General features: G+C 40.1%; 1 protein-coding gene and 1 long non-coding RNA gene across 3 annotated transcripts; one reads left to right on the top strand and one right to left on the bottom strand.

The window, feature by feature from the left end:
- The first annotated feature begins 69,253 nt into the window (after positions 1-69,253).
- On the top strand, positions 69,254-139,197 carry NEDD9 (neural precursor cell expressed, developmentally down-regulated 9). Of its 2 annotated transcripts, none has more exons than XM_087961284.1 (7): positions 69,254-69,517; positions 100,322-100,744; positions 129,390-129,491; positions 132,208-132,309; positions 134,140-135,333; positions 137,011-137,100; positions 138,292-139,197. In XM_087961284.1, the coding sequence occupies exons 1-7, from the start codon at positions 69,506-69,508 to the stop codon at positions 138,799-138,801; spliced, it is 2,433 nt and encodes an 810-aa protein (XP_087817410.1). In that variant the 5' UTR covers positions 69,254-69,505; the 3' UTR covers positions 138,802-139,197. The 2 variants fall into 2 exon arrangements, with proteins under 2 accessions (XP_087817410.1, XP_087817409.1); XM_087961283.1 differs by lacking the exon at positions 69,254-69,517 and adding an exon at positions 93,056-93,193.
- LOC148131422 (uncharacterized) lies at positions 105,149-114,610 on the bottom strand. The gene is made up of 3 exons (XR_015748807.1): positions 114,473-114,610; positions 110,322-110,451; positions 105,149-108,774 (listed from the first exon to the last, which is right to left on the bottom strand). It is a non-coding gene; the product is annotated as an uncharacterized LOC148131422 (long non-coding RNA).
- Positions 139,198-144,179: the final 4,982 nt, after the last annotated feature.

The following is a 144,179-nucleotide window of genomic DNA, read 5'->3' as shown; positions in this document are numbered from 1 at the left end:
TCCTAAGCAGTCATCTGGTTGTTAGCACTGTGAAAGTTGATCATTAGCTCTCTGAGAGTATTGTGGTCACTTGGTGGATTATCTGGACTCTCAGGGTTACCTGAATCAGAATACAAATGGGTATGGATTGTGGAACCTTCTTGGGATTCCTGAAACGACTGCATTGTAGACAGGAGATGAGTAGTGTTGTATCCCACCCACCCTTCTGTTGAGAAAGGACTGTTCAATTTTAATATAGAGGGCCTCTTTGACCCTTCTTTCAAACCATGGTCCTCTTTGTCCAGAATATGGACTTTGCTGTCTTCAGAAGAATCACTTTTGTCTTTCAAATGCAGATGGACTGTTGAGTCTTGCCCTGATGGATTTGTTCTCCTATGTTGTGCTGTGCATTTGTGAAGTGGTTGTTTTGTTTCTCCAATGTGCAAATCTGCACATGTCCTGCATCGCATTGCATATACCACATTGCTCAGTTTGTGTCTGGGTATTTTATCCTTGGGTTAAAGTCTTCTGCCTTAATGTATTCTTAATTTTATCCCAAAGGTGCTTTTTCAAAAGGCAACTACATTTTGTTTTTCCTGGAAGACCTGTCACTTCTCACCCAAGAAGTTTCTTCAAGAATTGAAGAACTGAAGTTCTTGAAGAAGCTTCTTGGATGAGAAGCGACAGGTCTTCAAGGAAAAACAAAATCCAGTTGCCTTTTGAAAAAGCATCACCTGGATGACTGAGAATCTCCATAGACATTTTTAATTTTATAATTGTCTGGATATTTGTAAATTTTATGATGAATGGCTGGGGGAATAAGAACAGGCAAAAAAAGCAGAGAAATAGGGAATAGGAGCAACAAATAGAGAGCGAATACGTTAGAGTTTTTACTCCAACCAGTTTTGATATTACAGGGGATTTTGCCAAATGTTTTTAAGCATTGCTTTAAAGATCATTGTATGCAACCAAACCAAATCTACAGTCAACACAAACACATGGACAGACACACAATGGATTGCCTGTTATAATTCTTATGAGAACGTTGCTGCAAAACCATGTGGAATGGACATATGTTACAAAAAAATAGTCTCCCCCTCTCTCTTCCCCTCCTCTAATATACACATTCATTCCACAAAAATAGAATAATCAAACAAAGCTTATCTTTAAATCAAGAACATATTTCCCCCCACTATTTTCAGATAACACACACCTGGTAAAAATAAGTCTGTTTTCTGTCTTGCAGATGCCAAAGGTTCCCTTGTGAAAAACCAGTCCGATTATTTTTATTTTTACAACCAGGGATGCTGCCAGAAGATATTAGAGCTGTCGATCTTTGCCTATAAGTCTTCCTTCTGCAATAGAAAATTATAATATAAAAAAAGTTGGCAAGAGTTTCCCCCCCCCCCAAAAAAAAGCTGTTGAATGCAAGCATGTATCTGTTCACAGACTAAAGCTACAAACTGAACCAGATGATTTTTGTTTGTACCGTCTGACACCCTCCCCAAAAGAAAACCGGAGAAACAGGAGATGGGAACGGCCATTTTGCAAGCACCATGGAAGGACCATACAATCAGAGTTAGTTATGGATAAATGGTCAACGTGCACAATTGGTGAAGTTGAAAAATCATTTGATATGCATGAAGAAACACAGACACAAGCATTTTATATTGACTCCATTAGTTTTGGTCTTTCTCACCAAAATGGACATCTTCCAGGTACCTTTCAAGTGAAGAGAATGTCACTTGGTGAGACCCAGGAAGCAGGCTTTTTCTCTGGGTTCATCTGCCCTCTGGAAAAGCTTCCCCCAAGATTCAGGTGTTGAGTCCTATTGGACTTTCAATAGGCTCTTCTCCCAGGCAGGGAGCTGGGCTCTTAATGGAGCCTGTATGAGTGTTTCATCTTTTAATTTTAGTGCCATTTTTAAGGATGCCTCAACTATCGTCAGTGGTCCTGGATTGCTTATACTATCTTTATTACTTTGTTGTTGTTATTGTTAACTGCCCAGAGGTATTTGCTTAAGATGGTCAACCATATATATTTGCTAAAGAAATCAATAAAACAGAAGGGGGGTCCCAAAGATTTTGCTGCTGGAAGCTAAAATCAAGATACATCAAGATCCCTTACATGCCACATTATAGGAGTTAAAGAGCCTAGATTACCAGTGGCAATGAGGCAAAGTCCTCCATCAAACATGGCAGAAGAATGTTTCTTTAGGGGTTCTGGACAGCATAGCTCATATGATGTTTGCAGGAATGATGGCAGAATAACTCACCTGGAAGGCTGCTGGTGTACCTACCTACCCACCTTGGCATCTGCCAGCTGAAGCAATCCATTTCAGTGAGATTAGTTTGTCTATGTGTGTTTTTTGATCTAGTTTTGTTTTACTGGTCTTAATGGCAAGATATTTTATCATTTTGCCATTCCCCACTCAAGGTTTGGAGAAGTACGGAAAAGAAGAATACAGTAAAATATTCTGGTAAATTGGGGTTCAGTTTTAAAATGAAATGGTTTAGAAAGTGCGACTGTGCTGTTCGTCATCCTATTAAAGTAACAGGCTCATGAGAAAAAGGTCACCTTGAAAATGTTATTTTCTTACAGATCAGCTTTTGAGTTGAACGGGTGATGTTGCTCTATACAACTGGGTGAACTACATTGACTGTACATCATTCTTAAACAAGGAGTCTTTAGGTTCTGCTTTTAAAGCAGGGGTGAGGAACTATGGCCTTTTTACAATCTGTGAATTTCAACTCCCAGAATTCCTGAGCCAAACATTCCTGGGGATGAAGAGTGGGAGGATAATTGAAGTAGGGGATGCCTAACTGACAAAGGTGGTTCACTAAAGGTAAAAGAGGGCTGCTCCTTTACCTGTCCTCTCATTAGCACATTAATAACTTCATTATTACAGCAATGCTGTTTCCTGTCCAGCTGAGATATCAGCTATTTTTTTTTGTTATTGTCTTTTAATGACCCCATAATTCCTTGCATCAGGGTGGAGTAGGGGCAGCTGAATGGTGCTGAGTGTTTACTGGCTGGATGCCCTTCCTGTCGTCAATGCAGAGTTCACAGCAGATAGTTGCTCCAGAGAGAAAAATATTGGCCGCTATCTTGGATTGAACTCACAGCCTCCTGATTGTGAGGCAAGAACTCCCCTTCTAGGCCACTGCACCACTCCTGAAACATCTATATTCCTACATATATGCCAAGTTAAAAGGCCCTTAAGTGAAAATAACTTCGAGAGGAACCTTTTCTAGCCTAGGTATAAAGATAAGGGCCTAACATCAGCTGAACGGGGTGTGCCAGATTATTTTGAGGGAATGTAAAGCCCTTAAGTGCGTACGTGTCCTTCTGTTTGGAATGCTGAAATGGGGATACCATTCCAGGCCGCCAAAGGATTCCAAAAATTCCCTGAGCCTGAAGGATGGCTGATGCTTGTACGTGTTCCTGGCTGTGTTTAGTGATGACTCTTCCAATGGTCATTTAGTTATCTTCTGGCCCCAGACTTAAACAAAAACAAACAAAAAAGTTAGACTCTTTTGTTTCAGTCTGAGATCAATAATTATTTCAAAAGATCACAATAATATAAATTGGCTTTTTCATTAGTGGTAAGGGAGTCATACGCTAGGCATGAATCCAAATCACAGTTTAAAAAAAAAATCCATTGAAATCTTTACAGGATTGTCTCAGCATCAGGAAATCACAGAGAGGGTTTTGCTTCCCAGTTTACTGTATTACAATATTACTGTATTACACCAAAGTAATTTCATATTAATTAGGTATTGCAGTCCTTAGTGATAGAGATGCAGAGTGCAGGATATTTGACTTTATCATAGGAAAAACTCTATGGCAGGGGTGTCAAACTCACGGTCCATGGGCCGGATGTGTTACGTGCTGGCTCCGCCCCTGCCTGGTTTAGGGGGGGAAAGTCCCAATATGTCATGTGATGCCGCCCTGATGACGCAAGTTTAACACCCCTGCTCTATGGCTTATGTAGTTTCATTGTAAAACTAGATGTCTTTCCTGAAGGAAAGGGAGGGAAGGGATTGTGTGTGGAAAGTCCTGATATTTTTGTATCTATAGATGGCAGTCTGTATAGTCTAATTGTTTTTTTATAAATTACAAATGTTGATGATTATGAAACTGGACTGAAGCATCCAGGGACCACAAGCAATAGAAAAGAGAACTACCATGGATTTCTTGCTTTTATTACATACCCCATATACTTGCAACTCTGATAAACATGAAATGCAATATTTTTAGCCAGGATTATCACAAGGAGAGCCCATATATAAGATAACCATGTTACAGGTAGTCCTCAACCATAATTACGACCACAATTGAGCCCAAAATTTGCTGTTGTAAGTAAGTAAGACATTTGTTAAGCGAGTTTTGGTCCATTTTATGACTTTTCTTGCCACAGTTGTTAAGTGAATCACTGCAGTTGTTAAATAAGTAATACGGTTGTTAAATGAAACTGGCTTCCCCATTGACTCTGCTTGTCAGAAGGATGCAAATGTTGATCACATGACCCCCCCGGACACTGCAACCATCACAAATATGAGTCAGCTGCCAAGCGTCTGAATTTTGATCATGTGACCATGGGGAGTGTTCTGACCCAAGCCTTGTTCAAATCAAACAAACACAAAGTATGTATAAAAACAAACCTTTTTAATGCGGCGCTGTGACTTCTGTTCATTCACAGCCAAGAGTCATTCAAAATTAATTGTCCCAGATAAGAGCAAGCCCTTTCAAGGTTGCGAAAAGCTGCCAAGAACAAAAGACTAATTGAAGATAAATATCCCAAGCCAGAAGTTTCCAAAAACAAACCAGAGGAAAAGAACTCTGAGCATAAAGAATTTCTTTGCTTCCTGCAAAGAAGCCAACCCCGAAGGCTGGCTTTTATCCCCTTATGGGAGGGGCCATCACCTTCCAGCCTTATTCCCGAGTCACCTATGCTGCTTCAGCTGTTCTTTCCTTCTAGCAGTCCTGCACACAGCCCTGTGCACACTGACCACAGGTTTTCCGGGGTCCTCTTTGTCACTACTGCTAGACTCCATGACCTCCGAAGGCAGCACCTGATACTCCTGACCCCATCTCTGTATCACATGCAGGCCCCTCATCTGAGTCCTCGCTTTCAGAGACCACTGCTGTCCGCACCTGCTGCCAGCGAACCACAACAGGGAGGCTGCAATGGTCATAAGTGTGAAACATGGTCATAAGTCACTTTTTCAGTGATGTTGTGACTTTGAACAGTCATTAAATGAACTGTTGTAAGCCAAGGGCTACGTATACTTCCAAACCTCTGTGCACAAATACTTTTCATCTCCTGATTTTCTTCCAGAATACTAAGGTCACCATATGCATTAAATCATCCTTGTTTTGATCTAGTGAGTCTTTGTTTTTTAAAGGCAGAGTGAACAAATGTTACAGCAAAAGTTCCTGCTTTCTCTCTGACTGCCCTTTTTTATTTTCCCATGGGGAGACATAAGAAGAGCATGGATGCAAAATGTTGCGCTGTGGTGGAATAAAATAATCGCAATAAGAAAAAAATATCAGTAGTTCATAGACAAACCCATGATTGTGTGACATGGGATCTGGGCTGGAAACAATCAGATGCCTTGTCAAGTGTTAAAAATTGAGGTTAAACCTTGGTTTGTGCAGATGCAGTGTTGTTTGGCCATGCCTTCTGGGAATAAGAGCAATGGGTTGTGTTGGCTCATGACTATGAGAGTTACAATCCAAAACTGGTTTAAATTTACAGGATATTTTTCTCCTCTTTATGATTCTGTCAAACGTTTCTTCCTTTTCATAGAAAACAGAAGCATTTTAAAGGCCAAACAGATACGGTCTCTTTAATGGAAACCTTCAGAACAATTGAATAAAAATTTCACTACTCTGAAGAAAAATGACTGAGTTTGAGGTAATGGCCTTATAAATTCAGATGAGCCGTGTAGCCTATGCACCCCACTGCTCAGCATTGGCCCCTTCCTCCAATATTGGGAATGTCCAAGGCAGACTTTTTTCACTCAGAATAATACTTGGCCCTCTGAGAAGCAAGATCTCCTTTTCCATGTCAACACAGGTTCAATTCTTGGCATTGCCAATTGAAAGTTTCAGGTTTCAGAAATTAAGAATCACCCCAGCAATTTACAAAATTGCACTGATCAGATCACTGGCTAGCAGTGAGGAAAAGACAGAAAATTCATATAAGCACACAGAGAAGCTTTTATATGTAAATATTTACAGTATGTTTATGTGTGATAGGGCTGGTATTTTGGCTAACCACTAGTCCCAAAGATGTTTTTCCAAAAGGCAACTTGTCTTTCTTGATGTTTTCCTTGAAAATGTTTCACTTCTCATCCAAGAAGTTTCTTCAGTTCTGGAATGAGAAACAAAACATATTCAAAGTAAAAACCAAGAAAGTCCAGTTGCCTTTTGGAAAAAACACCTTTGGGACAACCATGTCCAGAATAATTGAGAATCTTCATGGATGGTAGTCCTGATGGGATTAAAATATCAATTAAATTTTCACCAACTTAATCGCCATTAACACCATTAACACAACAAAAGAAAAAGAAAAATCCCTATTTAAGGAGTTCTTGGAAATTGAAAGTCTACATACCATTTGGCAAGAGCTACCTTAACAAAAACATTGCTATATCTGTTTTATCATAGTCAGAACTAATTTATACTCATTCTTCTCTATCATATTCACAAAAATAGCAATCTTCTTTTTCTTGGTTGAATAACTCACATTAAAAGATGGTGTATGATAGGATGATATGATTTTGGGGTTTGGATTATCATCAATATTAATTCAGTTGTAGATATTAGAGATAGCTTTTATAAATTTACTGGTCAATGGGACTAGATATTTGTACTTGTTTTGTTTTTAAAGGGACAAGTGTATAAATCATAAACTGTTTTGGGGATACATAGATACCAAAAAATCTTATTAACTACTCATAATTAAAGCATTTAATCATTGATGCGTTCTATGATTGGAAATTGTTATTTTATTTTTATATTAAAGTTCTTGTTAACAGGTTGAAATGTTCACAATGTTTGATTCAGTTGCTGAGAGACAGCTTGTCAAAACCTGTTTCTAGATCTCCTAAAAGTGAAAATCAATTATTTTACCCCTATTCAAATGATTTAAGATTGTTTTTATTTGATTGATGTTCAAATAATGCATGAAGCAGGCTTTACCCTTCACACCCACAAGAGAACTACGGTAAGTCCAGCTCACCTTGAATTCTGTTGACTTTTATCAACTACTAATTTGCTTTGACCACTAGTAGTTCAGATTCTTGTAGAGAGCATTAGCATATAATAAACCTATAATTATTTGAACTGCCTGAATTCCTGATTTCCCACACTTGAGAGAAATATAAGACCATCTATTTATGAGAAATGGAGCACCATGGGGTCATAGGATCACTGTTTGTGACCTTCCGACAACCAAAGTCAATGGGGAACCAGTTGCGAGTTACATAATCATTGCAGCGATTCATTTAACAGCTATAGAAAAAAGGTCATAAAATCAGGCATGACTCACTTATCTTGCTTGGCAATGAAAATTCTGGCCCCCATTGTGGTTGTAAATTGAGGACTACCTCATTGGCGGAATCAATGAACCACGGGTAGGGCTTGGGCTGGACAGCAGTGGCATGCCTACCATCTTGGAAATCTTGCTGATTTTGACCACTGCCCATAGACACTGTTGAATCACACATCCAATTATTCACTTTTTTTAAATCCAGTGGTGGGATTCAATTTTTTTTACTACCGGGTCTGTGGGCATGGCTTGGTGGGCATGCCAGGGGAAGGATACTGTAAAATCTCCAGTCAGAGGTGGTATTTGCCGATTCTCCGAACTACTCAAAATTTCCGCCACCGGTTCTCCAGAACTGGTCGGAGCCTGTTGAATACCACCTCTGGCTGCCCCTAATTCATGGCTTCAACCAAGTGGAACAAAACACACACAGAGAGAAAGAGAGCTCTCAAGCAGGGAAAGAGAGCTCTAAGATATCACCTTATGTGGTGAGGCGTACGAAGGCAAGATGTAAGAATATAAATTGCTATTATGTTCTAAAATCTCCATGGAAGCTATAGCTTGCCTGTGTTCCCTCCCCTTCAAATAAACTGCGCAGGTCCAGTAGGCAAGTACGAAGCCCCGCCTACCTACGGGACTACGTTACGTAGGACCGAACCAAGAGGGGAGGGGTGTTCTGTACAGTCAATTAACATACTCGTAAACCCGCGCCGCGATTGGCTAGCGCGCAGGGCACGGATTGGTCGAGCGAGCCGCACGGATTGGCCCGTTAAGAATCTCCCGCGATTGGTGGAACCAAGCGCGGGAGATTCGAAGCGGTGCCATTGGCCGCGGCCGCCGCGGCTTGGAAATAAAAAGCCGCCGCTTCTCCGTCCAAGCTTAAGCTGTAACCGGAGCACAATAAAGAGCTGAAACCAGTCACTGACTCCGAGCTTCCTTCCTGCGCCGGACACGACATAAACAGCCATCTGGAATCCAGTAGGTTTCTAGATATTGTTATGTGCTCAAGACCAAATCGCTTCCACCTGACTGTTGACTGTCTTCAAACAATCCTTTAGCCTTTCATAACCGCCCAAAGATCAACCCAAGTGCAATTCCATCCATCAAGAAAGTCTTATATGTGCTCTGAATCTGGGAAAGCCCATAATTTTTCATGTCTGAAGTCTGAAGCTTCCTCCTACAAAGTTTGCTTTGGGGTTCAGGCACTGACCTCGTTCCTGTGTAATCCTAACCCTAGCAGAAAATCCTCGAATTATACAGCCCTGAATATCACATGGAACTTGAATCCCTGATTGGTTTCACCAGAAAAAAATTAAGGAATATGTTGAGTGTGCGTGTGTAATTTTTTTTTTATTGAATGCTTTTTTTTTCAAGCAGTAAAAAAACAAATCTTAAAAAATAGCCATAAAATAAGAACAAAGTAAAGAAAACAAATCTTTAAAAAAAATAGTCATAAGTAAGAACTTATTTCAGCGCCGTTGAAACTTCAAATGGTGATTAAACAAATGGTTGTAAATCAAAAACATCCTACTCAGTGACAGAGAAACTTATTCTTCAGGGGCAAGGAAGAACCCGGAAAGAACTGGAAGCAGAGATTAGCAGATGCATGCTGGGAAAAGCAAGGAGCAGAAACAGTTTCTGTATTTAATTATCGCAAATGAAAACTAAATTAATCCTGCTCAACAGCCAGTCTCAGTTTATAAAGAACCGACACTACTTGCAACTTCTAGGTGACAGGAAATGCAAGTAGCACATTATCATCCAACAGCACTGAAAAAGAAGAGGAAATAAATTGCTTGCGGTTTTCTCTTTTATGGCAAAAAAAAAAAAAGGCAAAAAAAAGCAGCAGCTTGCAATTTGTCCAACATGTCAAGGTGGGGAAAGAGTGCTAAAATTAGCAAATGGAAAAGGCAGGATGTTTGGTTTTATTCCCTAATTGTTGAAAATGACATCACTTCTCTGCAGCTATGAGCTGGTTTGATGACTGGCACAAAAGGCGAGAGATAAAAGAGAGGAAGGTTCTTTGCATGCAATTTGTGTGTCTGTTTCTCAACGTTTTCTAATATTAGATACACGAAGCTCTGTGTTTCGGAGGAAAAAGAGTACTTCCTTTTCTCTCTCTTTTTCTTGCGCTTCTTGCTCTTCCAGATGTAGCAGAGGCAAAAGCGAGGTTTTCCTATGCGTGTCTTAATAAATCTTTTACTTCAGATATAATGAATGTCTGTTAGCATAGCTGGGTTAAGCTCATACCCTGCATTCAAAACTATATTGTGGGCTGTGTCTCCGGGTATGTGTTTCTGTGTATCAACCTCTGCGAATTAATTACCCTGTTAAAACCAGTGGTCAAAACAATAAATCTATTTTAAAAAAACTTAATTACTCAGAATTCTTTCAGCACTCTGATGTTCATGTCAAGTTCAAAAGGCATTTTTGCTGTTGCAACTATTATTGCCTCTCCTCTTGCCAATGAACTATGAGGGGAAGGCAGTGGTGAGATTCAAAGCATTTTACTACAGTCCTGTGGGCATGGCTTGGTGGGCATGGCAGGGGAAGAATATACTGTAAAATCTCCATTCCCACCCCACCCCACTAACCTGCTTTCCAGCTCCGTTCTCCTGTGCAGGGCAACCAAGAAGACCCAGCCAATCAGCTGGGATTCGGGAGGCAGAGAATAGATGGGGGCGGGGCCAGTCAGAGGTGGTATTTGCCAGTTCTCCGAACTACTCAAAATTTCTGCTACCGGTTCTCCAGATCTGGTCAGAACCTGCTGAATACCACTTCTGGGGGGAGGGAAGAGGTAGATAGAAATTAGGTTCCAGACATCAAGATGCCAGCTGTGAGAACCAAGGTCACTTCGGCAGGGGTTTATCAGAGCCAAAATACTTTCCCACAACAATAACAGGAGACTCCATGGGACGATGTGACCTGGTCTAATGAGGGGAGGGAAAACCTGAACTAGGTATGTGGGTTTGTGTGGGAAGTAATTAGATCTGGTTTGGCCCTCATGTTTGCGGAAATGATGGACTCAATATAAGTTTTGCGTTAAGAGATTGGATCGTCTCGACCATGCTTGCTTTGATTGGGTTCGTCAGTCAGAACGTTGGCAGTTCAGGCATAGTATGTCCTCTGGCAAAAACTCCTGAATTCAGACCTTCAACACTGGAAGAATCCTGTACCGGTAAGGATACAAAAGAGAAGTGAGAGAACAGTGGATAAAAATAGAGGTTGATAATATCACCTTGCAAGCTGTGGCTGCTCTTTCACCTGCTTTCTCTGTTTCTGATACACAAAGTAAGCATCTGGCTTTCAACACACACACACACACACACGCACAGCCCCATTTGGTCTGCAAATGCATTTTAAGCAAAATGATGAGCACTCCACTCATCACAAAGCTATAAAGCAACAAAATGCTATTTGGATTTTTTTTTTTTAAAAAATGTTTTATTGGTGAAATGTAGTGTGTTGATCGTGCTCCATTGAATATCACTCTAATATCACTATCTAAGCAACGATCAGCGCTAAATCTACCCAAAAATGTCAGCAAATTGTAGGAGATAAGCCAAATAGTTTACACATTTTGGCATCTGTCCAATACGTAAATTACCCAGACTAATCTCTTTCAGCTCCATCCAAAATCGATAAATCTGCTAAATGCCTTTGCCAGATTCAAGCCAGGGATAATTGCTGTATTAAATCATTAGAGAGAGACAGTCTACTGAGAGAAATGCTTTCTCTGAACGGAGAAAAAAAATGTTCTGATAATATTTACACACAGCATTTTGTCATTTCGATATGTTCTGACATTGCAATTAATGCCCATAATCATATGTGCTCTTGGATTTCCCCAAATGTTTTATTGGGCAGCATCATATATGGCTGCAAGCATATATGGTTGATGTGTACTGTATGTTATTACTAAACAGAGGAAGAAATGTAGACATTGATCAGCGATAGGCCAGGGAGGGGACAGTTTTAGACACATGACATGAAATTTAATGCAGGGGTCCCCAACCACCGGGCCCCGGACCGGTACCGGTCCATGGATCATTTTGTACCGGGCCGCCTATTTTGCTTGGGCGCCGCCATCTTGTTTCGACGGTGCTTGAGAAAGTGCTTCGGGGTGAGCTTGTCGGTCGTCGGTTGGAAAGCGGCGTTTGGGTGCTGAAGGAATCTTCGCACCTTAGTTTTGTCGAAGGGTGGGGCCGGCTTCGAACGAAAAGCTGTCCCGATGGCAGTGGAGTCTCGTGTTACTCAGGAGGAGATTAAGAGCCCCAAAAGCCCATCGACCGTGAGAAGGTACAAAGGAGGAGTTGAAGGTGGCAGGGAGAAGCAGGGGACGGCTGGCTGGCCGGTCGCTCGGCTCGCCTTGCCTTGGTCGTGCGTGCTGATGCCGGTACCGGTCCGTGGATCATTTTGTACATTTTGTACTGGGCCGTGGTACAAAAAATGTTGGGGGCCACTGATTTAATGGATTCAGACATTCCAAGCGTCCACTAGGACATCTCCTACCCCAAATCATGGATTATTGTAATGAGATTGAGATATTGCAATTAAGCTTGTTAATCTCCCTCTGCATCTGCACGATCACAACATCATATTTAGCTAAATAAAATAGGGACTTGACGTTCCTATTGGGGTATTCTATTCTCTGACATTCCAAGACAGCGTTCTACGTCATGCATCTTGCAAAACTATTTTGAAGTCTTTTTGGAGTTCAAATAAATTTGCAGGGATGTGTTCCAACACAGGGAACTCTCATCTTCCTTTATTGACTGGAAGGAATTATAAAAATAATCCCACAGATCAAAAGGGCATCATGTTGGGAAAGGCTAATTTAAATAACCATAAAGTTTAAACTTTATGCATGGCTGCAAGCATCTAAATGAGGTTTTAATGCAGGTATAACCACAATGAAAGAGAACACAAATCACAACCAGCATTTAATAAGGTTTGCTTTTCTTAGTCCAAAAATCTAAATCATTCCTTTGTTTTATTCTCTTCAACCTAATGTATAATTGAATCGTATCTTCATTCAGATAAATATACTACACACATTCCTGAAGCACGTGGACTGCAAGTTGCCCAGGGGCAGATAGAGTACTGTATATGCTATTCCCTTTTTATTATTTTTTTCATTGTTTTAACCACTTGTGTATCCCCCTTTAATCATTTACTTAAACGCAAGCCTTGTTTAATTTAATGGGATTTACATTTTAGTAAACTAGTTAAGATGTACTTCTCAGGTGTCTGTTTATGTTTCAATAAATTTCTTTTGTAGTTGATGTGATTTAAGAAAGTCACATTGTAATGTAGATTAATAAAGATGAGTAATTTTTATAAAAGGAAGGAGGAAACATGACTCAATTGGGTCTGTGTAACACCATTCTTGGTTTTGGGAAGCAAGTTTTCATGGCATGATATTTCACAGAAAGGATTGTTTAATGTCAGCTTCACATGTTGTGCAAATACCTAGCAATAAGTAAACAATGAATAGTAAACTACTTGTATTATTGATTGCAGCTGATTAATTCAGACTAGGCTTCATTCATGATGCTCTTTAAACTAAAAACCTAGTTCAGGATAAGATTTAGCAGGCACAAGTGGAGTTTGGGAAGTTCAGCAAGAAACAAAAATTGATATTGTTGTCGTTGTTACATTTTTATCCCACTTTATATACAAAGGGCAGAAAGAAAACTGAAGAACTCTGGCCAGAAATTGTGTTTTTTATGGTGTCTTGACATGACCTAGCAACTGACAATATGGCAATTTTAAGATTTGGATTAGATTAGATTAGATTCCAAAGTTTTTTTGTTCATAACGCCTACATTATCCACTCCATCACAAAGGAACTTGGTAAGCAAGCAAAAATCAATGAGGAAGCCAACAGGGAAAGTCACAAGTTGCAGTCATATGATGTCTCAACAACTATAGTGATTTGCTTATCAACCTTCACAAAAAAAGAATGTAAAACTGGGTGCACTCACATGATGCCTCACTTAATAACTTCACCACTTCACAACAATTTTTACAGTCCCAACTGTGGTCATCAATTGAGGATTAGCTTTACAAGCTGGCTACCTTTTTCTCTGGAGAAGAACTATATCTTTAGCTTAATTCTAATAAATGGTACTACTCTAGAAAAATTGACTAGGTTGTGCTTTTGCAAATTCAGAAAAGTGTGAAGCTGATAAATAACATAAAGGGCAATTTGATGGCTTTGAATTGTCAGGAAAAAAAAAACATACATAGGTTAGAAACCAGCACTGAAGTCAGACGTTTTTATTTATTTATTGCGATTATTTGTGTGCTGCATCTTGTTGTCCATCTAGATAGCTCATGATAAATACAATAAAAGCCTGTGAAATATCTAATATTGTAATAACGTTAAATTTTCAGCAATTAAAAACTGTGCACTTTGTTTATCAGCTTCCTCAGAAGTATTACCCCATCCAAAGCTATACATGGAACATCCGTGGTATCAGCAAGTTCTCAACCAGTAGTAACTCTGAGTTGCTGGGATTCAGATATTGTTACTGCCATTATCCTTCACAGCCTACATAGTACACCAGGTGAGGCCTCCCACACATCTCCTATTCTACCTGAGTTTCATGTAGATGTTAAACAGAATGGGAGAGGGAGCCAGGCTATAGGACAGCCCATGCTGAAGTGCACAAGAGCTCAACTATGCATTCAAGGAGTATATCGGCATAAAACAGTGCTCCAAATTTCCCACTGTTGCAGGTATTCCAGACAGATACCACTGACCATTACTAAAAGATCTTGCAAGTACCAAATGAACATTTCAGCATCCTCCAACAAGAGTGGCCAATATAGTTTTCCTCCTATGCCCAGACCTGAAACGCCACTGGAAAGGATTCAGATAACTAATTTTATCCAGAGGTCTCTGTTACAGTAACTGAAACTCATCCATATTCTCCAACAGCATTTTATTTATTTATTTATTTATTTATTTATTTATTTATTTGTCAGAAGCTTAACAGAAACAAGAATAAACATAAATTTAAATACAAGAACTAGGAACTAATAATTGGGGACAATAGGAACAGGGACGGTAGGCATGATTGTGCACTTATGCACGCCCCTTACAGACCTCTTGGGTGAGGTCAACAGAAGTTAGTTTGAGGGTAAAGGAGTGGGGGTTTGAGCAGGTGACAACAGAATCAGGTAGTGAGTTCCAGACATTGACCACTCTGTTGCTGAAATCCTATTTCCTGCAATCAAGTTTGGAGTGGTTTACATTTAGTTTATATCTGTTGTGTGCTCTTGTGTTGTTGTGGTTAAAGCTGAAATATTCATTAACTGGTAAGACATTGTAACATATGATTTTATGTACTATGCTTAAGTCCAATCTTAGTTGGTGTAGTTCAAGGTTGTCTAAGCCTAGAATCTCAAGTCTGGTGCTGTAGGGTATTCTGTTGTGAACAGAGGAATGTAGTACTCTTCTGGTAAAATACTTCTGGACTCGCCCAATTGTATTTATGTCTGATATACAGTGCAGATTCCAGACAGCAGAGCTGAATTCAAGTATTGGTCTAGCAAAGGTTTTGAATGCCCTAGTTTGCAAAACAGTATTACCAGTATTGCCAAGGAAAAATGTCAATACTTGTCTAGGATGGCTGGGCCCAGAGATGGTGTTTTAAGTAGGGATCACATCACTGCCTTCTTTCATCTTCTCATCTAAAGGTGTATCTGCTGCCTTCTGCATCCCTGCCACTACCTGCTCTATAATAACCAAGAGGAACATGGATCTAATTTACAGATAGCTGAATTCAGCACACAAAAGAACCTCGCCTTGACTTGCTCAGAAGTACCAGATGATCTTTTTTCATGAGATTCTGCAGAGGAACTGGAACCTAAAGTAGGAAAAGGTGTCATAATAAAAATAGAAAAATAAATCAATAAGGCTTCAATAAAGTTTAAAGTTTAGTATAAATTTAGCTTAGTTTTAAACATTAGTGTAAACTTTAAGCTGGTTTAGTTTTGTGGTGAGAAAAAGAGAGCGAGAAAGAGACAGGGAAAGAAAGAGAGAAGGAAGGAAGGAAAGAAGGAAGAAAAAGAGAGAAAGGAAGGAAGGAATAAGAGAGGAAGGAAGGAAGGGGAAAGAAAAATAGAAGAGAGGGAGAAAGAAAGAAGAAAGAAAGAGAAAGAAAGAAAATTAATTATTTCTTATTTATTTCAAGGTTAAGATGGGTGCTTTTGAATATATAATTTGATTTGGGCAATCCCTGCCATCCAGCTCAGAGTAAATATAGGTGATTTTGCCTTCAGAGGGCATTGCAAGCTACTTACAAAGTCAAATGATGTCCCAGAACCCAAAATGAAAAAGTTCACTCTAGATGAAGTTGAAGTTGCTAGTCTGCACGCTCAGACACAGGAAGTGCAGTGAGGTATTTGTGGAAATGCTGGCTTTGCTCTCAGACTTAATTTGGACGAGGAAAAAAAAAAGGGGGGGGAAAGCAATCATCTAATTTCCCTCAAAAGTGATATTTTCCTGGAAACAGATAGAAGGCAACATCATGAGGATGCAGCAGAAAAAAAAGAAGTTGTTATAATACAAGGGGTCTCCAACCTTGGCAACTTTAAGACTTGTGGACTTCAAGTCCCAGAATTCTTCAGCCAGCTTTGCTGGCTGAGGAATTCTGGGAGTTGAGGTCCACAAGTCTTAAAGTTGCTAAGGTTGGAGCCCCCTGTTCGTGCATGGTTACCTGGGTGCTAAATTTTTAAAAAGCACCCATGTGCTCAAGAGTACTGTAATAATGTCTCAGGTCCTACAAGCGATCAATGGGCTAAGAATGATTTTATTCAATGTTATTTTTAAAAAGCTTCCATGGATCTCGGATTCTCAGGCAGTTAGAATCAAGTGCTTATCATGTACATGACTAGCCCTTTCCATGTATAATAGCAGGGCCTTGCTTGTCCCTTTCCCCTCGTTATGTAATCATTGGTCCCCATGTACGAAATGTTCTGATTGCCCTTTGTATTGAAAACTTCCTCTTAACTCTCCCTAGGGTTACTATCCTTACATTGGTGGTTATGAAGATTTTCTCTGATTTGCTGTCCCTGAGTTGAGGCTAAGAAGCTATATTGGAATCTGCTTAGGCACATTGCAATACAGGCATGCCTCCTTCACAGGTTCACAAAAGCAAGAAAAACAAGCATGAAAAGATGTAACTTGACTATTATTAAACTTTCAGAAAGCACAACTTCAGTTATAATCAACTGGCAGGACATTTTGAGGCCAATTCTGCAGAAGCCCAGCAATTGTGGGTTAAGATGGTTTCCAACTATTACCTAAGAGCTTCAGAGTTGCAGATGTCTGTACCTTATGCCATCCTCCCCCAACCTGATGTAGTAAAACTTCATATATTCCAGGAAAGGAATGTATATGTATATATAATATATATATGTGTGTGTGTGTGTGTGTGTGTGTGTGTGCACATATATGTGTGTGTGTGTATGTGTGTGTATATCTGTGTGTGTGTATGTACTGTATATGTATACGTATATATGTATATGTACATACAATCTCATTATCAATGCAGACAGTGGATGGGGGAGATGTGATGAAAGAAATCTAGGAGGAATAATTGTCTGTAATAATAATAATTCAAATTAACCTTAGGACGCTTTAAATTTCATGGTTGCTGGCAAAATTATTATAAAGCAGCCAATATCTTATAGAATTAAGTTGGCTATATATAGTTGCTCCACAAATCATTTATTTGTGTAGTGGAGATCTACTGTAAAAATATTGCTAAGCTGAATTCCAAACATAAAATAATAATTTCCTTTTAAGGTACAAAAAATGAATTTTTTGGCATAGCTAGAGAGTTCCCGAAATCTATGGAAGCTGTTGTTTTAATTTTAAGAGGTTCCCTCCCCTGCCCTCAACCTCTCTTCTAAAACACTAGCCAATGAACTACATTTGGAACAATTAGCATTAAAATTGCTCAATAAAACATATACCACTTTTTTTTAACCCTGAAAATGTGTCTTAACAATGGCATGACAATGCCTACCTAGCAACATGTGGCCTTTTTGCCTGCTGGGTATCTTGAACACAACACTCCACCACTAGGAGTGAGAAAGGCCTAAGCCACCCTTAGCTGCTCACAAATTGAAGTAGTGTTTCCCTCCTTATTCCAACACTACCCAAGGACAATCTCAAAGCCTCAAATCTCTTAGACCTAGTCCTCCATCACCTTGAAGGGAAGTTGGATGATCAGCAGCCAATGGGGATGGGAATAAGAGTAGAAGGGTGAGTTGTCAGCCAGATCTCTAGCATGGGCTTTTCCTTTGATGCATGCTTGCTATCAGCTGCCATAGTAACAGGGAGCGGGGGCATGGCATTTGGGTTTGGGAAGTGAACTGGTAAAGGCCCATGTGAACTAAAAGTAGAGGTGATATTCAGCAGGCTCTGACCAGTTCTGGAGAACCGGTAGCGGAAATTTTGAGTAAGTTGGAGAATCAGCAAACACCACCTCTGACTGGAGATTTTACAATATCCTTCCCCTGCCACACCCACCAAGCCATACTCACAGAACTGGTAGTAAAAAAAAAATGAATCCCACCACTGACTAAAAGGGAGGTTTGCTCTCAAGAATTGTTGTGCTGCTGAGTGGAGTTGTTTACACCCAGTCAAGACCAACCGTCCTAGAACTCCAGATGGGCAATACCTGAAGATGACATTATGCAGGATGTGGATTGGACATTCAGCCTGGGTCCCTGGGGGGGGGGAATTTGGGGAAACTTTCAACCTGTAACTTTCGTGCCTTTTGAATCAGATCTTGCCTTGCTTTTGCCGCTCTCATTTCAAACTCAGTAAAAGTACCTCTTCTCTACTTCAATGGTGTCGGGAGTTTTCTTCCTTGGGTTTTGAATGGAGGCAGGCCTGACATTAGTAAAACAAAATAATTTTCAGACAAGCTCAGGATTGTGAATCAGCAGTGGGAAAAGGCTCATGCTGAATGAAAGAGTAGATGAACTCTGGGTGACCTACTAGAACCAACTTTTCTCTACCCCGTTCTGAATTTCCAATTATCCTAAATAGGTCCTTAATTCCTCTTTCGGTTGTAGTTCACCTCTTTCATAGTTCTTCATTTCCATCCACAGTAGTTACTGCTGTTATTTAACAGAAGAATTCCGGGTAGAATGAATTTTCCCCAAGAAAGGCAATCCTGAGAGAAAAAATGAGTGCAGGTTTTGGCAGAAAACCTTGATTAGTAGTGAGGTTGTGCAACACTTCACTTCATTTTTAAAGAGTCTATTTTGAGAATGGGGACAATGTAATGACTTCACCCTTTGCCTCTTCTGATTGGTACAGTTCAGCTTTTGTTAAAACAGCTTATTCTTTTTTCTTTTCTCGTAACTTTATTTTTTTAACATCAGCTCTTCTCTGTGCACTCATCCCATCACGAATAAAAGCCAAATGAACTCATGTGGCCTCTCAAAATCCAGACAGAATATTTTAAGAAATGGACTGATTCTTTCTTGTGCCTGGGGAAGGTAACTGATACATCATTCAAATGTCCTACGTGTGATGTATTTGATGTAATATTTTGTCTGGCCTAAAGTTGATCCAATTTATCATTCTGGGTATAATTTATTTGAAGAGATGGAATAACGTCTCAAGAGAATGAGTGAAACAAAAATACCTATCTGCCACAGTTTCCTGATATTAAAAATAACTTTCTTACCCTGTGCATTCCTCATCTATTAGGTTTTAAATTTGAAGAAACATACTTAGGTCATTGCGTTTCAAAAGCCATCCACTGACTTAATTGGAAATGCTGATGGTTCTGCGTTTAGGATCGTTTACTTGTTAAGTAAGTATGCACAAAATCCAGCAGATTAAATTCTTGTGTTTAAGGAATAACTTCTTACCTCATCTTATAGCATATATATTCTCTTATAATAATAGAAATGTAGATACAATTTAAATGTTTACATGTCACAGAATGTTTACATGCACAAAATGAGGCCAGAAATATTACAGGTAATCTTCGTGTTATGACCAACGTCATTTGTTTGAGATGGGCATCCATATAAAATGAATGAATGAATGAAGCATCTTTCCAGCCTTTCTTTTGTTCACATGAAGTGATGTGCTTTTCGAGGCTGGAACTGGGTTTTTTCTTCTGGTTAAAACAGCAGGTGAGTTTGCAATTGAGCAGAATTGGTGAGATCTCTTTTTATACTGTTTGTAATATAATATAAAGTTATAGCTGTTTGTAATAGTATCTTTGTTGTCAAATTGGTTCACTTTGTGAGCCTCCCAAATTTATTTGCTTAAGATGGGCAGCCACCCGAATTTCCTAAATAAATAAAATGAAAGCTGACTGAAAAGCAGGGAAAACTTCTGTAATTCTACTTCTATCTCTTTGTTGTACTGATGCAAATATTCCACACAGCTGACATTCGATAAAAGATTTAAAATGTTTACATTTACATTTTTAAAAGACAACCTCCCCCACCCTGGCAATCTCCAGATACATTAGATCATTTTTTATAATAGCTTATGTGTCATTCCTAAATAGCAAGTTGACTTTTAACAACGAGAGAACTAGCTCAATACTGCTAGGAGGCACTAGTTCATTGAATGCTTGTCCAGTCATTCTGCCACCGGAAATTGCTATATTTTTTTTTTCAGTCTTTCACATGCCTTTCCCTTATGTTCTCTTCTATTTAAAGAGCCTGCACCAGAGAGGAGGACATTTTGACCTGTCAAATGTTTGGAAGAGTAGGAGAAAATGACCTGACACAGGCCTTTCCTGTGTTCTTCAGTCCTTACAAGGCAAACAGCAGCTGAATATACAAATTTTCAACATTTCACTTCAGTGGAAGTTCACGAAGTTTAATCTGTTCAGAAATGGCAAGAGGTAAAAAAGGCTTGCTTGACTTCCTGTACTATGTTAACAAACCCATTCACAAACATGTACACAGCAGTAAGTAGTATTGCACGCCATCTTCTCTTTTACATACTTCATTATGATGAAGAAGAAATGGAGAGCGGAGATAGTGGAATGCTCTACATATAAAGAATTTCTTTTTAAGAAAATCTCAATCTACATTTGACTCAGATGCCAATCCTTTTTCCTCGGTGCCCTAGGATTTAAATATATTATTATTTGTGGACTTTGATGAAGAGTAATTTCTTTCCTTTAATTAGTCTCCTCTCCTTCCAACCTTTAGATGTGCTGGAACATGAAATTGTATTTGTTTATCTAATTGATACAGTTGCTCATTTTGCACACAAAGTGACTCTAGGCAGCATACAGCAATTAGCTAAAGTAATAAATGTATAAGAAGAATTATTATTTAAACTTAAAACAGTTGTTGTTAAAAGAAAGAAATCATAAGGCACAAGACAGAATGAGTATTAACTGCAGTCCAGAAGCCATCTTAGAATTTCCCCAGTCCCCCAGGCCTGATGGCATAGCCAGGTCTTGAAGAATTTCCTGAAAATTAACAGGGGTGAAACAAAGTCCTCACAACACCCATTCTTCCTGCTGCAATTCATAGCCACCATGGCTCCTGGGCTCTTCATTAGTGGGGGAGTAGATTAGCAATAAGCCTTCCTATTCTGCAATCTGGGAGAAAGGAAAAACTCCTCACCCAGAAAGAAGACCGGAAAGAATATAAATGTGGATATGGAAAAATATGCAACTACAGTATGAGCATATATAAGTAAAAAGAGGGCCAGTAGAGAAAGAGGGAAACAAGCGTTTGAATTTTTATTGGTTTATCTGGAATCATAGATGTTCTGGAGTTGGACAATCTATCTGAAGATGTGGTCTTATAAGTTATCTACATGTGCATGAAAAGCAAGAAAAGTGAAAAATAATTACAATAATTTTACAGCTTACAGATATTTTAGGGCCATTTCGGAATAAGGTAGCACAGCACAATACATCCATTTTAGTTAACAGCCTACAAGATGTTTGGTTTATAGCATCTCAACCGATCAGCATAAAAATCAATCAATCATTGAAATTTCACATTTAAAACTCTTGTTCTAGATCATGGGTGTCAAACTTGATTGTGTCGTGTGATATTGTGACTTTTTTGCCTTTGGGTGGGTGGGCGTGGCCTGCACGTGACACCCCTGTTCTAGACGAATAAAATCTTTATAATAAAATCTTTTTTAGATAACAAGGAAAGTATATAACAAAAGAGCCAGAACATCTTGAAACAATCATCAACTGCTGTCAGCACCATCACATAACATCATGGTTTACAACCATTTCATTCAGCTTTGAAGTTGCCAATCCCAATTCATATTATTAAGTGAGGACTATCTGAGTCTGGAATCAGAAATATAACCAGAATCATCAAAAAGCCAATAAAGTGCCCAGTGTTTCTGTTATGAAGATAGTTAAAAAAGGGGCTTCCTAAGATAATTTTCTACTTCACAGACTCCATTTGATCCCTCCTTTTTAACTTACTTCCACATAGTTTCTAGAGCAAATAAGATCCAGGTCCTGTCTTTGTAAATCCCAAATCTCTGTTTAAAAAAAAAACTATCTATCTTTTGGCAAAAGGAGCTGTTTTTCTGAGTGTCGTGTAATCAAGCACACATTTGCTCCTAACCTTTCCCCCAAGAGAGGGCAATCCTTGTAACAAAAGTGCAGTAAATCCTCCACCTGCTGCATTTGACACCGACAAAAACCTAAGCTCAAGGAGGGGCCTTGGTCAGGCTGCCCTCAAAAACTGCAGAAGGAATTAGCTCAAAACTAGCAAGAGTAGAATAGAATAACAGAGTTGGAGGGGACCTTGTAGGTCATCTAGTCCAACCCTCCCCCCACCCAAGCAGGAGACCCTTCACCATTTCTGACAGATGGCAGTCCAGTCTCTTCTTGAAAGCTTCCAACGATGAAGCTCCCACAACATCTGAAGCAATGGTGGGATTCAAATATTGTTGCCACCGGTTCGGTGGGCGTGGCTTGGTGGGCGCGCTTTGCATGCATGCACACACTTTGCGTGCACACATGTGCCAAATGCAGACTTTGCGCAGGCGCAGAGGCGTTAGCGAAGGCGCAGAGACGTTCTAACTCGCCTCCTGCAAACCTGCGCGATCCTGGTCGCTTCAGCAGCTGCCGTGCAGCACTCTTCTGTGTCGCGCAAAGCAGCTGCGCTTCAAAGTCAGAGGATAAAAGTGAGTATTGGATCCCGGGCGGGTGGGCCCAAGGTCAGAACCGGTCGAATACCATCATTGATCTGAAGGCAACTTCTGTTCCGTTGGTTAACTGCTCTCACTGACAGAAAATTTCTCCTGATTTCTGGGTTGAAACTGTCCTTGATCAGTTTCCATCCATTATTCCTTGTCTGGCCTTCATAAGAGTCAGACTGTCTGTAATCTTAATAAGTGAACAAAAGTTGTTAGAAAGTTTTGACTTTGACATTGCCTATGTTAAGGTTTGGAATTGGGCTGGAATTTGGCCATTTATTCCACTATGCAATCCTGGACTTTTTTTTTTTTCCTTTCAAGAGAAAGTGTCTCCCCGACCCAATATATATTTCTCTATGCTCTTTTCCATCAATGGCCGATTAGTGGGTAGTTGATCAGTCCTCAGTAAACTGAAGGTGTAGTAGAAGAAATTGGGTTGTACTACATGCTTAGAAGTGACTTCAAAAAGAGGAATGTGGGATTTGGCATGAAAATAAAAGTAAGAGACACCCAGACCAAACAATAGCTTGGTAGAAATCCATGGCTACGACGCTGGAAGAAAGTGCATGGACAGATCTCTCTCCATTCCCAGAAAGCAGCACTAGGCGAATGCGAATCGCATTCTTGAGAGAGGAAAAAAGAGAGGGGAGGGAGAAACCCCTTGGAGCTGGTCCAAAACAGACACATGTTAATTTACGTTCTATAAGAAGACTTCACGTCTCCGTATCACTAAGATCTCGAGTGTTTTTAGTGCAAAGCTTTGTGTATGCGTGTGTGTATATCTCTGTGTGCTGAAAATGGAATTTAAATGTATAAATATTTTCAGTTTGGAATGGAGTTAGGAAATTTTGCACAAGCCACTACATTTTTCCCCTCGGTCTTTGGATAGCAGACACAGAAGAAAGAATGCAGTTGGCTCATGCTCCCCAAATACCACTTCATTTATCTCTCAAGGGAAGCTTCTTCTGCATCCAAACAGATGGGCAGAGCCTTTGCCAAGCAAACAGTTTTCCTCATTTGCTGGGAACACAAAAATCAGACAGTTGTCTGCCTTTCATTCTTTGCCATTCTCAACTGAAGAATCTCCACATTTCCCAGCACGTTCATTTGTATCAGGTTATGATGGAAAGAAGCAGTCAAATTAGGGGGAAAGATTGGGGAAACTGTGTTTTCACTGTCAAAGGCCTCTATCTTAAAACACATGTTTGATTCTTTCCGTAATGTTCGGTTTGCAACAGGGGTGGGATTCAAATTTTTAACAACTGGTTCTGTGGGTGTGGCTTAGGCAGTGGGCGTGGCTTGGTGGTCATGTTACTGGGTGGACATGGCTTGGTGGTCATGTTATTTGCTGGGTGTGGCCAACTCAATATCACTCACATTGAGGCATGCATCTCCTCGCCTGGCCTCTCATGACTGTGGGGATGCTGCAACAGTCATAAGTGTGAAAAACAGTCATAAGTCACTTTTTTCAGTGCCACTGTAACTTTGAATGGTCACTACACACAAGCAAAGTACTAGCAAAGGAAGGGAAAAAAACTTCAGAGAAGTTCCTGAGACAGGAAGTCTAGTCCTGCCAAGAAAGGGTTAACGGAGAAGCAGTTTCTGTAAGCAACACCAGAATGTTTCCTTCCTGCCTACCTTACAGGATTAGACCAGTAATTTCTTCCAACAAACGGTTCTCCAAACCGCTTAGAATGTTAACAACCGGTTCTAGCAAATAGGTGAGAACTGGTAGAATCCCACCCCTGGTTTGCAATGTAGTTTGTTTTATTCTGCTGTGAACAACCCAGTATACTTTACTGTCCAAGAACAAAATGGCCAAAATGGTACAGGCTGTTGAATGTAATTTCAATACAGGAAATACAGGTAGTCCTCATCTTATGACCACAATTGTGCCCAAAATATCTATTGCTCAGTGAAGACAATTGTTAAGTGAGTTTTGTCCCATTTTACAATCTGGCTTCCCTATTGGCTTTGCTTGCCAGGAGGATGCAAAAGATCACATGATCCCAGGATATTGGAAGCGTCATAAATGTGAGCCAGTTGCCAAGCATCCGAATTTTGATCATTTTGATCACTATAAGGATACTGCAATGCTTGGAAGTGTGAAAAACAGCTGCAATTCACTTTTTTCAGTGCCGTTGTAACTTTGAATGGTCACTAAATGAACTGTGGTAAGTCAGAGGACTATCTGTATGTCTTCCATGACATGTGAAGCGGTAGAATAATAAAGTCAGAATATTAGAACAGCACTTAGACTTATATACCGCTTTATAGTGTTTTACAGCCCTCTCAAAGTGGTTTACAGAGTCAGCATATTGCTCCCAACAATTTGGGTTCTCATTTTACCCACTTTGGAAGGATGGAAGGCTGAGTCAACCTTGAGCCTGGTGGGATTCGATCTGCCAAATTGCAGTAGGAGTAGCTTGCAGTACTACAGTCAAACCACTGAACCACCGAGGCTCCCTATTGTTATTGGCTCCCTATTGTTATTGTTGTTATTGTTGTTATTGTTGTTATTGTTGTTATTGTTGTTATTGTTGTTATTGTTGTTATTGTTGTTATTGTTATTATTATTATTATTATTATTATTATTATTATTATTATTATTATTATTATTATTATTATTATTATTATTGAGTGTCTCTGCTATCCTTCCCCTGCTACACTTACTACATAAGGTTACTCTCTTATTCTGCCTCATGACGCGGGACATCATAAGGGCTTAATGGTTATTTAAGATCCTTCTAAAGCATATTTGTGTGGTTACTTTATTGCTTATGCTTTGGGTGGGAGAGTAAGAGGTCAGAGCAAGAAAATTTGGAAAGTTAAAAAACTTTTGAGAATATATACAAGATAACTTACCGCAGAACTATAGAGGGCTTTTATGCTTGCTAAACAGGAATTTAATTGTCCTTACACATTTGATAGAGAATGCTCATTGAATCACATCAAGCAAAGATATTTGGAACAAGGGGAATGGCAAATGATTGGCAGACCTTGGATAATATTAGATTAGAAACGACTATTTTAGATACATATGCAGAAAAACTGGAAGCAGCTAAATAGTGGCCTTGTTGCAAGTGACAGCAGCATTTGATATGGTATCATTTAAATCTTCGGAGCAACTTTTGACCAAATATGGACTTTTGTTTTTATGAATTAGTTTAAAAGATAACACGCTAATCCTTCAGCCAGGTTTATTACAAAAGGAATCATTTTCTCGACTAGTAAGAGAAGTTATCAGTCCTGTTCTTCATCTCCTCATTTACTGGAACCACAAGACGTGGTATGCAAAGAACAGAAAAGGAGTCACTGTGGGTGTGTTGGGAAACATACATACATACATACATACATACATACGTGGGATTCTACCAGTTCTGACCAGTTCTATAGAACCCCTTGTTAACTTTCTAAGCAGTTCAGAGAACCGGTAGTTAGAAGCAATCTCCTTTTGTTTTTTCCCACCCTAGACTTCCTGTCTCTGGAGCTTCTGGGGCTTGACTTTCTTAAAGGGGAAGGGTTGTTTTAAGATTTTTACACTGCTGTTGGGAGGAAATACTTCCCTGGACAATCAGCACTTTGAAGAAATAATTGAATAACGAAGCAAAGCTTTTAGTGACTAGATGAGTGACATTCAGCAAGGCTTCTTGGCTTGCTAGAAAGAGTGACATTCAAATGTGAGTTTACATACCCTTTCTGAGTTTTGGTCTAAAACTGGTTTTTGGTGAAGGTTAATTCTGTGCTTGGTGACGTTTAATCCTGTGTTTAATGATGAGATAATTTCCCCTATTCAGCTTCAACAAGCAACAGCTACTGTTGTGATTTAATTATTTGTATTGTGTTTGAATTTTGTCCTGCCTCATGATTTCTTTTTCTATCTGGGGAGGGGGTCTTCCTTCACTGCTTTAGTACTATCTGGTACTGTTCTTTTGGGGTATACTTCCAAGAGGCAGGATGCAAGCTTGGCATTGATTTTTTTACTGCCTTTCTGGTGGGCATGTGACCTTTCCTTAAATCTGGATGATTTCCTTAGGATATCTTATGAGGTGAGTGAGACCAGCTGGTGTCTTTAAGTGGTGCAAATGGATCTAAAAATTGCTTTTCCTGGGTGTGCTTTTTCTGGAGAGCTTAAATGACCTCTCTGCTAAAGAGTTTCACTTTATGATCAAGAGTTGGCTGCTTGATAGTTATCACTGCATTTTAACTATTTTCATTCCTCAAGGTGCTCTGGCACCCTGCCTGATTTGTAACTCTGGCTTGCAGGTATTTTTAATCTAATGATTGATATTTTTCATCTAATGATTGGTATTTAGGGCAGCTTTTTGCAAGCAAAGAAGCTTTTTGTATTTTTGTACAGGTAATCCTTGACTTACAACAGTTCATTTAGTGACCATTCAAAGTTACAGTGGCACTGAAAAAAATGACTTATGACCATTTTTCACACTTATGACTGTTGCAGCATCCCCACTGTCATGAGAGGCCAGGTGAGGAGAAGCGCCCCTTGACATAAGTGATGTTGAGTTGGCCATGCCTACCCAATCACATGACCACCAAGCCACACCCACCAACTAAGCCACGCGCACAGAATCCGTTGTTAAAAAAATTGAATCCCACCCCTGCATGCATACATGCATACATGCATACATGCATACATGCATACATACATACATACATACATACATACATACATACATACATACATACAGTTTCTTTGGAACCAAGAAAAGAAACAGTAGGAAAGGGAGACGATTCTATGGCTGTGTATCTCTGGCTAGAATAGAATGAAAAGAGAAAAGAAATTATGCTTCTATGATTTCAAAACCAATGAGCCTACCAATGGGAAACCATATTGAGTTGATCCACCAGAAGAATTATAAATGTGGCAGCTGCATAGAAATCCGTCTTGCCAGAAAGTGTTAGGTTTTTAGTGTGTGCATCAAAACCTTCTTTTTATATCAGCATTCTGATCAATTTGTTCCTCTGTGACCAATTTGTACTATTTTATTTGTCTCAATAAGGAACTTTTTTTTGTTTCCTTAGATATCACTTAATGTTTTAGAAAAGTTCCTCAAAGTCAAGATTGTATTTGGACCCATTGAAAAACATACTGTGAAAAATCAATGAAGATAACAGAATTTAGACTACTATTGAGACGAAACTATAGTAGAAAAGAACCATTCCAAAAATGTATTTTCTGGTACCAAAGCAAATGTATTTTTACACTTTATTTTTCAAAAGCCCAAAATATGTCAATGAAATATTTCCTGTTTTCATATTTCCCTGTGTCTTCAATGTTGTCAAGCATACAAATCAAGCACACAAACTGTTTTATATCAAGTCCTATTAAGGCCAAGGGCGAAGATCCAAAGAATTGTTTGTAAATAGCTCATTTAGTAAGTATTTCTGATTTCTACCCAATGTCAGTTACATCTAGCATCTGTGCTACAAAACAGAAGATATACCATGCGTGCATTTCAAATTATGCACCAAGCAATGTTTAATTTTTAAAATATTTACATAGGTTAACGACAGTTGAGCACATGTTTACGGTTGGATTAAATGTGAATTAAACTGTTCCCATCAGTGAAAGTATCTATTAATAGAAGGAGAAGGGGCAATTCAGCTTCCTTTTCAAATGTCTGAGTGCTCCACTGGATTGATCACCCTTAAGCAAAATCAAGAATGGTCCAGCCTTTCAGGCATTAAAGTTCCATTAAACAAACAGGAGTCCAATCACCACAACATGAGATTTCCTCCAGCTTCTCTTATGTAAATTTTAACTACCCAAATGACTATAATAACCTAAGTCGCATTGCAGTGTATAACTTTTTTTTTTTAAAGATGGCATTTTCTAAAGACTTTCCTCTTTGCCCAGAAGCTCCCATAGAACTGCAATTTGTACACAATTTTTGTCTTTAAACCCTCTTGCTATATTCAACAACAACTTTTTAGGATAATGTTGAGAATGCTATTGTTGAGAAAGGGTGGGAAGGGAGGGAGGGGGGGGAGAAAAGAGACTCTTTCACACAGAGAGGGGGGGGAGGTGGAAGGAGAGCTATATTAGTCTACCATAGCAAATAAATTAGAAATGTGGTAGCACTTGTTCTGAGTAAGAAATTTTATTAAATGTCATCGGCCTTCATGAGTTGCAGCTCATTTCAATCAGACGCTTGGAAACACACAATATTTCTCAACTTACCCTATCACAGATAAAACCCTAATGAGGGAAGACCTGAAATAAGAACTATTGGATGGGAAACAAAGTTTCTGGAGCACAGAAAAAGAAATATTAAGGGGGAGGAGGTTTCCTATCAAGGCTGTCATTTTGAAGTCATAAATGAAAAGTGTTTACTGGATTAATAAACTAAGCGAATTGTGGAAAACACTGGGTGATGATTAAATTTCACGTTCGGAGTGTTGAAGCCTTAAATTACATTTTGTTCAAATTTGACTAATCTAAGCAGGGGAATATTCTTCTCACAAACTAATGAAAAACACATTTAAATATCAGCTTTACTAGATTAGAGGTATTGGAATGTCTTAAATAAAATAAGTGAAAAATCTGTGAAATTCAAACTGCTGTCCTAAGCAGACCTATTCATGGTTTGGTCTGTTCTGACTTTATAAAGCATATTTATATTGGTTATCACCAATATATTGGTGATAGCCAATATATAATATTAGTTATCACCATCAGCCCTTCTACCTTAATGCTGTTCATTCTGTTATTTCATAAGCACAACCAGAGATTTATTTTAACTGGCCTGGCCATTAACTTCATTATGTTGAATCATAAAATGGGTGAGCAAACACTTACTCATATAATGTTGGCTTATCCTATTATTGCTTATAGAAATTGCTGAATTTATGCTGTAATGATGAGTAGCAGTTATTATAAGGAATATATTTTTTGTAGCTATGGTAATTAGAACATGCACAAAAGAAAAAACCAAAACCCTAGAGGCAAGTAGTGCTTATTTGCATTTATTCATTCATGTAATTGTGCATATATTTAATGGAGAGCAGGCTGAAATATCAGTTGTGTTCCAAAGTCTGCCTGCTGTGCCCAGGGATATGTGATACAGAATAGAGGTCTGTAGAGACAAATACTCAGAATTTTGTTCGGATAAAGTGGGTGTGTTCTGAACACAAGCATGTGGACTAGAAAGAGGAGAGGATGCAAGGTCAGACTGTAGAACTTACATCTTTATTATGCCCCCACTGATCCCCACCCACCTGTCATCCCTTGGGACACAAAAGAGGGCATCTAGTAAAGGCCAGCTAACAATCTGAGATGCTAGGAATCGTGCCACAATCTTCTATAACAAGTATGCAGCAGTATGAACAGCTTGTCTGGAGGATAACATGTAATTAGCGCATCCATCCTTGCTCTACTTGACCTCTCGGCGGCTTTTGATACCATTGACCATGGGATTCTCCTGGGTCGGCTTTGGGGGATGGGAGTAGGAGGCCTTGTGCTGTCTTGGTTCACTTCCTTCCTCTGCAGCCACTCTCAGTCAGTGTTGATAGGAGGGGAGAGATCCAGCCCTCGCCCACTGCTTTATGGGGTTCCGCAGGGCTCGGTACTCTCTCCGCTCCTGTTCAACATTTATATGAAACCGCTGGGTGAGATCATCCATCACCATGGACTGAGATATCACCAATATCTAATGATAGTCAGCTGTATGTCTCGGCCTGTGGTGAGTTAAGCGTTGCTGTGTCCTCCCTCTCACAGTACCTGGAGGCTGTTAGGGGCTGGATGGGGAGCAACGGGTTGAACCTAAACCCTTGCAAGACCGAGTGGCTCTAGGTTTGGGCTCAGGGAGAATTACCACCTTTAAACTTGGATGGGGTGACACTACCCCAAACAGACCCTGTGCATAATCTAGGGGTTTTCCTGGACTCACGATTCCTGTGGTGGTGGTTGTGGCCAGGAGGGCCTTTGTGCAACTGTGGATTGTGTACCAGTTATGCCCTTTCCTGGACCAATGGTCCCTACTCACACTCACTCATGCCCTGGCCACTTCCAATCTTGATTATTGCAACACGCTCTACATGGGGCTGCCCTTGAAGAGCATCCGGAAGCTCCAGTTGGTGCAAAATGCAGCGGCCCGCATGGTTTTGTGCAGACCCCGGTGTGCACATGTGTCACCTCTCCTTCAGGAGCTGCATTGGTTGCCGATTTGCTTCCGGGTGCAATTCAAGGTGCTGATTGTCACCTTTAAAGCCCTTCATGGCTTGGGTTCAGGTTATCTGATGAAACATCTCTTGCCGGTCACATCTACCCAATCCCTTAGAGCAAGGAGGCAGGGAATGTTGCGGGTCCCACCTGAGGGAGATACAGAGAGGGGCTCCCTCTCTCTGGAATATCATTCCCCCCGAGATCAGAATGGCCCCCACTCTAACACTCTTCCGAAAGGCACTGGAGACCTGCTTTTGCCAGCGGGCCTGGGGAACCCAGAGAGGGATGGTGCCCATCAAATGGCTAGTGTGGCCAGCACGGGGCAGGTGGTGGAAGTTGTTTTTTTCTCCCCAAATTTTGTTCTATTGTACTTTACTAATTTATTTGATTCTTTTTGTTAGTTTTTATTGTTTTTTATTTTGTTTTAAATATGGTTTTACATTGTGTAAGCCACCTTAAGAGGGGCAGGTGGTGGGAGTTGTTGTTTTTTTTCAAATTTTGTTCTATTGTACTTTACTAATTTATTTGATTCTTTTTGTTAGTTTTTATTGTTTTTTATTTTTATTTTTTGTTTTAAATATGGTTTTACATTGCGTAAGCCACCTCAAGTCGCCATGGGCGAATAGGCGGCAATATAAATCAAATAAATAAATAAAAATAATTATTTTGGAGCAGTGTACAAATAACAGAATAAATGTGATTGAAATGCAATAGCAAAATTCCATTAAATTAAAAACATTTCATATAAAACTTTGCATTCCAAAGGCGATGGAAAGGGGGTGGGGAAACATTCATTCTTTACATTTGCCCCCCAAAAAACATAGCAAAAGGCATCTTTAAAAGGAGATTTCAGGCAATATGAACACTGAGAAGTCAGGAAAAGATCATTACACCACCACAAATGCTCATCTGGGCAATGTCTTGGTTGAACCTGTGGTCTGTTGTAACACTGGCTCAAGCTGATTCACAGACTTGGAATCCAGGGTATTTATTTCTGCAGTCACACTGTAAGCCAGCGTCACCAAATCATTATTGAGTATTGCGTGGGGCTCAAACTTTGCCAAACCAGGGTAAGATCAATTTATAAGTTGAAGATCTTATATTTAATACATTCTGGTATCAGGCTATACAAATTGGTCAAAAGAAAGCCCATAGGAATGCTATTAAAATTACCCTATCTATCAAAGGGCTTCCACTAGTAATTACCTTAGGACATTCTTCTTTAAACTTTGCTGCTGTGTGAATACTCGAAAACAGCTATTGACCAAAACCACTAGCAACTGGCATTCTTGGCCAAATACAATTCTTCTGGATTTAGCTGTGGGATTTTGTGTGTGTCTATGACAGGCGTATGTGAGCCCCTCCAAAGGTTGTAATTATATACATAACATTTGCCCAGATGAGATCATTTTACCAATTAAGACATCTTTGGGGAATGTTTCAGCTAAACTTTTAGAATTTAGCCAAGCTTCAAAACAGAGAAGCTATGTTTTTTTCCAAGTATTCTGGGGAGGGAAAAAGAGATCAAGTGTCTAGTTGGAAAGAATAATCAGTAAAGCTATAACATTTGTAAATAATAAACTTATTGCTTCTTTTCTTCTGGAAGAAAAAATCCATTTGTCCTTTCTGGTCAATAAAATATTTACATTGGTTTGTGCCAAAGATTCTTTAAAAAAAATAATGCAAATTACATTCAGGCAGTAAGATATGGGTTGCAAAAAGATTGTGCAACTCCTAGGTGGCAGCAAAGATTAAAAGTGTCCTGTATGCTTGCTGCTGCCCTCTACTGGCTACCTGGATGTTGCTGCTCAGCCCTAGTAATAGTTTTAAAGGCAGCTTCAATTGCCATTTCCAGACTGGCTACATTTCAACCACTCAATAACCCCTAAACTTACACACTTCCTCTCTTCATTCTTCCTCTCGGATGCACAAAGATAAGAGTTTAATTAATAGCCAGACATACTGTGCTTAAACTTGAGCAAGCTAGTTTTGCAGCAAACGCTTTGAAACTTATTTTAGCAAAACCAAAGTTAATGATCCTAGTTATATTAGATTCAGGCAATATCACAATTTTAATCATAAATGGAAGCAAAAACTTTAAACTTCTCATAGCTTCTCCAGAGAGTACAGGAATAGCAGACCCATGAATCAGGATTGGAATAAGAGGTACCAATATACTGTTATCACAGTAAACCATGTTTTGTTTTTTACCATATATAGCTTTGGTAGACTATTGTAGAACTGCCAATGTGTTCAAGAAATTAATTAAATAATGTTTTCTGTGATCCCAAAGAGTCAGATTGTTGAGATTGATGCTATATACTGTACATATCAGATCATATTTCAATTATATAAAATTACAATTTCAACAATATAATAAATCACCTGCTATTGTTATTCCACTATTGCTTTATTTTAATTTTAATCTGTTAACTTTCTTCAACAGGTTAATTCAGAGACATTACAAGCTTTTGAATTAAATGCAAACACAGCAAGTTCAATGATATTTATGGTAGTATTGTGCATATGCATTTATTTTAAAAAAAAAACACCAAAAGAAATTCCATGAGACCAAGAGTGAGTTTGGTCTAGTGCAGGGGTGTCCAACCTTGGCAATTTTAAGACTTGTGGACTTCAACTCCCAGAGCTCCTCAGCCAGCAAAGCTGGCTGAGGAACTCTGGGAGTTGAAGTCCACAAGTCTTAAAGTTGCCAAGGTTGGACACCCCTGGTCTAGTGGTTGAGGCAACAGGCTAGAAACCAGGAGTAATGAGAGTTCTAGTCCCATTTTAGGCATGGAAAAACCAGCTGGGGGACTTTGAGGCGGTCACTTTCTCTCAGCCCAACCAACCACACAGGGATATTGTGGTGGGAAAAATTAGAGGAGGAAGGAATATTGTGTATGTTTACTGCTTTGAACTGAATATGAAAGAAAAAGATGAGATATAAATCTTAAAAGAAAAAAAATTAACAGCTTGATCGCACTGACTCCAAAAGTTGAAGTTAGTGAGGTTGACCTCTGTGGAATCCCAAGATCAGCAGAAGACTCACTTTATGTCTCTGTATTTACTATTGAAGTCTTAACTGATGAGGAAATGCAAGCTTCCCTGCCTCTCTCCTACACCTTAGAGCAGGGGTGTCAAACTCAATTTCATTGAGGACCGTATCAGGGTTGTGTTGGGCCAGGGTGGGAGTGGCCAGCTCAATGTCACTCTTGTCAGGGTTGCCTATGGCGGCCCAAGTGCTCTGCCAGCGAAAACGGGCACCAGAGCTCCATTCTTGGCTGCCACAGCCTCCTGCAACCTTCTGTCAGTAAAAACAGAGCTGGGGAGGGCCACGAGCTCCGTTTTCACTGGCAGGGGGTTGTAGGAGGTCATGGCAGCTCAAAATGGAGTCTGGGGCCTGTTTTCACTGGCAGAAGCACCGAGGGCCAGTCCTTTGCTTTCCAGGGCAGCCCTTGACCAGCTCTAAGTACCCCGCATGCCGGATCTGACCCCTGGGCCTTGAGCTGGACACCTCTACCTTAAGAAACCATTATAGATCTGTGACTAAGTCCTTGAAACTGCATTGATTTCTGTGATATTTTTACAAAGTGAATAATAGGTAATAATTTGTATTGGGAATCACCCATTCATTTGAACCTGAGTATAAGTAGTTCTGATGCTGCTAATTTTTTTTCTTTGCTTTCATTTGTGTGATGATCAGTATGTAGTACTGTGTGTGCTCTGTGGAAAAATAATGTTGATTGCATTCACTGGTTAGCATGTGTGAGTCAAGTCATCACCCCACTATAGGAAGGAAGGAAGGAAGGAAGGAAGGAAGGAAGGAAGGAAGGAAGGAAGGAAGGAAGGAAGGAAGGAAGGAGGTAAGGACAAGGATTTGGTTGCCAACTTTTGGTGTAGACAGGCAGTCTGGGGAAACCATATACAGCCTATATACAGCCTACATCCCTGGTTTAAGTGTCCTTAGTCATTTCTCTTTTACATGAATGAAATGAGTTCTGTAGTCTAATGCAGCTTATTGTCATAATAACATGTATATTTATATGGAAATATATTGATTTTATGAAGCAAAAGTAAAAGAGAATGGCCAAAAAACAACAACAAATGAATTCACATCCCTAAAACTTGAAACATGAAAATTAAAATCAGACTAAAATGATTTCCGTTGTAGAATGTCATTCCACATTCTGTTTGCTGTGCTGGGATAGACCTACAGAAAATGCCTAGAAACTATGAACAGCTCAGGCTCAGAATGAAGTTTTATTACACTTCTACAGATTGATCAAACGGTCCATTTTCTTTAACATAACAAACACTGATAGTTGATTGAATGTTGAATTACCAGGAGAATGGTAGAACTGGTACAGAACAGATATCAACATAGTGCCCACCTCTTATGAAAACAAAAATAATGGAGTCCATTATAAGAAAAATAAAGGAACAAGCATGATTGGTACTGAGGTCTTTTCTTCTCATTACAAAGAAAAATAAATCTGTCCGATACTTTCAGAACTTGCAACCCACTTTGAAAAGTCAAAAGCTAGGATGAATTACTGTCCAAATACACTATGCCTTAAGCCGTGTTATTTACATGTCTAAAAACCTACTCTACCTCTGATGGTATGGGGATTTTAGAAATGTTTTATTGATGTATAAATCAGTACTAAAAGTACTACTGAATATAGCCAGGAATTTTATTGAAAAATTCAAATCCCCTAGGCTTGTCTGGAAAATAAGAAACATGTTCAGAGATGAAGTGTCCTGCAGGGATTAAGGTTCACAAGCGAAGGCCGACCAGTTTTGTCTAGACGGAACGTTAACCTTCTTGTTCAAAATGAGGAAAATAGGACAGACACCAACTAAATTACTTCTGCATAGAGTGTTCTGTCTTTGATTAAATGTATGTGTGGGGAATAGGAGTTAGCTAAGTCACATAAAGTAACCATACCAGTCAGGGGCGAAGAACAGGAAGCAAAGAAATGCTGCACAGTAAATGACCTCTGGATTGTGTACATATTTTTATTGTTTTGATGTCTTACGTCAGCAATCTAGAAATGAATCCATTTAAAACATGATCAAAAGAGATGTTCCTCTCCAGTTTCACCCACCTGCAAATTGCTACCAAGTATTCTCACTGAAAAAGGGACGGGGTGGCTCAGTGACTAAGACACTGGGCTTGTCGATCAGAAAAGTCGGCAGTTCGGTGGTTCGAATCCCTAGCACTGTGTAACGGAGTGAGCTCCCGTTACTTGTCCCAGCTTCTGCCAACTTAGCAGTTTGAAAGCATGTAAAAATGCAAGTAGAAAAATAGGGAACACTTTGGTGGGAAGGTAACAGCGTTCTGTGCGCCTTCGGCATTTAGTCACGCTGGCCACATGACCACGGAGACGTCTTTGGACAGCGCTGGCTCTTTGGCTTTGTAATGGAGATAAGCACCGACCCCTAGAGCCAGAAATGACTAGCGCGTATGTGCAAGGGGAACCTTTACCCTTACTTTATTGTCACTGAATCCCAAATTTGGGCTCACCTCTCTTTCTTTATTTTTCTTCCTTCCTTTCTTCCTATTCTTTCTTTCTCCTCCTTCCTCCTTTCCTCCCTCCCTCCCTTCCTTCTTTCCTTCTTTCTGATCCTTCAGATAATCAGACCACCCAAGGATGAACTTTCTCACTCGGTGGTAAAAATTACATATTGTTAATCCTTTCATTATGTATATCTATTTTACAGCAGAAGAGAAACTGCTTTTCAATCTGAAAGCAGGATTGGATCATGAAATAGCTCCAAGAGAGAGAAAATATGAATCGGTGGCCATAGAACCTAAGTTCAGGAGTGCCACTTCTTAGACATTCATACACACATAGATTCCGTGATTGGGACACACACCTTTTTTGTCCCTTGGTGTGCAAACTAGGATTGTATGACATGTTGATCCATGGTCAGGAGAAACTTTGAAGGAGAGGGTTTTTTTTTTAGGCCAGATAGAAAAAGATTGACAAAGGACCTTATGCATGCATTACTATATAACACAGTGCATAGTTGCTTGAATAAAGAGCATTTCTGTGGGATACAACATTATTCAAAATAACAATGCCTTTTGGGTTTTGTTGTTTGCACTAATGTATCTCTTTGCAGAGATTAGCACCAAACTGGATTTACTGTTCTGGTTCCCGATTTGAAGCCAAGTAAAAATCTTGCTATCAATGCAGCAGGATGAAACTGACAGCAAATAAAATAAGATAACAGGTTTGCACAGGGATCTGATGCTATATAGTAGTGCATAGCCCACACTTCTTATTTTGCCATTATTCTCTGCACCTTTACAAATCAAAAGAGGGCACGATGCCAGGTAAAGGCTGCATCTTGAGTTTGCCTGCCCATTTGCTTGTACACCTGGATTTCAGCCATTGTTCCTTCAAATACCTCATGAAAAAGCATCAGCAGTTCTTTTCTTCTTTGGCACAATTGTTGGGAAGAAACGGTTTGCAAACTGATAATAGCTATTGTGTTTTATTGCCTATTGGTTTATTTCCTGGCATTTAGGCAGAACAAATAGCTTGGTGGAGTCACTAACAGTGATCGCTAAGGGACCGTACCACAAGGAGTGGGCTTGCAAAGTACAGTCATTATGAGATTTTTATCAAGACTCATACAATCCACTTTTGCTTCTAAAAAGTCATATAAACAAAGAAGCTCAACTGGATGAAGCAACGTGAAAACAATGTGCTGAGGGTGTCTGGTGTGTGTGTGTGTGTGTGTGTGTGTGTGTGTGTGTGCATGTGTGTCATTTGCCTATTTTGCAAGAATTTCCCAATGATTGCAATTATTACTTTAAAATATCCTGGAATTCATATGAACCTGGAAACTACATCTTCTCATCCTTCACTTTAATCAGAGAAATCCCACAGCTTAATAGAGCATATAGTACTTCGTATGCAGGACACTTGAGATTCAGTCCATTGCATTTCCAATTAAAAATATAGATACTAATTATAAATGTAAAAAGATAAAAGTTTCCCTTGTCCAGTTGTGTCTGACTCTGGGAGGCTGTGCTCATCTCCATTTCTTAGCTGAGGGAACCAATGTTGTCCATGGTCATGTGGCTGGCATGACTATCTGCTGAGGTGCAGGGAACAATGTTACCTTCCCACCGATGATACCTATTTATCTACTTGCATTTGCATGCTTTTGAACTGCTAGGTGGGAGGAGGTAGGGCAAGCAACAGGAGCTCACCCAATCATGTGGTGCTTGGGTCGGCTATTGTTACACTTTTTATTCCGTGGAGGGGATGACCTGATACATGTGAAACTGTGTGGATTTATGGAGAAGGATAAGACTGATTCTTCTGAGAGGAGGGCCTTGCTCCTCTCTTTCACATTCCCGTCAGTCTATTGGGTCTCACATCTGCCTCTCCACCCCAAGATCCAATACCATTGGCAATTTTCTCCATTGGTTGATTGGGAGAGGGGAGGGGGGAAGAGAAGACTTTTCAGCAGGGGTGGGTTACTATGGCAACTGTATGACCTGTGGACTTCAACTCCCAGAATTCCTGAGCCAGCACTATATGGCTATAAAATGTATGGCTTTTTTTAAAAAAATGAAAGGAGGATATCATCAATGGGAAGACCATGGTTTCTTAAAAACACTAACTTTTGGCTTACCTGCCATTTGTATATTTTTGGCAGTTGAGAAAGAGAGAGAAAAGTGCTTATTGACCCAGAATAAAATAAACGGGTGTGTTCCAAGTTACAGCATAAGCGAAGAAAATTTCAGTGTTTTTAAGTTTTAAAAGAAATGGAAATGGACTCATTTTCTTTGTCTTCTTCTTGATAGCACTTCAAAGAAATATGAGATTTGGCATTCTGAAACATTTTGTTTTATACATGCTTGTGGATTTTCCATTCTCTCTGATATTTCTCAACTGAAATCAGGCCCTAATAAGGCTGAGAATTGGCAGCATTTTGATAGAGAAAACAAATTGAAGTGAAGTTCAAAGGTTTTTTTTTTTCTTTAAAGAGGGTATCTGCATTTTGAGTACAGTATTAAGGTTAATAATTACCCCTGCTTAATAAGGGCACTATATATTTTTTTTGTTGATATACAGTAGTTGAAAGAAGGAGCTTTTTTGGTATTAAAAGAGAAAGATGAGTGAAATCTTTCTTTGGCTTTAAGTTTGTTTACTTTCCAAGTCTTTTGTTCCACATTTCTGAGCCATATTAGCTGGCTAATTTCTTGCTTTGTCTGAATCAATTTGTATGTTTGTTTATATATAAATGAATATATATATGGAACTAGATATATATACATGGAACTAGTGACTTCTGGTTAGTGATGGAAAGCGTTGTAATTTGAGAACAGTTTTTCAGGACTAGTTATAGTCCTTATAGTTCTGCAGTGCCAGGACTGAGCTAAAATAATGTTTAGTCAGTTTAGCAACAGAATGTTACTTATCTGCGCTGCAAGTAAAAAGAATGAAAGAAGATTCATTTTTTGAAGAGAGCCTGGAACCACCTGTACTGAATAGTGACAGGGAGTCAAGGCCTCAAAGGTGAACAGCAGCCGAACCACCCATTATAAAGATGGACCGCACAGAATCTTAGCTAGAGGCTCTCTCGAACTCCTGTGAACCCCCAGCAGCCCTGCATACGGTATACAAATCTCAAGTTTGTTCCTGGTAATTTAAGCTGACATCCTGTTTTCTGCAGTAGGCAGCCCAGGCGACTAAAGCTAAATGTTTTTTTAAAACATGTTAAGCACTCATGAATCATAAAAGATCCAAGATTAGCATTTCAAGCTATGTACCATTTTTTGTACAGTCCCCCCGTCCCAATATAGTTGAGCTCTTCTAGTTTGGATTGTTGAAGTCGAGCACTCTTTTCTAAAAACATTACATTGAAATAGCTAGAAACACTGTTATATACAGGCTTAAAACATCTTCCCTAAACATTGATTATATATAAATGATATTATTGTGCGTAGAACCTCTGAAGGGGATTGTGTTCTGGCTTTCAGCTTCATTACGAGTGGCTAAGATTAAGCAACCATTCATGGGTGGGAAGGAAAAGCCCCAGGCTACAGATTAGTATGATTTCTAATTAGGGCCAGGTTAAAGTAGTTCTAAATCCCTAAAGCAGACAAAATATGTTCTCATCCTTCGTGTTGGATAATTATTATGGTCTCTCAGAAAACTAGTTAATGACAGCTTGCTGTTTTATGACCTAAGGCAGAATCGACTTGCAGTTGTTTTACTGTAAGCTCCTTCCATTATTCAAAGAGACCACCAAAATACTGTTATCTCATGGCACAGCAATCTTTCTCATTACCCTCGAAGAGGTGTAAGGAGATGTTCTCCATATAGTGCCCCACAAACTTCACCTAGTCCAAGGGTCTCCAACCTTGGCAACTTTAAGCCTGGAGGATGATGTGATGATATAATTTTATTCTGCATTATTATGGTTTTTCCCTTGAAATACTCAGTTCCCAAAAAATTAAGTAAACACTAAATGGATCCCATTCTCTCAATTTTCTACGACAGAAAACTGTTTAGGTAATATGTGCCTCTTTCTATTTCACATTAAAAATGCAGATTGGCAGAAGACCAAAGGGGCCTTCCTAGAAAAGAGATCAGTGACTCTATACGTCATTCCAATCAACCTATCCTTCTTTGGGCAATTACCTCAACCAGGAGAAAGTGACCTGATGCTCTCCAGAAATTGGAGACTTCAGTTCTAATTAACCAGAAACAGTTTGGCCAATGAGGAGGGAGCATGCAAGTTATGTCCCAGACATCTGGAGGGTCATAGAGTACTATAACAGATCATGGAAAAATGTTTGTAAGCAGTAAATGTGTGATTGTGGGATCATGTGACTTCACTCCCTGAAGGATTTATTTTCAGTTCTTTACTATTTCAGGCCGCTGTATGGTGCAATAATGAAAGAGGGGGGAGGAGGGAGGGAGAGAGAAAGAGAGAGATTGTGGTCATTGAATAACTAGATTGCTTGGCTGTAAATCAGAAAAGGCTGTGATTAATTGTCAAGTACTAGATATAGAAATAGCAATACCACTTAGATTCATATACCACCCCACAGTATTCTCTGGGCAGTTTACAATGTCAGCATATTGCCCCCAAATAAATTGGTCCTCCGTGGAATACAGTTTTTCTGCAGACCATGGGGTTGTGTGTGTGGTGTAGGAAGTTAGCACCCACCCCTCTCCTAGAAAAATGAAATATCCTGGGAAATATTAAAAAGACAGAATATTTCCTCTAAAAAGAGTAGAAACTCAGAAGCAGAAACTCACCTCAGAAGCAGAAACTCACCCCCCACCTTTGTTAATGGGTGGGCCATTAAGGCCTGGGCCAGAATACTTTACATAACAAAGATCTCCAGGTAAAGCTATCTAGCAATTGCCAAAAGCCCTTTTCAGTGCATCATCATCAGGCAAGGCTCAACCAAGCCTGGAACTCAGGACAGCCTACAGAGTTGCCCCTGCATGGCCCCATGGGAGTCTGACAACCAATCAGAATACAAGCTCCAATTCAAATCCCAACGAAGGTTATACAACCCAGGCCCTCTCAGCATATCAGTCCTTCTTCTTGATCTCTTCCTTCACCTTGAAGCATGTGATCATCCTTTTCACTTTGGAGCTTCAAGCCATGTGGTCCTGCTGTCCACCATTAAACCATCTTTCCAAACAGCCTCCATGTTTCCAGTGTCTTTTTCCCCACTTGGAACTGAACCCAGAAGGATTTTTCTTCCAGCAGTGGTTTTGTGCATTGCCTTGGATCCAGTGTGTGTGACTTTGCTTGCTTGCATGGCTTGGCGCCTGGCAGGCCGCAGAGCAGTACTGGGCTATGGACTGATGGTGGTCGGGGGTTGAGGGATCCCTGTTGTATTGCACATCACATACAAGCACTTTCCTGAAATAGGGAAGGTTTCCCCTCCTCTTTTCTAACCTTAAGAAAACCACAGCCATTTTTTTTCTTCGAGATTAGTCAGGAGGATTTGGGACTGTCTTTGAGCTTCAGAAAGGGCAGAGTTTTACAGCATTGCTTCCTTTTGCGGTCAGCCTGTTTGGTGAATATATATTTTTTTACTCAGTTGTAAGTTCCTGTCTCTCTTTCTGCTTTCTCTTTCTCTTTGTATGCAGCATACATAAAAAGGTACCGTATAAAAGCCATTATCAATAAGGAAGATAGTTACCTGCTTTCCATCCTTATCTTTCTTTATTAAAAAAAAAAAATGAATTTGTATTTCAGAAAGCCCCAGAAAAAGGTCAACTGATATTTCTGAGGCTGAAATGCACTTATCACCCCTGCCTTTATTTTTATTTTTTGTTGCCTTCCATAAGAGTGAAGAGCAAGAAAGACTGCTTGGAAGATAAAGACAATAGGATGTTACTGATTTAAAAAAATGAGTTATGGTATAGTATATATACAGCAATTTTTTGAACTTACTGAATATATAACAGAAAGATTGCTGGCAATGTTATATCCTGGCATCATTCTGAGTGTACAAGTGATGGCGCACCTGTTCCAGAGGTGGTATTCAGCAGGTTCTGACCAGTTCTGGAGAACCAGTAGCAGAAATTTTGAGTAGTTCGGAGAATCGGCAAATACCACCTCTGACTGGCCCCGCCCCCATCTATTCTCTGCCTCCCGAGTCCCAGCTGATCGGCTGGGTCTTCTTTGGTTGCCCTGCACAGGAGAACGGAGCTGGAAAGCAGGTTAGTGGGGTGGGGTAGGGGGATGGAAATTTTACAGTATCCTTCCCCTGCCACGCCCACCCAAACCAGTAGTAAAAAAAATATGGAATCCTACTACTGACCTGCTGGAAATGATCTTGGCAAATTTCAGTTTCTCTATCTAGTCATAGCATATGTTGGGGGGGAAATCCAGAACTATTTTTTAAAATCCCTTTTTGTCAGACATATTCACACCCTTATTCGGGCTTCAATAAATCAGGCTGCTTTTTCATATCACTATTTTGCAAATGTTTCAAAGCTGAGGGAGAGTGCTAGAATATGGACCCAGCCTGTTTTTCCCTGGATCCAGTTAAAGAACGGCTCAGGATTCTGATTTAATCTCTCAGAGTGGCAGCCTAGGCTCCCTTCAATAATGAGCTGCGTAGCATATAAATTTAATGAATAAATGAATGAATCATCATCATCATCATTTCCATTTGCACAAAGAATTTTTGAACTACTTTTGTGTGGTGTGGGTTTCAGTAAGTTTGGTGGCTGCTTTTTTAAAGGCCACTGGCATATCTTAGCAAGGCTTTGCTTCGGTATTTGCCTACAAAAATGTAGTCTTTGCTTGAAAAAAAAATGTTTGGCACAAACAAAACATTTTTTAGTCTCCACTTACGGCTAGATCGATTTGCTCAATACCAGAAAAAGTTAGTAAGTTATGTGGAATGCTCTTACCATGTGTTGCACTGATTCCCAACTTCTTTGTTAATTATGTATGCTTTATGGTATTTAATAATAAAGAATTCTTTAAAGGATTTTGGGTTGTTTACAATATTTTCTAACAACAACAAAAAGTGCCGAAAATTCATTTCTACAATATCATGATGGAAAAATGTGCTAAAGTATTTCCATAACTCAAATGTTGTCCTTTGGCATTAGCTCTGAGGCAGTAAACTTAGAAAATTAGGACCAGATGAATATTAAATAGAAACTTACATAACTTTTATATTGTATAGACGCGTGTGTTTTCCTAAATGTGTGTGCTCAGGACAGTGTTAATAAAATTTAACTTTCACACATCATTTCGACAATTATTTGCATGCAATTTGACCTTTATGGAGAAAAAAAAATCAGAAAATAAAATACAAGCTGAATAGTCAAGACCTTGTTGATGATCCAAACTCTGTCAAGGATCTTGGAGTACTCATCTCTAATGATCTAAGTGCTAGAGCCCACTGTAACTACATAGCCAAAAAGGCATTAAGAGTTGTTAACCTAATCCTGCATAGCTTTTTCTCTGGTAATATCACACTACTAACTAGAGCATACAAAACATTTGCTAGACCAATACTTGAATACAGCTCATCAGTCTGGAACCCGCATTACGTATCTGATATTAATACAGTTGAGAAAGTCCAGAAATACTCCACAAGAAGAGTTCTCCACTCCTCTACTCGTTGCAGAATACCTTATACCACCAGACTTGAAATTCTAGACCTAGAAAACCTAGAACTACGCCGCCTTCGGTCCAATCTAAGTATAGTACATAAAATTATATATTGCAATGTCCTACCTGTCAATGAATACTTCAGCTTCAACCATAACAATACAAGAGCACACAATAGATACAAACTCAAGGTTAACCGCACCAAACTTGATTGCAGGAAATAGAGCAACAGAGTGGTCAATGTCTGGAATACTCTACCTGGCTCTGTGGTTTCTTCCCCAAACCCCAAAAACTTTAACCTTAGACTGTCTATATTGACCTCACCCCTTTCCTAAGAGGTTTGTAGGGGGCGTGCATAAGCGCACCAACATGCCTACCGTCCCTGTCCTATTGTTTCTTTTATTTTTCTTATATGTATCCATGTATTCATAACTATGTTTATACTTATACCTATTATCTTGTAAGCGATTGACAAATCAAATAAATAAAAATAAAATAAATAAAAATAAAATAAATAAAAAATAAAATATCCTTAGACAGTATAGGCAAATACGTATTTGTAAAGATATGTATTTGTAAAGAGAGATGGACTTAATTCAATTATATCAAATATGTTTAAATAAAGACAAAGACACTACAGATGGTGCTTGAGTAATGACAAATTGCGACAGTCGTTAAGTGAGGCAGCCATGTGATAACCTCAATTAATAACCCCTGCTTTCTCTATAGCAGTCAATTATACAGAGCATGGGGCTGGGGAAGCCATGGGAGACCTAGCGCAGCCCCAGGCCTCCCCAACTCTGAGTCACCCTGTGCTTTGCTTCCCGCCCCTCGGAGTCCCGGCCTCAGGCCTGCTTTCTCACCCCACCAGGTCTCTGCAAGCTTTGCCATGTTTAGTAGCTGGCAGTAAAACAATTGCTATTTTTTTCCGTTAACAGCAAGAAACCAATGGCTTTGCTCTTTTCATTCAGCTGATCAAGTGATCATCAGGCTTGTGGGGACAGAAATGTTGCTAATGACCCAGCAATTGATACGGCCATCGGGGCTGAAAAGGTGACCCACTACTCACCACCCAGATAAATGCCCTTCCCCTCTCCATCTGAAGGTTCACAAAATCAGTGGCCTTTGGGGTTTTGCACAGTTGTGTCCTGGAAGGATTTTTATATGTCATGTTGAATGTTGCCACATGAAATATGACTCCTTGTTTGGTTGTGATATCCCGAAGAGTAGGGGCGGGATTCTACCAATTCGGACCAGTTCTATAGAACCGGTTGTTATGATTCTGTGCAGTTTGGAGAACCGGCAAATCACAACCACTGGCTGGCCCCTCCCCTCCCCACCCACCCCGTCCAGGAGGCTTCCCTGAGGCCCAGTCAGGGGTGGTATTCAGGGGGTTGGGGGAGGGAGAAGTGGCCTGAGAGCAGAGCTTTAACCTTCCTTAGGATTGAAGCTTCTATTTTTCAGTGCAGACTCAGGCAGCAGATTGCAGAAAGGTAGATCTGGGAGTGAAGCTGTGATTCTGCAAGCAGCTCAATCTGCCTGTCTGCTTTGCCTGAATTTGGGTAAAAGTTGCTCTTTTTAAAATAAAAAATTCAATCTTTATATATATATATATATATGGATCTTTGGTTATTCGGGTTTTCTCCCGCGTAAGATTGGAAGTATCTAGGCAACGTTTCGATGAAGTCTCATTCATCATCTTCAGGCTTCTGTCTTCAGCTCTGTGCTTCTCTACTCTGTATGTAAATATATATTTACATACAAGCCACGGCCAGCCAGTCACATGACCACCAAGCCACACCCACAAATTAGGCCATGCCCACAGAACCGGTTGTTAAGAAATTTGAATCCCACCCCTGCCAAAGAGTGTTTTGAGAAACACTTGTTCACTTGGCATTCAGTCTAATATCTTTTCAATACCAGATTAGGTAAGGTGACCAACCTAACTAACCTCCTTTAGGGAGGACAGTCTTCCTTTTGTAAGTTCTGTCCTCTCTCGAAAAGTGTCCTCCTACATTGTCCTCCTTTTTGATATTTGAAGACTAATCTGTAAATCTCCGTATTTGATCGATGCCGATCCGATCCGTTGTGTGTGATGTGACGTATTTGTATTTGACATGGCGATTCGTCAAGGCTCGGTACAGTGCGGCGAGACGCGATTATGAGGCGCATGCACTCCACACAGGAGAATTGTTTTGAGAGAGTGTACCACGCGCAAGAGTGCACCGTGTGCAAGAGTGTGCCATGTGCAAGTGGCTTTGTTTTTTTTCTTCAATTTATTCGTGTCCTCCTTTTCATTGTAAAAAAGTTGGTCACCTTAGATTAGGGCATTTTAATTCTTTCATTCCTTTTTATGCCATACTGAAATTATTTTATTCAACTCTGATGGTCATTCAGGATTATTATTTTTTTGTTCTTTTAGCAAGTAGGTTTTAGTACTTCTATATGGTTGCTGGTGGCAAAATCCATGCTAACTTTGCAGGTTGGGTTTGGATTTTACTCTGTTGTGCTTTATTATGTTACGTTTGTTTGGACTTTATTTATGCCGCTGTGAGGAATCCTTTCTCCAAAGCAACAAATAAATATAATGAGTAAACGCATTCAATATTCTTATTTTAATATATTCCTGGGTGGGGGAGCTGTTCACATTTTATGCTTAAAAACCAGAACTGTGGGTGTTTTGCAAAATGGAAAAGAAAAGAAAAAGGAAGAAAGTCAAATAAAGCTTCAGTAATGCAATATTGAATCTTTTTCCTGCTTTGTTCACCAAGAATCCTGTGTCACAGTAACACTATTGTTCCGATCTTTTGAAAGTCACATTTCCTAATTACTGGGATGGGACATGGAAGAAATCAGAAAGTCTGTATTTGTGTGTGTGCTTGTGTGTGTAGGAGAAAAGAGAATAATACATATTTGAAAATGACAACGTTATTTCAGTTAAAAAGGCCTGAAGTAAATCCAATGTGTTTGTGGGAGTTATGGATTTTGTTTGGTAAGAAATTTCCAGTTTTCCTAGAGCCAGAAAAAAAAAAAAAAGCTCTTTCTTTCTTTGCTCTTGGCTCAAGTGGGAGTTGCCATTCTCATTTTTTTTTTAATATAAAACTTCTAAAGTGTGTCTATGTATTAGAGTGGCTACTTTTAAGTGGGTGGGGAACAGAGAAGAGAATGGGCATTCAGTGCAGCAGAAGATTGCCTGCTCGGCTTTGTTTCAGAAATGAAAGAAACTTTGAAAGTGTCATTAGAAGCAATTGACTGCCGCGGAGCACCATCTGTGCATTCCATTCTTTCTTCCCTTCTCTCTACATAGTTCAGATTCTTCTCCTGCTTCCAACACACCAGCTTGTGACTGACTGGGCAAAAGAGAGACTAGAACTGCAGCCATGAATCCATTCTTAATTCGAACAGGTTAAATATGCAGCCATTTGCAAGAACACATACAGGGTGTGATAGAGACATCATACTGCTTTTAGGCTAGAGGACACAGGTTCATCAGGACTTCTAAAACACCCAAGACTCAATTCCACATCTATCCATTTACTTTTAGAACAAACGGGTATGGTTTTGTCTGCTTTGGGATTTCTGTACATTTTGCTTAGGGCAGTCTACAGATGGAGTTCCATAGGTTGTTCCGTCTGCATCTGGTATATGGATGATCTGTATACCAGACACAACCTGGATTAGGGATTAGGTATTCCCTGTTTCCATCTATAATATCCCAGTGCATTAAAAAAATAGTTATGAACATATAATTTTGTAGTTGAGCTTTGCTCTGAACTTATACATTCCTCTGGGACAAAGCCCTCCACTAAAGATATACAGAGCAAGACCACAAGAGTAATTACAGGTTTTACAGCACGCAACTGATTTTGCACTATTAATGGAATTTCCTGTTTAATAAAAAGGATTACAGATAGTCTTAGAGGCATTTGTGGAGTTTAACTGGCCACAAGGACATTTCCCTTTGTTTTCAATGCATTGCGTTCTGGGAACATAGCAGTCTATTTTGTTCAAGTGAAAGGGATGGAAGCCACATTAGAAGCTTCAAGATTTTCCAAACAATACACGCAAGTCTAGAATGGACTTGCTACAGGGGTTAAAGAAGGAGAAAACAGGGGAATGAGGCCCACATTTGTTGGGATGGTGATTCAGAGTTTCAAGAGGTAAATTGAGACAGTATTTTGTAGCACTGCAGAAAGTTGCAAATGAACAACCTCTTCCAGCAAAATTTAAGACTTGACAGCAACTTTTTATTTATTTCTTCAGAGTCAAATTGTCTTTTCCAGCCTCTATCTTCTCTAGAGCAACATAATTCTTCCAGAAGTTTTCAGTTGCTATTAGCTCCAGACAGCATGGCCAATGACATGGACCTGACTTAATTTGTTGCAGCCACAACACACATAAGAGATCACTCGTCAGATCTGGTTTTTGTGACATGACATGATCTGAAAGTGGGAGGCACTGTGTGTTCCCCCTTGCAAATAACTATCTGGTTGCTATGGGATTTCGCTGGGTGATACCCCTCTGCAGTGGGAAGGGACATGTCACATGTATAGTACTTTGGGTTTTTTCCTACTAAACGGTAACACAAGATCAAGTAGCCAAGGATCTAACCTTTATATAGAGGTGAATATTATATATGTAGTTATATAGATATATCAAAATCACCTGTCCTTTTTACTCCATTTCCCAGCTTACAAGAGCAAGGCATGCTTGGAATATAATTATATCTTTCCTCTCTCTCTGTTGAAGGGAGGGCATTGAGCAGGGGTGGGATCCGACTGGTGTAACTACCGGTTCGGTGATTTATGTTTTGCGCGCACAAGTGAAACGTCGTCAGCTTACTGCCTCGACAGCTGAGCAGCGCTGCACGCAGGTGCGCAGCATTTGAAAAAGCACTTTTTTCCTGCCTTTTCAACCCCAGCTGTGCCGCGCAAAGCAGCTGGGGTTGAAAAAGCAGGAAATAAAGGTCAGGTAAGAGCCCGGACGAGCAGGTGGGTCGAAACAGCAGCAGACACAGAATCAGTTCTGTGTCTGCTGCTCTTCAGAGCTACCAGTTCTACAGAGCCAGGCAGAACTGGTAGAATCCCACCCCCGGCATTGAGGCAAGCTCTAGTAAAAGGCCCAAGTATATTTAGGATGAGTAAGTGACTTTTGGTAACCTATTGAAAAATGACTCTGTTTTTTCCTAAAGGTCAGTACATCCTTGAAGTTTGATTAAGTTCACCTTGTGGCTCTTCGATCATTTGCTTAACTGACTCCTTTGCTCAGTTTAAGCTAGCGGTCAGCTGGTTGCATCTGAGACATATGTTTGCAATTCAGCTACAATGCAACCTTGCCTCTTGGATTTGTGCCAGATGAGTGCTGTTAATAGCAGCAATTCCATAGTCATCAGGTTAATCCAGATACAAGCAAACAAACATGCTTTGACTTCTATTCTAGAGACCGTTTTCTAATCTTGGTGTCATGTTGGCCATGCATCCAAGAATCACAAAAAGCTCAAATGAACGTTTGATATGTATCAGAATTAGTAAAAAGCTCCTGGTTGTATATTATAGGGCAGTTGTGCTACTCATGTAAGGGCAAATAGCTTCACTGTAGCAGATATACAATTCTCTCCCTGATTCGATTCTTGTGGCATCCTAGGATTGTGTCCTTATTCTGATGGAGATACACAGTTTATCTGAGTAGTTTCCTCAATTGCACAATGATCCAACTGGTGAAAACTAAACTGGGCGTTTTAAATCTCCAAGTGTTGTTAGAAAGAAAAAATCAGCCATTAGAGAAGTTCTGATTTACTCATTAGACTCAGGGCATCAGTAATGAAGCATTTTCTTAATTGGGCAATCAATACTCAAATAGGCTTTTTGATTATTATCTTTTAAGTATGAAGTATTAAGTAATAAGTATGAAGAAGAAAATGCAAACAGCTATTGACTCAAAGGATCCAAGGAGAGTTCAGATAATCTCTCTTCAACAGTACTCTGCACTGATAGCTGAACAGGGGTTTATTTAAACTGTAATAATAACTACTTTATCAAGACTAACTGTATTTGTTTTACCTGGAATTCTAGGTTTGAGATTGTTGTGACCTCTTGTTTTTTTAGTGTTCCCCTTTCCCTATGAACTCTTTTTTATATCTAGAACAGGGGTGTCCAACCTTGACAACTTTTAGATTTGTAAACTTCAACTCCCAGAATTCCCCAGCCTGGAATGCTGGGGTCAATCAATTGGGTCACTCAAATTAAACCAAAAGTGTTCTGGTCATTGTCCTTCACAGCCTTAACTACAAAAACCTTGACGTAGGTGTAACCCACAAATGATTCCTGCAAGTTGTTTTAAAGTCAGGAGTTTGGATTGTAACACTAGAAGCTTATGATATAATTGAGCACCTTAAAATCTAGAGCCTCTATGATTATCATAAAATAAAAAAAATCCCCTTGTATTCAAATGTGTCTGATTTTTGGAGATTGCCTGGACAAGTCCCTGCTGTTTTCTTGACAAGTTTTTCAAAAGTGCTCTGCCATTGCCTTTTTCCCAGGGCTGATAGAAAGTGACTTTATGCCTAAGGCAGGCCTAGAATTCACAGTCTCCCGTTTCTAGCCTGATACTTTAATTATTAAACTAAACTGGCCGTCAAAAGATAAATCGATACCCTTTCTTATGATTAAATAGATGCAACCACCTTAAAAGACAGACAAATCTCCATTTTCAGCAGATAGATAGAACACATTTGTACTATTGATGTGGATGATACATAGTTATATATATTTAAAAATAGATAGTAGTACTTGCCTATATAAGAAATTTGATCAAAGTGCTGTTTTACATATAGGTAAGAAAGAATGTTCCCTTCAACAAGTAAAGGAAAGTAACTTTCTCTTAGCTTTAACTTTAGTTAGGGTTTTTTGTACTTCATGTACTTCATGTTCATAGGAGCCCAAACAATCTGATCAATTCAACAAACCCACATAACCAGGGGTGGGATTCTACCTGTTTGGACCGGTTCAGGCGAACTGGATGTTAAGTTTTCATCTGGTTTGCTGCACCAGTATTTCAACCGACCGGCTGCCCCTTCCACCCTCCCCTCCCCTCCCAGGAGTCGCCACACGGCCCATTTTCGATGCAGGGTCCACACAGAGGCTCTAAGAGGGGGGAAAACCAGCTTTCCAGAAGTCTGGAAACAAGCCTGTTTCCAGATTCCAGAGGGCCTCCAGAGCCTGGGGGAAAGCCATTTTCACCCTCCCAGAGGCTCAGGGGAGACCTCCGGACTTGTTGGGAAGGTGAAAAACAGCCCTCCCAGAAGTACTGGAAGTCTCGAAAGAGGCCTGTTTCTGGCTTCCGGTCGGCCTCCAGAGCCTGGGGGAGGCCATTTTCACCTGAGGCCTCCGGACCCTTGGTAAGGCGAAAAACAGCCCTCCCGGAGTACCGGAAGTCTGGAAATGGGCCTGTTTCTGGCTTCTGGTGGGCCTCCAGATCCCAGGAGAGGCCATTTTCGCACTCCCAGAGGCCCAGGAGAAGCCTTGGGAAGGACCCTTGGGAAGGCGAAAAACGGCCCTCGTGGAAATTCTGTTAGGCCATGCCCACCATGGCCATGTCCACCCAGCAACCGGGCAGTGAACCGGTTGCTGAGATTTTTGAATCCCACCCCTGCACATAACCAAGTTTAATCTGCTGTACAAGCACAGCCAATGACTTCAGCCATGTGTCTTGCCAGCAGATGGAGAAGGAGAAAAAATCCCTTGTTAAATTTGTTTTTTTCCTTGCCAAAGTCATCCAATCTATCCAGTATCTGATTGAATCGGAACTCTATTTTCCTATTGTGCAAATATGTCCTTTCCCTCAACTGCCTACTTCATCCATTAAGAGAGAGAGGCTTGCAAAACCCAAGATTTGATTTGGTGTAAACAAGCCATAGTGATCTTTGTGACTGCTCTGGAAAAAGACAGGGTTGTGTGGGCAAGACAGAATGGCACATGTTCATGCAGGGTGTTGGATGACTGGTATTGCTGAATGGTGTAGGGAAAAAAATAACAACTGATAACCAGAGCTGAACTGATTAGCACTTCTCTCTTTTACTTTAATAAAGTTTCCTTCCTTCCTTCCTTCCTTCCTTCCTTCCTTCCTTCCTTCCTTCCTTCCTTCCTTCCTTCTTTTCCAATATGGGTTGGATCTGTACAGAACTCAAGGCTAGAATGTGATTGGTTAAATTTTACATCAGTTGTTTGATGAAAACCCAGACTCAGTGGAATGTGATGTAAGTTTACTTAGAAGAAAGGCGTCACTGTTTGATAGAGTCAGTTTCCAGGAAGGCCTGCAGAGCAAAAAAAAAAAAAAACATAAATAGAGGACTGGAAAATATTGGATTCCACTGACGAGAGATTAATTGGCATTTCACTTACTTGACCTCCAGTGATTCTAACCATATGTTTAAGCTGCCCTCTGAAACCAGTCATAGCCTACTAAGTTCAAGCACAGCCCACTTTAAAATAGCCAGTTTCGGTATTCAATTTTATTGGGCTTCGTGTCAAGACACTAAATTTTCTAAAAGGGAAGAGTAATATAATATCAGATTGTAAAACCATTAACATCTAGGGGTGTTAGGAAAACGGTCAGCAGTTGCACTGACCGCAAATGTCCTTTAAAGCAGGGGTCTCCAACCTTGGCAACTTTAAGACTTGTGAACTTCAACTCCCAGAAAGTTGCCAATGTTGGAGAGCCCTGCTTTAAAGAGTTTGTTTTACTTTTGCAGTTCCACCATCTTCGGTATCACTTTCGTAATGGATTCAGTTTCAGACATTCTGGGAAATACAATCACATTGTGAGCGGTGTAAAAATAATTGCAGTCAGCTGGAGTCTTCTATACCTGGAAAAAATAAATACAATTTTGAAGAAAGACTCAAGAATAGTAGGATATTTTGTAAAGATTCAGGTTGTATATTCTTAAATATTGTGAGCTTCCAAGTTTAAAATGTTGGTTTTGTTTTTCAGGTAACTTAATTAGTTGCTTCTAAATGCATAACAAGGTCTGCGGCTTACTTTAGAAACAGAAGAAAGAAAAAGAGAACAGAAATCTAATTGTACTACCTAAATAATGCTCTAATTATAAAAATAATCCTGACTTCCAGAGCAAGTTGGTACCGTAGAACTCTGGCAGTGATGGATTCTCTTCTCCACCTACCAGTTTTGCCTAAAGGTTTCCCTGTCCAGCCAGGTCTGATTCTAGGGCATGGTGTTCATCTCAATTTCTTGGCTGAGGGACCACCATTCTCCGAAGACAATTTCCATGGTCATGTGGTCAGCACAAATATATGCCAATAAGTACAGAACGCTATTACCTTCCCACCAAACTGATACCTATTAATCCACTTGCGTTTTCATGATTTCGAACTGCTGGTTGGGCAGGAGCTGTGGCAAGTAATGGAAGGTTACCCTGTTGTGCAGTGCTTCGGCCTTGAACCCAGGCTGTCCAGAGCTGACAAGCTCAGTGTCTTTAATTGCTGAACCACCGTAGACCCCAACCTATCTTTCTCTACCTGGATGTAATCCTAGACACATTTATGTGCAAGTAAAAACCGCTGGTGTTTTAATTTTCTTCTCATTAGATATATGTAGAATTTTACTTTGGTGCTAAAATTAAATTTATTTATTTATTTAAACTGATTTAAATCAGTCCATGTCACCAATGCAACAAGAATTAAAATACAAATTCTCTCTCTCTCTCTCTCTCTCTTCTATCTATCTATCTATCTATCTATCTATCTATCTATCTATCATCTATCTATCTATCTATCTATCTATCTATCTATCTATCTATCTATCTATCTATCTTCCATTTCTACCTATCTACCTACCTATCTATCTACCTACCTACCTACCTATCAATCTATCTTCCATCTATCTATCTTCCATCTACCTACCTACCTACCTATTTATCTTCCATCTCTCTCTCTCTTCTATCTATCTATCTATCTATCTATCTATCTATCTATCTATCCATCCATCCATCCATCCATCCATCCATCCATCCATCCATCCCCAGCCAAATACAGGAAGTCCTCATCTTATGACCATTTGGGCCAGAATTTCCATTTCTAAGGGAGGTAGTTGTAAAATGAGTTGCACCCAATCTTATGACCTTTTTTATCATGGTTGTTAAGCAAATCACTGCAACTGTTAAGTGAATCCTACAGTCATTAAGCAAATATGGCTTGTTGGAAGCTGGCTGGGAAGGTCATAATAGGGTAGGGTTAGGGTTAGGATTAGGGTTAACTCCAGACCTCTGCAAAACTGCCAAAAATATGGTTGCCAAGGCCCATGAGTTTTATGCCTAAGGCAGGATTCCCTGCTGTGGTGATGCAGTGGTTAGCATGCAAACCAGCAGGCTAATTCTGCTGACTGCCAGCAGTTCGATCCCAACTGGCCCAACATTGATTCAGCCTTCCACCTTTCCGAGGTCAGTAAAATGAGGACCCAGATTGTTGGGGGGCAATATGCTGATTCTGTAAACCACTTAGAGAGGGCTGGAAAGCACAGTGAAGCAGTATATAAGTCTAAGGGCTATTGCTATTCCCAGTTACTAGGCTGGAGCCTTAGCTACTACACCTAACTGGCTCTCCTTATAGTAATTTCAAATTATTAGTTGCCAAAGAGAGTAACTTTCACAAAAAGTTTGCAGAACAAAGAAAGTTTTTCAGATTGGAAAATAGTAGAGGCTGTACTAATCAGGAAGCCAAGGAAGAACTAAAATATCCCGATTTAACAAGAACTTAACAAGGAATTCTTTAAATCAGACAAAGATAATTAAGCCCAGTGCCATCCACTGACTAACTATGACAGTATTCACAGAGCCATTCTGTTCATCTATGTTCAGTTAAAGAAAGCAACGTCATTGTCCATTCCAAATTTCTTGTGGATAGCTCCAGGTATTGGCAATAAAAGAAATTTCCATGTCAGATCACTTCCATTTTTCAGTCACTCACAGAAATGAAACCGAGCTGCAATCTTCTTCGCTTCCACTGACCTGGAAATGCTGAACTATTTAAGAAATCATGAGCTCCTACTGGCCGACCAGTAAGACAGTACAAAGATCATCATTTAGCCTGTGCCCTACCCCAAAAATCCTCATTCCCTTGCTCCCCACAGGAAGGAAATAAGTGGCTAGCATCCTATTTATGCATTTTATACAAAAGCATTCATTTGTCTGGTTGTGTGCAAAAACACAATTTTCACTGCACCGTTTGAAAACAACGATATATATATATACGTTGCTACAACTTTAAAAGAACTACAATGACGTGGGAGAATACCCGAACCAAGCCGAACACCATACATGTAAGTACCCGCGAAAACTTAAGAAAACAAATATATATATATATATATATATATATATATATATATATATATATATATATATATATATATATATATATATATATATATATGTGGATCTTTGGTTATTCGGGTTTTCTCCCGCGTAAGATTCAAAGTATCTAGGCAACGTTTCGGCGAGGTCCCACTCGCCATCTTCAGGCTGGTGCTTTCGGCTTAGTGCCAGTGCAACTCATTCCAGTTCATCGAGATCATAAAGAAACAAAACTTACAACCCAGCGACCTACTAGTTAGCTTCGATGTCATATCCCTCTTCACCCAAGTGCCAATAAAAGAAGCCTTGACAGCCATCCAAAACAAATACAACCCCCCCAAGCACATCCTAGATCTGACCAACCACTGTCTATCCAATACATACTTCACCTACAATGGACAAAAATACAAACAAATAGAAGGAGCACCCATGGGATCACCCCTCTCACCTGTCATCGCAAACCTCTACATGGAACACTTTGAAACACAAGCTCTAGAAAAATATGATCACAAACCCAAACTCTGGCTCAGATACGTAGATGACACCTTCATAATCTGGCCACACGGGAAAGAAAAACTGAACAACTTCCTCACACACCTCAACAGCCTACACCCCAAAATACAATTCACCATGGAAACAGAAGCTAACAATCAACTTCCTTCCTAGATGTCTTGGTATACAAAAACCCAATGGCTCCCTAGGACACACCATCTACCAAAAGAAAACACATACAAACCGCTATCTACACGCACTCTCACACCACCACCCAGCACAGATCAATTCCGTAGCTGAGACACTCATCTCCAGAACAAAATGCTTAGCTGATGAACAACACCTAAAAACCGAACTAAACACTCTCACCAACGTACTAACAGCCAATGGATTTCAAAGAAAGAAGATCACCCACCTAATCCAAAAAGAAACCCCAACCAAAATCCAAGACAGAGAACAAGAGAACGGCAAAGCCCTCCTCCCATATATAAAAGGCACTACAGACAAAATCAGCAAGATCCTCCAAAAACACAACATTAAAACAGCATTCTGCACAAACAGAAAAATATCCACCATCCTAAGAAACCCTAAAGACAAAATCGAGTTAGAAAACCAAGGAGTATATGAAATCCCCTGCACTGCCTGCCTCACCACATACATTGGACAAACTAACAGAAGAATAAGTGCACGCGTTGAAGAACATAAGAACTCAATCAAAAAGAAGAACCAACCTCTTCCCTGGTCCAACACCTCAAAGCCACAGGACATGAGATTGACCTTAAAAATACCAGAACTATCGCCAAAACTGAACACCACAGCAGCAGAATAATCAGAGAAGCCATAGAGATAGAAAAACGCCCACACAGCATGAATAAAAGAGATGACACCTCCCGCTTACCAGCCATTTGGAAACCCGCCTCATGAACAGACGAGTACCCAACATGATAAATGACACCAGACCCACACCCATGAGGGCCACACAAGATGCCACCACCACACTTCCACGTAAAAATCAGACTCACACCCACACAGAAGATGAGACACGACCACAGACCAGAAGCCGCACTGCAGCTGCATCACTACCCACTTCAAACTCCTCTGAACCATACATGAAGCGAACTGACCCCACCATGAAGATGTGGCACCACCACGAACTCAAGCCAAACGAACACAGACCCAGACCCCAAACTCAAAGCCATATTAAAAACCCAAAATGCTACATCACAGCCACCCGCTCAGGACATCACATCAGAAAACTCAAGAAATTACACCTCAAGAACTCAAGAAGTCACAACACAGCAAATGACCCAGGATATCACAGCACAAGACCAAGGATACCACAGCAATAAATCTCACAAGGTCATCACACAACCCATTACCCAAGCTGTTACTACACAGGAGGCTAATCGAAAAGAGATCAAAACACAAACGACCCAGGAGATTACAACGCAAGACCCAGGATACCACAACAAAAGAACTCACAAGCCCATCACACAACCCATTACCCAAGCCGTTAAAACACAAGAGGCTAACGACCCAGGAGATGACAGCACAAGATCCAGGATATCTCTACAACAAAAGGCCATTACACAGCCCATTATACCAACATCAACTCCATCAACCAATCAAGAGGCTGCAGCACAGCCAACCAGCCCAGCACACCATCCCCCACCACTTGTATATAGAGAGATGGCAGCTCCGGTCACACACTGCTTGCACTGGCACTAAGCCGAAAGCACCAGCCTGAAGATGGCGAGTGGGACCTCGCCAAACGTTGCCTCAGATACTTTGAATCTTACGCGGGAGAAAACCCGAATAACCAAAGATCCACATACAAATACCCAGAACCTCAGAAAACAAATATTGCACCTCTACGGGAGGAAACCCACCATCTGACCAGGACTTATGAAAAACTTGAAGTCCAAAGAGCTTCCATTTTATGTGACCTCGCATTCCTATGCAACTGCCGAGATCAAAATTTAATTCCCACAAGCTTCCAATTGAAATTCCACACCAACACAGCAGCCACCAAACGCATCCTAAAAAGAACAGAATTGGCCCTAATTAGAAATGAACTTCACACAAAAAGATTTCTCCTAGACCAAATCAACAAAGATCTTCTTACACTTCACCTCAGACTCAGCAACAAGATTCACCCCTTACTTTGGGACAAACCAAACAACTCGCTGTCTGGAGAGCCGAAACACAGACCACCCTCAAGACAGACACACACACCAACAAACTCAGAAAACTACAACAATGCCAGAAACCAACTCCCCCCCTCACAGCCACACATGAAACAAACAGTGCACAACATCTCAGACAAGATCCTCACCGAAGCCGAAACCAAGGTCCTTTCAAAAGGATTCAACTTTGCTGTTGCTCCCAAACACATCCCCACAGAAACCATCATATGCGGAGTTGAAACCAGCCTGACCAAAACCAACCCTGATGAGGCTAATAGAATCAGACTCGAAATCACCAACATCCTCTGCACTAGCAAACCACCCAAAAGCAACTTATCCAAAGAAGAACAAACTGCACTACGTAACCTGAAAGAAGACACCAGCATAATAATCCTACCAGCAGACAAGGGCAACGCGACAGTGGTTATGAACACATCTGACTACCAAACCAAGTTAACCAACCTACTCCTAGACCCCACATACAAACCCCTAAAGACAGACCCCACCACCTACCTAGAAAAACCACCAGATCCAAAATAAAAGCCTCCCCATCAGTGAAGAAATCCAGCAAAGAATCATACCCAGAGAGAAATCATCCAGATGCCCTAAGCTTTATGGTCTCCCCAAGATACACAAAGAAGGAACTCCACTTAGACCAATAGTCAGCTCCATAGGCTCACCTCTACAAAACCTAGCCAAATTTCTCGCCAAACAACTACAGCCCTATGCAGAATCCATCAACTCACATGTAAGAAACTCATTCCAGTTCATCGAGATCATAAAGAAACAAAACTTACAACCCAGCGACCTACTAGTTAGCTTCGATGTCATATCCCTCTTCACCCAAGTGCCAATAAAAGAAGCCTTGACAGCCATCCAAAACAAATACAACCCCCCAAGCACATCCTAGATCTGACCAACCACTGTCTATCCAATACATACTTCACCTACAATGGACAAAAATACAAACAAATAGAAGGAGCACCCATGGGATCACCCTCTCACCTGTCATCGCAAACCTCTACATGGAACACTTTGAAACACAAGCTCTAGAAAAATATGATCACAAACCCAAACTCTGGCTCAGATACGTAGATGACACCTTCATAATCTGGCCACACGGGAAAGAAAAACTGAACAACTTCCTCACACACCTCAACAGCCTACACCCCAAAATACAATTCACCATGGAAACAGAAGCTAACAATCAACTTCCTTCCTAGATGTCTTGGTATACAAAAACCCAATGGCTCCCTAGGACACACCATCTACCAAAAGAAAACACATACAAACCGCTATCTACACGCACTCTCACACCACCACCCAGCACAGATCAATTCCGTAGCTGAGACACTCATCTCCAGAACAAAATGCTTAGCTGATGAACAACACCTAAAAACCGAACTAAACACTCTCACCAACGTACTAACAGCCAATGGATTTCAAAGAAAGAAGATCACCCACCTAATCCAAAAAGAAACCCCAACCAAAATCCAAGACAGAGAACAAGAGAACGGCAAAGCCCTCCTCCCATATATAAAAGGCACTACAGACAAAATCAGCAAGATCCTCCAAAAACACAACATTAAAACAGCATTCTGCACAAACAGAAAAATATCCACCATCCTAAGAAACCCTAAAGACAAAATCGAGTTAGAAAACCAAGGAGTATATGAAATCCCCTGCACTGCCTGCCTCACCACATACATTGGACAAACTAACAGAAGAATAAGTGCACGCGTTGAAGAACATAAGAACTCAATCAAAAAGAAGAACCAACCTCTTCCCTGGTCCAACACCTCAAAGCCACAGGACATGAGATTGACCTTAAAAATACCAGAACTATCGCCAAAACTGAACACCACAGCAGCAGAATAATCAGAGAAGCCATAGAGATAGAAAAACGCCCACACAGCATGAATAAAAGAGATGACACCTCCCGCTTACCAGCCATTTGGAAACCCGCCCTCATGAACAGACGAGTACCCAACATGATAAATGACACCAGACCCACACCCATGAGGGCCACACAAGATGCCACCACCACACTTCCACGTAAAAATCAGACTCACACCCACACAGAAGATGAGACACGACCACAGACCAGAAGCCGCACTGCAGCTGCATCACTACCCACTTCAAACTCCTCTGAACCATACATGAAGCGAACTGACCCCCACCATGAAGATGTGGCACGACCACGAACTCAAGCCAAACGAACACAGACCCAGACCCCAAACTCAAAGCCATATTAAAAACCCAAAATGCTACATCACAGCCACCCGCTCAGGACATCACATCAGAAAACTCAAGAAATTACACCTCAAGAACTCAAGAAGTCACAACACAGCAAATGACCCAGGATATCACAGCACAAGACCAAGGATACCACAGCAATAAATCTCACAAGGTCATCACACAACCCATTACCCAAGCTGTTACTACACAGGAGGCTAATCGAAAAGAGATCAAAACACAAACGACCCAGGAGATTACAACGCAAGACCCAGGATACCACAACAAAAGAACTCACAAGCCCATCACACAACCCATTACCCAAGCCGTTAAAACACAAGAGGCTAACGACCCAGGAGATGACAGCACAAGATCCAGGATATCTCTACAACAAAAGGCCATTACACAGCCCATTATACCAACATCAACTCCATCAACCAATCAAGAGGCTGCAGCACAGCCAACCAGCCCAGCACACCATCCCCCACCACTTGTATATATAGAGAGATGGCAGCTCGGTCACACACTGCTTGCACTGGCACTAAGCCGAAAGCACCAGCCTGAAGATGGCGAGTGGGACCTCGCCGAAACGTTGCCTAGATACTTTGAATCTTACGCGGGAGAAAACCCGAATAACCAAAGATCCACATACAAATACCCATGAGAACCTCAGAAAACAAATATTGCACCTCTACGGGAGGAAACCCACCATCTGACCAGGACTTATGAAAAACTTGAAGTCCAAAGAGCTTCCATTTTATGTGACCTCGCATTCCTATGCAACTGCCGAGATCAAAATTTAATTCCCACAAGCTTCCAATTGAAATTCCACACCAACACAGCAGCCACCAAACGCATCCTAAAAAGAACAGAATTGGCCCTAATTAGAAATGAACTTCACACAAAAAGATTTCTCCTAGACCAAATCAACAAAGATCTTCTTACACTTCACCTCAGACTCAGCAACAAGATTCACCCCTTACTTTGGGACAAACCAAACAACTCGCTGTCTGGAGAGCCGAAACACAGACCACCCTCAAGACAGACACACACACCAACAAACTCAGAAAACTACAACAATGCCAGAAACCAACTCCTCCCCTCACAGCCACACATGAAACAAACAGTGCACAACATCTCAGACAAGATCCTCACCGAAGCCGAAACCAAGGTCCTTTCAAAAGGATTCAACTTTGCTGTTGCTCCCAAACACATCCCCACAGAAACCATCATATGCGGAGTTGAAACCAGCCTGACCAAAACCAACCCTGATGAGGCTAATAGAATCAGACTCGAAATCACCAACATCCTCTGCACTAGCAAACCACCCAAAAGCAACTTATCCAAAGAAGAACAAACTGCACTACGTAACCTGAAAGAAGACACCAGCATAATAATCCTACCAGCAGACAAGGGCAACGCGACAGTGGTTATGAACACATCTGACTACCAAACCAAGTTAACCAACCTACTCCTAGACCCCACATACAAACCCCTAAAGACAGACCCCACCACCTACCTAGAAAAACCACCAGATCCAAAATAAAAGCCTCCCCATCAGTGAAGAAATCCAGCAAAGAATCATACCCAGAGAGAAATCATCCAGATGCCCTAAGCTTTATGGTCTCCCCAAGATACACAAAGAAGGAACTCCACTTAGACCAATAGTCAGCTCCATAGGCTCACCTCTACAAAACCTAGCCAAATTTCTCGCCAAACAACTACAGCCCTATGCAGAATCCATCAACTCACATGTAAGAAACTCATTCCAGTTCATCGAGATCATAAAGAAACAAAACTTACAACCCAGCGACCTACTAGTTAGCTTCGATGTCATATCCCTCTTCACCCAAGTGCCAATAAAAGAAGCCTTGACAGCCATCCAAAACAAATACAACCCCCAAGCACATCCTAGATCTGACCAACCACTGTCTATCCAATACATACTTCACCTACAATGGACAAAAATACAAACAAATAGAAGGAGCACCCATGGGATCACCCCTCTCACCTGTCATCGCAAACCTCTACATGGAACACTTTGAAACACAAGCTCTAGAAAAATATGATCACAAACCCAAACTCTGGCTCAGATACGTAGATGACACCTTCATAATCTGGCCACACGGGAAAGAAAAACTGAACAACTTCCTCACACACCTCAACAGCCTACACCCCAAAATACAATTCACCATGGAAACAGAAGCTAACAATCAACTTCCCTTCCTAGATGTCTTGGTATACAAAAACCCAATGGCTCCCTAGGACACACCATCTACCAAAAGAAAACACATACAAACCGCTATCTACACGCACTCTCACACCACCACCCAGCACAGATCAATTCCGTAGCTGAGACACTCATCTCCAGAACAAAATGCTTAGCTGATGAACAACACCTAAAAACCGAACTAAACACTCTCACCAACGTACTAACAGCCAATGGATTTCAAAGAAAGAAGATCACCCACCTAATCCAAAAAGAAACCCCAACCAAAATCCAAGACAGAGAACAAGAGAACGGCAAAGCCCTCCTCCCATATATAAAAGGCACTACAGACAAAATCAGCAAGATCCTCCAAAAACACAACATTAAAACAGCATTCTGCACAAACAGAAAAATATCCACCATCCTAAGAAACCCTAAAGACAAAATCGAGTTAGAAAACCAAGGAGTATATGAAATCCCCTGCACTGCCTGCCTCACCACATACATTGGACAAACTAACAGAAGAATAAGTGCACGCGTTGAAGAACATAAGAACTCAATCAAAAAAGAAGAACCAACCTCTTCCCTGGTCCAACACCTCAAAGCCACAGGACATGAGATTGACCTTAAAAATACCAGAACTATCGCCAAAACTGAACACCACAGCAGCAGAATAATCAGAGAAGCCATAGAGATAGAAAAAACGCCCACACAGCATGAATAAAAGAGATGACACCTCCCGCTTACCAGCCATTTGGAAACCCGCCCTCATGAACAGACGAGTACCCAACATGATAAATGACACCAGACCCACACCCATGAGGGCCACACAAGATGCCACCACCACACTTCCACGTAAAAATCAGACTCACACCCACACAGAAGATGAGACACGACCACAGACCAGAAGCCGCACTGCAGCTGCATCACTACCCACTTCAAACTCCTCTGAACCATACATGAAGCGAACTGACCCCACCATGAAGATGTGGCACGACCACGAACTCAAGCCAAACGAACACAGACCCAGACCCCAAACTCAAAGCCATATTAAAAACCCAAAATGCTACATCACAGCCACCCGCTCAGGACATCACATCAGAAAACTCAAGAAATTACACCTCAAGAACTCAAGAAGTCACAACACAGCAAATGACCCAGGATATCACAGCACAAGACCAAGGATACCACAGCAATAAATCTCACAAGGTCATCACACAACCCATTACCCAAGCTGTTACTACACAGGAGGCTAATCGAAAAGAGATCAAAACACAAACGACCCAGGAGATTACAACGCAAGACCCAGGATACCACAACAAAAGAACTCACAAGCCCATCACACAACCCATTACCCAAGCCGTTAAAACACAAGAGGCTAACGACCCAGGAGATGACAGCACAAGATCCAGGATATCTCTACAATAAAAGGCCATTACACAGCCCATTATACCAACATCAACTCCATCAACCAATCAAGAGGCTGCAGCACAGCCAACCAGCCCAGCACACCATCCCCCACCACTTGTATATATAGAGAGATGGCAGCCCGGTCACACACTGCTTGCACTGGCACTAAGCCGAAAGCACCAGCCTGAAGATGGCGAGTGGGACCTCGCCAAACGTTGCCTAGATACTTTGAATCTTACGCGGGAGAAAACCCGAATAACCAAAGATCCACATACAAATACCCGGAGAACCTCAGAAAACAAATATATATATATATATATATATATATATAAAATTACATATATGGAGTGTGACATTTAAGGCAGTGTTTTCAGTCTGCTCCTGATTTGTTTACATTTTTTTAAAGCATATCTTGGGGGACCCTCTTATGAATCTAGAAATAGTCTGACGATGCCTAATAAAAAGAACAAAAATCCAGATTCCCTGTTCAGAGTTGCTGGAAATCCAGCTGCATCTACTCTGAAATGGAAACTTCGTACAGTAATCTGGTAAGAGAATGCAGCTTTTTGCTCATTTTTAGATCTTTGGATGCAATCCGAGTCCATCTGTGTCTCAGGAATATTGGCGCAGGTCCAAGTTGGTCAGAATAAAGGAAACAAACCCCAAGTCCTACTAGCAGAATGCTTTGAGTCTCAGACAAGATATTTTTTTTTCTTTTTAGTTCAAATCATTTTGTCTGGCTGGAGTTTCTCCCAGTCAAGATAGTGAACGTCTGGCCAGGAATCATCTAAACCTCATTAGAAGGAATGGCAATAGTATTTCAGCATTTCATTTCTCTCTGTGAACTCTGTGGGCTCCCTAGTGAACTCAGATTATTTTTTCACTATGGTCTTTATGTTGCAAATGCAACCAACAGGCAGCTTGGGTCATTTTAAACAATTATGTTTTTGGCACTTGATTAAGGCATAAAAATCCAACTCTTCCTCCCCCTTTTCCCCTCCTTTTGCAAGATAAACCTTTGATTTTTTTTTATCACAGAAATAATATTTGAAACATTATAGGAGACCATTTCTTAAGGAGGGGGACGGGGAAAGACCAGTTAAGATGCAGTGAATATGAAAACTGTCAAAAGATGAGCAGTAATCAAGAAAGGCAATTCTACCTTCTTTCATGTAAAACGAGGCTATTTTTCCTTTTCTTGGAAAATAAATTCATTCCATCTTAATTTACAAAATAACTTTCCAAAATACAGAGACCTCCCAACTTACTGTCTTTTAATGATCATCCACTTTAGGACACAACAATTCTCCAGAATTCTGGAAAATATACAGTACTTACATCCTTCTACTTTTGCCATTTCTAATTAAATAGCATTTAATTCATAGGTTTTGCTTTTAAAATTAACCGGCAAACTTTATTCAAGAAAGCCTGATCTACAGAGAATGTAGATACTAGCCTTCTTCACCATTTAGATGAACAGGACTATAACTGCAGATCTCCAGAATGGTATGTTTTTGACCTCTGCAACTTTAAAATATGTGAATTTCAGCTCCCAGAATCCCAGCACATGCTGGCTGGGGAATTGTGGAAGGTGAAGTCTACATATCTTAAAGCTGCCAAGGTTGAAAAACACTGCTCTAGAATCACAAACAGGCCCTTCTCTGTACAGATAGTCTTTGACTTACAACAGTTCGTTTAGTGACTGTTCAAAATTACAATAGCACTGAAAAAAAGTCACTTATGAGAGTTTTTCACACTTACGACCATTGCAGCATCCTCATGGTCACATGATCAAAATTCAGGTGCTTCGGCACCTAGTTCATATTTATGACGATTGCCTTTTGCGACCTTCCGATGAGCAAAGTCAATGGGGAGGCTGGATTCATTGAGCAGCCATCTTACTAACTTTAAAAATGCAGTGATTCACGTCACAAGTGTGGCAAGAAAGGTCGTAAAATGGGGGCAAAACCCATTTCACAAATGTTTCACTTAGAGACCACAATTTTGGGCTCAGCTGTGGTCGTAAGTCGAGGACTACCTGCACTTTGATTCTTTTGTTCAGAATCTCAGGGGACAAAGCAACTGTTCTGCCACTACGGGACAATTGTTCCCTGTGTAATACAATTAGATATTCAAAGCCCACTTCCTTACTTGCCAAATTCCTACAAAGGACTAAAATGCTGTTCCTGCAGATACTGAGATATTGCTATCCTACACATGCTGCACAAGCAACAGAAACAAACAAAAAGACTGCACTATTCCCAAATTCAAAAGGGTCTGATGGGCTCCTTGGATTTCTAAGGGTTATGGTGAGAAATAAAGGAAGTTTATTTCAGTGAAGGCGTGTTCTAACTGCTCTGCATCTGCTGTACCAATATTCCTTCCAACATTATCAAAAGGTTGTTCCTCCCATCGCTCTCATTTTCTTTCACCATCCCCTCAAAAAGCAGCATGAAACTGAGCCACCATTATCTTCAGAGAAACGAGAAAAGGAAGGTGAGGTGACATGTGAATTCCCATCAGGACTAAATGTCTATGGAGATTCTCAATCATCCAGGTCATGATGATTTCGGACAACCGCACCAATATGTTAGAACTGAAGAAGCTTCTTGGATAAGGAGTGAAATTGTTTCAAAAGAAAAAAAAAAACAAGTGAGGAAAAAGCATCTTTCTGTCCCATCAGGTCTGTTCTGGGCAGTGATGTTTAAAAGAGTTAACTTTATGGCTGCAACCATGTAATTAAACATGTGAGATCCAAAGATGCTTTTCTCAAGAGGCAACTGGACTTTCTTGTTTTTCTTTGAAGACATTTCGCTTTTCATCCAAGAAGCTTCTTCAGCTCTGTGTGAGATTTCAGACACCAGCCATATTAGGCTGCCAGCTCAGTTTTTTTTTTAAAAATTATTATTTTTCCACTCCCCATGGACATCTCTGCTTCTTGCCATTACATAGTGTTGGGGTTTGAACCACCTGTAACCATGAAAACGTGAAGTTAAGCTGTGAAAAAAGTCCATGTTAGGAATCATTAGGAAAAGATTGAAAATAAAACTGCCATCACTGGAATGCCCCTATCCAAGTCCATGGTAGGCTGGCACCTGGCATCTAGGGGGTGTCATTTGAAAAAGAATAGAATTGGGAAAAGTACAGATGAACCGAAATGATTGAGAGGTTTGAATACTTTTCCTACAAGAAAAGGGGATAGAAATCAAGTCGCCATATTTTAATTAAAAAAAAAAGAGGCTGAGAAGGAATATAACTGAATTGCATAATGCAATGCATACCATGAGAAACTGGACAAGGGGAAATAGTTTTTCACTTCTCAAAACTGTAGCACAGACATCTTTCTGGGAAACGAATCTTGGATGAATAAGGGCCTTCATCTGATCCAGCAGTGTTGTTCTTATATTCTTACAGAAGAGCCTGCTCAGAACTGGGGTGCCAAAGCGATAAGGCTAGATTTGCTATTATCTCACAGTGAAAGAATAAATGACCAAGCAAATGACTCAGTTCCTGCATTTGGGGTGCATATTATAAATATGTAGATTTTGCTTTTAAAATTAACCTGCAAACTTTGTTCAAGAAAGCCTAATCTACAAATAATGTATAAATCTTGAGTCACACAAAGTCCCTGGGAAAAGTGATCCAGTAATCCACTAATCATCACCTTTCATAACTTTCCACCTTTGGCTTGGAGTTGCAATCCTAACCAGAGGTGGTATTCAGCAGGTTCTGACCAGTTCTGGAGAGCCGGTAGCAGAAATTTTGAGTAGTTCGGAGAACTGGCAAATCCCACCTCTGACTTTGACAGTATCCTTCCCCTGCCACGCCCACCAAGCCACGCCTACAGAACCGGTAGTAAAAAAAAATTGAATCATACCACTGATCCTAACATATATGCAATTGTGAAAGTCTGATTAAAGTAAATTCCCCTTGTGGGCAGAGGTACCCTGGGGCTGTGAGAGAACGACGACCAAAACCATAGGTGAGATTTGGTGGTTCCTGCAAGACCAGACTTTTGTCTATAGAAAAACTGATGTGGTCTCTCCCAGCCACTTTTTAACTGATCTCTTATGTGTTAGCTGCTCCACAACACACTAATCTGGGGTTAATTTTGTCCAGGTATCAAGTATCAGACCATTGCTTCAGCCACCTGTGATTTCAGAGTGGGCAATTCTGCAAGTTGAAGTCCACGCATTTTAAAAGTTGCCACCCATTTTAAAAGTTTAAAGAGGCTGAGAAACACGAAGTTGTTTGGACCTCGGGTTCCATTTGACAAATGAGGGCCTGAGAGTTGAAATCAGCGGTTTCCTGTCAGAGTTTCATTTTAAAAAGGAGAATTTCCTTTGACACTTTGGGCTGCGCTTTGAAATCAGGTTTCTTTTGCTTCTTGTGAGAAGTCCCATTTTCCCTCCTTCACTCATCTGCTGTAGCAGCACAAAAGGAGAGCCTGGGCAGAAGGTCGGGCAAGAAGCAAATGAGCCAACCACCAAGACAACCAAGCAGGACTCTTTTCTTGTAAAAGGCAGGAAAGGGGCAAGCGACAGCCCGCGTCTACCTTTCCTAGCCATAGCTCACTGGGACTGTTGTTACCAATGGAAATCACGGCTTGTAAGGCTGCAACAGTGTGAGACTCTCAAGTGGAAGAAGTCATTTCAGTCAGCGGTGTCCAACTTTGGCAACTTTAAGCCTGGAGGACATCAATTCCCAGAATTCCCCACCCAGCCTGGAGGACTTCAACTCCCAGAAGTCCCCAGCCAGCCTGGAGGACTTCTACTCCCAGAAGTCCCCAGCCAGCCTGGAGGACTTCAACTCCCAGAAGTCCCCAGCCAGCCTGGAGGAGTTCAACTCCCAGAAGTCCCCAGCCAGCCTGGAGGACTTCTACTCCCAGAATTCCCCGGCCAGCCTGGAGGACTTCAACTCTGGCTGGCTGGGGAATTCGGGAGCAAAGGAATTCTGGGAGTTGAAGTCCTTCAGGCTTAAAGTTGCCAAGGTTGGACACCCCTGATTTAAGTAACAGGTCCAGGAAACTGTATACTTTTTTTTTATTTCACCCGAACCGATGGACTTCGGAGCAAAACTTCGGATGACTTTCGCCCTCAAGCCTTTAAAAGCGGGGGGGGGGGGAGAGAGAAGGAGGAAAGGAGGGAGGGAGGCAGGGAGAGCGAGCATGAGGGCGGGGCGACGTCTACGTCATTGCTCCACCCCCCACCCCGTCGTTTCCCCCCACCCCCACCCCCCAAAGAGTCCTCCTGCACTCGGCTGCCTTTCTCGCCCAATCACGGGGCGGTATGCAAACGAGCCGAGCGGTTTTGCCCGCTTGCGAGCAAAACATGAGCTCAGAGAGTGGCTGGGAGCGGAGCGGTGGCCTTTTGCGTGCGAGGCGCCTCTTTGTGGCACCCGCTCAGCGGCGCATCCCCGGCGGCTCTTCTTTATTTACCTCGCGCTTGAAGGCGGCGGCGGCGGCGGCGGCGGCGGCAAAAAAATGGAGCGCTCGGCTCGCGCCAGCGGCTGGCTGTAGCAACGCGACCGGATTTCGCCGAGCAAAGAGATTCCTTTCCCCAGTCCGCGAGCATGAAGTACAAGGTAAGGAAGAGACCGCCGTGGGGGCGAGGGAGGGTGGAGGGGGGGCGAGTGTGAGTGCACGCTGGTGGGGTGAGCAACTTTCCAAAGCGGCTCGTTTTGCCAAAGAAGGGACCGAGTCGCTTTCGGAAGGAAAAGGACGGAGCGAGCGCCCCGCGGATGGTGCTGAGGGAAGCTTCAGTGGGTGCAAACCGGGCTGTCAAAAAAGAAGATTCCCAGGGGGATTTAGACTAGAGGTGGTTTGGGTGTGAAAGCGGTGGGGCTTGCTACCTTCCTGCCCGTGAAGACCTTTCAGGTCGACTTTTATTCCCGCCTTTTTAAGCGGAGCTTTCCCGACCTGCGGATGCTTCTCAGCTTTCTCCGCCTCTGTGAGGATTCAGGGCAATTCGGAATAGAGCTGGAAGGGACTTTGGAGGTCTTCTAGTCCAGCCCCCCGCTCAAGCAGGAGACCTAGTATGTATCATTTCACACAAGTGGCTGTCCGGTCTCCAGTGATGAAGTACCCACAACTTTTTTTTTTTTATTTCTTTATTTTGATTTGTCAATCGCTTACAAGATAATAGGTATAAGTATATACATAGTTATGAATACATGAAATGGGTACATATAAGAAAAATAAAAGGAACAATAGGAGAGGGACGGTAGGCACGTTGGTGCGCTTATGCACGCCCCTACAGACCTCTTAGGAAGGGGGTGAGGTCAATAGTAGACAGTCTAAGGTTAAAGTTTTGGGGGTTTGGGGAAAAAAACCACAGAGTCAGGTAGAGTATTTCAGACATTGACCACTCTGTTGCTGAAGTCGTATTTCCTGCAATCAAGTTTGGTGCGGTTAACCATGAGTTTATATCTATTGTGTGCTCTTGTATTGTTATGGTTGAAGCTGAAGTAATCATTGACAGGTAGGACATTGCAATGTATTATTTTATATACCGTATCAGACCAAAGACAGTGTAATTCAAGGTTTGCTAGGTCTAGAATTTCAAGTCTGGTGGCATAAGGTATTCTGCAACGAGTAGAGGAGTGGAGAACTCTTCTTGTGAAATATTTCTGGACTTTCTCAACTGTGCTAATATCAGATGCATAATGTGGGTTCCAGACTGATGAGCTGTATTCGAGTATTGGTCTAGCAAATGTTTTGTATGCTCTAGTTAGTAGCGTGATATTACCAGAGAAAAAGCTACGCAGGATTAGGTTAACAACTCTTAATGCCTTTTTGGCTATGTAGTTAACAGTGGGCTCTAGCACTTCGATCATGAGAGATGAGTATTCCAGGGTCCTTTACAGAGCTTGGATCATCAACAAGGTCAGCCTGTATTTTATTTTCTGCCTGTATTTCTGTATTGTATTCAGCCTGTATTCTGTATTGTATTCTGCCTGTATTCAGCCTGTATTTTATTTTCTGATTTATTTATTTTTTGCCAATATGTAAGACAGAGCATTTATTTGTTGAGATTTGAAGTTGCCATTTGTTTGACCATTCTGATACATAGTCAAGATCTTTTTGAAGGGTAGCAGTATTTATTGTCTGTGGTATTGAACAGCTTTACATCATCAGCAAAGAGAATGCAGTTGCTCTTAATGCGATCACAGAGGTCATTTATGTAGAGTATGAAGAGAGTTGGTCCTAGAACACTGCCTTGGGGGACACCACTTTTGAAAGTACAGAATTTGATAGGACGCTCCCAATTTTGACCATTTGTTGTCTGTTTGACAGGAATGCTTCTATCCAGTTATGTAGTTGTCCAGAGATACCATAAGATTTTAGTTTTAGGATTAGTTTGTCGTGTACCACTGAATCAAAGGCTTTACAGAAGTCTATATAGATTGCGTCTATTGTTTTGCCCTGATCGAGTTGTGTAGTCCATATGTTTTTGCAGTGTAAGAGTTGCAGATTACAGGATAGTTTTTTCCTGAAACCAAATTGTTTATTAGAGGGTAGGTTGTTTGTCTCTAAGTGGAGGATAAATGGATTGGTTAATAATTGATCCCATGACTTTACAGATGACACAGCATAAGGAGATTGGTCTGTAATTTTCAACTAGGCTGGGGTCTCCCTTTTTGAAGATGGGGATGACCGTGGCTTGTGAACTTCTGAAGGCAAGTTGTTCCACTGGTTAATTGTCCTCACTTTTAGGAAGTTTTTCCTTAATTCCAGGTTGCTTCTCTCCTTGATTATTTTCTATCCAATGTTTCTTGTCCTGCCCGCTGGAAAATAAGTTCACCCCCATCTTGTTGGTGTCAGCCCCTCAAATACTGGGATACTGCCACCCCTAGTCTTTTTCTCTATACTAAATGGTAGTTGCCTGCATCTGGAGGGTGCCAGGCTGAGAAAGGCTGTTCTAAATTTCGAGGAGGGATGTGTTTTGCTTTTTATTGCTTCCAACGTGGGAACGTTTTTGCTCCCAAGATACCAACATGCCGGGCATCATTTGCATCATTTTTGCTTCCGTGGAGCAATGTTCCTTTTAAGAATAAAATCTCACATGTTTCTGAGTCAAGCACATTGCATCAAATAAGCCCCACGCAATGCCCTTTATCTAAGCCTAAATCCTGTTGAACTAAGGAACTCGATATACATCATGCTGCCACGTTTATTACTTACAAATAAGTCTGTTAGCTCAGTTTTGTCATAAGCATAGCAAATGTTTAACTTTTCTGACTAAGATGCAAGGTAAAAAAAATATGACAAATTGGTTACTACTCATAAAACCAAGTAAATCAATCTTGAATGGACAGCTAAAAGAGAAGGAATTCTGATGGCATTCAGTTACTTATAAACATCTTCTGCTTACTTGTGAAACAATCAGGTAGTCCTTGACTCACAACAGTTCATTTAGTGACCGTCCAAAGCTACCACGGCACTGAAAAAAGGGACTTATGACCGTTTTTCACAGTTACGACTTTAAAGCATCCCCATGCTCATGTGATCAAAATTCAGATGCTTGGGAGTGGGTTCACACTTATGACCCTTGCTGTGTCCCAAGGTCACACGATCCCCTTTTGCAACCTTCTGACAAGCAAAGTCAATGGGAAAGCGAGATTCATTTAACAACCAGGTTACTAACTTATCAACTGCTGTGATTCACTTAACATCCCTAGCAAGGAAGGTCATAAAATGGGGCAAAACTCACTTAACAAAAAAATACGTGGGGCTCAGTTGTGGTCATAAATCAAGGATTACTTGTGTTAATGTTGCCTAAACAACAATGATAAAAAGATTGCATTGGGCGCTGTTCAAGCTCCAACTCTAAGCAAGATAATTATTTCTTTGGCTTTGCTAAAAGCATAAATTAGGATTTTGTTTCCTGGTACTTTTGTAATATAACGTCAGCTGTTGACTTGAGAGGAGGTAGAATTTTACCTTGTCTTGTGCAAGTATACATAGATGATGTGAAAGATGTTTTTTTCCCAGTGAAATATCATGTTTTAATAAGCAGAACTGTATAATTGCAGAATAATTGTTTGTTTACTTTAAGTAGAAATGCTTTAATGGACAGTGGGGCAAAGTGCTAGCTTTTTTGATCTGATGCCTCTAGATATGATGGACTATACTTTCTGGCATTTCAGGCCTTGATAGTGGATGTTGGGAATTGTAATCCAGGACATCTGAAATCAGGCAAGAGAGCAAGGGATGATTGTTATGATTTCTCTACACTAAATTCCTTGCATAAGTGGCATTTGTTATATTTTTAATAAAGAGGCTATAATTTCACTCACTGGGATTTCAAATGTTTTACTATAAATCTGTCTATTCCAATCAGAATAATTTATTATCTTTCCAAACTTTTTATTATTATTTTTTATTATTTTAAATTTGTGCATGCTTGCTCAGAAATCCTACTGACCTCAATATATATATTTACAAATAGGGAAACTCTGGTTTGATTGCTGCTAGAGTAGAACTCTGTAAAATTTACCTGAGTAGAATCTAGGACAACCTTTCTCAAACTTGGCAATTTTAAGCCAGCTAGAAAATTCTGGGTATTGAAGTCCACCCATCTTAAAATTGCCAAGTTTGACAAACACTGATCTAGGAAGACACTATAACCTTCTGGGCACTGATGTATGCACAGCCATGGAGTATATCTGAGATATGAATTTAGCAAATACAGCTACTGCAATCTTATTTTCTTAAAATTGACAAGGACGTGGGAAAGCAAGCATATCAAGATTAAGAAAAATCCAGAAGATTTGTTCAAATGCTCTTTCTCACAAAAAATGTTCACAGCTTTATTTTTTGGGGGTGTGTGTGAGTCTTTAGCTTTTAGATAAACTTTCATATATTCAGTATATACAGTAGTTTTGTGTTGCTTCTAGGAGCCTATGATGATAGGAGGAGACTGGCTATGCAAATTAAGAAAGATAATAACAACAATAACAACAACAAATAATAAGATCATCAACTAGATAATCATGACCCATTATAACTTCAGAGATAGTTTCTTATGTCGAATGACTGTGGCTATTTGGCAGGTGCAGATGCAATGGGAATGGGAGTGACTTCCAACTTCCTGCCAGCTTCCCCATTGACTTTCCTTCTAGAAAGCTGGCAGGGAGCATTGGAAATGACAATGACGTGACTTCAGCTGATCATGGCAGCACAGAAGTGGACAAACCTTTGCCAAATTTTAATCCCACAGGAGTCATAGGTCTCAGATTTTGGATGCATTTTGTACATTAACCCATTTATGGCAGGTTGATTCAAAAATGGTTGCCCTTTGTTGCACTGTGATGCAATATTCAAATGGACAAAAGGGTTTTAGTAGTACCGGTATATAGATCCATGCCTAAAGATAAATATAGTACCTAAAAGTAATCTATTCATGGCTTATCAGAATTTACAAGGCACATGCAAATTGCACATTACATAGACACTTGAAAATTATAGTAACTGCACGCCTATTGCTGTTATTACCTGTTATTGCATGATTGCCAGAAAACGGACAGAAAGATCCTTGAAGGACAATATGAAACATCCATGAAATGAGTGCAATTTTCCCCAGTCTGGTATCATTCAAAGGTACTGGATTATTACTGCTATTATGCCATTGGTGCATGTTGAAGCTGTGGGCCAACAGTTTTGCAACACCTGTAATTTTACTAAAAGGGTCTCTTCCCATTTCTTGAGAGAAACTTGGGGCAGCTGCAATCATAAGACCCCCCTTGCCTACCTGTAATTTGACTGCAATTAGCCATAGCACTAAGGCCAACAATTGGTGTCTTTAGGGTTGGTGTGTCTACTAGGGCCTTAATACCATTGTAAGGCCCATTGTAGGTCTGTGGTTTGGTACTGTAAAATGTACTGTGTCTGTTTCTCATAATCCTTGTAATCTCCAATTATACTCTGAGACCTAGATGAAGAGCTGAAAAGTAGTTAAATCCAGCTACCCAGTTCTGTTTAGAGGAGTGGGAAACCCTGCCATAGCCTGGGATCTTCTCCAAACAGGAGCTTATTTGATCACAAGCATCCGGAAGGAACAGAAGGAAGGCAGATGAATTCTTACTGTGATTTGGGAGAGGACTCATTTACTCAGGCATGCTGTTGACATATCCCAAATGAGAGTGGGATTATTTTTTGTTGCTGACCCCTAATTTTTTCTTACATTTTATTTTTTGCTTTTCAGATTGGATGGTTAGAGGCTACAGGAACTGGGTAGTGATGTTGTAATGTTACACAAATGAGCAAAGTTGATTCTTTTCCCTTTTGCTTTTCTCTTCGAGGGTTATTTGAGAGATGCTCAACTTTTTTTCATGGGAAAACTGAGGGGACATTGCATGGCTTAATGGTCAGCAATTTGTGACTAATCTCAGCCAGTAACCATCCAGGATCATCCTAGAAAGAGTTATCATGTGAGGCCTATGAACTGCATGTTTCCTATCTATATAACAAGGTGAGAAAGACTAGGAATTCCCAAAAGTTGGCTTCCAGAAGATCATTGAAGACTGTGGCATGCCCTTTTCTCTAATTATTCAGCAGGCCCAAAAGGTGTAAAATGGTGGGAAGGCAGAAGAGGAGGAGAGGGGGAACAGGTTCTTCCTTCCTGCTGTTCTTTGCAGTATTCAAAACCTCAAACCGAAGTGGGTGCCATTCATCCAAAATCTCTGCTTGCTATCTGAATTCTGGAGCCTCCCAACTCTAACATAGTCTGGCTTAATATTGTGCTTTGGGGTCCTTTTCAAATGGGAATTCTGTTTAGCATATTTTAGCTCTGAAAGTAATATCGCAAAGCATAAGTAGATATCTCGGTTTGTTGGCACAGGCCAAGTCTCTTCATATGTAAGGAATGGGACAAATTGCTCTTTCTTCATGCTGTGGTTTGGTGAATGCACTCTTTAGAAAGAATGACCTGAGAAAGGCTGTTCCATCAATCCTGCTGAAAGACCAGCTTCATCAAACTTCTTGAATTACTGGACTATGTTCAGTTGATCATGATAATATTAATACACTATGAAAATAATCTTAGGTAGTGCAACATGGCCTAATTCTGGCTTGGTTCCATTCTCCTAAGCAGTTGCAGAAATCTAATTCTTCTAAATTTTGATTCCAGGCGATGCTTTGATCTGATAGAGTGGAAACCATTTTTGTAAACTGCTGTCATTACAATAATTAACGACAACTATATTTTCATATATCTTACTATATGACTAACAAGTGTGATGTTGACCAGTTTACGTGCTTGGATTAGTCGAACAATTCTGTGCTGAATTCCACATAGCTCAAGATAGGCAGTACAATATTCTAAGAATTGTAGTTCTTAGAATTATGACATTTAGCCAATCTGACTTGATTTTGAAAAGCAGCCTCAGACTGTCTAAAACTTGGGTGGAAGGTCACGGGGACGTTTGAGGATCATAAACTAGAACTGTAACAATAACTTGGGATATTGAAAGAAGAGCCACAGTTTAGACAACAGTCCAGTGTATCTCAGCCTTGGCAGTTTGAAGATGTGTGCACTTCAACTCCCAAAATTCTGGGAGTTGAAGTCTACCCATCTTCAGGTTGCCAAAATGAAGAAACACTGCAACAGTCTGGTAAGAGAAATCTGAGTCCAATGAAGGTTTGGGGTGGAGAAAGTACCTCAGAAGGGACCCTCTTTAGTTTCCGTGGAAAGTAAAAGCAAGGAAGGGGAAAGTGCTTTCAGACTTGCAAATTCTGTTACTGCGTAACCTTATAATAAAGATTAATATTCTTGATTTTGCTTGGCTGGCCTGGACAACTTTGAAGGGCTAGGTTGTTGCTAAAACAGGTACATAGATGTGTCTGTCATGTCATGAGGAGACAACACTGATTTCACTTTCTATTTTTAAGACTCGCAAACCCTAACTGAAGTGGAATAAGATTCCAACCAAATTTACTTGGGAGCCCTATTCTTTACTCTGGTTTCTATGTAATTTGCTTTTGGGACAGCATCCCAAGTAGTCTAATTGAATCAAATCATTTCATCTCAACCAATCGTGCTGGACAACCAAGTTTGCTTAATAAATTCGTATTGCTCAGACAAGAGATTGAAGTTAAATTGGCATATCTACTTAGGAGTGACTAACTGCTGAGTAGAGACATAAATGTTTGTGCTTTGCGGCTATATTTTTTCACATATGTAAAGTCTGTACTCAGGCTGTAATAGTGCCCGAGTTTCCCCAAAACAAGTGACTGTTCATTTGTTTAAATTGTTCAGTATTTTAATTGTTTAGAAATTTCAGAGGCCTTTCACATCAGTTCAGGACACCTGCCATTGGAAAAAAAATAGGAGATCTGATTTGAGGTGCATGGCCCTTTTAAAACCCAGAGCTATTTCATTATTCATGCATTATTCATTATTCATTGTGAGCCATGATTTGTTACATCATGCAGCATTGAATAAACTGCAATTGGCTGGATAAACACAACATGCTAAAATAGCAAACAAAATACATTATGTTTTAGTCCAATGTGCAAACCCAGCAGACACTTAATTAAATGTGCATATTTTGGTTCAATTACAAATTCTCTTCTGGTTATAAACAATGCACTGTGGCTTAATATTTCTGAGTATTTCTCTTGTCACAAAACTCAAATTAATAAACCTATTTTCCACCAGGTTTCTTTGAACTCACCCATTTTAGTCAGAAAAAAAATACAGTATTTCATGCTCTATAATATGCCTTCTCTATATTGACCAACAATCAACAGTTTTAGTTAAGGAGATAGTTATATAATTCTAGATGGAACAGTCTATCCAGTGTTTTCCAAACTTGGCAACTTTAAGATGTGTGATCTTTAACTCCCAGCATGCTGGCTGAGGAATTTTGAGAGTTGAAGTCCACATATCTTAAAGTTTGAAAAACACTGGGCCAGACAAAAGAAAGACAAATAAAAGATGGAAGATTTTTAGCTTCCATAAAACATTTTCTGTCAGACTAGTACGTTTACTTTTCATAAGAAATCTTTTTTAAAAATTGTTTACCCATGGTTAGCATTCTTAATCTGAAGTCCACAAGTGATTTGTTCTGGAATACATCCATTGACTCCAGGGATATTAAAAAATGTGTCCTTGCAATTATTATAATTTCTTAAAGCTAAAGAACTGCTTATAGACTTTCTGTAAAACAAGCCAACCAACCAATCCTCCAAAACTTATTATGTATTTGTATTTTATTTACCTGCCTAAACTGTCACAGTGATTTTTTGAAGCTGAGTAACTTGGCTTGGATCATCCTTGCACCTCAAAATTTCCTTTTCAATCAATATTCATTAATTGTTTATTAATGGGAAATGCCATGCATGTATCTCAGAATTAAACTATTCCCCCACCCCCCGTCTGAAACCACCACCTTTGTTTTTCCCTGCAGTGATATCACATCACCTGCTGTGATGTGGGGCTGAAATACATGTTTTAAAAATAGCAGCTATCTCCAGTCTAGCAGTTCAAAAACATGTAAATGCAAGTAGACGAATAGGTACCACGTTATAAGCATGCGGGAAGGTAATAGCATTCGGTATTTCACCATATGTTCTGTGCTGTGGTGTGATATCATGCTGGCCACATGACAACAGAAACGTCTCCAGACAACGCTGACTCTTACGGTTAAGAACTGGAGGTAAGCTCCACCCCCTAAAATTGATCATGACTAGCGGTGTAAAACCCACAGGGATACCTTTACCCTTACCTTTACCAATTGCAAAATAAAGTTGAACTAGGATCCACTTTATCAGAAACTCAAGAAAAGATTTAGATCAGCATTTTCTCAAGCCTTTTGTTACTTTTCTGTCTACTGACATCTGAGTGGCATAGATTCTGGTACTTAAATCCTTCTTACTCTATAATTTGTCCTTAGGAGAGTGATTTGTGGGTACGTTTCCAAGGCAGAAAATTGTAACTTGGGAAGTTGCAGTAAGCACCATATTCTGGGAGATGTTGGAAGCTGCAACTAGATGAGGAGTCACCAGAAGTTTCTGGCCAAAGGAGAATAAATTAGGGTTGAGAAGTTAGTGTTGTAACTACTCATACATACAATACATACAAATAGCAAGATGTTTTTAGGGCCAGTTTTGGGTGGGTTCCTCCACATCCCTGACCAAATTTGCTTCTCAGTTTCAACCAAGAGACCATAAGAAAGTTTCCCAGAGAAGGACAGTACAATGAAGCAGTCCCTTTTTGGCCTCAAGGAAATTGCTAAGGCTCCGCTGGTTTTTCTCCCTAAACTAATTTATGGACACTTAAAATTCCATATAATCTTGCTTTTAGATATTCTGTAGTAAATAGAAATTGTAAGAGGTAAGAAATTATACTGGAACGATTTTTTATTAGTCAACTATTAGATGCAAATTCTGGTTATTGAAATGCACGAGTTTTTGTATTATCTGAAAGAATAATGGAGTTGTCTTATGATTCTTGCAGTAGTCAAAGCAGTAGCGAGATACGAAACTATAGATTCTAAAGTTATAAGTATTCCCAAACCCAGGAGAATAATCACATACATATATGAATGATACCAGAGTGTGCTACTTTGCAATTTCAGTAGCTGCGTGTTAGTAATTTGAAGATGTCTTCACACATAAACCAAGGTGTGGTAAATTTGTTATAATGGCTGGGTTCACATAATATGCTAATCCACAAACCATGGTTTATATCCTGTAGTGATTCAATTCATGTAGTACATTAATCAAATAAAACCAACTTAATATGGCATGTGAACCGAGTCTAAGTTAAGGAAGTGCAGATGAGAACCTAGTTGACCTATTGGTTCAGCTGAAATTCTTTATAGGGCATACTGCCTACTATTTTTCCTTTCAAAATCTCATATGCAATGTTTATAAACTATGAAACAGGAAAAAAAACTCAGACTTTAACAAAAAATTATCCCGCCCACTGTGTGATAGTAATACTACTATGTCACAAAATAAGAGATTTAAGCAGTCTTAGACAATAGACAAATCCATTAAATTTAATAATCTGGAAATTCAATCAGTTATTTCTAAAATGAAGCAGAAAAAATAACAGTTGCTCCTGTTTGTGTGATAGAAGGCTTTTCTTTGTTCCTGAAGGAAAATAATTAAAATATTTCAGATAAATAGTTTTATTAAATTTTAGACTATGATTATGGGGACCTGTTTTTTTCCTTATATCTTCTGGGCAGGATTACTGTTAACAGCTTTCCTCGGTCTTGGTGCCTTGCAGGTACTGAGAATGTGAGAAGTTTGTCTTGTATTATCTATGCTGACTTGCAAAAGGCAAGTTGTTTAATTAAGTTGTTTAAACTTAGATTAAAGTTGTTGTTTAATCTAACTTATTTAAACTTAGATTAAACAATTTTTGTTTACATCAGTCCAGATAGTGAGTGCTTACTAATGATTAAGATGTTGGACTAGAAGCTAGAAGAATCAGGTTCTGGTTCACCTTCACTGACAGAAGGTCACTGGATGACTTTGGGCTTGTTGATTTTGTTGTTAATCTTACAGTCTTAACATATTGTTGAAATTCTGATGTCAGTGTGTCATAAATTGCAGGAAAAATGAATAGGGGAAAGAAGCTTCAAAAAATCAAATTGTTCGGAGGCCTCTAATTAGATAGGGTGAGTGGGAATTCATGTCCCTTCAAATATTATGAGACTACAACTCAGATTATTCTCGACCTTTGTCTGGCCTGCGTTAGTCCTGGAATTCAACAACTTCTGAGAAATGGGCTACAATCTATCCCCCAAACCACCAGATAAAAATCAGGATTCAAAAGACTGGAACTTGGAATGACCGTATCCGGGGTGGATTCAACCAGTGTAGTAACTGATTTGGTGGTCGTGCGGAGCAGTCAGCTGTGCTGCGCAAAGCAGCTGAGGTTGAAAAAACGAAATAAAGGACAACCTACACCCCGGGTGGGCCAAACAGAAGAACAGAAGATCATCCGAGCAAACCGGTTCCTTCTCAACTGATCTTCGGAGCTAGCAGTTTGGCAGAACCGGGACGAACCAGTAGAATCCCACCTCTGACCGTACCCTTTGTTTACGATCTTCCTTGTAGGCCTCATCTATGTTTTGTTGACATGGTAACAAGCCCTTAGCGCCCTTTCTGAAGCATCATACTATGAGAGTACACGGAGCAAAAGAGACATCCCTAACAGTGTCCTGAGAGAAGTTGGAACCTGCCCATCTAACCCAGTTTCAGCTACTTTTTTTTGTTTTGTTTTGTTTTGTTCTGTTGTACCTGAAGGCAGGACAAGAAACAATGGATGGAAACTAATCAAGGAGAGAAGCAATCCAGCACTAAGGAGAAAATTCCTAATAGTGAGAACAACTAACCAGTGGAACAAATTGCTGTGGATGCCCAAACATTGGAGGCTTTTAAGAAGAGACTGGAAAGTCATCTATCAGAAGGTCTCCTGCGAGAGCACGGGGTTGGACTAGATGGCTTCCAAGATCCCTTCTAATGCTAGTACTGTTACTGTTTGTTCTTCTGTAGAGCTTTCCTTTGTTCTGCCATCTGAAATACTTTTCAGTGAAGATGCCCGAGAGTGATTGTGTGTGCCTTCATCCCTAAATAATGGCCTTATGGCTAACAGGCTCTTAATTTCTTTTCTTAATTGCTTTTCCTTGAAAAATTTCCTTGAAATATATTTTTATGGGCCCGTTTGAACTTCTGGAGCCCAAGCAAGCATGCATTAATTTACACTCCATTTTTGGGCAGCCTGGAATGGAGAAAAGAAAATGTGCATACAACCACAGCTGATTATGCGTACTAGCACAATCATATTCAAACAAACTTCGCATGCCGATTACCTTTAAAATACCAGAAACCTGCTGTAGAGAAACTTCGTTGGGTGATTAAGAATCAGAAACAGAACTCTCAAGTGGTAAATTTGCAATCTACATGGTTTCTGTTACCACTGCAGAAACTATGAGTTTTGATTATTTCTAAGTAATTTGTAGCAAAGAAAGAAACTTAAACAAATTGGTTTGTAATGCCTGCCATTTGGATTGCATACTACCTTAAATACAAAGTCTGCACTGCCAAGGCAAACTAAAACAGTGTCACTGGGAAGAATGACTGTATTTCTAATAATCTGCTTTAAAAAAAAAACTTTCTGTTAACCAAGAGAATGAAAGCCCCCAAGCATGTAACTCTGTAAAGGGCATAGGAATGGCATGCACTGTCTCAAATGTTTATACTTGACATTCCTGATTACTACCCTCTGACTGTCAAGACATAAAGGATGGTGAATGAGATCAGCAAAAGATGAGGCATCAGTCACATCGTCATAACTGCATGCCTTGATATGGCGGGAAGGAAATCAGTTTTGCCACTTGCTATTTTAAAAGGATTACTCCCAATGTGAAATATGTTATAAACATGACATAAATAACAAAAATATTATATTAGCCTTCTTCCAAACTTCTGGCCCTCTGGTTGCATTTATCTCCTGCCAGCCTGATTAAGAGCCATATAGATTAGGATGATGGAGGGATGTAGTGGAACACATTTGAAGGGAAGCCAAGTAGGTCAAAATTGCCTCAAGAGAAAGAAGGAAAGATGGGGAGCAGAAGAGGGAGGGAAGGGAGAAAGTGTGAAACATGTCTGTTCTGACCCAGGCTTCGTAAACTGTAATTATTCACAAACTTGTTTTAAAAACAAAACCTATTTTATTGCAACGCTATGAATTGTTTTCATTCCCAGCCAGAATTAAACTCAAACAGTTCCCCAAGATAAGCACACACCTTTCAGTTCTGTGAAGTGCTGCCAAAAACACAAGTATCAAATTAACTAGAAAAGAAACCAAACGAAGTACAAGAAAAATCAACCGAAGTACACAGAGCTTTCAGGATGACTTGGAACCAACCGAACTACTTTGCTTCTTGCAAAGGTTTCATCATCTAGGCCTGACTTTTATCCCTTATAAAGCGGCAATCACCTCCCAGCCTTACTCCCAAGTCGCCCCTTTACTTTCAACTGCTCTTGCCTTCTACCAGTTCTGCGCACACGTGCACTGAGAACAGGCTCCCCTGGGTCCTCTGCTTCGCTGCTGCCTGACTCCGAAGGCTCCAAAGGCAGCACCCCACTCCCAGATGGTCCTGGCCCCATCTCTGCATCGGACTCAGGACCTCATCCGAGTCCTCACCAGACTCCCTGACTGGTCCCTGTTCTTTCTCACTGTCTGATTCCTCTGTCATCTGCACCAGCTGCTAGCGAACCACAACAATGTCTTGATTTTCATCCTCGACTTAGAGTAGTTTTCTTAGTGATGTTCGAAGATACAGCAGCACTGAAGAAAGTGACTTATGACCGTTTTTCACACTTACAACCGTTGAAGCATCCCCATGGTCCCACGATCAAAATTCAGACACTTGGAAACTGATTCATATTTATGACAGTTGCCAGTGTCTGGGTGTCATGTTGTTCCCTTTTGCGACCTTCTGACAAACAAAGTCAATGAGGAAATCAGATTCACTTATCACCCGTGTTACTAACTTAACAATGCAGTGATTCACTTAATTAAGTAGCAAGAAATGTCATAAAATGGGGCAAACCTCACTTAACAAATGTCTCACTTAGCAATAAAAATTTTGGGCTCAATTGAATAGTAAGTCAAGGATTGCCTGTACACAGTATTTATCTTGTTACAACTTTGCATACCCATAAAATGAATGCAAAATATATACCTTGAGTGTAATTAAGTGTGTAAGTGTAATTGAGTGTAATCAAGGTATATACCTATACCTTGAGTATAATTAAGTTTAGTCTGACCGAAGGAAAGTCAGACAAACTAGAGAGGCAGTGACAGGATATTCTCATTTAGTAGGATGCCATAGGAAAGAAAAAATGGGTGTCGTAGAAAAGGGTAGCTTTGTGAAAATATGAGAATTTGTATTCTTTTTACTAATGAGTTTTTGCTTGTGACCTTCAGACTTTTTAAATGTACTGAAACGAAGGTGGTTTTCTACACATATTTATCAGTAGGACTTAGTTTTCATTCTTTGTGTCTGGGTTGCGTGAGCCAAAAGTAAATTATCTAACCTGAAGCAAATGGTAGTAGTTATGCACAACTTTGGATATACTTTCTGAAAATGGTATTTTGCTATATTCAGGACTTAAATTGTAGGCCTGCCTTGTCAAACGTAGCACTCTCTAAATGTTTTGGACTACAACCTCTGGAATTCCCAGTGGGATAATAATGGAGAAAATTGTCTTCAGAGATAGAAGGCAATAGGTTGCCTGTGGCCACTCACCATTTATATTTCCTGGGGGTATCTTTTTTCTTTGCCCTACAAAAATTTAATTCCTATGCTGGGATTTATACTTTCTGCTTATTTGTTTTAGCATTAAAAGGGAGCTTGCAGTAGATGCTTGCCTACCCAGGGATGCCATATTGCCTGTCTTTAATTTACTACAACTTAATTCAAGCGTGATAAATCCATAATGACCTTGTGATGGATATGGCTTGCTGCATTCTCAGAATGGTGCTGTGAATTAAAGGTGACTCAAAATGTTATGTAAATAGTGGGTGATGATGTGCAAGTACTTATTCATCTCTGCACCCCGTCATAACTTGTAAGGTCCATTATGGTTCTTTTAAGCTGTCTGGGCACAAAAATAGAGAGAAAGAGGAAATATATGTATCATTGTTCATTAGGTCCAAATTAAAATGTTACAAAACAATAGGACCAGTTATCCACATCCAATTACTCCCCTGACCCTCCCAAGCATACTTTATCCGTTCTATACTTGTCCCAACAAATTTCCAGGTTTTTTTTATTACTTTTATTTATTTTGTGGTGAAGGTTGCATTCTGCCAAGCAGAAGTGAGGATAAGGTATTTCTAATGCAGATCCAGCAAAGAGGTCCAACACAGATCCAAAGAGATCCAACACAGATCCAAGATCCAGTGTTTTTGAGTATTTGAATGCCATATGCTGATTTTTTTGGGAGAGGGGTTTTCCCCCTCTTCTTTTGTTTAGATCTGAGCAGCAATGAAAATGTTCATCTGTGAAAAAAAACTTAAATTCACAATCTGAGATATAACTAGAAGTGTCCATGGAATTGGGCAGTTTTGTCAAAATGACAAAAAAGCATCCTAACATCACAATGCACATGTTGCCTGTAGATACAGACATTACGACACAGGAACAAATAGAGTGAAAGTTGAATAGTTTCATTTGCCATCCCTAAGGAAGCTGATAGATGTAACTTGTAAGCGAGAAGAATAACTTTGCTAAAACTGGGCAGCTTTGTTGTGTAGGTTGAAGAGACTGGCTAGTTTTTTTGGTCTCTAAGAAAAGGGGCCCATTCCTGCCATTTGAAGTTTGTGTGTTCCCCTGTTCATTCATTCATGGGTTCATTCATTCATTCATGCAACCCGGATGGATTAGTGTGCTCCCAATGAAGTTGAGAAAATAAGAATGGATTCAGTCTGCATGAATCTAGGCAGCATAATAAGAGACCTCTCTTGAGAGGTGCCCTATTGACTGCAAACTTGGACTTTCCACAGGAAAACCCTGTGATTCATTCAAACACTGTAGTCATTGAAAACTGCTTAATAATTGTGAGAATAAAGTTTTGCTAAGTCCAATCTAGTCTCAACAAAAAGTAAAAGGCCACGCAGAATCAAGAGACATGCTTAATCCATTAGTTCAGAATAATTGGATATGCAGAAAAATTCTGACATTGTTATTCATAATAGCAGAAACTTCATCTGTACTTTTGTTATTTGCTGTGCTTTATAGAACTAAATGACTAGTTGATTGCCCAGAAAATGTCACATCATTCTGCTGTTGACTAGATATTGCTGAAGTAGTTTTTCTAAATGTCGTATATGGCTATCCTTCTCCCCCATTGAATTACAGCTTTTCAGAAGTTTTCAGATGAGGGGATAGAAGGGGAACTCATCAAATTTGCAGATGACACCAAGATAACAGGAATAGCCAACACTCCAGAAGATCGGCTAAGGATAGAGAAGATTTTGAAAGACTTGAACGCTGGGCCCTATCCAAGAAAATGAAATTCAATGATGAGGAATGTAAGATTCTATGTTTAGGCAAGAAAAAACCAAACGCACAGACAAAGAATATTGGGTACCTAGCTCAATAGCAGTAACTGGGAGAGGGATCTTAGTGCCCTAGTGGAGAATCACTTAAATATGAGCAAGCAATGTGCTGCAGCTGCCAAAAAAGCCAATGCAGGCTTAGGCTGCATTAACACAGAGAATCAAGTTTATGAGAAGTGTTAGTACTACTTTATAATGCCTTGGTAAGACCACACTTGGAATATTGCATCTGCTTTTGGTGGCCACAATTATAAAAAAGAGGCTGAGTCTCTAGAAAGAGTGCAGAGAAGAGCAACAAAGATGATTAGGGGACTGGAGGCTAAAGCATATGAAGAACGGTTGCAGGAACTGGGTATGTCTAGTTCAATGAAAAGAAGGATTAGGGGTGAGATGATAGCAGGAATATCCAATATCTAAGAGGCTGCCACAAAGAGGGAGAGGCTATTTTTCAAAGCACCTGAAGGCAGAACAAGAGGCGCAACGGATGGAAACGAATCAAGGAGAGAACCAACCTAGAAATAAGGAGAAATTTCCTGACAGTTAGAACAATTAATCAGAACAGCTTGTCTTTTTGAGTTTTGAGTGCTCCACTAGTGGAGTTTTTTAAGAAGAGATTGGACAACCATTTTGTCTGAAATGATATAGAATCTCCTGTTTTGAGCAGGACTAGTTTGACAAGATCTCCAAAGTCCCTTCTAACTCTGTTACTGTTATTCTGTTAAGTGTAGTGAGGATGAGAAGTGGAATCCATCTGATGTCTTTGATGTTGATAAGAACTTTTTATGGCATTACTATCACTAAATAAAATGTTTACATATTAAAATTCAAGACCAATTTATCTTTCAATGTCTATCGCAGTGAAGCGCCATTCAAGCTCTGTTATGACATTTGCACTGTTGAATACAAGATGACATCTGGTATCCTTTTTAAGCTAATGGCTGGTTACACAGTATATTCTATCACCACACAAGCAACCTCAGCTTTTGCAAATATGAATTCCTAAACCACAAACAATTTTCTCATCCACAGACCTATTCTTTATTTAAAGCATTTACCCCCCTTTCTTTCTTCTGAAAAAACCATCAAGATTGGTTACAATCCAAGTGAAAATATTTGTCAAATAAAATCTTCACAAATTAAATCACTTAAAATGTATGAGACAATAACTGGAAAACAATGGATGACAAAATACAATAATACTACTTGCCAAAAAGCATAAACTACATAAAGTTATGATTGTATCTGTCAACTCTGCATCTCTTAGGCTTGCCTCTAAATATTTGCACCATATGTCTATGGATTCTGGTGGAGCAATATTTAAATTGTGGTGAAATCTTAACTTGGTTTGCCTGATTCCCAGTATCTGTCTCCCTTTTAGTGTACTTTTTTATCTACCTATTTTTGTCTATGATCAAAAGCACTACAGTACATAATATATTGTGCCCTTAAAAGAAAATCCCTTTCACCTTCAGAGGTAACAAAATTCAGGAAATTGGAACTAAATACATATTTGGGACAAATTCTATGTGTCTATGCAGCTTGTAAAGCCTTGACTAGACTAGGCTGGAAAAGAAAAAGGGGAGGATTCCCTTTTTCTACAAAATTATGTCATTCCAGAGTTGCTCTCAATTCTCTGGAAAACCCCACGGAGTCTGGGAAATATGATCGGAGTCTGCTTCTTCTCCCTTGTTTCCTGTAAACATATTGCCTGTGGGTGTCTCTCTGATCGTTCAAGGCATATCTTGGGGAAGCTTTATGCCACTTACACCATTGCAAGAAGAACAATTCAAGTCGGATAGCTATAAAAATATCATAATATCTTCCTCTGCATTCCTTGTGATGTGCTTTATACATAAGCAATACCCTGATGGATCAGACTCATCTGGCCCATCTAGTCCAACAATCGGTTCCTACTGTGAACAACTCACTGTATAAGGAAGCCCCCTAGTCTCCCAGCAGATAACCCAGTTGGAAGGGACCTGGAGGACTTCTACTCCAACTCTCTGCTCAAGCAGGAAACTCTATACCCGTGATGTCGAACCTATGGCCCGCGTGCCAGAGGCGGCATGCAGCGCCCTCTCTTATGGCATACGAGCCGTTGCCCCAGTTCCGCTCTGATGCGCATGTGCAGGGGAGCGCTTCCCACTGGCCAGCTCTCTGACGCGCGTGCAGGGGAGCGTGTGCGGGGGGTGTCATGCGTGCATGCGCGGGAGCATGCCGGGGGTGTGTGCATTGCATTTGGGGGTTCAACCAGGAGGGAGAGGGGTCAAACAAATAGGTGGTAGACTTCATCTCTCCAAACTATCCATCTGCATCTTCAAGATTTGCAAGGCTGAAAAGAATTCAAAATAAAAGGATAATCAGTTACCTGGGTTATCTCACTGTGACCTCTCCCAACACCGGGATCCAAGGTGGAGCAGTTCTGGCTGATTGTCTGCAAATATCTGTGTTGTGCCTGAGATCTCCCCAGCTCTTTCAAGAAGAAAGGCTGTTGAGGGGAAGTGGTGTTGTTGTTGGTGATCAGAGCCTTAGCTAACCCTGTCCCCAGTATGGTCCCATCTACCCAAATTACAAGAGCATTTCCTCAGAATGAGCAGACCAACAGATGGAATATCTGCTCAGCAAACTGGAATTCCTACTGACTGCTTCCCTTCTTGCAGTCAAGTTCTGGCCTGGGAGAAGTAGCCTCTCCAGGATTAAATCTTGGATAGTGGATAACATGGATGGATAATGAGCTGACAATGAAAAAAAAGGGCCTTTTAAAGGAGTCACTTTAGTTTCTCTGAAAGAAAAGATGCCTAATAAGCACTCTGCTTGCCTTTTAGAGTAATCATGACTTGTTTCTTCCCTTCCTTCCCTTGGCTTGTAATGTTTCCAGTCTATGAAGTTACCTCAGTTCCAACTCATTCATTCTGTAAGAAATTAGTGATCAGAAGACATTATTTAGAAATCCTTACTAAAAACTTCTTGTTTTCCTACTCTCCAGCTCTTAACAGCAGTGGGTTCATTTCTTAAACTAATTTATGTTTTTCAGTAGGATTCCCTTCTGAACTTTTTCTTCTGCTGCTTGGGAATCACTTCTGATCCCTGTACAGCTTTTTAATAGAGAAATGGGAATAAGGCTCCATTAAGGAAGAAAGAATTGCCCCCGTAGGCTTGGATTTGAAGATAAATTAAGAAAGTTTCCAAGAAAACATTGATGTACCTGTCCCAGTATTATTTTACTGTTCTTTCTTTCCTTCAAAAGGAATAATAGAAAAGGAAATATAACCAAGTATGATTAGGAGAGTATAATATAATGTTACATTATAATCATAATTGCCAGTAAGCAAGTAACGTGCTTCGAGAAAGCGTATTAGTTAATCATATTTTTATTAAAAGGAGGTGAATAGAAAATCATTTCCCCTTTTGTTTTCTTTCACATTTACCTATGGTATAGCAAAATCCAACACAACTTCTTTAAAGAAACTTCTTTCATGACACTAGAGATGCAGAATGAATAAAGTCAACTATTGTTCTCAAATTCATCTCCCAATTGACTTTCGAGGAAGAAAATTAATTAGAAAAGGAGACACCAGTCAGCATGCCTTCAGAGGTTCTATCCTAAAGTCTGAATCATTCTTGCACTGCATCAAAACCTTGAACAGCAAAACCAACCAAACATCTGGAACCCAACTATGTTGTTGGATGCACGCCTGCCACACCTTAAAATGAGCCTGGCATTGCAGGATTTATCTTGGATGTGAATTTAGGAAAGAATGCAAGTGGTTTAACTATTTTTTTTAAACAGCAAGGCTATAATTACTTTTTTAAAAACATATACATGGTGATTATAAATGCATTTTGAATTCTTGCTTTTACTTCTGTTGTCTAAAGCTGATGATGGCTTCATTGCAACCTTTGCTGGACCTCATATGTGATGTGGTATAGGAAAACAGGGAGTTACGATGTAATAACTCCATGGAATGATAAAATAGAAATACTTGCATTTTCCTACCCAGGCCAAAATGTTTCCGTCTGCTGTGGCCTTCAGACAAATTAATAGTGCTTAATTGCTTCAGGGCTGATATTTTGGGAGAAGCACCAAATTGAAATGGCAGAGATTTAGCATTTAGCATCCTCTTTAAATCTTTGCTTTTTATTTGAAAATTTGAAAATGAATCTTCCAGTTTATGAGTTGGACAGGCAGAATTTCTTAATGATAATAAGCGTCCTGCTAGAATTATTTGTAGCCAAAGCTTTCCACAAAGAAAGTCTTCATTCTTTCTTCATAAAATACATACAGATTTCTTCTTGAAGAACCTCTTGTGTTTGGCTGGAGGACTGCATGTCTGAAGTTGGAGCCTTACTTTTCTTTCAACACACCTGCATTTTTCCTTAGCTGTTCTTTTGATATAGTTTTAAAAGCCTCTTAAATCTTATTGTCTTACTTTATTTATTATGAAAGCTTTTAGGAGGCTCTCAAAGTAGATGTGAAATCATAAAACAAGATAATCTAAAGAATGATGGACACGGAAAATGGAATGGTGAAGGAAGAGAACTACAGCCTTTATGACATTTGAAGGGGCCTTTAAAGACCAGTAAACTGAAATAGAATTAAGAGAATAAACCGGTGGTTGGATTCAAATTTTTTTATTACCGGTTCTGTGGGCGTGGCATGGCTTGGTGGATGTGGCTTGGTAGGCGTGGCAAGGGAAGGATGCTGCAAAATCCCCATCCCCTCCCCACTCCTGGGGGAAGGTTACTGCAAAATCCCCATTCCCTCCCCACTCCACTAACCTGCTTTCCGGCTCTGTTCTCCTGTGCAGGGCAACAAAAGAAGACCCAGCTAATCAGCTGGGACTCGGGAGGCAGAGAATAGATGGGGGCGGGGCCACTCAGAGGTGGTATTTGCAGGTTCTCCAAGCTACTCAAAATTTCTGCTACCGGTTCTCCAGAACTGGCCAGAACCTGCTGAAGACCACCTCTGGAATAAACTCTAGGACCCCGGGAACTACCATCCCTACTATATTAAATGATGAGACCCATCATTTTTCTCTACCAAGACCCACTAGTATGATGATGATGAGCTAGTAGGTCTGCGAATTGCTTTGAGTTGGCTTCAGAGAAGAGGCCTTGAAATATAAAGAAGCATGTACACAACACCTGTTTTTTGTTTATAGGAATGGCTTTCTGTACAGAAGCTTCTGCTGCAGCTTAATGACCTGGAAAGAGATGCAGCTGCTTTAATGAGTTACTGGCAAAAGTTGTATTCATGCTTACATGTGTGCCAAATGGACTTTGTAAAACTGTATTAAGTAATACTTGACAGAAACACCCAGATCAGTAGGAAACACCCACTCCTTTACCAGATTCATTGGACTGGCTTTGTAGTTCCATTTCTTCTGTTCTTTGTAGTTTAAAATTCAAGTATATACCGTATATGGATGACGTATCAGAGATCCATGCTGTACAGCCATTTGACAGACTCTCAGAGCTGTGTAGAAGTTTGGATATTTTTATGGAAAATATTTTCCTAGAATTTCCTAGAAGTAATTATATACTTGCAAACAGAACAACCTTTAAAAAAAAAAAACAGCTATCCTTATTTCTGTGTCTATGACAACTTAGATAACACCTTTACTTGTTCATCCACGGTGAAGGTCACCCTCTTTTTCATCTACTGAATAGTTAGACAAAATAAAATTTCCATTTCTCGAGTGGGAGGAGAAGCAGAGTTTTCCAGAATTGTAATTTTAAACTCTGTAGTGGGAATTAGACTGTTCTAGTTCCTACAAAACTTTCTACTCTCTGCTTTGTACAGATTTGTCACACCCAATGCTTCAGTGGGTTTTCCCTTGAGAGGGATACAATACAATAAGACACTTTATCCCAGGGGTGAGGGATAAGAGAAGCTGGAGGCGGTGAGGCTGAGGCATAAAAGAGTGGCATAAAATTGTATGCTGGCATTTAGAGCTTTTCATTATCAGGCACACAACACAGCGTGAATTTTCCTTAGTTTACTCCCTGACCTTGTTTTAATCCCATGGTATCTTTTGTTGTTAATCTTAGAGGACTCCCTTTGGCTGCCTTCTGGGGATGGGGTGGGGGTGAAATTGCACAAATGTCCAGCCATCAGGTTTAATAGTTTTCCCAGCTATAGTAATATAATTTCTTACAATCAGGAGGAAGGTAAGCAGAAGGCTGTTTTAATGACTCAAAGCTTTCCCCCCTGTCTGTTTGAAAAGAAGAGTTTTATAACATCGTAGCATTTACTTCTTGAGAAGGAAAGTTTTATTATATACAGTACAGGGAAGGAAGGGCAGGGAACCTGAATGTGAAAGGTTTTTTTTTTGCAGAGTGATTCCTGACAAAAAAAATCGTCACCAATCTTTCACCATTCCTGGGAGTTTGTAAATTGTACTTGTTGGTTTATTTAATTTATAGGTTGCCTGACTTCCAAATGGGCGGCTTACAAGTAAAATTCAGCTGATGAAAAGAAAATGCAAAATCCAAATAAAGCAAGGCAAAGCAAACTGACAGGTCCAAAATTAAACCCAAGGCCTGGGAGAACAACCTGGCCCTCAGCGACTTCCTGAAGGGCGGCAGCCAAACAAATCTTCCTTTTGGAGTAAAAAAAAAACAAGGCAAACAGTGAGAGGGAAATAAAACAGCCTATGAAAGATCGGCTGCAAATTCTTCCTGTGTTTTTTTTTTTTTTAAACAATCTTGGCAAATGGCAATCGTTTGCTGTAACTTTTGCTTGAGACACTTACATCATATTGTTTCCTTTCCTCCAACCTTCCTACCCCCCACCCACTCATCCCCCCCCTTGCCCCCCCCCTTACCAAGATAAAAGATACAACAGCTCATAAAGGTGCCTCCTTTACTCAGAAAAAGTGATAGCTACCAAGGAAACTGTAACAATAAACTCTTGGTGTGCGTAGGTGTCGGTCTGTACTAAAAAAAAAAAAAACCTTAGCCTGGTATATTGCTCAGGGTACACAAAGATACGTGCCTGGGAGCATTTCCTTCTCCCTTCTTTCAAATGGTGCAAGGGAAAAAAAAACAAAAAACAGGGCTGGCAAAGCAGTTTTCTTATTAATTATTGAGGCCCAGGGAAGCTCTCGACACACAATCTTGTCTTTTGCACTAAATGCAAATAGATATTAAAGAAGCCACTCTACTTATGGTGAGTTGATTATTGTTTTACTGTTTACGCTGAGGCTGCGTATCCTTACTATGTTCTTGTGATCGACTGACGTCATTGTCATTTTCCCTGTTTACTTTATCCAACAGGATGGATACTCCCTCTCGTCCCACCCTAGTGCTAACTGGCCTCTTTCCTTTGACTCTAGGAAATGTGTTGACTCATGGCCTTTCAGAATTTTTTTTTTTAACTTCCCTTGCTTTGACTGAATATATATAACTTGTTTTCTTAAGTTTTTGCGGGTATTTATATGTATGGTATTCAGCTTTGTTCGGGTATTTTCTCACGTCATTATAGTTGTGCTTTTAAAGTTGTAGCAATGTTTCAGCAGAATTTCATCTGCCATTATCAGGCTTGTGTATTGGGTTCGTCTTGGGTACACAAGCCTGATGATGTCAGATGAGATTCTGCCAAAACGTCACTACAACTTTAAAAGCACAATTATAATTACGTGGGAAAATATCCGAACAAAGCTGAATACCATTCATATAAATACCCACGAAAACTTTAAAAAAATATATACAGTATATGTATGTATGTATGTATGTATGTATGTATGGTATTCAGCTTTGTTCAGGTATTTTCCCACGTCATTATAATTGTGCTTTTAAAGTTGTAGCAACGTTTCAGCAGAATCTCATCTGCCATCATCAGGCTTCTGTATTGTGTTTGTCTGTAAGTCAGATTTTTACAGTTGTTTCAGTTTTAAATTTGGGGCTAGCCTACTGCTGTGCCAGAATGGTTTTTTCTTCATCCTGATTGGTTGGGAGTCTTGGTCTGTGTTTATTGGTCTTGGAGTTTGCTGTGTTCTGCTTGATTGGTATTTCTAATATCTTCTGTCTGTTTTGTAGCGGGTTTTTTTTTGTCTTGATTGGCTGGCAACATTGTGTTTCGTGTATTGGGGGCTTTTAGTGCGGCTTGGCTTCGGTTGAATGGCTGGCTATCATTTATTAAGAAACTAGGTTTCATCTGGGTGGCTGGCTGGGGTGTGTTTGGGCTGGAGGTATCAGGGGGCGTCTGTTTGTGCCCAGGCGTTTGCTTGGCTTGTGGTGTGGAGATTTTTTTTGTTTGTGAGTGCAGGCTTCCAGATAATTGACAGTTTGGTGTAGTCATCTCTTCTATTCATGCTTTCAGGTCTTTTTTCAATCTCTATGGCTTCTCTGATAATTCTGTAGCTGGGGTTTTCTATAGTGGCTAGGGTTTTGGTGCCATTGAAGTCGATGCTATGACCTGTGGCTTTCATGTGTTGGACTAGTGTTCCAGCTTTTTTACTGCATTTTTGTGTTCATCCAGGTAGGTACTTATTCTTCTATTGGCCTGTCTGATGTATGTGGCAGGGCATGATGCACAGGGGACTTCATATATGCCTTGGTTTTTCAGGTCAATTTTATCTTTGGGGTTTCTTAGGATGGCTGCTATTTTTCTGTCTGTTACGAAGACAGTCTTGATGTGATGCCTGTGTAGTTTAGTGTCTTACTGATTTTGTCTGTAATGTATGTATGTATGTATGTGTGTATATATACATATACATATACATATACATATACATATACATATACATATACATATACATATACATATACATATACATATACATATACATATACATATACATATACATATACATATACATATACATATACATATACATATACATATACATATATATATATATATATATATATATATATATATATATATATATATATATGATGGTACTTTTTAAAATCTGAGTGAGATTAGCAAAAGATTTTGCTTAGAAATTGTAGCAGTTTGGGTCTTTAAAGCCATCAGTGCAATAAACATAGAAGGACAGACAGGGAAACCAGCAGTCTGATGTGTCTCCAATTTTGGGCCATAGGCAAAGGACCATGAGAGTTATCACCCCAAATATCTGGACGATTCCAGATTAATGATTCCTGCAAATAACTGTATTATTGTACCTCAATAACTGTTTGGTTTGGCACAGCAACCAAACAGGACATGTAGAGATTTCAGTGGATAGTTAGGACTGCAGAAAAAAACTATTGCAACCAGCCTGCCTAAAGATAGTTTTTTCCCCCTGTGCCATCACTCTGCTAAACACTTAATCCCCACAGCACTGTCTCATATTTTCTCATCTTCTCATCTTTCCCACTATCTCCTCCTATTGGTTTCTTATGATTTATCAATTGTGGTTTGTAACTTATGATGAATGATTGTAACTATGATTTATGACCTATGACCTATTACTTGCTGGTTATATGTACACTTGTGAGCTTATGCGCCAGAGACAAATTCCTTGTGCATTTGATCACTCTTGGCCAGTAAGGAATTCTATTCTAAATTGTTGAAACATTAGCAGGCCACATATGGTGATCGATGCCAGCCACAAGCAGTGAAAAGAGGATGAAGGTAAAAGAACATAACATACATTACTCCTAAGCTTTTGTGCATGGACATGGCCTTGTGTATGTGAGATAAGACTCCTAGTAACTGCTTGGACCAATCTATGCAGTTTGGCTGAGAGGAAACCACTGCCTTAAAGTCACCACCAGCTGGCTTCAGGCCTAAGGCAGGACCTTAGTCTTCCTGTTCCTAGCTCAGGGCTTTCTGTGCTGTGGCCTTAACCACTATACCAAATGGTTCTCACTCTTAGGAGCAAATAGGCACCCTTACAGCAGAAACAGGTATGGCCCAAATCAGTTTCTGTCCCTTGTTTAAAATAAAGGAATTGAGATCACTCAGAAGAAGAGGAATACATGTTTAGCTGGATCAGACTCCAAATAAGACAAAAATATATTTCATTTACTTAGAAGAATATCACTGAACTCCCGGGGCTTATTTCTTGATTGACATTGAATGAAACTATAAATATACTTCCTTTAACATCTGTGTTGATTATCTTGGGAATATGTAAATGTATTTAAATCTAGCTCATAATTGGTCAAAAGGCAGGTGATTACTTAGCTAAAACTCCTTTAATTAGCTGACAGCACTCTTAAATGCAGTCTGCCATATATGTAGAATGTTCAAATTAATTCTTGTTCATCAAATTACCCTTTTTTTATAAATTGTTTTTAATTTAAGACAACAACAAAAAAGGCAATAGGAATGCAAGGCTAAGATAGCTAAATGCATAGAGTTGCTCCACCATCATTCTTGATTAATTTACAGGATGATAAATTTACCCAAGCAAATGTATACTATCTTCAACAATTTATTAGCTTTAAAAATTATTTTCTTCATAACTCTGTGTTATTTCACTTAAAATAGATGGAGTGCTATGGTCAATGCAGAGTCCAGCTTTCCCTATCTGGCTCCTTCCAGATTGTATTGTAAATTCATTCCCCAGAATTTCTAGCCTACAGGGCAAAAGGCTGGGTGCTCTAGAATTGCAATCCTGACACATCTGGAGAACACCAAAGAGAAGAAAGGAAAATGTAGTGACTAGAGTTGCCTCGGGGCCACTTTCATGAAAAATACTTTCGGGAAGGTGTGAGCAACGAACATGAATCACTTCTGTGTGCAAAACCTTTTAATCAAATGGCTTATTATTCCGAAAAGAACACTTGTTCTTTTTTTCCCTCCCCCATTATGTGAGGCATGTGAAAGTAAGCTTATTGTTAAGTTGGTTTGCATGAGAAATGGGGTTTTCCAAACCAAGTGTTATAGTTGATTTATATCCTGCATTTTTACAAGATGGCAAACATATCCAACACATTTACTTTGTCCTATTTTCCCCACGTGTTATGTAAGGTGAGTTGGGCTGAAAGACAGTGACCGGCCCAAAGTGACCGGCCTAAAGTGGGACTTGAACTTATGGTCTTCCACTTTCTAGCCTGCTATCTTAACCACTAGACCACCCACTTCCTCTCATAGTTTTGTGAAAGTTTTGGTTTTGAAGTAAACCCCTCTGGGAAGTGGCTGGATTTACCAATTGGGATAAGCCTTGTATGGCTTTTATTGACTTGTATGGCTTTATCTTGGTATCTTGCATGAACCTGACTATTGTGGTTAATAAATCATGGTTTACAGTTTATTGTATTGTACAAATCTGTCCAGTGATTTATTGTCTGTCCTTTGAGGTAGACCAAGCTAGGGAAAACTATTATAAATACTAATCCTGGTCCTGGTCCTCAAGGTTATTCTTACATCCTATTCAACATGCTATGGTTTAATGAATTTAGTCAATGTCTGGAATACTCTACCCGACTCTGTAGTTTCTTCCCCAAACCCCAAAAACTTTAACCTTAGACTGTCTACTATTGACCTCACCCCTTTCCTAAGAGGTCTGTAGGGGGCGTGCATAAGCGCACCAATGTGCCTACCGTCCCTGTCCTATTGTTTCTCTTATTCTTCTTTTATTTTTCTTATATGTACCCATTTCATGTATTCACAACTATGTATACACTTATACTTATTATCTTGTAAACAATTGGCAAATCAAATCAATCAATAAATAAAATATTTATTTGCAACAGCAATTTGAGCAAAACTTTTAAAAAGGTGAAATGAGATGCCTTTGTCTGTCTTGTGTATCTTAGCAGACCAGGTATACATTCCTCATGATTTTTCACAGTTTGCAATTCTTTGAAATACTGAAGCCACAAAATGAATAGCTGCACTTTGCCTTGTACTAGCGGAGCCAAGAAGTGAAACATTTTGCGACAAGCATCTGTGAAGATTTCTAAGAATAAGACTCACTATATAGTTCGTCTGCTTTTCTCTGAAATCCTGCTTGGCTGACAAACTCGGTACAGATGGTGCCAGAAGGCCCCCTTATGCCAAAAAGAAAAAGGGATGAAGGCAAGGCATATTTTGTCTACGAATGGAGATAGCCGGCTTTTTTAAAAAATAGGTGTGGGCTAACATTATTACCTATTAGGATGAGGAGACTTAGGGTGCTTTGCAGTGGATCCCTGCCAAAACCTAGCTTGGATGCTCCCATTTCCTTGATATGGAAACCTAAGGTAGTGTTGCTGCTTTCATGGTCTCAAGTAAAGCAAGAAAGAGTGGAATAGCACTGGAGATCCCTGCCTTTCTTTAGCTTGGTTATTTCCTTATCAATTGAAGCTGTTTTAGGAGACAACTGGAATTCAAGAACAAGAAGCTAAACTTAAAGGCACTTGGGACCCCTAAATGTATTGATTTTATTTTTCTCTATATCAGCGGTTGCCAACAGGTGGGCCGTGAGAAAATTTTGATGGGCTGCAGAGAAATCTCACCCCCAGAGCACCCCCCCAAAGCAATTAATCCAGGCTGCGCGGAAACATAAGGCTGCTCAGCCCACATGGCCGGCAGGAACCCTCCCCGCCCACTCACTCCTTACCCAGCAAACTTGTCTGCTAAGTTGCTATTTTTCCTTTTTCCGACCATCATCTGTTCTGCTCTGCCAGGATATTTAGATTAGCTAGGAAGCAGGAAATGGTTGGATTTCTTGCTTTCTAGCTAAGCACAGCCGAACCTCCCTTAGGACTGAAGGTTTGCATGCAAGCAAATTCAGTGCAGATTCACGGCAAGCAAATTTGAGAGACTGAGCTAGCCGGTGGCAGATAGATAGATCACTGAATGATTCTGTGAGCAACTCAATCTGCCTACTTTGCCTGATTTTGGATAAAAGTTGCTCTTTTTTAAAAATAAAAAATTCAATATTTACATGCATGGTGTGTTTTGAGTTAATTTTGTGAGTTTGCTTGCTAGCAAATTTTGTGAGTTTGCTTGCAAGCAAATTTTATGTGACAGACTGAACAGATAGATAGATTTCTGAATGAATCTGTGATTCTGTGAGCAACTCAATCTGCCTGCCTGCTTTGCCTGATTTTGGGTAAAAGTTGCTCTTTTTTAATAAAAATTCAATATTTATATAAATATTTATAATATTTACATACAATCCATGCCAAGCCAGTCACATGACCACCAAGCCACACCCACAAATTAGGCCATGGCCACAGAACCACTTAGTGGTCCCTGGGATCTAAAATTAATGAGTTTGGTGGTCCCTGAGGTCCAAAAGGTTGGCGACCCCTGCTCTATATGGTATCTTGAAAATTAGCAGAGAGCTACCTTTGATGGAATATGAATACTAAAACATTGAAAAGCAGTCTTTTAGATATTAAGAATGCTCTGCTGAATTGGCAGGAAAAACATAATACATAAAGCATTCGCTTACAAAAAATTAGCTCCTGAGTAAAGGATTAGACAATCTAAACAATTCATTTATATTAACGTTTCTGATTTGGTGGCTCAGAATGATTGGAGGAGAATCTGAAGCCTCATGAAGAATTCATTAGATAGCTAATACATTTATAATAATACATTAATAATAAGCTGGGTAGCTAATAACAACATAAAAACAGCCATTTTAACCTATGATTTCAAGCAATCAGGTTTTCAGTTTTCTCCTAACTTCCCAGGAGGTTTCTGGTTTAGATTTTTTAGTATCCAAAATCCAGAATCATTTTTGTTGTGACTGGTATTTTAAGAATTGTTATTTGCACAGTTATTAAGCCGGTTGCTTTTTCAAGGTGGGTTTGGGGTGGAAGTATAGGACATTGGTAAAAGAGAGAAAATGATTGGAAAGAACAAAAATCCTATTGTATGAATGTTGAAAAGAGAAATGTAATGGCTTAAAAAAAAACTATGCCAATAAAAGTGGTGTCAGCAGCTTCCAAACTGTGGAGTCCTTGGTACTCTCTGAGCTTGGTTGTTTTCTTGAAAACATTTCATTACCAAACTAGGCATCATCATCAGTGCTAGCTCAGAGAGCATCAAGGACCCCACAGTTCAATCCTGAGCTACAAATATTTTCTTCTATCAATTTTCAAAGTGTGTTTGAAGTTTGTAAATTCCTGTAGTTCAGGCAAGGATAGTGAATGCTTCAATCTAAAACTGTGAATTCTGGATCAGAAATTAAACATTTGAAGGGCATTTCATGAGAGAAATCTAAAGATTTAACTTACAGAGCCTCTTTCACACAAACTACCAAAATAAAGTTAACTATGTTTTTAAGTAAAGCCAGATGTGTTCAGGTTGTTTTGTTTATTTAACATATTCACCATAAATTTGATTATGCGACTAATTAGAACATTATACTTAAATTTTCCTTCCCCTTGTCTGTTTTCTCTGCAGAATCTTATGGCAAGAGCCCTTTATGATAATGTCCCAGAATGTGCAGAAGAATTGGCCTTCCGGAAAGGTGATATTTTGACCGTGATAGAACAAAACACTGAAGGATTGGAAGGATGGTGGCTCTGCTCTTTACATGGCCGACAAGGCATTGTTCCTGGAAACCGTGTGAAACTTCTGGTAGGCCCTGTACAAGAGAGTCCATCTCACCAGGACTTGCCAAATTCAGGACCAGCAACTCAGTCCCCTAATCAGCAAAAAGTCTACCAAGTGCCAAATGCTCATACCTCTCCTCGGGATCCCATCTATCAAGTTCCCCCTTCTTATCTGAATCAGGGAATCTACCAGGTACCTACTGCCCACGATGTTTACCAAGTGCCTCCATCCGGGCAGAGAAGTTTTGGTGGAGTTGATGCAGGCAATAAGGTTGGTGCAGACTGATATTTCAAGCATCTGCTTCCAAAGCATTTGCATGAAACACATTACTGTGGAATTGAAAAAGCGTCTGAATTTGGTGAGCTTTTCTACATAAATGGCATTTAATGTGTCAGAAGGGAAGCATGTTTATAACCAGGAGGGACGAACAGCCATTGTGGTCAAAGCACTACAGGGATAATAGAATTAGACAATTCCTCTGAATTCTATCCTCTAAATGTATGTATTCAAATCAGAATTCAAATCAGAAACAGGAACGGTAGTTTGGACCAACGGTAGTTTGGACAGTTTGGGACTAGTCCCATACTAGCACAAATAATGCTTGACCACACACCCAAGGGACTTGTGTCTCTCTTTCATTCATGCTACAGAGTACGTGGAATTGAGTCAACCTTGATAGATTCCAAAGAATTGTAAACAAATGACCCTTAACTTTATTTAACTAATTCAACTCAAATTGTAAATTAACTAGCTGTATCCTGTTATGAAGACCTAAAATATTTAGGGGCTCCTATGGAAAGGATTAAGAATTTAGAATTGTGTGGACATAAATCCACACCGATAGTACTAAGTGTGGTTCACATTATCTGCAGCTTCCTAGAGCATATCACCTAGACACTTCGTTGGCCACACTTCCTTTATTTGTACCAAAATTATGCAAATACCAGCTTTAGATAAAAGTGCCTATTTGTTTAAAGAATTTAAGCTGCAGGCTACATGGAAAAAATGATGCAAGAGTGGCATTATTACTATGCCAGGAATAACAGGATGTCTGGATAACCATAATTAAAAGGGTAACTCAGTGTAAAATCTAGAGCAAAGAAAGTGTCACCTGGCACTCCTCTAGAGCGTTAACACGTCCTTGGCATGAGTCAAGGTAATTGCCTCTTAAAAGCTGGCGGAAAAAAATATTTATTTTTTAAATAAAACCTTTCCACTTCCTCTGATAATGAAACTGGAAAGCAGAATATTATCAGAATATTCTTGGGAATACTTAGGTCTTTTTATTTAGCCATTATGAATGTGTTACAATGACATACAACAGCTAGGAAGTACAAGTCTGGCAGTGCCAAAGTTTAATCTTAACACTGCAGTTGATAGGAGCAGAAGTTCTGATGGCCTTTTCAACTGTGAATCCTTCCAGCTCACCTTGAATCACACACCCCATTTAATTTAGAATAACTCAAATTCCATTTTCTATTCAGCCTTTTTTTGGGGGGTGGGGTGGGGTGGAACCTTATCTGATATTTTGATTGTGGATTCCTCCCTCCTTCCCCCATTGCAATCGACATATTTTCTATAGACAACAAATTACTTTCTTGTTCATTTGTTTACTGGGCAAACCATCCAGAGATACCTGATTTAATCACGGGGGGAAATATTTGTGTCCATTTGGGGGAGAGGACAGAGATTCGAGGGCAGACAAGGAAATGAAATGGGAGTATAAAAACCCCACTGAGGCATAACCCATCTGTTCTAACCCTTGTCTTTACAAAAAATCTTTTCACAAATTACGTCACTAAAAATATTGTTACCAAATTTGGGCAGCTTGTGGGTGTGGGTGATTTGGAGATTGCAAAGTAGGATTTGGGGATAGCAGATGACAGATGGCCGACTGGGTTCTATGAATTTTGAAACTAGTGTAAATTATGTCGAAACTGATTTCATCTGCTTAACTAAATTCCAATATAAAATACCTTGATACGAAACCATTTCTTTGCCACTGCTATCTCTTCTTTTTCCTCCTCCTCCTCCTCCTCCTCCTCCTCCTCCTCCTCCAAAGTGCTACTCTGAAAAGGCTGACATCACTGTGTTGGAAACTCTTTTGGACTTAAACTATGTCAAAACTTATATTTGAGGAGTGACCGTCAAGTCAGTGGTGGCTAACTTTTTTGGGCTCCTGTGCTAAAAATTGTGCGCACACTAGCACGCATGCACTCACATGCCAGCACCCAAATGGCAATGTGCGCCCCACCTCCCCACGTCCTCTGCGCATGCACGTGCAATTCCCCCCGCCACCACCTTACCTGCACTGCGCCTCACAGCTGATTTTTTTGGCTGGTTTGAGGCCTTTTTCGGCCTCCCAGAGGCTTGCAAAAAGCCTCTGCAAGGCTTTTCAGGACAAATTATAGGCCCATTTCATCACTTCAGTGACCAAATGGGCCTATAATTCGTCCTGAAAAGCCTTGCAGAGGCTTTTTCCAAGCCTCTGGGAGGCCGAAAAGGCCTCAAACCAACCAAAAATCTGTGAGGCGCGTGCATGTGCAGTGAGGTAAGTTTGCCTGCAGCTCGCGTGCCAGCACAAATGGCTGTGCATGCCACTTGTGGCACGCGTGCCATAGGTTTGCCATCACGGGTCTAGTGGATAGTTGGAGCCCAAAGCAAAGTTAATATGAATACAGATAGTCCTCAGCCTATGTCCACAACTGATCCCAACATTTCTGTTGCTAAGTAAGACAGTTGTTAAGTGAGTTGAGCCCCATTTTATGATTTTTTTTGCCACAGTTGTTAAGTGAATCACTGTAGTGGTTAAGTTAGTAACACAGTTATAAAGTGAATCTGGCTTCCCCATTGACTTTGTTTGTCAAAAGGTCTCCAAAGGCGATCACGAGACTCTGGGAAATGGCAATCATCATAAATATGAGACATTTGCCAAGTGTCCGAATTTTGATCGCTTGATCATGGGGACGTTGCAATGGCTGTAAGTATGAAAAATGGTAATAAGTCAAAACAAGTGCTGTTGTAATTTGAAATTGTCACTAAACGAATGGTTGTAATCCTACCTGTACTCAAGGTTAAAATCAAAGCCAAATTAACAGATAACAGGTAATCAGAGTTGGGAGGGACCTTGTAGGTCATCTAGTCCAACCCCCCACCCAAGTAGGAGACCTTACACCATTTCTGACAGATAGGAGTCCAATCTCTTCTTGAAGGTCTCAAGTGATGGCGCTCCCACAACTTCCGAGGGCAAGCTGTTCCGTTGGTTGATTGTTCTCACTGTCAGAAAGTTTCTCCTTATTTCCAGGTTGAATCTCTCCTTGTTCAGTTTCCATCCATTATTCCTTGTATGGCCTACAGGTGCTTTAGAAAACAGCTTGACCCCCTCCTCTCTGTGGCAGCCCCTCAAATATTGGAAGACTGCTGTCATGTCTCCCCTGGTCCTTCTTTTCACTAGACTAGCCATGTCCAGTTCCTGTAACCGTTCTTCGTATGTTTTAGTCTCCAGTCCCCTAATCATCCTGGTTGTTCTTCTCTGTACTTTTTCTAGAGTCTCAATATCTTTTTATAATGTGGTGAACAAAACTGGATGCAGTACTCTAGGTGTGGTCTTACTAAGGCTTTATAGAGTGGTATTAGTACCTCACATGATCTCGATTGTATCCCTCTGTTAATGCAATTTAGGATTGCATTTGCTTTTTTGGCTGCTGCTGCATACTGCTGGCTCATATTTAGTTGGTTGTTCACTAAGACTCCAAGATCCCTCTCACAGTTACTGCTATTGAGCCTGGTTTCACCCAGTCTATATGTGTACTTTTGGTTTTTCTTGCCTAAGTGTAGGACTTTACTTTTCTCTACATTGAATTTCATTTTGTTAGATAGGGCCCAGTGTTCTAGTCTGTCAAGATCCATCTGGATCTTGAGCCTATCTTCTTGGGTGTTAGCTATTCCTGCCAGCTTAGTATCATTTACAAATTTGGTAAGTTCCCCTTCTATTCCCTCATCTAAATCGTTAATGAAGATATTGAAGAGTACTGGGCCTAAGACGGAACCTTGTGGCACCCCACTGCTTACTTCCCTCCACGTAGACTTAGACCCATTAAGGACTACTTGTTGAGTACGGTTTGCCAGCCAGTTGCGAGTCCATCTAGTGGTGGTGCTATCTATTCCACTTTTTTCTAGCTTATTAAGAAGTAGGTCGTGGTCTACTTTGTCGAATGCCTTGCTAAAATCTAAATATATTATGTCCACAGTATTTTGCTGGTCTACTAATTTAGTCACTATGTTGAATTACATAGCCTAAAACTGTAACCCTAAAAAATACGAGATGGAATCCCATCATATATTTCCTATTTGCAGAAAAATCTGTATATTGATGAACTCCTAGTTTCATGCCTCCGGGAGTCACTTTTTTGGGAATATTAAATATAAATTTAATAAAAATCAAATAATAAAATAAATACTTGACACCTAAAATATGAATATCATTCCTTCAACTGACAACACCTGTCCTTAGCAGATTTAATGAGCTGCTATGCTTAAAACAGGCAATACTTGCAAGCATTCTGTGTGTCTTGGCAAAGCTGTGGAGTTAAAAATATTCCATCTCACACAATCTCAGAGAGCCTTATTAATAGCAGAGGGTCAAAATATCTGGAAGCCTTCAGCCAGCCTGCAAATGGCTTGCTCCTGTTTTTCTAGCAAGATTTTCTCGTGTAAACCACAGTTTGTCAACATCCTTTTCCAATGAGAAGGCAAGATGATAAGCTAATGAATAAATGCAACACATCTCTCCATTTACAACTTTCTTTTTAAGATGTGGATATGGCTTATTTTCACAGCCATAATTTATATAGAGGAGAAAGGAGTACATATTATTTATTCAGCATCAATGTAGAAAATAGAGAGGTTTCCAGTATTGTCCTGGGTATAGCATAAGACAACAGAAGGAAACGTTAGAAAAAGAGAGTATGTAAGTACGCATACACATCAAGGACAAAAAGATGACTCCTTGCATACATAATTATATTTAATCTAGTATTTGCACGCAACACCCTGAGGTGACCATAACATGAGAAAATAGAGTTTCAGAGCTGGTATAAACATTCGCAAATGAAAACATTTTCTCGGCATGAAAAATATGTCACGAAAGAGCAAACTAGCATATCAGGAAATGAGTTGTACAGAAACTTGGTGCCACTTAGTCCGTGTGCCTCTATCAAAATAGAAGATATCTGCAGGGACCAGTTGTTCAAAGAGATCTTTGAAAAGCTGCCTATGAAAGGGAGTGGGCACCGCGCTGCTTACAAGTGGCTAATTCCCTCTGTGGAACACAGTGTTTGCTGCTTAACAGTTTCCATTAGATAAGCACTGAGCATTATAAAACCATGCTCACACAGCAGTTATTGTTGCTGGCAGGCATGGCAAGGCAGGTCAGAGAGACGTCTCCAGGCAGGTGATTAGAGTGATGCCATGACTGAGGAATGCGAAGGCCATTGCTGGATCAACTTCTCTTTTGGTGCTGAAATAAGCTCTGAAAACAAATGCTTTCAAATTGGCTGAGATCAATGATGGATGGCTTTGAATCCCTTGTTGAAAATGAGATTCTCAACCAGGATTGCTTGTCACAAAAATAAATCAAAAAGGCTGAGTTGCTGCTTACATTTACAACATGTTTGCTGCTTCTGTCTAAAAATCCATAATTCTGGCTGTCTAAAAAGGCAATAATTCTTGAACAATCTTGAGGGAAAACCTGACGGCTTTTTAGGTTTTTCCCACCAGCAGTGATGAATGTCTAGATTTAACTGCTATTGTTCATTCTTTAGTTTTGTGGTGTTTTTAAAATCACTTAAATGGTTTTTCAATCTGAGAATTCCTTTTTCTTGCCTGTAGCTTTCAGGACACTTAATGTAAATGGGAAATTGTGGCAAGGTTGGGGTGGGAACTGCCTGGCTTTACTATTGCCAAGAACAGCTTGTGAGAATGGTATGGAAGTGCACTTGGTCAGTCTGGTGGACCAAGGCATTCTGGGCTGTGGGCAGGAGGCTTGGAATTGTCCATCTGACATCCTGCCCATTTGATTTATATCCATCATGGGTAATGCTATCTTGCTATAATGACCTGGGCTTAGAAGATAAGTGAACATCCCCACTTTGGGGAAACTTCATACCCTTGAACAAGATGCTGCTAATCTTTTGAATGTGTGTATTTGGACACTTTCTGATTTAAATAATGATAGAACAGTTTCTAAGCACCTGCCTTGATCACATGAGTAAAATATGAAGAGAGTTGAAACCACGATAGACTTTCCTGGATTGGTAAACTGAATTTTTATCGATTACTGAATAATCAACAATTATGGGTTATAAATCCTTGCCAATCTAGTATTATAAGCCTAAAGATTTATCTGACTTTTGCCCAAAGTTAAGTAGACATTCTTTATAAACAGTATAACCTTAGGCTCTCTTGACCTTCTCAACTACTTTCTGAATACCTATGGAATCTTTCTAAATATTCTTTGGATGTTGGGAACTGAACTTATGGCATTATATTATAAGGACCCTAATTCTGTGAAATTCTCTCTCGTTATAGACCTGCCAGATCCATCACATTGCTTCTGTAGAGCAGCAGTGAAAATGTGTGTAGTTTATCAATTTTTCTCTGTACATTCGTATTTTTAGGATACTATTAGTTTTTCTCCTGTATTTGTGTATATCCTTCTTCAGTGCTATTGTTTTTATATTGATTGAATGGTTGTGAAACTGCAAGGTAAATAAAATGTAGAATAAATCAGAAGTGATTTGAAGTTAATCTGCAGAAGATATGTGCAGCAGTCTGCTTTTAACTCTGCCCTGCTGTTGATATATTATTATTGTTGTTGTTGTTGTTGTTATTATTATTATTATTATTATTATTATTATTATTATTATTATTATTATTATTATTATTATTATTATTATTATTATTATTTTCCTTCTTAGAATGGCAGCTGAAGCCAGTTTGACCAGAGCTGGAATAAACAAGCTATGATTTTCATAATATAGTACAGTATGGTGCAGTCCATTAATTTTTTCCTCAAAGAATGTAGCAATTATGATGAAGTCGTGGGAGGCTTAGAGTCAAGTCTCTAATGGGATGGGAGGTTGAAGTGAGAGTACTGCGAGTGAGGGGAGGTTTCACAGGTAGATTATTTAGACATTTCTGTGAGTGTGAATGATTAGGAGAATCAGCAGAAATGCTCAGATAAACTGTGTTTCCCAGCATGTGTATAAACCTATTTGGAAAGGGGGACTAGCAGTGTGGTGCCTGTTGCCACTAATAGCTCATGACCCTTCTTGAGTCGGGGAAGTGGAATTGCTAAACACCACAGCCTCAAACTGCTGCTAATAAATGCCAAATTGTATGCACAGTTTGGTGGTAGAACCCGGTTCATGAAGACTGAGGCGCTAAATAAATAAATTGAATGAATGAATGAATGTGTATATCTGGATCCTGAAGATAATTAATGAGAGTAAGAAAATTTGACCATCCTTGAAGTTAAAGATGTGCTCTTTCCTAAGGAGACCCATCTTGATGGCACAGTGGTTAGAATACAGTATTGCAGACTACTTCACTGCTCACTGCCAGGAGTTTGATTCTGACCAGCTCAGGGTTGACTCAGCCTTCCATCCTTACGAGGTTGATAAAATGAGGACCCAGATTGTTGAGGGCAATATACTGTTTCTCTCCAAATAGCTTAGAGAGGCACTATGAAGCAATATATAAGTCTAAGTGCTATTCAATCTCTCAGTTCAGCTTTAGTAGACAACTTCCACTGGGTTTTCTATTTTCCTTTTTTGGTGAAATTTCAGTTCTAAATGAAGATTAACTAGATCAAGGGTCTTCAAGCTTGGCAAGTTTAAGACTTGTGGCCTTCAACTCCCAGAATTCCTGAGCTAACATGACTGGAGGAGGAATTCTGGGAGTTGAAGTCTACAAGTCTTAAAACTGTCAAGTTTGAAGACGCTGAGCTAGATCCTCTCCATCCAGGGTTTAGACCTGTCAATGGCAAAGAAACAGCATTGGCCATTCTGTTAGATTATCTTTACTGGGACTTGGATAAACACAATGTCCTTGTAAAGCCCTATTCAGTGGGGTCCCAGGGTGATCTTACAAACCACTTCCTTCTGCTTGTCCTGTATAATCACTGAGGGTTCTGCTCCATAAGAAATGATGGACACATGGATTTGAAGGCAAAATTCCTCTCTGGCAGCCTCAGCTCTTTGGAACTCCGATACATATCCGGCTCCTTCTGTGTAGATCTTCTGCAAAGTAATTGAAATGAATTTGTTCAGGAAAACTTTCAAATTTTAGAGGTGATGTTTGGGATTTTGACAATGTACCTTTGTATATGTGCTCTGTTTTATGGGTTTAGTTGCATACTGTTACCTTTTATGTTTATAAATTGCCTAGGTCCTTATAAATAGTCCTTATAAATGGCCTTCTGAAAAGCCCTGAAAAATACTAGAAAGCTTACGGATCCCTGATAACACAAAGCCTGCATGGTGGTTGTATTGTTACATCTTTCTTCTCATGGTCTTGTTAATCTACTTTTATTGCTTTTCCTATGTTAAAAATCTTCTGATTCCTGTTTTTTTTTTTTTTGCAGAGTCACCTTGTGTGAGATGGGCAGCCATATAAATTTGGCGACCAAAGAAACAAATGAGGATAACAAATGATTGGTGCTCTCTGAGTTTGGTTATTTTCCTGCAGACATTTCATTAGCAACATAACATCATCAGCACTAGTACTTGATTAGCACTGATGATGTTACCTAGTTCGAGTAATGAAGTGTCTGCAAAAAGAAAAAAAAAACTCAGGGAACAACAAGGACCCCTCATTTCAACCCTGAGCTAGAAATATTGCCCTTTTAAAAAATAAATAAATATCTAACAAACAACTTGAGGCTAATAAATCATAATATGAAATATATTCTATCATAACTTGTTCACATAATCTGAGCATGTCCATCATAGATGAACCCAAATAAGTAGAAAATTTGACGGGTTGAACCCATATAGAGATATGCCTATTTTATGTGATTTGGTATGGGTTTAATTAATGGATAACCACTATATGCTATATAGAGCTTTGTAGATTCTGACACTGTTCCACTGCCCCTCAATGTACCACTGGTGCTAGGATCAGATATGGAGAATAATGATTAGTAAATAACATGTACGTACATGTCCTTAAAAGGTTTAGTGTTATCAAGGATAAGTTTGATGATTGATGGGAAATCATTTTACTCTTTATCCTACACTTTTCTCTCCCCCCTTTTCCCATTTCCCCACTATTTTTATTTTCATTTGTAGTTTTATATCTTGATAATTTTAATAAAATTATTAAGAATAAGTCTGGATGAACTAGATGGAAATACTTAATCAGATGTAGTCACAGGTGCTACCCCACATCTCTTTCATTTTATTTTCAAATGAAAGGATATTTTAGCCAGCAGAGAAGCTAAAATGCATTCTTGAACGTGTGTCCATGGCACCATTTATTACAATGTTGTTTATTCCAGGTCTGAATCTTGGCACTGACAACAAATGCTGTGGCGGAGCTCGAGCTCATAATTAAATCCCCGTCAAAAGCAGCACAAAGGGATTGTGTATGGTAGCAAAGCCAGAGCCTGCAATTTGTTATTAAAAATGTATTTCCAAAATTGGTAGGCTACCAAGTGTTTAAAGTATTGTACCACAGACTAAATAGAAAGATAACTCCAATCAAAAGCCTCTCTCCGATCATATAAACATCTCTGAGGAAACTGTTCAAAACTCTGCTTTCCATGAGACTCTGTTAAAACCCTTACCAAAAGAAAAGAGCTTCTCTTTTTTCTCCATCCCATTTGAGATTGGCAAAAGCTCACTCAGTAATGAGTCTCATCGTCATACTCTTCCATGTTCCCATGTCTTTCCTTCCAGTTAAGCTGCAATCACGACCTCAATTAAGAAAGAGAGAGAGGAGGGGAAAAGATTGAAAATTTTTTTAAAAAAAACATTTTCTCTGGCCCATTATTGTTTTCTGCTGTTGTTCACATGCGCTTTGAAAGCCAGAGGCTGTGGTTATGGTGAAAGCAGCTAAATTTTGTTTGTTCTTTCTGCACAAGATATTTTAACATCAAAGGGAGGAAAAACATCTGCACTATTTGAAGATTGTGAGCCAATTTTTCCATTTGGAGAATAATCCCACCCACCCCCCGTACCCTGTGTGCCCTCATTTCAACCTTAGTCGCATAATGCCCAATTTCTTGCTACATAATTCTCAAAGTGAAGTTTACTTTAGAAAAGGAGGTCAAAAAATCAATGTACAGTTTCATTTCTCATTTTAAATATGCCAAAATAGTTGTGGTTCTAGTGAGCAGGATGCCCTAATTCTCTGCTATCACTTAAATTTCTTATTTTTTCCCCCCTCGAAGTTATTGCTTTTATTCAGTTCTGGAAAACGTTCTGCAAAAATGAGGTTATCTTATAAAACAATGGTTTCAAAAGTTCACACTTTCATGGTGACAAAAGTATTGTCTTCAGATGGTTGGGCCATATTAATAGCAAAAGTGTAAACTATGCTAAATGATGCTCTTAATGATCAACTAATCAAAACAGTACAAAGGATACACGTTTTCAAATTCTCCAAAACATTCCATCAAGCAATTTTGGGGTGTAGAAGACACAGAGAAAGACCCAAAGGAAGCCAGAAATCACAGCCACCAGGTCTTCTTTCCAAAGTCAGCTCCTAAATGCAGATTGTAGGCTGAATGCAGTAGCCATTAGTGGAAGTGCTTAGTAATAGGTACTTTCAGATTACACATACAGTTAGCGCCCCTAATTGCTAGATATAATCTGATACTGATAGCTCCTCCTGTTGACTAATATGTTCATTCCTTGATCTTAACCCTGAAACAAATGTTAGTCTGCACTTTGGTTAATGGTTCATGGGACAAAAATTTGTCAAACTTGCCTGATTTCAAAAAATGAGAAACAGGGTTAGATTTGGGTGGATTTGGATGGCATATGTTCAGGAAATACCAGGGCTGAAGGTTAGGTTAGAAGAAAGCAAGAGCAATTCACTTATTATGAATAAAATAAAATAGTTGATCCCAGGAGCCAAACTCAGTTTGAGGAACTCTTTACTTTTTAATGTAGTTATTGTTCTATTTGCCTCATGGACATGCAGTTAAAATGGATTGTTAAACAAAAAACAACCACAAAAATTATAATGTATAATGTAGGTGCACTGATCATTTCAATAATAGTTAGGAAACAATTCTTAATTCCTGTCTGTTGATCTTACAGCTATCTCTTTCATTTATTGGTCCCTCAGGATTGTGGTGGATAATTTATTTACATCACACCTTTATTATTTTTACAAATAACTCTAGGCAGTGAATATATCCAACCCACTTTCCTCTGTCTATTTTCCCCACAACAATAACCCCATGAGTTGACTTGGGCTAAGAGAGACTGACTGGCCCAAGATTACCTAGCCGGTTTTCATGTCTATGATGGGACTAGAGCGCACGAACTCCCAGTTTCTAGCCTATAGTAAATATTATAGATGAATTAATGAATAATGTGTATCTTCTCTTTTCCTTTTAAGAAATTTAGTGCAAACGCTTTCATCTTCCAGTCAATGTTATTTTCTGAGGACGATTCAGCACTGTCTTTAACATTTCAATGTACCGTTAAATTAACTTCTGATAGGTGAACTTTCAGTTTTCAGAAGTTGCCAGTGATTAAGTTGTAACAAAGAGTCAAACTAATTGGCAACCAATTTTCAAACATATTAAATTCCAAAGTAACCTGTTTAATTCTTGGTTCGTTTCGACTTTTGATCCCTTCATAATACAATTCCCTGAATGCATGTTTGTATTCCTATTCAAGATTAACTCCGCATCCCCAAAATGGTGTGTTTCTTCATTGCTGGTCACAGCTGCTCTCTCTGACACATCCATACAGTAGTATCATCCATGATTTCATTACTTAAAGTTGATGACTTGCTTTGTTCCTCTTGCCCACATAGTTCTCTTGAGCTTCTGTCCATGGTAATCAACCTGAGTGTTATATGGCCTCAGATTATGAGGAGAAAAGTGTTTTGTGTAAATAAGTTCATAACCATGACTATAATGGGGTATGTCCCACTGTTATGTACTTTAACTGTGTAAGTGCTAAATGCTACATGTATTCCTAATTTTGGAATCAAGCAAACCAGGTAACTGAATCCTTGATGCAGGAAGCTGATTGAGTGGGTACTGTGTTGGGAAAAATACTATAATATGAGACCTCAGATTTGTTGATGATCTATGGATGATTGCAACATGCATATGGATTAATTTTTGAATTCTAGTGAACAGGTTTGCCTATATATCAAAGTACTGTATAAAAGGCTCCTGCAGTTAAATACATTATGCTTGGTTCCAGTGTAACAAAATCCATCTTTTATTTGCTCCACATATCTATTGAACAGTCTCATTCATTTCAGCCATTAGCATCCATGTCTTTGGTTATTCTTTAGCTGGCAGGCTTTCTCAGAAAACCACTAATTGAAGACTCGATCAACCAGGAATAAGGAATGATTCACTAAAGTGACTGTAGAAAGTTTGAATTACAGACCAGAATTTGTATAATATGTCTTTTGTGATTGAGTGAGTGGATTTATTCATTTTCACAGTAAATTTGGCAAGAGAGCATTAATTACTTTTTATCTTGATTATGAAAGAGAAATGAAAAACCATTACAGCTTATAATATATGTATTTAATATGTGTATGCTCACTTGGATGCAAGCTCCATTGGTTTCAATCTAGATTTTTACATATTTTAGAAATTTAGACAATCCATTTTTTCTTATTTTAGAAGACATTTTACCTTGCTTTTCCTATCTCCCAAAAAAGTCACTCACCTTGCTATACATGAAAATAATAGAAACAACAAATGTGAACGTATTAAAAATAACAGCAAAGAACAACAACAAAATAAAATAAAACCCTATTAGCAATCCAGTAAGAGCGCCAGTTGGGCCTAGTGATTAAGGCACCAGGATTAAAAAATGGGAGACTGTGAGTTCTCGTCCCACCTTAGGCAGAAAAACCAGCCAAGTGAGTTTGAGCCAGTCACGCTCTCTCAGCCCGGCCTACCTCACAGGATTATTGTTGTATGGGAAAATTAAGAGGAGGAAAGAATGTTCTGTATGATTGCTACCTTGAGTTATTTATTTATTTTAAAAAAAACTGATGAAAGAAAGAGAAAGAAAGAAAGAAAGAAAGAAAGAAAGAAAGAAAGAAAGAAAGAGAAAGAAAGAAAGAAAGAAAGAAAGAAAGAAAGAAAGAAAGAAAGAAAGAAAGAAAGAAAGAGTTAATCAATTAGAGAAACACATGTCTGTTTCAGTAGAAGAGTTTTCCTCAGACCATGGAATACTGGATCAGGTGTAAAACTGGCAGCTTAGAGAGACCCAGCTTCTACTTCACTCTCAGCCCCGGAGGTTCACTGATGACTTGGCCAATGACAGTGTGCTATAGTGGGAAGTAGCAGGAAGGAGGGCCTTCTTGAGTCCTTGAAGGAAATGCAGGGTCTAAATCAGGAGCTGGGAACTATGACCTATGGACTTCAACTCCCAGAATTCCCGAGCCAGCATGGACTTGAAGAAGCTTCTTGGATGAGAAGCAAAACATTTTCAAGAGAAAAAAAACTCAAGAAAGTCCAGTTGCTTTTTGAAAAGAACCTTTGGGGCAACCTTGACCTGGATGATTGAGAATCTCCATAGACATAAAGATGCCATACTTGCCTACCTGGGTCTAAATAAAATGAATAAATGCATTTTTTTTTCTGTCCAAATTCTAGTTAACAGCACTTCCCGAGTGCTTCAAGGACAATCCAAACAGAGTTAGTTAACTGAGATCTAACAGCACATCTGGCCAATGCTGAGTGTACTTGTGAGCAAGATCCAGCTGCTAACGAGGCAGACATACCATTGGCCACAGCCAGCTCTTGGAGAACATTTAATGACAAGGCTGGTTGGAAGAGAAGTTTCTGTTTTATTTCAGTGTGGTTCCATTTCTTCATCTGTTTCATAATGTAACTATTTGCAGAGCTCCACAGAATTGTATTCATCTTTACAAACAAGTAGTTTATTTGCAGTCATGTGCAGTGCATGCCTAAAAGAACAGATATACATAATTACCAGCTACATATGCTCAGACAAGTAGCACAAGCATTTTCTCAGATGATTAACTCTGTGTTGGCACCTACAGCATTAAACGATTAGCCTAACAGATGGCCGACATGTTTGTCTCCTTCTCTCTATAAAAAATTCATGGAAGTCTTGGGCTTTTGCACTAAGTTTTATAGAAGGAGATACTAAAAACTAGGTGATATACGGGGGTGTTTTTTTACTTGTTGTGAAAGTGGCTAACTGGGAGTCAGAACTGATGATGACTTCACCTGATGTTTTTTGCTGTGACCCTTGCAAAGTGAGGTTCTGACGGCTGCAAAAGGCAGCCATCCAATAAAGTTCATCAACCTTTTTTTTTAGTAAAATTTAAATAAAACGTGGATTCTCATTGATGTATACAGGTAGTCCTCGACTTACAACAGTTCGTTTAGTGACCATTCGAAGTTAAAACAGCACTGAAAAAAGTGACTTAAGACCATTGTTCACACTTACGACCATTGCAGCATCCCCACAGTCACAGGATCAAAATTTGGATACTTGGCTGACTCAACTTTATGGCCGTTGCTGCGTCTCAAGGTCATGTGATCGCCTTTTGCTACCTTCTGACAGGCAAAGTCGATCGGCAAGGAAGAGTCACTTAACAACTGTCTTACTAATTTAACCGCAGGTTCCGCAGGAGAAAAAGCAGTTTGTAAATTAGTTTATTTTGCAAAATCAAAAATGATCTCTTTGTATGCAAATGACATCACGTTTGCTATTATTCCAGTTCAGTGAACATTGAATGGATTTTTAATCTAGGTTTGATAATGCAACTTAAGTTGCTGCATGTTTCAGAGTTAACCACATTCTGAACGCCGGAGAGAACATTGGATTCTTTCATTAAGAACAATTTGTTTTGATTATATTCTGTACTATTTTTAGAAACTGCTATATAACAGGACCTTTGGCTTATAGCAGGAAATAAAAGAAAGCACTTTCATCCAAAACTCTTCAACCTGATGCCAATTCTTGTTAAAACATTTAGAAGTATTTTCAGAAAGGACCTTTGTTGAGTCACATTATATCATCATTTCCATTTGACCTTGAATAGGGTTAAAAGAATACAAGGAAGCAAAATTTATTTATCAAGTATTTCCTTCTGAATGAACTATTCATTCATGAATGAATTATTCAACTAATTATTGAAAGTCCTTAGACAGGTGCAACAAACAATATACACTGCTCAAAAAAAATAAAGGGAACATTTAAACAACACAATGTAACTCCAAGTCAATCACACTTCTGTGAAATCAAACTGTCCACTTAGGTAGCAACACTGATTGACAATCAATTTCACATGCTGTTGTGCAAATGGAATAGACAACAGGTGGAAAGAATAGGCAGTTAGCAAGACATCCCCAATAAAGGAGTGGTTCTGCAGGTGGTGATCACAGACCACTTCTCAGTTCCTATGCTTTCTGGTTGATGGCTTGGTCACTTTTGAATGCTGACAGTGCTTTCACTCTAGTGGTAGCATTAGACGGAGTCTACAACCCACACAAGTGGCTCAGGTAGTGCAGCTCATCCAGGATGGCACATCAATGAGAGCTGCGGCAAGAAGGTTTGCTGTGTCTGTCAGCGTAGTGTCCAGAGCATGGAGGCGCTACCAGGAGACAGGCCAGTACATCAGGAGACGTGGAGGAGGTCGTAGGAGGGAAACAACCCAGCATCAGGACCGCTACCTCCGCCTTTGTGCAAGGAGGGACAGGAGAAGCACTGCCAGAGCCCTGCAAAATGACCTCCAGCTGGCCACAAATGTGCATGTGGCTGCTCAAACGGTCAGAAACAGACTCCTTGAGGGTGGTATGAGGGCCCGACGTCCACAGGTGGGGGTTGTGCTTACAGCTCAACACCGTGCAGGACGTTTGGCATTTGCCAGAGAAACACTAAGTTTGGCAATTTCGCCATTGGCTCCCTGTGCTCTTCACAGATGAAAGCAGGTTCACACTGAGCACATGTGACAGACGTGACAGGGTCTGGAGATGCCGTGGAGAACGTTCTGCTGCCTGCAACATCCTTAAGCATGACCGGTTTGGCAGTGGGTCAGTAATGGTGTGGGGTGGCATTTCTTTAGGGGGCCGCACAGCCCTCCATGTGCTCGCCAGAGGTAGCCTGACTGCCATTAGGTACCAAGATAAGATCCTCAGACCCCTTGTGAGACCATATGCTGGTGCGGTTGGCCCTGGGTTCCTCCTAATGCAAGACAGTGCTAGACCTCATGTGGCTGGAGTGTGTCAGCAGTTCCTGCAAGACGAAGGCATTGATGCTATGGACTGGCCCACCCGTTCCCCAGACCTGAATTGAGCACATCTGGGACATCACATCTCGCTCCATCCACCAATGCCACGTTGCACCACAGACTGTCCAGGAGTTGGGGGATGCTTTAGTCCAGGTGTGGGAGGAGATCCCTCAGGAGACCATCCGCCACCTCATCAGGAGCATGCCCAGGCGTTGTAGGGAGGTCATACAGGCACGTGGAGGCCACACACACTACTGAGCCTCATTTTGACTTGTTTTAAGGACATTACATCAAAGTTGGATCAGCCTGTAGTGTTTTTTCCCCCTTTAATTTTGAGTGTAATTCCAAATCCAGACCTCCATGGGCTACTAAATTTGATTCCCACTGATAATTTTTGTGTGATTTTGTTGTCAGCACATTCAACTATGTAATGAACAAAGTATTTAATAAGAATATTTCATTCATTCAGATCTAGGATGTCTTATTTTTGTGTTCCCTTTATTTTTTTTGAGCAGTGTATTTTATTATATTATAATATGGGATTGTTGGGCGTAAAGACCCAAAGGAACTTTTTCAAGAGGCAAATGGACTCTCTTGTTTTTCTTTGAAGACCTTTCGCTTCTTATCCAAGAAGCTTCTTCAGCTCTTGGGCTTAAAAAAGATTTGTGGGCTTAGAGAGATGATAAGAACTATCTCGTGTCCTATGTTTATCTCCCAAGGTCTGGTACAGTTTCTGCTGCAGTTGGACTGAGCATGTCAGTCAAAACACCTGTATTATCACTGTACACGATTAGAGAAACTAAAAGTGCGATGTAGGTTACTCCTACGTTATGCTATTGAGCGTTTCTATTATTATTTTTTCCTACCTTCTGCAGTTCTCTCTGAGCCTTCACAATCTTTCTTTGAGGACTTCCCAGCTCTTTAGATGAGATATGGGGAATGGGGGAGGACTTCAAAAGAAGGAGAATCTTTTGGCCTGCTAAATGTAATTCCTTCCATCAGCAAGAGAATGCAGTCGAACGTTGCCATGGTGCTTTTCAGGCTCTTAGGAGACACATGAAAGAGGTCTAAATAAATAACTAATCTTGCCAAATGCACCACCTTGTTTGGACTTGCCCACTTCTACAACACTGCACAGTTATCACACACTTAGATAGTATTCGGTAATGATTAAAAGAATAAGGGAACTCCAACCCTGTTCAAAGTTCACTGCAGCTATAAACTCTGGAGAATGAGCTTTGTAGTCCATTCCTGCCCCTTGCCCACAATATCAGCAGAAGAGCTGAAACCGTTAACAGGGTGGTGATTTATTACTGTATTGTTTCTTGATCTAGCTTTTGTTTTGTTATCACTGTTTTATTGCAACTCTGCTGTAACAGTCCTTCAGTCCAAGGCTGGATAACTTTCTTGATGGCTAGGCTGCACTTTGGGGAGTTCAAGCGAAGTGGGTGGAGCTATATTTTCCTTTTCTCCGTTAGTGGGAAGAATTGTACGGGGATCCTGTGGGATTCGGAGCTTTTATTTTTTTTAAAAAACACAGTTAAAACGTTTTGTAAGATGGGCAGCGCAGTTATAGTGTCACTTCTGCCTCATGGTTTGGAGAAATTATGCCATTGATCTGAAGCAATAGTAATTAACCTGCAAAATAAACCCAGGGTTGCGCGTCTCTTTGGATTTGATTTGGAAGAAATGTTTTGGACCGTGCAAGAATGCAAATGCAGCATCTGTCTGCCGTTCGCTGCAACAGTTGCATCTGCTTCCAGGATTGCATGGCTGTTGCAAAAATATATAAGTTGCAGCTGCTATAACGAGCCGCCAATACATTTGGTGTTTTTTTCAAATTGAATCTGAAACATTGCACAACCCTATTTTAAAGTTGAAAGCACGTTCAGGAGGCTGTACTAGCTATACGTTCTCATTGCCAGTGATTTTCCATGATATGCACAAACTGAATGCTAGTAGATCCGTATCAGAGACTTAACTTAATAGGGATATATTTGTTCTTCTCTTCTGCATTTGTGCTGCTTTTTGTCTGACGCCACAATAATAATTCCATTGGAATTCCATTAAGAAAAAAAAAAAAATCTAACCAAGAACATTCCGAAATAAGAATGGGTCCAGTTCTCCATTTTGTCTAATTTTTTCCATGAAACTGATTCTTAGCTATGTTGAAAGAACATTGGATTAGCTAAACCATAAGTCCAATCTCGCAAGACATTTCTCCAGTGCTCTTTGGTTCTTCTATATTAGGCAACAAAAATAGGAAGAATTCCTCTCACTTTTCCTTGGGTAAGGAAAAAGGATTTAATGAACCACAAAGTTGGATGCCTGACACAGTACATGTACCGTCAGCATTTCTCTTGCTAACAGAACACACAGCTGGCACCAGAAAAGCCCCAGTCACCACTTTTGGAGAAGGAACAACTCTGATAGACAACCAGCTTTCTTCTTCTTTTTAATGCATTCCTATATGCTGCAGGACTGACACATGTACGCTATTTGCTTCAGCAGAATCAAAAGAACACTTACCGGTTGTTTTGCCCAGAAGAAATTATCATAGCGTTTGGCAATTGTCAGCGATATCAGAAGAGGAAAAGGAGTTGTGGGTACACCATCTGGTTTTGTTAAGGCATAAACAAGTTTTAAAAAAATCTGGTCTGAAATGCACAATTTTTAAGAACCAGATGACCACAGGCATTCGGAAAGAGAAGGGAAGAAATGAAAGCCTTCAGTTCCTTGACGTTTCTCAGGAAACAGATTCCTGCATAACAGAAAGTCGAAAAGCAGGGAGGGCAAAGAGACAGCTAGGGAGAGAAGATGTGGGGGTGGGGGTCTGCCTCTGTTTCTTTCTTCTGGGAGTTCATTATTTTAAATGCTACATTACAAAATGATTCTGTGGATCCTCCGCTTCTTTAAATGTATAGCTCCCTGGACGACTTAGAGAGAGAGAGGGTAGAACCATAAATGATAGACAACAGGCAAAAAGTGAGGTTATGTGCCAGTCCCATCCTTATGTCAGCTGTGCCCAGCTACAACCCAGGTCCAGAGAGGCATTGAAATTCTAGTTCAAGCTCAAGACCACTTCATGTATTGCCAAAGCTTTTTTCCACAAGGCTGGAATCCACACTCTCCCGGCAATATCTGGTAGGGGGAAAAAATGTACGTTGAGTAACCAACATGGATCCTTCCCATGCTTGCATTTTTCAGGCCCCCAAGCATGGGAGAAATCCACAACTATTTGCTCAACCAACCAACCCAGCTTCTTCCAAGCCTTTTAATCTACCTTTGCCAAGTCTTTTTTTTTTTTTTTACTTTTGCTTTATTTTGCTTGATTCACTGTTGACGATTTTTTATTTAAAAGTCTCCCTAAGAATTAGTGATGGAGGATACACTGCAGAAATCTAAGAACAGAAATAGGACCTGAGAATTAAGTGGGCCTGAAATGCAGTAGAGAAAAATAATTGATTTTTTGGTCTTGGGAAGAATAGGAGAATCCACCAGCCTTGTCTGCCTATGTATCTGATTTGTATAACCAAATATGAATAAAATGAGATAATTAAAACAAAGTATTAATTAAACATTGAAGACAATTAAAATATAAAAATAAACAAAAATATGGGAGAGTGCATTCAGGATCTAACAGCCATTTTTCAGAGCCCCTATTTCCCTGGGATTCCCAGGCCTGTTGGCAAAACCATATTTTAAGAGGTTTTTCTCTTAATGCAGCAAATCTGGATCTATGAATGATGAAGTAGTGCCAGAATATCTTTTGATTGGCAGCCTGATTTACTTATTTACAAAGGATTGTGAAGTGCAAACATAAAAACAACTTATAAAACAAGCTGTAAAATTCCAGTAAATTTCTGTGATGAAATTTCATTGCCGCTGTGCTTGCAGGCTGCCCCAGTCATTTGTAGAAGGGGCCATGCAGTATTTATGTCAGGGAGCTCCTATGTTTCTTAACTCCTCCCCCCTCCCCCCACCACCATGCAGTTTTCTCATGGGGTGAGTATTCTCAGAAGAGCTTTTGTAAATGACCAGATACAATTCTGGTGAAGCTTTGCCCGGTCTTGGTGCTACGCTTTAATTTAAAGGACTTCAAAGTGCTTTGAATCAGTCATTCTCAGAGGCACACTGCATTTTTGGGCTTTTTTTCTCACTGAATAAGGTGTTTGCCAGAAATATAAAACAAAACCCCATGGTGGCGGAGTGGTTAGAATGCAGTACTGCAGGCTACTTCTGCTGACTGCTGGCTGCGAGCAGTTCGATTCTCACCGGCTCAAAGTTGACTCCGCCTTCCATCCTTCCAAGGTCAGTAAAATGAGGATCAGATTGTTCTGGGCAATACGTTGACTCTGTAAAATCGCTTAGAGAGGGCTGTAAAAGCACTATAAAGCAGCATATAAGTCTAAGTGCTATTGCTATACTTGCTGTTCCTAGGCAAGATGTATGAATATATAGAGCAGGACAGAGGCTCCATTTCGTTAAGCAGGACGTCAGGCTCCATCTAAGCCGTCGGGAAGAAAATATATATAACCCAATATATGGAGCCCCTGTCCTGCTCTGTATATTCTGTTATATAAGCATTTTCTTTCTGATGGTTTATAGCTTTAGATGCAATCCTTCATGAATATGGGATAAAAGTCAATCCCTTTTACTCTAGGATTATTGGACAAAGGTTGACCACATCAGTTTTGATTAAACCTCTGGGAGAGTCGTCCACGTCTTCAAATCAAACCTGACTCCTGGTGATTGCCTACAATTTTCTTGGCAGGTTTTCGGAAGTAGTTTGTCATTCCCTGGTTCCTAAGGTTGAGAGGGAGTGGTAGCCCAAGGCCTGCAGAGACCCAGTATGTGTGTGTGGGGGGGGAGCAGGCCAAATATCTGCAGGGTCCCCAGAGGGTGGGAAATGAAACACAGGGTGCCTAACCCTCACCGATGCCCCCCATATTCTTGAGGTAGCTTGTCACCTTGCTTAATGGCCATCATGACTTGCGATTATAATGGGCAGGCTCCATCTTATGCTTATGAGTCGAGGTCAGTCATATTTGGTGTGGCCTGTTCTTAACAAACCCAACTTCAAGGGATCACCTTGTTCATTTCTAGGTGCTCACAAACTGCTCGCTTGATGACCTTTTCCAGGTATTGACGTCAAGCTGACCAGCCTGTGGTTTCCTGAATCCGTTCCCTCCCCCCCCCCCTGTTTATAAAGATTGGATCCACACCAGCTCTTTTCCAGTCTTCTGGCAGTTCGCCTATGCTCCAGAAGCTCTGAAAGAGTTCATTCAACGGTAGTGAGACCGTATCTGCCAGCTCCTTCAGAACTCAGGGTTGCAGTGAAAATAAAACCGGCAAAAGAGTCCAAACAACAGAATTTGTCAAAGGTGCATCTTATACTGCAACCCAAAGGCATGGGAGATAGAATGCTCCAATTCTCTGGATACGCCCTTTTATAAATTATATGAAAAAGGACAAAAAGATAGTCATTATAACTCATTAAAGATGCTAATATTTGGTGAGAAAATATTTAACTCCAATACATAGGGATTAAGAAACAAACAAACAAAAGAACTGCAAACACTATACATCAAAGGATGAAAAACTTGACTTGTATTAATGAGTCCTGTATTTTTGGAAGAAATTTCTTTTATAGATCTGGAGGGTATCTATCAAGTTGATCTATAAGGACAATTTAAAATTCCAAGTAGACTAGTTTCATGTGCTTCTAAAAATAAGACTGAAGATCATTTTGCAGTAGGGTTTTGCTAAAAATTATGTGCCAGACAGCATAGAAGTTGTTGATTATTGATTTTAAACTTGCTTTGAGATTGAAGATGCAGTTCCTCTAGTCGTGGCAGTAATTGGAGAGAGACAGTTTGCTGTAGTAGTTAAGGCACCAGGCTAGAAACCAGGAAACTGAGTTCTAATCTTGCCTTAGGCATGAAAACCACCTGGATGACTTTTTGCTAGTGATGCACTATCAGCCCATAATTTCAGGCCCAAGAGAGAAGCTGGATCAATGAATCAACACTCGATTTTTTTAAAAATCATTTTCAATTGTTTTATTTAAGTGACAAATAATTATAGCAGCCAAACTAACAGTCTCCTAATAAGTATTCACAACTCTTAACTCTATGGGGATACAGCCTCTCAGAACAGGTGATTTGAGTATTTGAACAGATTAGATCAGAGGTCTCCAAACTTGGCAACTTTAAGACTTGTGGACTTCAACTCCCAGAATTCTCCAGCCAGAGAATTCTGGGAGTTGAAGTCCACAAGTCTTAAAGTTGCCAAGTTTGGGGACCCCTGGATTATATGTTCACCCAGATTTGGGCTAACTCCCAGAAGCCCTCCTTAGAGTGAACAGCAAGCCTTGATACAAGGAAGAAAGAATATCCCTATTTGCAAACGGTGTGTATTTTCATTTTATTATTCCTAAGAAAATATTCATATCCAGAAATGCATATGATACAAGTGTCCTTGGCTAGGATTCAGAGTAGCAGATTTCAAAACTGCCATGACTTGAGAATTTTTGTTTATGGCTTGTATTAGCAGCTGAACACTAAACCTTGAGTTAGCTCAAAGATTAACATGTAAGGCTACCCTGAGATGAAGCTTTTGTTTTAAATTATCTCTTACCCACAAAGGATAGTTTGTAACAGCACAGGAACTTGTTGGGTATATAAAAATAGCTGCAAACAAAAAATCTCTGTAAGACCAGAGTTTGTTTCTCTCTCTCTGTCTCTCTGTCTCTGTCTCTCTCTCTCCCTCCCTCCCTCCCTCTCCCTCTCTCCCCCCCTCCCTCCCACTCTCTCTCCCCCCTCCCTCTCCTCCTCCTCTCCCTCCCTCCCTCCCCCCTCTCTCCTTCCTCCCCCTCTCTCTCTTTAGCACAGAAAGGCTTTAGTTCCAGAGCAGTGTTTTGTTTTTATGAATTAGTAGGTCGGATAGCTTGTCACTTAGGGATACAGGTAACCCTTGACGTAAAAGCACAATCGGGGCCAGAATCTCCCAGGTTGAGGAAAGTGTTCATTAAGGAAGACAACAGCAATCCCAGTGTTCCCAGCTGCAGTCATTAAGCTGCCTCAGGAGTTGTTAAGTGGATGGTCCCAAGTAAGGAGCCACACAGTGCCTCAGGACTGAGGGGAGACCCCACTCAGGAACTGAAAATCCTCATTGCCATAATCTAAGCAGGATTTCAGCCCCCGAGCAAAGAGAAACTCACGTGCAACCTGTATGAGGCCTCCCAGGGCCTCCCTCCCTCTTCTGACCCCATACTTCTTGAGTTTTTGTGCGCCTTCTCCACTCTCTGTTCGAATGTTTTGCTCCTTCTTGTGACTGAGGGCTGGCTAAAAGGACGGCCTACCAAATGAGTTCTGCTCCTGTCCATATAAAGAGGGGGACTCCTCCGGTGGGGTGCAGGGCTGAGCTCAAATCTTTAGGATTCGAACTCTGTTTCCGCATCCTGCCTAAGGACTTCAGCTCCCTCAGGAGGCCGTTCTTCTTAGCCATCCCTTGAGGCGAGAGGAAACCCTGTTAGCAAGAAGCAACCGCTTGCAACCTTCCTTCCCGGTTTCTGGGGAAGATGGCAGAGAAGATTGCAGGGGGTGGATCGCCTGATCACAGAGTGTTTGGCAACCAGTCGTAAGTGTGAAACAACTGGGTTGCCAAACACCCAGATTGTGATCGCATTGTGATCACATTCACCTGCAACATTTTGCAATGGCTGCCATAATTCCAAACCATCATTAAACGTGCAGTCGTAAGTTGAGGACTAACTTGTGTTATTTTGCACATCAGTCTTAAGAATAGACTGACTCCAAAACTGCCTGTATGTTCAAAGGAGTGAAAGAAACGGAAACAGCTTGAGGTATTTGTGTTTCCTGTGTGGTTGTATACATTAACACATTTGTAGGGTTATAAAGGCATACATAAAACACATATTCACAGTATGTGATTGGTTGACTAAGTTGATGCACCAATCAAATGATTGCATGCAGCTAAGCACTTCAAGTGAAGCCCTTGAGATGAAATGTCATCATTTCTAGTGGGCAGCCTTGTTTTCTGCATTTCAGTGAAAAATAAGGATCTGATGATATTCATTTATGTATGAACAGTTTACAGAACTACCCATGTCACTTTTATTTAGAATTTTGTTGTGTCTGTGTGAACTTAGGCCAGGGAAGAAATCTTGCAAGTTTTATGTCAAGCGCTTTGCTTCTAGCACTTGAATAGCAGGATAGAAACTATTTTCTAAAGTGCCAAAATATTCAAGTCAGATGAAGATCCTAATCTAAAACAAAACTTCCTTTCTTAGAAAAGTCAGCATTCTTGCTACCTATGTTTCTAAATCGGGTAATGACAAAGAAAAGCATCTACTTTTATAGTAGTGCCTATTGCCCCAAGGATAGACATCTGTTTTGGAAAATATATGGAGCTAGAAAACAAGTTGATACTTCTAACGACAATTTCCATCTTGCCTGCTTGTTAGGTTTATTAAGTGCTTTTCCCTCAGATTTCTGAAGTCCGTTTTTGCACCTACTCCTGTGGATTTTTGGGAAACAGGTTGAACAAATTTGAATTACCCAAACTTCAGTTAATTGAATGCAATTTTTTTTTTTTTTTTGCACACAGACGTTTTGCAAAAAATTTAATCCCTGACGTTGCTAGTTGAAAGGACCATACATTTGGTGATGGTGAAGACTTTTTCCAGAAGCACTGAAAAGCTGGATGGAGAATTAGTTTAAACCACTAAAAGATATATTCTTGTTACCTGAATCATTCAAGTATAAAACCAGATTTATTGAAAAATGGTTAGCCAAACCATTCTACCTATCTCAAGGGGGAAGCCATAATATTTAATATAATAATTCAGAAAAATCATCATGCTTATTTTCACACCAAACCATAATCTATTATTACATTTAAACAATGTTGATTAAATAATTATTTGGTTAGTTTCTCTGATATGGTAGATTCAGATATAGTAAGATAGAATTAGTGAACTAACAGCAAAGCATGATTCAGTTATGATTATTTTCCAACAATCTTTATTGGCATAAATTTTTATGTCAATTAGACTAAACTACTTTTGATCTGTGTGAACTGGTTTACTGTGACTGCACACTAAAAATAGGTTTATGAATAAATTCTATTTACGTTTTCCCTAAACTCATACATTAAATCTACTGGTTTTTTGCCTCTTATTTGAGGAAATCAAAGCAATTCCTCCCTGATCCTCTTTTGTGAAAATAAGCAATTCATTGATTAACTATCCATTTTCAGACATATGTTAGTTTTGTCCTTGAATTCATTGTGCAGTATATAATGTTTATTGTTTATGAAGTATCAGTTTATTCTATAAACACTATTTATAGAAGGCTTTATAATTTTTTAAGGCAAACAAAAGTAAAAAGTTGCCCTTCATTGACAATTGTGATATAAAGCCTTCATTTGTTACCCAAGATTAGTATGAAACTATGAGGTTGATTTCTTAGAATATTTAAAACAGAGGTAAAACAATTACCAATTGCATCATTAGCTTTTTAGAAATGTATTGAAAATTTGACATGCCTTTCCAGATTGGGATTTTGGCAGAAAAGGCAGAAGGATTTGATCATATTTCTAATCCATTTTTCTCTTTTTCCACTCCTACATTTAAGCCTAACCTTCACCTACTACTTGCAATTGTGGGAGGGCGATGTGGGGTAGATCAATCCAAATTGTAATCACACTGGCTTTGAGTTCAAATTAACCACATTTCAGTTTAGTATGTCAACTGAATTTGATCTGTGATCATAGTTGATAATGCAATGTGCCACGTGAACAATATGGCAGTTAAGCTAATTGAGCCTACTGTGATCGAGTTAACCATAAGAAAAATAATGTTCAAACAGAGCCATTCATTATGATCCAATACAGACTCACAAGAATTGCAGTGTTCTTTGCGGGGGGTGCAAATCCATGAAATTGTAATTTTGTAATGGGCCTACAGTTCCTTGGACATGTAAGCATACAGTTCTCCAAATGGAGCCAATTGATTCTCACAACACACCAACCTTGGGTAGCCACAATCCAATCATAGTCCACTTTCTGATGAATTTGGCAGCTCATAATCAGTCTAATTGGCCAAAAGTTGTTTTGGAGCAATAAAAAGTTCTTTCCCACTTCCTCCAGCTCTGCCTGTATTTTATCTCAAACTGGCAATCACTAATATCACTAATCACTAATAGCAATAGCGTTTAGACTTACGTACCATTTCATAGTGTTTCATAGCTCTCTCTAAGTAGTTTACAAAGTCAGCATATTGCCCCCATCAATTTGGGTCCTCATTTTACCGACCTTGGAAGGATGGAAGGATGAGTCAACCTTGAGCCGGTGAGGATCGAACTGCTGGCAGTCAGCAGAATTAGCCTGCAATACTGCATTCTAACCATTGTGTCACCTCTGCTCTTACACAAAGAAATCCAGATAAAAAAGAATGTGCTGCAGTCAACCAATTTTAAGCAGGCATGTTCTTTGGCTATAAAGACTAGGTACCGAGTGTTACAATGAAGTACTTTATGTTTTCAGCCTTTGTGTATCTTTGTTTCATTTATTTGGAAGAGTGACAGGCAGGGCAGGGCAGGGCAGGGCAGGGCCAGAAAGGATTCACTTCCTGAATTCATATAACAGATAATCAGAGTTGGAAGGGACCTTGTAGGTCATCTAGTCCAACCCCTGCCCAAGCAGGAGACCCTACACCATTTCTGACAGATGGGAGTCCAATCTCTTCTTGAAATGGCGCTCCCATAACTTCCGAGAGCAAGCTGTTGCATTGGTTGGTTGATCTTACTGTCAGAAAGTTTCTCCTTATTTCCAGGTTAAATCTCTCCTTGTTCGGTTTCCATCCATTATTCCTTGTCTGGCTTTCAGGTGCTTTAGAAAATAGCTTGACCCCCTTCCTCTCTGTGGCAGCCCCTCAAATATTGGAAGACTGATATCATGTCTCCCCTGGTCCTTCTCTTCACTAGACTAGCCATGCCCAATTCCTGTAACTTCCCCCAATCTGGCCATGTGATTCACAGCACATGGCCAGACTGGGGGAAGATGCTTGATCCAAGGGATTAGACCCTGAATTAACCAGGGTTCTGGGTTTGCACAGGGCACTTGATCCAGAAATAATCCAGAACAAGTGTGTCGTACAAATGCCAACTTGCTGTTCCTGCTTCTGTCCCAGTTGTCATCCCAAATTCAGGCTGGTCCCAAGATTCACTAGAATATTTGACTTGTGAAAAAGGGAGTGCTGATTTAATGGCTTAGTAAAGTGTTCCTCAACCTCACATTGTTAAATAACTCTCCGGAATGCTGGCTGGGAATTTCTGGCAGTTGAAGTCCACCTAACTTAACAGTTGCCAAAATTGGGAAACACTGGTTTAAAATTAGGTCTGTCATAAACCATAGGTACATTTATATTCGCCATAGCTGTCGTAGGATGCTGTAACTCATCTAATGAATGCTCCCATATATTACTTGTTTCCTAACAAGTGCTTTATTCTTGGCACATTGTTTTCTTGTACACGCACTTTTAAACACCTAGAGTAGATTTCCCGACCTTATTTTCTCCAGCTGCACTAGGAGGACGAATCCAGAATTCATAGTCAGCATAGCCAAAACACTAATTGGAAATTGTACCATTATAATCCCAATATTCTGGAAGAAATTCAATTGGGATAGTCTAATCTACCCTGTTTCTCCAACAATATGGCCTCCCCCAATAGGAAGTCCCAGCATGCTTTATAGGCATGAAATTAAGCCCCTCCCTCCAAATTAAGGCCTTTATTAAAACATGCGAAATGGGGGGGAATGGTGGGGGGGCTTGCCGTTAGGAAGTACTTTTGTTGCACACCCGGATATGGTGCTGCCTGCGTTGACCCCGATATGAAGTGCCCCACCAATGCCAAGGTCAACATCCAAGCCATCGCTGCCCGCCTGCCCGAAGATGCAAGGGGGGGGGAATTAAGTCACCCCCGAAAAGACGGCCTAGCCATTTTTTCGGAGCTCAAAAAAAAAAAAAAAAAAGACCCGGCCTTATTATATGAGAAACACGGTAGTACCCTAAGGCACTCCTGAAGTCACTGGAATTCACTCCTCTTCCTCAAAGATTTTAGGCCTAGTCTCCTGTCTTAGATACCTCAGTTTCCCATGACTGCCTGAGATCAGTCTGTCAGCTATGTTGAATTTGATTGGCCAGCTAATTGCTTGTGTACAGATTGAATAGAGAAAGTAAGTTAACAGAGTGATGTAATTTCATACAAACGATTGAGCTAAACTATATATCCTAGTTATTTTCAATCCAAAATAAGGATGGTTAAGTTTCTCACTAATAAAATCACCAGATAAAATGCATCCACAGATGCTCACTATTTATACTGTTCTGTACTTCTCTTTTAACCTTTAGGTGGTAACTCCGGTCAGGTCAGGACAAGGTTATGTTTACGAGTTTCCTACCAAATACCAGAAGGATACCTACGATATCCCACCAGTTCGTCCTCTTCAAGGGGTAGGTAGTAATAAAAATGTCATCAGCTCTGAAATTAAGCGGCCACCAAGGTCTTGACATTGTAGCTATTCCCTCTGCGCATATCTCATTTTCACATTCTAAATTAAACACGTGACTTGCTTTCTTTTTAATCTTGACAAGATGAACTTTTTTACTCTCTAGATAGCCAGAATATTTTACAAATACGCTGTATGTTGGGAAGCAGAAAAGAAGAAAATCCATCTCTCTTTTGTTAAGAGAGACAGTTAATCCATCTGATCATGAAAAATATGTGAACGGATAAATATTATCCGTTGCGTAGAATTTTTTTCTCTAAATGCTGAAACCTTTTTTCCCATGAACATTTACAATAAATAGAGCCAATATTAGTGCAACATCAATTCACTACAGTAAAACTATGACTTTTGCAGGGACAGAGAGAATGGACAAACGTCCATTAAATCCACATTTGTGTCATTTGCACAATGTAGTCATTTGCAGTTAAATCTTGATTTAATAGATAAACTCACTTTAACAGAAACTTGACAGGTATTAGTCTGTTAAACAGGGGTTGATTGCAAACCCAGTATTCGTCCATTACATCCAAAATCACTGGCATCTATTAAATTGAGGATTTACTATAATGGAATGTACTTATCTGAGAACTGTCTTGATTTTTTAATTTATCTGTGTTAAATGCCTACTGGGGTAACTAGACCGAGTTTCATTTTATTCATGATAGCAGAACTACAACGAGATTTGGGCAAGCCCCGATGAAATCTGGGGTCTACTTCACTGAAATAAACATATTCCAGTGGGACTGAAACAGAAGTCAGGGAGAAGGGAACATGCTACAAGAATAATATGCAAAATATCTGCAGATTGCTGTCATGTTAAAAAGGCCTCAAAGAGGCTAAACCCACTGGTGGGATTCAGCCAGGTCGCATCAGTTCAGGAGAACCGATTGTTAACTTTCTGAGCAGTTTGGTGAACTGGTTGTTGGAAGAAATCATTAGGGCGGAGAACCAGTTGTTAAATTATTTGAGTCCCATCACTGGCTAGACCTATCTTTCTTTCCTTAAGGATTCAGTAACTTCTGACTTTACTGTGATCCATAAAACATGAAATTGGGTTCTGTTTTGGCATTATTGGAGCTTTTCTTTCTTTTCTTTAAATAGCATGCACGCCCACAGAACCTTACAAAATCTTTCTAGCTCCACCTCTAATATATAGCGGAGAATATATTTTTGCTGGCCTTGGTGCAACAGGGAGGAGGGTTCTTGCACCTTGTAAAAATTGTTGGGGATTAGACATCAATGTGGGGATTAAGCATGGTTACCATCAGCAGCTGCACTCGTATTTCAGTAAAGATGACAGGACGGCGGGGGGTGGGGGGGTTTGAGATAAATCACAAGAATTAATACTTCAGGAGGATCAAGGTCTGGTTTGGGTTTTTTTTTGTTTTTAATTTGGGGGAATCATCCTGAGCCTGACTGCATATGTGGCTTCAAATGTATCTCTAATTAGTTCTTTCTTCTTGACAAGACATCACTATCAAGTGATTTGGACCGAAAACTAATTTACCTATCAAAGGCCTTTCACAGTTTTTTATAGGGTGAAAAGGACTTAACCCTGCATTTTGATCTTCTATAGCTAAGAACCACTGTGTACATTGTGTTTTTTTAAATGTAAATCTTTCTTTCTCTGTTACAGATCCGAGGTGGGGGAAACAATACAGCATATTAAGCTTGCTGCACTGTATTGTCCTTCATCTTTGGTCATAAAAATAAACTGATCAGAGAACCAGGATTGTCTACAGCTCCCTGCTGAGCTGTCCAAGAAGCCTTAAATGACTGGTTGACTTCATTTGGTTCTTTTTTTCTCCCCCTGAAACCCACCCACCCACCCCCAGCACTTTCAAGTCTGGGTGACAGTTAAACCCTTGATAATCAAAAGGGACTTTCACTCATCTGCTTCTGGTGTGTTTCTTTAAAAATATCAGAGGCAGAAAATCTGCCAGCAGTAGACCACTGCCAAGATATTTTGCTGCTTGGGTTAAAGAACAAACAGATTTTCTTTCTCCCCGCCCCTCCTCCTCCATTTTATGTGCACAAGCAAACTGGACTTTAGTCCTAAGGAAGCCACAATATTCTAGAGCAGGGGTCTCCAACCTTGGCAACTTTAAGGCTTGTGGACTTCAACTCCCAGAATTCCTCAGCCAGCTTTAAGACTTGTGGACTTCAACTCCCAGAGTTCTTCAGCCAGCTGGCTGAGGAATTCTGGGAGTTGAAGTCCACAAGTCTTAAAGTTGCCCTGGTTGGAGACCCCTGCTCTAGACCACCCGAGAGGAGCACCAGCGTGAGACACCCAGCACTGTCTTCCTGAGGTCATCCAGGAGATTCAGGAGGAAATCTCAAAAGCCACTTCTGCTTCCCAACTTCTGTTCTGTGAGGCAGTTGGGCCTACTCCGAGGGCTGGCTCTGAAACGAGCCCCTTGGCTCATGAACCAAAACAGTTTTTCCCAAAAAAAGTTCACAGAAGGGGAATGGGTGATTGAGAGACCATAAACAAATTTTGTTTGTTGTTAGGAGACATTGGACAGACATTCACGGCTATTGGCTTTGGTTATCCTACTGAGACATGCCATTTGCCAAGGAATCAATTAGAGAGCCCAGACTGATTTCATCAAGGGCGAAGATGTTTTTTCTTTTGCGTAATGCATTGTTTCTCTGCTTAGATCTATGATGTCCCCCCTGGATCAGTTAAAAGTCCTCCACAAGCAGCTCAAATGAGTGATACGAAATCTCAAGGGATTTACGACGTTCCTCCCACCAAAGGGGTAAGTTTATTGAAGTTCCATTTAAAGCAAACATGTAATTTCATGCTGGATTGAAGACATGTTTAAACAAAAAGTGTATTTTGCATTGAAGAGAAGACGGGAAGAAATAGCAGAGTGCTTTGAACTCCAGGCCTGTTAACATTCCCCTCAAGCCATTTATTTTTTGTTTGGTTTTTTTTTATTTTTATAACTGTTATAAAGGTACGCTGCCGAGCATAATTATTATCCTTATGTAAGATATTCTTGTAATTAGTGTGTTTTTTTTAATCTGTACACATGCAATGGACTGATTGTATCTTTGTGCTTATCTAAGAGGAGTTCAAAAAACATGAAGAAGATATAGTCCTTTGTGTGAGGCTAAGTCAGCAGAAATCTCCATCTAAGGTTAATATCAGGGTGCACATCAGTTGTGCAGCCAGTATGTCTGGACTTCACTTCTGTGATACAATGACTGGAGCCCCACATCACGCGGACCCTTAAGATTAAGCTCCCTTGATTTAGCATGTGGCATCTGTCCAGTTGGTTTGGTAAGGGCCCTTCCACACGCTCCAGTCAAGGAAAGAGACAGGCTCTGACTGTCTCTGACCCAACTTGCAAGGGTTAGTGCAGTCTGTGCACCCCAAGTCAATTAACATTAAAAGTTGATCAACTGTTTTGCTTGCTCCAGAAAATAACACAACGAAAATAAATTTACTAGTTTTTTCTCTCTGGTAGTGGAGCAGAAGGTTTTTGTTGGAGGCATACTCTCCTTCTAGACCAGGGGTCTCCAACCTTGGCAACTTTAAGACTTGTGGACTTCAACTCCCAGAGTTCCTCAGCTGGCTGAGGAACTCTGGGAGTTGAAGTCCACAAGTCTTAAAGTTGCCAAGGTTGGAGACCCCTGGTCTAGACTGAACATTGAAGGGCATTGTTCCTCCATTTTTGCTGATCTGAAGTAATTTTGCTATATTGCCAGGGAACAGCTTTAAACACACACACTTCGATACACAGCAACAAAAGAGCAAGGGGAAAGACAGGGCACTGAGGATCTGGAGGGAGTTCTCAACAGCTAACAGTGTAGAAAGGGTGAGGATTCTCAAGGAGTCTTACACAGTAGCATGGAAATAATTTGGATGACTTAGGGGCCAGGTGGAATGGGTTTAGTCAGTGACTACTAGGCTGACGTGTAAACTGGATCAATTTGTATAGTCTTTATGCAGAGCAATAGCCTTTGGACAGAGCGTGTCTTAGTATCCTTGAGCTATAAGTAGTAGGGTAAGGTTGTCATTTTGTGCCAAGTATCCACTGTACAAGATTGGATGTTTGTTGGGCTCTTCTATTTGAGCTTGACAGATTGCAGCTCCAAATCACATGTTTTCAGCCACTCATATTTCATAATGGTCAGGTTAACTGTGCTGGAGGAAAACCATCTAAATAATTTGCTTTCTGTGCCAATACTAACTTTTGCTGGCCACTTTCAAACGATTACATTATTTTTCTGGGATTTGACCACATTCAGCCAGAGACAGCGCTTCCACAAAGTATCTCTGCTTATTGTCCATATAAATGGTAATCACCTACATTTGATAATTTAATGTCATGAAGAGCTGTGGTGGCACAGTGGCTAGAATGCAGTATTGCAGGCTAATTCTGCTAATAAGTAGTTCGATCCTGACTGGTTCAAGGTTGACTCAGCCTTCCATCCTTCCAAGGTCAGTAAAATGAGGACCCAGATTGTTGGGGCCAATATGCTGACTCTGTAAACCGCTTAGAGAGGGCTGTAAAGCGCTATATAAGTCTTAAATGCTATGCTTTTAGCATAGTAACTTAAGTTTGCCTGTTACATTCCAGAACTGTACCAATCCGTCTTCCTCGTTCAGAGATAATATGGATGCTAGAAAAGGAATGCCTGATTTGGCTGTGGGCGTAAAGCATGAAGTGAGCTCCGAAGGTGTATATGATGTCCCTCCTCCCATAGCCAAGGCAGCCGCCTCTTCTGAGCTGACACCACTCCAGCAAGGCCTCTACGATGTTCCAGTGAGCCACCAAACTCAATTTGTTGGACAGCAAATAGTTCCCCAGGCAGATATTTATGACACCCCTCGGGGAATTGCCTTTCCTGGACAGCATCTAGCATTTGGTGAAAGTCTGAATCCAGATGGAAAAGAAGGAATATATGATGTCCCTCCACAGGTCACCCAGGACACCAAAAGGCTACAGGATGCTACCGACGGGATAAACCGGTTGTCTTTTTCAAGTACAGGGAGCACCCGGAGTAACATGTCCACTTCTTCCACCACATCAAAGGAATCTTCTTTTTCAGCTAGTCCTTCTCATGACAGAAGGATAACCCTGGATCCCGACTCAGCCATCGAGAGGCTTTATTGGAATCAGAACACAGTCGAAAATACAGTCTCCAGTTTGATGGCCTTCGTCCACCCTGACTGGCGATCGTACGAGAACATGGAAAAACATATCAACAAGATACATACTGCGGTTGACAAAGTGGAACAGTCACTGGTTGACTACCTCCATTTCACAAAGGGGGCAACTGCCAATGCGTCCTATCTGTCAGAGCTTAGTCTCTACAATAAAATGAGGAGGGAGCTGCAGAGGTTAGAAGATTCCTATCAGATTTTGACCCAGATTAGCCACGACCTCAGTAACTGCAGCTGGTCCTTGAATGTCCTAGCAGTTAACAAGCCTCAGAACAAATGTGATGACCTGGATCGTTTCGTGATGGTGGCAAGGACGATCCCAGATGACGCCAAGCAACTGACCACTAGCATCAGTGTCAATGCAGAGGTGCTCTTCAAACAAGGACCTTGCAGCTCCTATATAAAAAATGCATCGGAGGGCGTGAATCCTACCGCTGATTATGTGTATGATAATCCTCAGGCTCTAACATTGCACCCTGGAGATAAAAACCAGGACCACTGCACTTCTCTATCCCCACTCCTGTCTAAAAACCAGCCTTACCAATGCAACAGCAATAACAGCTTAGAAAAGAGCTGGATGGATGATTACGATTATGTGCACTTGCAGGTGAGTCCCACCTACCTTTTCTAGAGGTGTCAGCCAGAGGCTTTTGGGATGTTTATAAGCAGGGCCTGAAGTCCCTGACACACCCTTTAGAAACAAACTTCCCAAGTCAGTTGCTTTTCACCTATACTTCTTTGTTTCAGTCATGAATGCCCTAAAAGTGATTGATGGTTGATGTCTTTCTGTATTGAGAGATAAGGTAGATCAGGATATTGTAGTCCTGATTAAATATCAGAATAACACTTAGAAGTGTTTCAAGGTCTTCTAATCCAACCCCCTGCTCAAGCAGGAAACCCTATACCCGTGATGGTGAACCTATGACACGTGTGCCACAGGTGGCACGCAGAGCCATTTGTGGCTGCACTCGAGCTGCAGGCAAACTTACCTCACTGCGCATGCGCGCGCCTCAAAGATAATTTTTGGCTGGTTTGAGGCCTTTTTCGGCCTCCCACAGGCTTGAGGAAGGCTTTGGCAGGCCTTGCAGGCCTAAAATTAGGCCCATTTCATCACTTCCTGTTTTTCTGAAAATACCGGAAGTAATGAAACAGGCCTAGTTTTTGGCCTGCAAAGCCTGCAGAAGCCTTCCTCAAGCCTTTGGGAGGCCAAAAAAGGCCTCAAACTGGCCGAAAATCAGCTATGAGGCACAGTGCGGGTAAGGGGGTGGCAGGGTGGGTGGGGATTGCGCGCGCATGCGTAGGGGGACATGGGGCGCATTGCCTTCTGGGTGCTGGTGCGCGCGTGCAAGCACGCGCACAATTTTTGGCACAGGAGCCCAAAAAGGTTAGCCACCGCTGCCCTATACCATTTCAGACAAATGGTTGTCCAATCTCTTCATAAAAACTTCCAGTGTTAAGAGTATTTTTGCAAGTTCTGGAGGCAAGCTGTTCCACTGATTAACTGTTCTAACCATTAGGAAATTTCCCCTTAGTTCTAAGTTGCTTCTCTCCTTGATTAGTTTCCATCCGTTGCTTCTTGTCCTGCCCTCAGGTGCTTTGAAGCAGGGGTCTCCAACCTTGGCAACTTTAAGCCTGGCGGACCTCAAAGCAAAGCTGGCTGGGGAATTCTGGGAGTTGAAGTCCGCCAGACTTAAAGTTGCCAAGGTTGGAAGCCCCTGCTTTGAAGAATAGGTAGACTCCCTCTTCTTTATGGCAACCCCTTTTAATATTGGAACATATCAAAGATCTGTGTTGGATCTACTATCTCTTTCATTTTCTAGCCAGTGAGTAATTATTGTCCTTCCCTACTCCATTCTCCCTATTTGTTCAGCAGAGAATGGAAATTGTCTACCAAGGTGCACCAGTCGGATTGTGGGTTCTGGGGAAAACCAGCCATTTTCTCTCTCCTGTTAAAATGTTATTATGCAGCTGGACCGTCATCAGGTCAATAGAAATAAAAATGAAAAAGCTCCAGCCACATGACGGAATGCACAAAATCCTTTAGGGCCTCTCCTGCCATTTCCCAGGTTGTGCAACTCCTGTTTATTTAAGATCATAGCCAAAAGTATAAGTTCCCACTGTTCTCATTGACTTTTTCCTCGCTACCGATTAAAAACACGAGTGCAAACATAATAAAATGCCTGCTCTTTAAATAAATAGTTAATTGCCATGTGAAGAGGTGTTCGTTTGTGTGATTGGGCTTGTTTTTTGTTTTTTGTTTGTATGTCAATTTCTCTCTGATTAGGGGAAGGAAGAGTTTGAAAGGCAACAGAAAGAGTTGCTGGAAAAAGAAAACATTGTTAAGCAGAACAAGATGCAGCTGGAACATCATCAGGTAAAGAACCTTATAAGTAGCATCCAAACAATCAGGAAGGCAAAATGGAAAGACAAGGACCCTGGAATTCTGGGAGGTAGAAATGTTGTCTTTAAAAAAATCACGTGCACCAACTGAGGTTTTTTTTTTAAAACCTTGTGTTGCTCCGTATCAGTTAGACAGCGAGATGGTTGGTATATATATATGTAATATATAAATGAGTAATAATAAAAGAAAGCAACCTCTCCAAGTATATATTTACTTAAAAGAGATAAAGTATAAGTCCATTTCATGGGATACTACTCTAATTCCTGGCTACATTTTCTCTGCTTCAGAACAGAATGAATGTACCACGGAGTCGGAAGACCCCAAGTCTTTTCCCCACTCTTGCAAGGGACCATGTTTGAGAAAAATGTGCATGAATTTGTGGGTGGAAAAGAACAGTTTTTTTAAAGCCTCCATTGATTGCAAGTGATCTTCCCCAAAGCAGTATAAGCTATAAGGAATTCAAATAATCAGTTTACTCTCTGACTCCTGACCCACAATAGCTTTGTGTCTTCTTTTCCCAAATGCCACTCACCTGTTCATGCCCATTTGTGTTTCTCCAGTATTCTCTGGATGATTGGGGAACACCCATTGGGGATGTCTATGGAGATTCTCAGTCAATCCAGGTCATGGTTGTCCCAAAGGTGCTTTTTCAAGAGGCAACCGGACTTTCTAGTTTTTCTTTGAAGACGTTTCGCTTCTCATCCAAGAAGCTTCTTCAAATTTGCATTCTTCAAGTGACCAGCTGTTGTCCGTTCCCCACCATCCAGTGAGAGCTGAAGAAGCTTTTTGGATGAGAAGCAAAATGTCTTCAAAGGAAAAAAAAAAAAAACAAGTCCAGTTGCCTCTTGAAAAAGCACCTTTGGGACACCCATTGAGGATGTTTATTTTTTAAGTCACCACAATCATGATGAATTTAGATTATTGTTGCTCACTGATACATTCCTAAACCTGTGCTCCTTGCATATGACAGTCTATAGGCTTGTAACATAAAAATCATAATAATCAACATTAAGAAATGTTTTATACTTCTTCCCGTCTTGGGATTCTTCACTGTAGCCCACTTGATCCTAAGTTGAACTTGTCAGGTCTCAGCAATCTACTAAAAAGAAGGGTATCAATTGCTGATAGAACTACATGGTGTTGACTTTCCTATTTGCCTTTCAGTTGAATCAGTTCCAGCGATTGGAACAAGAAATCACAAAGCCAGTAGAAAATGACATCTCAAAGTGGAAGTCACCTCAAAGTCTTCACCCAGCAAAGAACTTGTTAGCCACTCAAGAGAGGCAGCTTCTTTTGTTTTATTCAGAACAATGTGAAACTCATTTCAATTCCCTCCTGAACGCCATTGATGCCTTCTTCAGCTGCATCAGTGCTGCGCAGCCCCCGAGGATCTTTGTCGCTCATAGCAAGTTTGTCATCTTAAGTGCTCACAAACTGGTCTTCATTGGCGATACCCTGACTCGGCAGTTGACAACTCAGGAAATGCGCAACAGCATCATGAATTCCAGCAACCAGCTGTGCCACTTGCTCAAAAGCATTGTTATGTCAACCAAGGTGGCGGCCTTGAATTATCCTAGCACATCGACGTTGCAAGATATGGTGGACCGTGTGACAGATCTTTCCCACTATGCGCAGTTGTTTAAGTGTTCTTTGATTCACATGGCATCTCACTGAGATGCACAGGAAGGACTCAGACCAACAAGGAACTGGAACGTGTCTTTTATAATATGTACAGATTTTAAACTTGATTATGTATTTTTTTTTCTGTAGATGTTTTTATATGGAAATTTTTAAATTCATTTTATGGGTTAGAAATTACAAAGATTTTCAGCAATCTCAGTCTATTGGTTTCAATATACATTTATAAATATTAAATGCATTCTCATGTATGTATATGTGGGGACATTTCATAGAATCTATTATGTCAGCACCTTAACAAAAGCATCCATCAGTTCTGTGATGTATATAGGGGCTTAATTTTAGGATACCCATTAACCTGATGCTACTTTTCCCTTTCGGGGTGTACAATGTATATTTTATTTTAGCTTAATTATGTCATGTAGACCAGGGGTCTCCAACCTTGGCAACTTTAAGACTTGTGGACTTCAACTCCCAGAATTCCTCAGCCAGCAAAGCTGGCTGAGGAATTCTGGGAGTTGAAGTCCACAAGTCTTAAAGTTGCCAAGGTTGGAGACCCCTGATGTAGACAATGTTTTAAAGGCTATGGCAACCCTTTAAGTAAATATTGTTTTACGTCCAAAGGAAAGATGCCAACAAACCCTATCTGGAATAATTGTTAGTAAATAAACTATACCTCCTCTAACACTAATGCTCTTCAAATTTTATTTGGAAATGAAAGCATGTATATTTCCAAGCATTTCATTTCAAAAGGCACACGCTCAGAAGGGCTGTCTTTAATTTTACTTTAGATTCTGGAGACGGTCATTTTGAAAGATATAAATTGTACACTCCACAAGAGTAAGGGCCAGTAATTTGGACCTCAAAAATCGGGGGTTGCCTTTAGATGAAAGCAAAGGCAGTTGATTAACATGCTTTCTTGTCATGGTTATTCCAATTTTCAGCAGTTCAGATCTGGTTACCTTACAAAAAATACCGGTTCCCCATTTGTGATCTGATAATGTTCAGGGTCAATATCCACCCTGAGTTGAGTTCAAGCAACAAGGAACCAGATAATACAGAGTGAAAAGTATACCAACTGATGCTTGAAAAGGTCAAACAGTGGAGCTGCAAACCACAATCAGCGATTAGATATCTTTCTCTTCCAGGAAGACAATAGATATGATTCAGTTGAAGAGTGCATGATCTTTAGCATCTGCACTTACCAATGTGAGGTGGAGAAACTGAAAAAGGCTACTGTGAAACACCGTGGGGCACAGCTTCCATCAAGTGGTCAGGCCCGAGTCTGATAGATCATTGTCTAATTGTGAAAGCAAGGCAAACTTATACCACAAACTTGTGGATAAGGCAGCAGTTGCAGGCTGAGTTATCCACTCTGGGTAACAAGAGAAAAAAATGAATATGATTCTTGTTGTGTATTTACAGTTGATTAACATTTATACATTTCTCAATTCCTTGCATGATGCTTTACAGGTGCTTCATCAATAGTCTACGTCGGTGTCAAACTCATGGCATCACATCACGTCACATGACATATCCGCCCACCCCCTTCGCCAAACCAGGGGTGGGCGTGGCCAGCATGTGATGCATCCAGCCTGCAGGCCTTGAGTTTGACACCCCTGGTCTACGTTAATGGTGCTACCACAACCACCTCCTGCTCCAGAGTTTTTCCTTTGGCAGTAACAATTACTGACACGCAATAGAGTTAGGGTAACTTTAAAGTCTGCAGCAGTGAGGATTAAAGGGCCAATGTGCTAGCAATGCTTAGTCATGATTGAAAGTTTAATGGCATTTCTGTCTCTGTTGCTCTGTGATCATTTGAGCTAAATGAACTCTTGCACACTGCTTATGCAGCAGGTTGCTACCAACTAAATGTTACCTACAACCTTGTGATCACTTGTCAACTTAAATAAACTACAGGTCTTTTTCGCACACAACAGCATGGTTTTTTTTTGGTTTTTTTTTGTAGTCTGGGTCTTTGTAGTCAGTATATTTATTTGTCAAGTAATGCTTTACATTACATTACAATCCTATTCCTGTTGACTCACATCTAGTGGCTGCCAGTTGCAGCCAAGAGATTCCTGCTGTTCTCTTACATACTAATTTCTACAACTGGTAACCTTAATCTAAGACTGGCCAACAAAGCACGATGAGGAGTACTTTTCATTGCTTCTTTCCAGTTATAACACATCACTTTTTCGTAAGAATTACAATTGTTATTTGTTTAGTGTTTGTTAGGTTAGTTAGTATCCAACATCTTACATAAATAACTCGTGTTATCCCCCTAACAACCTAGTGGGGTAGGTTGAGCTGAAAAATGGCCCATTTAGTCAACACTATATATAAACAGGCAGAAAACCTCACACACTTAAGATGTGCACTGTGGTGGTGCAGTGGTTAGAATGCAGTATTGCAGGCTCATTCTGCCAACTGCCAGCAGTTCAATCCTCACCGGCTCAAAGTTGACTCAGCCTTTCATCCTTCCAAGGTGGGTAAAATGAGACAGACAGATGGGGGCAAAATGCTGACTCTGTAAAGTACCATGAAGCGGTATATAAATCTAAGTGCTATTGCTAAGATGTTACCTAATTGGGTGATGAAACATCTGCAGGCACACAACCAAGCTCAGGGAGTGCCAAGAACTTTTCACCCAATTAAGTTGCTTGGCTGAGATTGACAATTTTTCTGAGAGAAGGACATTTTTGTTCATTTATTAAATTTGTTTGCTGCCTGTTTCACCAAAAGGTGATTCTGGGCAGTTTACAGTGTTTTTAAAAAAAATAAAACAATACAGAAACATGTGCATAATAAGAATAAAACACTATAAAAATACAAATTAACAAAAGATAACACTAAAGTAAAATAAGCATATTTATTCATTCATTCAAATTTATTAGCCAATAGTTCCAGCTATTGAGAGCCCTCCCAAATAGTTGAATTGAGACTTGTATTGTGTATCTGCTCATTTTACCCACAGATACATATTGGTAGTCTTTGACTTACAACAGTTCATTTCGTGACCGTTCAAGTTACAGCAGCACTGAAAAAAGTGACAACCGTTTTTCAACTTATGATCGTTGCAGCATTCCCCTGGTCACGTGATCAAAATTCAGATGCTGAATACAAAATTGTTCGTATTTATGACAGGTGCAGTGTCCTGGGGAATCATACGAGCAGTTTTTGTGACCTTGCAAGCAAAGCCGATGAGAAGCCAGATTCACTTCACAACCATGCTTCTAACTTAACAAATGCAATGATTCCCTTAAGAATGGTGACAAGAAAAGTAGTAAAATACGGCGAACTCACTTAGCAACATAAATTTTGGGCTCAACTGTGGTCGTAACTCAAGGATTACTTGTATATGCACCATCTAAAACTTGGAAATAAAAGTTTTTTTAAAAAAAAACTTAAAAAGAACAGTATGCATTTTTGGAGGGAGTATGGTAATATATTGGCAATACAATATATTGTATTACATTTCAAGTTGTTCTGGATGCCACAGTTGCTTCCTCGGCCTTAGGAAGCTCCTATTAATGCTAATGGGAGTTCCCTAGGAAAAATTCCAAGCCTTAAAGGTTCATTTGGCACACCACAACATTAAGATCATTTTGCAAATAGACTACAAATGTAATTCATTTATTTCACTATCTCACATAATGGGGTGGTTTTATAACACTGAGACTTATTCCACAAAGTATGTCTGGAGTCATATTTTTCTGAAATGTAAATAAATGACCCAATTCAGCAAAACCCTAATTACAAAGTTCGCTGTTGAAACATAGGTTCTTAAGCATTCATTGCATTCCAGGGCTAGATGAATGGTTTTTTTGGAAGTCTTGAATGAATGTATGACTTTTCATTCCATCTTCAGTACCAATGATCTGTGATCCCTGAATGGAACAAGAAAACATTGTTTACATATCACTTTGAGTTTGTAGCTCAGAGCACACAGAGCTGCTACGTTCTTCCTAGCTGGTTGATTGGATAGCTGACTTATGTGATATTCCAATCATAACCAGTTCTGAGCAGCTTATACTGTACATTGTGTTCTATTAGATACAGTTTAAAATGTACCTGCAAATCAAACAAATAAACCATTTGCAACTCTTGCCCCAGACAATAAACAGACTTGATTCCAATAGATTCCTTATTGCAAGCTATGGAATAAAGAAAGATCAAACTATGTGAATTTATGCGAAGTGCGCGATCACCAAACTGGTGGTTATGTGGTAGCATCCCACTCCTCCTGTATAGTCATCTCTATTTGGATGGGAAATCTGGAACACAGCCTATTTTCACCAAAGAATTATAGCCTGGTACTATCTCTGAAAAGGGACACTTCCAAATCTTCAAACTTCAGACTTTTGTTCTGAAAACCAACACCAGCTTTCAATTCCCATTGTACCAATCTATGTAAATGTTTCAACATTCCTAAGCAGCTTATACTGTACAGTCAAATATATAAGTATTCTGGCAGCCATAGATTTAATCTCATTTCATCCCTGTGTGTACATTAATTACTTAATTAATTCAACTCAGCCTGAACTTAAAAATTTCGAACCAATTATATATATATAATTTCCCCTCTTTGCTTACCATGTTTAAAAAACACCACCACCAAATGAACTCAGTTAAACCTTGTAAAATTCTGTAAAAGTTTGTGTTCTTGACTACATAAGAAGGGATCAGGAATCATGTTGTCACAATCTGTGGTTTCTGAGCAATCTATTCTGGGCTCTTTTCTGAGTTAAATCTGAAATCTCTGCCTGTAGCTACGTAGAAATGGAAAAACCCAGGCAGAGGAGAGGGACATGAAAGAGAGACATGGATTTTCATTGCTTTTTCATCCTGCAAGATTTTCTTTCTTTGAAAGGTGACCAAAAATATGCCTAGGTGCAATCTCCACAAAAGCTTTTTATCTCTGAGGCAGACTTGAGCTGGCTATCAATACCTGTAATGGATGAGCCTTCAAACAAGAATTAAAAATAACCTTGGTGGTTTGTTTAGTCCTGGCTTTTAAAGGAAAGAGCTCTCTGAAAACAAACAGATTGTCTACACAACACACAAACTCTTTGGATTTTTCTGGACTTTGGTCAAGCAGCACTACTGTATTTCAAATCAAAAGTGCTCAGGATCATTTCTTTGTTTCTCTCCTCCTGGGAGAATTTGAGCGCTTCACCCTACTAGCAGCCCTAGACATTAGGCTCAATGCTAATGTAAACCATAGTTTAGGAGCCTCTAGAGCAGGGTTTCTTAACACTGGTAGCTTTTAAAGGTATGGCCTGCAACTCCCCAAATTCTCATCAACGGCCATGCAAGCTGTGGAAATACTAGGAGTTGCAGTCCACATCCCTGGAAATTGCCAAGGTTGGGAAATACTGCTTCTAGGAGGAGCAAATGTACCCCTTTCCTTA

The sequence above is a fragment of the Notechis scutatus genome, chromosome 3, assembly GCF_049901735.1.
Source record: "Notechis scutatus isolate UNSWTSFEM ecotype Mainland chromosome 3, rNotScu1.2, whole genome shotgun sequence".
NCBI lineage: Eukaryota > Metazoa > Chordata > Lepidosauria > Squamata > Elapidae > Notechis > Notechis scutatus.
Note: the sequence above shows the minus strand (reverse complement) of the source record. Positions and strands in the feature narration are given on the sequence as shown.

Bases quoted from the DNA above. Each gene is read 5' to 3' on its own strand.
- NEDD9 (XM_087961283.1), top strand. From the start codon at position 93,158: ATGCAAATAGATATTAAAGAAGCCACTCTACTTATG. The intron at 100,745-129,389 runs GTTGGTGCAGAC...TTTAACCTTTAG, and splicing joins GAGTTGATGCAGGCAATAAG to GTGGTAACTCCGGTCAGGTC. The intron at 132,310-134,139 runs GTAAGTTTATTG...GTTACATTCCAG, and splicing joins ACGTTCCTCCCACCAAAGGG to AACTGTACCAATCCGTCTTC.